This window comes from Hippopotamus amphibius, chromosome 1, assembly GCF_030028045.1.
Source record: "Hippopotamus amphibius kiboko isolate mHipAmp2 chromosome 1, mHipAmp2.hap2, whole genome shotgun sequence".
Taxonomy (NCBI): domain Eukaryota; kingdom Metazoa; phylum Chordata; class Mammalia; order Artiodactyla; family Hippopotamidae; genus Hippopotamus; species Hippopotamus amphibius.
In genome coordinates this window covers 115,110,095-115,237,896 of record NC_080186.1, presented here as the reverse complement: position 1 = coordinate 115,237,896, position 127,802 = coordinate 115,110,095, and the positions used below count along the sequence as shown (strand labels likewise).

General features: G+C 38.9%; 2 protein-coding genes across 2 annotated transcripts in view; both read left to right on the top strand.

The window, feature by feature from the left end:
- Nucleotides 1-27,343: 27,343 nt before the first annotated feature.
- On the top strand, nt 27,344-73,125 carry LOC130836537 (filaggrin-like). The gene is made up of 7 exons (XM_057708785.1): nt 27,344-27,411; nt 36,988-37,146; nt 37,779-39,846; nt 40,174-42,836; nt 65,796-65,954; nt 67,629-69,079; nt 69,284-73,125. Exons 2-7 carry the CDS (start codon nt 37,009-37,011, stop codon nt 72,162-72,164), a joined length of 9,360 nt encoding a protein of 3,119 aa, XP_057564768.1. The 5' UTR covers nt 27,344-27,411; nt 36,988-37,008; the 3' UTR covers nt 72,165-73,125.
- Nucleotides 73,126-121,155: 48,030 nt separating this feature from the next.
- The window catches only part of LOC130845947 (filaggrin-like), a 12,712-nt gene continuing 6,065 nt past the window's right edge, over nt 121,156-127,802 (top strand). Inside the window, exon 1 of the mRNA XM_057723834.1 lies at nt 121,156-121,209. The gene's annotated coding sequence lies outside the window, so the exon portion shown is untranslated. The remainder of the gene's footprint in view (nt 121,210-127,802) is intronic.

The following is a 127,802-nucleotide window of genomic DNA, read 5'->3' as shown; positions in this document are numbered from 1 at the left end:
TCTCTTTTGATTTCTTCTCTGATCCATTTGTTGTTCAATAATGTGTTGTTTTATCTCCACATACCTGTGAATTTTCCAGTCTTCTTCAAGTAATTAATTTATAGTTTCATACCATTGTGGTCAGAAAATATGCTTGACATGATTTCAATCCACTTAAATTTATTAAGACTAGTTTTGTGGCTTAACATATGATCTATCCTGAAGAATGTTCCATGTGCACTTGAGTAATGTGTATTCTGTTGCTTTTGGATGGAATGTTCTGTAAATATCTCTTAGGTTCATCTGATCAAATGTGTTATTTAAAGCCAATGTTTATAGATTTTCTGTCTGGATGGTGTAGCGCTTGGTGTAAATGGGGTTTTACAATCCCCTACTGTTATTGTATTGCTGTCCATTTCTCCCTTTAGGTCTGTTATTATTTGCTTTATATATTTAACTGCTCCAATGTTGGTTGCATAAATGTTTATAAATGTTATATTTTCTTGCTGGATTGACCCTTTTATCATTATGTAATATCCTTTTTGTCTTTTATTACAGTCTTTGTTTTAGTCTATTTTGTCTGACATAAATTTAGCTACTCCAGCTTTCTTTTCATTTCCATTTGCATGTAATACCTTTTTCCTTCCCTACACTTTCAGTCTGTATGTTTCCTTACATCTAAAATGAGTCTCCTGGGACTTTCCTTGTGAATGAGTGGTTAAGACTCTGACCTTCCACTGCAGGGGGCATGGATTTGATCCCCAGTCAGGGAATTAAAATCTCACATGTTGTGTGGCAAAAATAAATAATAAATTTAACAATAAGCAAATACATAAATAAATAAAACTAAAAAAAAGTGAGTCTCTTGTAGGCAGCATAGAGCTGGGTACTGTTTCTATCCATTAAGCCACTCTGTGTCTTTTAATTGGAAAATTTAGTCCTTTTACACTTAGAGTAATTATTGATAAATATGTACATATTTCCATTTTCTTGTTTTCTGGATGTTTTTGTACATCCTCTCTGCTCCTTTCTTCTTCTCTTGCTCTCTTCATTTGTAGTTTGATAATTTTCTTTAGTGATATGCTTGTATTCTTTCTCTTTTTCTTTTGTGTATTTACTATAAGTTTTTGCTTTGTGGTTACCATGAGGCTTACATATAACAGCCCTTTTTAAGTTGATAACAACTTAAGTTTCATCCCATTTTAAAGCTCAACATATTTACACTCCCTGCCCCCCTATTTTGTGTTTCTGACGTCACATTTTACATCTTTAAAGGGGAAGAAGTCTTACTTGAAGAAATAATGGGGACTTCCCTGGTGGCACAGTGGTTAAGAATCTGCCTGCCAATGCAGGGTACACAGGTTCGAGCCCTGATCCAGGAATATCCCACATGCCACAGAGGAACTAAGCTAGTGTGCCACAACTACTGACTATGTGTGCCACAGCTACTGAAGTCTGCGTACCTAGAGCCCATGCTCTGCAACAAGAGAAGCCACCACACTGAGAAGCCTGCACACTGCAAGGAAGAGTAGGCTCTGCTCCCTGCAACTAGAGAAAGCCTGCATGCAGCAACAAAGACCAAACACAGCCAATAAATAAACAATAAATTTTAAAAATAAGTAAATAAAAAAAAAAGAAAGAACATACTGTCTTTAAAAAAAAAAGAAAAAGAAATAATGACCAAAAAATTTCCTAACCTGGGGAAGGAAACAAACATCCAGATCCAGGAATCCCAGAGAGTTCCATTAATAGGAATTCAAAAAGACCCACACCAAAACACATTATAGTTAAAATATCAAAATTTAAAGATGAGGAGAGAACCATAACAGCATCAAGAGAAAAACAACTTGTTATACACAAGGGAATCCCCATAGGACTATTAGCAGATTTTTTTCAGCAGAAACTTTTCAAGCCAGAAGGGGGTGGCATGATATTTTCAAAGTACTGAAAGAAAAAACCTCCAACCAAGAATACTCTACTCAGCAAACTTACATTCACAACTGTATAAGAGACAAAGAGTTTTCCAGACAAGTAAACATTTAAAGAGTTCATTACCACTAAACTGCCTTAAAAAAATGTTAAAGAGATTTCTTTAAGTTGAAAAGAAGGGTGCTAATTAATAATTTAAAAAAGTATAAAAGGATAAATATCACTGGAAAGGTAAATATATAGTAAAGGTGGTTGATTAACCATCTATAAAGCTAGTATGAAGGTTAAAAGAAAAAATAGTAAAAAAATAACTATGATTACAATATTAACTAAGTAATACACAAGATAAAAAGATGTCAAAAGGGTTTTCTTTTCTATTAAATATTTATTTTAATCTTTGATCCTTTTATTATTAGTTTATCTTATCTAGGTTATCTCTTAAGTAGTTTGAATACCAACACATTGCTTGTTAAATATGTTGCTGGTATTTTCTTCCAATTCAAAGTTTTCTTTGAACTTACAGTGTCTTTTGTCAAATACAAATTTGGAATTATGTAACCAAATGTGTCTACCCTTTTCTTTATGAATTCAGCTTATGGGGACATACTCACAAAAATCTTCTCTCCTAGAAACAAAAGATATTTTTCATTCTTTTGCACCTTCAAATAATTTAAGAGTTTTATTTGCTTTGTTTTGTTTTGGTTTTGGTTGTGGTTTAGGTCCTTTATCCATCTGGAATTTATTTTTGTATGGGGCATGATCTGATCTTCTATAGAGGTATCTATTTGGTTTTAACATACGGCAGAAAATTGCACCATGTCATTTTCAATAATGACCTCTCCCAATGTATTGGAAATGCTACCTTTATCATACTATTCCAAAATCCCTCTAGGTAGGTCTGATTCTGGCTTTCTCCTCTACCCCATTTTTTATTTGCCCTTCCACACCATGCTTTGACAATTAAAACTTTAAAATGTCTAGATCACTAGGGGCCAATTTCTCCACACTTTGTTCTTCTGTTCCAAAGATATATTGACTTTTCCTTTATATTTACACTTGCATATGAATTATAGAATCATTTTGTCAGATTCTACTGAAAATCTTCCAAGGATTTTAAAAGGAATTGCATTTAATTTTCTTATTAATTTGGAGACAAATGACTATTTAACAATTTCTCAGTTTATTCAGATTTTCTTTTATGTCCCACTGTAAATTTTTTTTCCTATAAAGATATTGCACTTTTTCATTAGGTTTGCTTGGGGGCACTTTATATTTTTGTTGTTAATGTACGTGGGCTTTTTCTGTTATATTTTTGAATTGGAAATTTTTAGGAAGCTACTAATTTGCTTATGCTAATTGTATAATTGGCTATTGTGCTGCATTTTATTATTTTCTTGACTATTTTTCAATTTTCTTGGGTACATTTGTCTGAAACTGATAAGTGAATTATCTACCTTTTCCATACTTATGCCTCATTTCTTACTTTTACTGTAGTTAAATACACATAACATAAAATTTACCATTTTAACTGAGTTTAGGTGTACAGTCCAGTGGAATTAGTACATTCATATTGTTGTGTAACTATCACCACCATCCATCTCTAGAACATTTCCATCCTCTAGAACTGAAACTCTATACCCATTAAATAATAACTTCCCATTCCCCCTCCATCCAACCCCTGACAACCATCATTCTATTTTCTGTCTCTATGGATGTGACTGCTCTAAGTACCTCATATAAGTGAAATCATACAATGTGTGTCCTTTTGTGTCGGGCTTATTTCACTCAACATATTGTTTTAAGATTCATCCATATTGTGGCATCTGTCAGAATTTCATTCCTTTCTAAGGCTGAATAATATTCCATTGTATGTATAGACTGTGTTTTATTTATCCATTCATCTGTCAATGGACATTTGGGTTGTTTCCACATTTTGGCTATAGTAAAAAGTGCTGCTATGAACTCGAGTATACAAATAGCTCTTTGAGAACCTGCTTTCAATTCTTTCAGGTATCTATCCAGAAGTGGAATTGCTACCTCATTTCTTATTGGTTAGGACTATGAAGTATTAGCAGTGATAGCAGGCATCCTTGTCTTATCAATGGTATGTTTCAGTATAATGTTTGCCATAGGTTTCTATTAAATAATGTCTATCAGATTAAAGAAGTTCCTTTCTGGCTTCCTAGGTGGTGCAGTGGTTAAGAATCCGCCTGCCAATACAGAGGTCACGGGTTCGATCCCAGCTCCAGGAAGATCCCACATGCCGCGGAGCAACTAAGCCCGTGTGCCACAAAAAAAAAAAAAAAAAAAAGATGCTGATGCACAGCACAAAAAAAGAAAAAAAAAAAAAAAGAAGAAGTTCCTTTCTATTCCTAGTTTGCTGAAAGTTTTACCATTAATAAGTTTTGAATTTTATCAAATGCTTTTTCAGTCTATTGGGATGATTATATGGATGTTTTCCTTTCTTTTCAATTTATGGTATGAATTATATGATTGATTTTCAAAGACAACTGATTTTTCAATCTCTTGATAAACTTCACTTTGGTCCTTATTAAATATATTTGATACTCTCCTAGATTTGAAATGCCAATATTTTATCAGGGTATTTCCAGTTCTGTGTTCATAAGTAAAACTGATCTACAGTTTTCTTTTCTTGGGGTTTCATTATCTAATTTTCATGTAAGGTTATACTAACCTGAAAAAGTTGGTTGAGAAATCTTCACTCTTCTCTGTGCCCTGGAATAGTTCTTATACAATGTTTCTTGAAGGTTTAGCAAATCTATCTCAAAAAAAGTACTGGAACTCCTGCCTTTGGATAGCTTGGAATAGTCAGTCTTTCATAGTCGAAATAGAAAGAATCAGAAATAGGTTTCTTGGGCTAATTTTGGTGATTTATATTTTCTTAGAAAAGTATCCATATCATAAAATTTTCAGCTTTATTAGTATTTAGTTGCTCATAATATCTTATTTTAAAATCATTATTTTACCTGTAGTTATTCCTGTTAGCTATTTTAAAAGTCATTTGTATGTCATTTTTCTCATTATTTATGTTATTATTCTTTTAAAAGAATGCTTACAGTTTGGGGGAGAAATGTAATTTTTCTCTATCAATTTCTGCTTTTATCTTTATTATTTTCCTCACCCTAATTCTTTTGGGTTTGTTTTTCCATTCTTTTTCTACTTGAAAGTTTAGTTTATGTTCTTACACTTTTCTTTGCAGTTAATAAATGTCTTTAAGGCAATAAATTTTCCTTTGTGTGCTTTACCTGCATCTCATGGATTTTAAATATACTGCTCTAATGGTCATTCTATTCCAGCTATTTTGTGATCTCCATTTTTATTTTTTGTGTGTCTCATGAAGTACCTAGAAATATGTTGTTTTCTGTATGTGTGATTTTAACATTTTCAGATATATGGACTCTGGTTTTTATTTTCTTTTACCTATCCTTTATTGTTGATTTCCAGTTTTTGTTGTAGTAAATTACTGTGGTGTTTTTTGTATCCAAGTTTTGCACTTTGTTGATGCTTCCTGTGTAACTTCGTATAGGATCAACTTTTATTAACTTTGTATGTGCTATTGAAAAGACTGTATTCTCTGTTGAAAGCAGAGTTTGATATATACCTACTAATCTATTAATGATTGTTAGCTGTATTATTCAAGTCTTCTATGTCTTTTTAACTTGATGATTTTGACTTCTAACATAAGTATGAAGGTCACCTACTATAATTGTAGATTTCTCCATTATTTTCCTTATTTCAATGAGTTCTTAATTTATATACCTCAAAACAAAGTATTAGGGGCTAAAAGGTCTTCACTGATATTTCTTTGCGAATTTTTCCTTTCACCAATATGTTATGCCTTTAATTACCAATATGTTCCACTTTTATTCTATTTTATTTGATACTAATTTTAATGTTTTTGTGGCATATCATTTCCATCCCTCTCTTTTTATCCTTTACAATTTTATGTTATGTATGTCTCTAGTAAATAATATATAGTTAAATATCTGTTATTTATTTCTCCAGAGTTTATACCTGTTAATATAAAAGGTTAACCACTCATTTTGTCATGGGAAAAAAACTACAAAGGGAAAGTATGAAGTGGGACAGCAGAAATAAGTCTTGCTATTACCATAATTTCAAAAATGTAAATGGTCTAAACTAACCAATGAAATGACAGAGGCTTTCATATTTGATATCACACACAAAAAAAGATTCAATATATGGTGTCTACAAAAGACATGCTTAGGACAAAGGCACAGAATGATTAAAAATAAAATGATAAAAATAAATTAAGCAAATATGGACCAAATAAAATTGGAGTAGAATTCTTAATATATGAAAAAAATGTTTTGGAAAATATAAAAAAACAAAGGAGACATAACTATCAAAATATATATGTGCCTAATAATCAGGCTTAAACTGTATCAGACAACTAAAAGAACTACAGGGAAAAGTAGATGAATAAACATGATTTTCAAATTTTATCATGCTCTCTCAGAAACTGATAGCTCAATCAGGCAAATCCTTCTAGTCTTTGGGTTAAAAAAATTACTAAGAGAATGGGGAAACAATTACAAACTAAGTTTTGACGATAATACCACATACTAAAATTTGTGGGACAGAGATCAAATTTTCTTAGAGGGAAATTCATGGCATTAAATATACTTATTAGGGAAAAAAGGGTAAAAATAAATGTGCTAAACATTCAGATAAAGGCATGGGAAAAGAGCAAGAAGGAACAAAAGAATAAAGTCAAAAAATCAATGAATCGGAGAACAAAAGGAAAGGGAATTAACTTTAAAAAGCTATTTCTTTCATATGATTACTATGATAGACAGATCTCTACCAACACTGATATAACACTAAAAAAGATGAGATACAAATACAGCAAATATATAAAAGGAGACATGACCACTGAACATAAGGTAATACATTTGAAAATTTAGATTAAAAGGATATATTCCTATTAAAAAACATAAATTGCCAAAACTAACGCAAGAATAGATAAATTCAGTAGGCCAATAAGAATTGAAAAAATTTAAATAATAATTGAGTCTTTTCTTCCTATCTTGAAAAAAATCACAACCATATTACTAATGACTTTTACCAGAATTTTAAAGACTTACTTCACATTTTATACAAATTCTTTCAGAAACGAGAAAGAATAAAAGCTACCCAGCTAATTTTATAAAATAGTATAATCTTTATTCTGAAACTAGATATGAGTATTACAATAAAAAAATTATAATTGCATTTAATTTATAAAAGTATATTTAAAAAATTCTAAATAAAATATTAGGTAACGATATTTGACAGCACATTTTAAAATAATTACATGATCAACCAAGGTTTATACCAAGAATGCAAAAGTGATTTAAAATCAGATAATCTACCTTTGTAACTTGCCACATTAATACGCTGAAAGAGAAAAATAATCTGTTTATCTTAAAAAAGTAGGAAATGTATTCGATAAATCAATGCATATCAGAGATAAAAACTCAAACTAGAAATAGATGGGAAGTTTATCAACTTGGCAAAGATTACATATCAAAAACTTACAGTATATCTCATAATTATGAAGAAACTGTAGAGGCACTCACTTCAGAAATAAAATCAGGGACAATATCACTGTTAGTATTTAACAAAGCATGAGGTATCCTGCCCAATGCTATAAAGAAAGAAAAAAAAGAAGAAGTATATTTATTGGGGAAAGAAAAAGAGAGAGAGAACCATTATTATTTGCAAATGATATGATCCTCTAGCTAGAAAAAAAACCACAATTGGCAAATTATTACAATTAATAAAATAACAAATTTGTGAATAAAGTCAACTTATAAAAATTAAAAGCATTTTTTTCTCACCAAAAGTAATCAATCAAAAAGTGTATTAAAAACAAGATATCAGGGAGGAGAAAGATGGCGGTGAAGTAGAGAGACGTGGAGTGCATCCCTCTCCACAGATGCATTGGGAATGCACGGAAGGACGCAGTAATTCCCACAGAGAACCAGCTGAACACCAGCAGACGGCCTTGGACACCAGAAAGGACTGCGGGGAGCCCGCCATAGCCGGTAGGGAGGCATCTACGATGGCTCAAAGAGGGTGAAGCGGCGGAGCTGTGGCAGACGGGAGGGAGTGAGAAACATACGGAGGGTCCACAGCGCAGCTCAGCGTTCCCTGACCGAGACGTCGATCTGCGGCTGAACGGAGGGTCCGGGAGCGGGAGCGTGGGAACCGGAGAGCTGGTTCAGGGTGAGAAACATTGTTGCCAGTAGGGTGACGGACCGAGAGGACAGGAGGGAGGAGGTCCGTGGCGAGGAGTGCCTGCCCCTGAGAGCTGCCCAGCCATGATGGCGGCTGGAGGCTGCAGGCTCACGGGCCGGGGGGAGGAGCCGTGCGCCTAGCCTCTCTCTCTCTTTCTGCACCTCTGCAACAGGCAGTGCAGAGAGGCCCCTGGGCCACCTAAGGCGCTCAGGGATAACAAGCACCCTCAGGCACTCGGGCAGGGCTAGATTAAAACCCCTTGCAATGCCAGCAGCAGGGAGGCTGCCGAGAGAAAAAAACAACAACAGCAACAAAAAAAAAACCCGAGAGAGGCCCAACTCTAAGACTTTCTGTTTACGCCTGAGCCACCGGCATCCCTCTGCAACAGGCACCTCCAAGCCCAACTGAAACAACAGTGCACCACTGCTCACTCACTCCCAGGAGAAGGAGCCACTATTGTACCCTCTCCCTCCCCACACACCGGCGCTTGCAGACGAACAATAAAGGAACCTCTGCTGGTCACAGAATAATGCAAAAAAACCCAAGGCAAGGAGAAGGACACTTACAGCTGAGATGCTAAGGAAACAGAAATATTAGTATCAATTCCTATTGAACTGGTCCATTCTGGGATCAGTTCTGGATTTTTTTTTTTTCTTTCTCTCTCTCTTTTTTTTTTTTTTCTTTATTAAATACGATCTTAGCCTTAAGGGATCTACAAGTTTTATAACATAATTTTTAATGATTTCTTTATTCTTTTTTTTTTTTTTTGCCTTTTTATATACTTCTATATCTAGCTAAGTTTTTGGTAGTACGGACAATATATCTCTCATACTTTCCTTTCATCCCTTTCTTTTATACATTTCTATTCCTTTCTTTTTATTTGCATATTTCCAACCACATTACACTCTTCTGTTCCCCTTTCTTCCAGCCATTTTAAGTTTATTTTATCTTAACATACTTATAAGCAACACTATCGATCTGCTCAGACTCCTTGCTCTATTTTCCAGATGACGCACTGCCTTGGTATTCAATATTACGCTTTTGTCTTTATCTTAGTTCTTAGTACAGTTGTCTAATTACATTCTGAGAATCTCCATTCTCTCTGGTGGTGCTCTGGCTCTTTTCTATATTTGATCCTAGCTTACAAAATCTCCCTGGACTAATGTTTGTATGTGTAGGGTGTTATTTGTTTGTTTGCTTTTGCTTTTGTCTCTGATTTGTTCTGTTTCAGTTGTCAATTTCTGTTGGGTTTCTCTTTGAATATCTGATAGCACATTGGGGTTCTGTCAGGTCTTTCTAGAGCCTTATGTCCTAACGGATTCAGTAATTGTGTGTCTTATACATGTATGTGTTTCCTAGACTTAATATTTGTTTAATCCAATCCTTGGACATTAGTCTGAGGCTTGGACAGTCTTCTATAAACACCTCTATCTCCAGGACAAGCAACCCCAAAAGTTTGGACAACCATGAGGAAACAAAGAAACACCATGCAGGCAAAGGAGCAGGAAAAAAACCCACAAGACCAAATAAATGAGGAGGAAATAGGAAAAATGCCTGAAAAAGAATTTAATGATAGTAAAAATGATACAAAATCTCGATAACAAAATAGAGAAAGTACAAGAAACAGTTCACAAGAACTCAGAAAAACAAACAGCAATGCATAACAAAATAACTGAAATTAAAAATACTCTAGATGCTATAACCAGCAGAATGACTGAGGCAGAAGAACAAATAAGTGAGTTGGAAGATAGAATGGGGGAAATAAACGCCACAGAGCAGGAAAAAGAAAAAAGAATAAAAAAAATTGAAGACAGTCTCAGAGACCTCAGTGATAACATTAAGCATACCAACATTCGAATTATAGGCATCCCAGAAGAAGAAGAAAACAAGAAAGGGTCTGAGAAAATATTGGAAGAGGTTCTAGTGGAAAACTTCCCCAACATGGGAAAGGAAATCATTAACCAACTCCAAGAAGCACAGAGAGTCCCATACAGAATAAACCCAAGGAGAAATACACCAAGGCACATATTAATCAAACTAACAACAATCAAACACAAAGAAAAAATATTAAAAGCAGCAAGAGAAAAGCAACAAACAACATATAAGGGAAAACCCATCAGGATAACAGCTGACCTTTCTACAGAAACTCTGCAGGCCAGAAGGGAATGGCAGGATATACTGAAAGTCCTGAAAGAGAGAAACCTACAGCCAAGAATACTCTACCCAGCAAGAATCTCATTCAGATTTGAGGGAGAAATCAAAAGCTTTCCAGACAAGCACAAGTTAAGAGAATTCAGCACCACCAAACCAGCCTTACAACAAGTGCTAAAGGAACTTCTCTAAGTAGGAAACACATGAAAAGGAAAACACCTACAAATACAAACCCAAAACAATTAAGAAAATGGTAATTGGAACACACATGTCAATAATCACTTTAAATGTAAATGGATTAAATGCTCCAACCAAAAGACACAGACTGGCTGAATGCATACAAAAACAAGACCCTTCTATATGTTGCCTACAAGAAACCCACTTCAGACCAAGGGATACATATAGACTGAAAGGAAAGGGATGGAAAAAGATATTCCATGCAAATGGAAGTCAAAAGAAAGCTGGAGTAGCAATACTCATATCACACAAATTAGACTTAAAAGTAAAGACTATTACAAGACACAAGGAAAGACACTACATAATGATCAAGGGATCCATTAACATATCACAATGGTAAATATCTATGCCCCCAATATAGGAGCACCTCAATACATAAGGCAAATGCTAACAGCTATAAAAGGTGACATTGACAATAACACAATAATAGTGGGAGACTTGAACACCCCACTTACATCAATGGACAGATCATCCAAACAGAAAATAAATAAAGACACACAAGCTTTCAATGACACATTAGACCATCTCGACTTCATTGATATTTATAGGACATTCCATCCAAAAACGACAGACTACACTTTCTTCTCAAGTGCACACAGAACATTTTCCAGGATAGATCACATCTTGGGTCACAAATCAAACCTCAGCAAATTCAAGAAAATTGAAATCATATCAAGCATCTTCTCAGACCACAACGCCATGAGACTAGACATCAATTACAGGAAAAAAACTGCAAAAAATACAAACACATGGAGGCTAAACAAGTCACTCTTAAACAACCAAGGAATCACTACAGAAATCAAAGAGGAAATCAAAAAATATCTAGAAACAAATGACAACGAAAACACAACAACCCAAAACCTATGGGATGCAGCAAAAGCAGTTCTAAGAGGGAAGTTTATAGCAATACAGTCCTACCTTAAGAAACAAGAAAATTATCGAATAAACAACCTAAACTTACACCTCAAACAACTAGAGAAAGAAGAAGAAAGAAACCCCAAAGTGAGCAGAAGGAAAGAAATCATAAAGATCAGAGCAGAAATAAATGAAAAAGAAAGGAAGGAAACCATAGCAAAAATAAATAAAACTAAAAGCTGGTTCTTTGAGAAGATTAACAAAATTGAGAAACCATTAGCCAGACTCATCAAGAAAAAAAGGGAGAAGATGCAAATCAACAGAATTAGAAATGAAAAAGGAGAAGTCACAACGGACGCCTCAGAAATACAAAACATCATGAGAGACTACTACAAGCAACTATATACCAATCAATTGGGTAACCTGGAAGAAATGGATACATTCTTAGAAAAATACAATCTTCCAAGACTGAACCAGGAAGAAATAGAAACCATGAACAGACCAATCACAAGTACGGAAATTGAGGCAGTGATTAAAAATCTCCCAACACACAAAAGCCCAGGACCAGATGGGTTCACGGGTGAATTCTATCAAACATTTCAAGAAGAGCTAGCACCTATCCTTCTCAAACTCTTTCAAAATATTGCAGAAGGTGGAACACTCCCAAACTCATTCTACGAGGCCACCATCACCCTGATACCAAAACCAGGCAAAGATGTCACAAAAAAAGAAAACTACAGACCAATATCACTGATGAATATAGATGCAAAAATCCTCAACAAAATACTAGCTAACAGACTCCAACAGCACATTAAAAAAATCATACACCATGATCAAGTGGGGTTTATCCCTGGGATGCAAGGGTTCTTCAATATACGCAAATCAATCAATGTGATACATCATATCAACAAATTGAAGGATAAAAACCATATGATCATCTCAATAGATGCAGAAAAAGCTTTTGACAAAGTTCAGCATCCATTTATGATAAAAGCTCTCCAGAAAATGGGCATAGAAGGAAATTACCTCAACATAATAAAAGCCATATATGAAAAACCAAAAGCCAACATCGTTCTCAGTGGGGAAAAACTGGAAGAATTCCTCCTAAGAACAGGAACAAGACAAGGGTGTCCACTCTCACCATTATTGTTCAACATAGTTTTGGAAGTTTTAGCCACAGCAATCAGAGAAGAAAAAGAAATAAAAGGAATCCAAATTGGAAAAGAAGAAGTAAAATTGTCACTCTTTGCAGATGACATGATATTATACATAGAAAACCCTAAAGACTCTACCAGAAAACTGCTAGCACTAATTGATGAGTTTAGTAAAGTAGCAGGATACAAAATTAATGCACAGAAATCTCTTGCATTCCTATACACTAACAACGGAAGAGCAGAAAGAGAAATTAAGGAAACTCTCCCATTCACCATTGCAACAAAAAGAATAAAAGACCTAAGAATAAACCTGCCTAAGGAGGCAAAAGCTCTGTATGCAGAAAACTTTAAGACACTGATGAAAGAAATCAAAGGAGACACAAACAGATGGAGGGACTTACCATGTTCCTGGATTGGAAGAATCAACATCGTGAAAATGACTGTACTACCCAAAGCAATTTACAGATTCAATGCAATCCCGATCAGATTACCAATGGCATTTTTCACAGAACTAGAGCAAGAAATCTTATGATTTGTATGGAAACGCAAAAGACCCCGAATAGCCAAAGCAATCTTGAGAAGGAAAAATGGAGTTGGTGGAATCAGGCTTCCTGACTTCAAACTATACTACAAGGCCAAAGTGATCAAGACAGTATGGTACTGGCACAAAAATAGAAAGGAAGATCAATGGAATAGAATAGAGAACTCAGAAGTAAGCCCAAACACATATGGGCACCTTCTCTTTGACAAAGGAGGCAAGAATATACAATGGAAAAAAGACAGCCTCTTCAATAAGTGGTGCTGGGAAAATTGGACAGCAACATGTAAAAGAATGAAATTAGAACACTTCCTAACACCATACACAAAAATAAACTCCAAATGGATTAAAGACCTACATGTAAGGCTAGACACTATCAAACTCCTAGATGAAAACATAGGCAGAACACTCTATGACATACATCAAGGCAACATCCTTTTGGACCCACCTCCTAGAATCATGGAAATAAAATCAAGAATAAACAAATGGGACCTCATGAAACTTAGAAGCTTTTGCACAGCGAAAGAAACCATAAACAAGACTAAAAGGCAACCCTCAGAATGGGAAAAAATAATTGCCTATGAATCAACGGACAAAGGATTAACCTCCAAAATATACAAGCAGCTCATGAAGCCTAATACCAAAAAAGCAAATAACCCAATCCACAAATGGGCAGAAGACCTAAATAGACATTTCTCCAAAGAAGACATACAGATGGCCAACAAACACATGAAAAGATGCTCAACATCACTAATCATCAGAGAAATGCAAGTCAAAGCCACAATGAGGTATCACCTCACACCGATCAGAATGGCCGTCATCACAAAGTCTGGAAACCACAAATGTTGGAGAGGGTGTGGAGAAAAGGGAAGTCTCCTGCACTGTTGGTGGGACTGTAAGTTGGTACAGCCACTATGGAAAACAATTTGGAGGTTCCTTAAAAAACTACAAATAGAGCTACCATATGATCCAGTAATCCCACTCCTGGGCATATACACAAAGAAAACCATAATCCCAAAAGAAACTTGTACCATAATGTTTATTGCAGCACTATTTACAATAGCCAGGACATGGAAGCAACTGAAATGCCCATCAACAAATGAATGGATAAAGAAGATGTGGCATATATACACAATGGAATATTACTCAGCTATAAAAAGGGATGAGATTGAGCTATATGTAATGAGGTGGATAGAACTACAATCTGTCATACAGAGTGAAGTAAGTCAGAAAGAGAAGGACAAATATTGTATGCTAACTCACATATACGGAATCTAAAAATGGTACTGATAAACTCAGTGACAGAACAAGGACGCAGATACAGAGAATGGACTGGAGAACTCGAGGTATGGGAAGGGGCGGGGGGTGAAAGGGAAACTGAGACGAAGCGAGAGAGTAGCACAGACATATATATACTACCAACTGTTAAATAGACAGTGGGAAGTTGTTGTATAACAAAGGGAGTCCAGCTCGAGAATGGAAGATGCCTTAGAGGATTGGGGTGGGGAGGGTGGGGGGGACTCGAGGAGGGGGGGAGTCCAGGAAGGGAGGGAAGATGGGGATATGTGTATAAAAACAGATGATTGAACTTGGTGTACCCCCAAAAAATAAAAAAAATAAAAAAATAAAAAAAAACAAGATATCATTCAGACTAGCAACAAAATACTAGGTAACTAGAAATTAATAATAATACGTAACACCTTCAGTGAGAAAATTTTTTTTGAGAAAATTTTTTAATTTAATAAAGAATAAAGAAGTTCATCTGAATAAATGAAGAGACGTTCCATCTCTTGGTTGTGATGACAATATTATAAATATATCCGTTAATCTCATATTAATCTGTAAATTTAACACAATCACAGATACCTCAAATATTTTTGAATTTTTTTGAGAAAGGTAATAACTTTATCTAAAATTTTTATGAAATAATAAAGATCCATGAATAAGTATGTCAACACTTCAAAAAAAGAACGAAAAGGAAGAATATGTCCTACTAGGTATTAAGAGATATCACAATCATAATAATAAAAAAGTGTGTTATTATCGCAACAACAAATAAATAAGTGAAACATAAGGGAGAGCTTAGAAATATAACCTTGCTTATATGGGAATTTATTACACAATAAAATGGGCACCACATGTCAGTTGGAGAAGGACAGATTACTTAATAAATGGAGATGCAAACCTAGCTCATGCTATAGATTAAAATAAAATTGGATCTTTACCTAAAACCATACCAAAAGTAGACTGCAAATGCAATAAACATCTAAACGGCAAACATAAAACAATAAAGTAAATAGAGGAAGATAACTTTGTAATCTCAGGGTAGGAAAGGACACTGTCAACGGAACCTTTATATATACAAATTTTTAAAAATAGTGATTATTTTTATGACAACATAATTAAAGATTTCTGTTCAGTGAAAGGCGCCATGACAAAGTTAACAGACAAGTAAAACATTGGGAGAAATTATTTGCAGGGTCTACATCCAACAATGGACTAACCTAAGAATATATGAGGAACTCTTTCCAAAAAAATTAACAGAAAAATGGGAAGTACATTTGAACAGGCAATTTATGGAATAGATAATCAAAATACTTTAGAAACATACACAGAGATGCTCAAACTCATTAATTAGGGAAACACAAATGGAAATAATAGTGAAATAGACTCGATAAGCTAGATGTTGATTAGGATGGATGTGGGTTTAGGAAACACTTCAGGGTAGAAAAGAAAAGTAGTATAGCTATTCCAAAGAGCGATCTCAGTATTTTTTTCAAATCAAGCATACACATACCTTACCACCAGACAACTCTACTTCTGTGTTTAGAGCCTCAAAAAAACACTTCTCAAACATCCCTAATGGACATGAAAGGGTGTTCACTGTTTTTCATGCTAGAGAATTGCAAGCAATCTGAGTGTCCATTACTGGGGAAGCACATAGGTACACAGAGTAGGTGTACAACAGTGGTACAGTTACAAGCAATGGGTTAGATATACATAGAGCAGGATGGATGCTAAGTGAAAAAGGTAAGAAACAGAATGAGATCTACCACATAGTATCACTTACATAAAAGAAAACCACATGCACACAAAAATAAACTATGCATATTTTAAAGAACCTATATAAAATTAAGAGATACAGAGTAAACCCATTAGAACAGTTGTCTAGTGGGTGAGGGATAGAGGAATGGGAGTGAAGAATGGAGATATAAGTTAATGAATCAATCAACCATTCCAAAAAAAATCTGCATAGGTCAATAAGGATAATATGCCATGAAGTGAGGAACATGATTAACCCAAATCTCTACAACTGGAATTTAAAAAAAAAATAGTCCTTGGTGTCCTGGGTATTGATGGTCTCAAGTCAGCAAAAAGTCTGGGGTTGAAGTCTATGAAAAGTAATATTATAAGATCACAAAACTGTCTATGAGAAGGGGAAAACTCCTTGGGAAGAGTGAAGGCACAGGAAAGAATAGAAGACCTAAGAACAAATGGATTCTGGATCTCTGACTTCGGAAGGTAAAAGGGGGGACTTCCCTGGTGGTGCAGTGGTTAAGAATCCACCTGCCAATGCAGGGGTCACAGGTTTGATCCCCAGTCCAGGAAGATCCCACATGCTGTAGAGCAACAAAGCCTGTGTGCCACAACTACTGAGCCTGCACTCTAGAGCCTATAAGATACAACTACTGAGCCCACGTGCCGCAACTACTGAAGCCTGTGTGCCAAGAGCCTGTGCTCAGCAAGAGTAGCCACTGACTACACTGAGAAGCCCGCACACCACAACAAAGAGTAGCCCCCCCTCGCCACAACTAGAAAAAGCCCACATGCAGCAAGGAAGACCCAACACAGCCAAAAATAAATAAATAAATAATAAGAAGAAGAAGATAAAAGTTAGACAAGGGAAATTAAATCATCTTCTAAATAGGAACCATACTTAGACTGCCAGGTAACGTCCAGTGTTGGACAGGGCAGGGGCCACAGACACACACTCCTCTTTCTGTCAAGGTTCCTAGAAATAGGCTTCCAACATCCTCAGGCAGGCCCCTACTCTTGCTCACAAAAGAATGTATCCTTAAAAAAAAAAAGTATAATGTGATGAATATTGGTTCAGTCTTTGGTTTGGAGGGAAAGGGAAACCATGAAAGAATTTGCAGGGAGGGCTTGTTTTTCCTCTTCCTCCTCTTTCTCTATTATCACTTTTTCCTTAACATGCCCTGGTTATCTCGCTATGTTTTTTTATATTTATTATATGTGCAGAACACAGTAAAAATCAAGTAGCAATTATAGTAGTTAGTTCTACTTTCATCTGAAGTAACAGAAAAACTCAATTCAAACTTTATTAAATGAAAAGGGGAATTTATTGGTTTATGTAATCAAAAAGTCCTGTGTGTGTCTTGTAGACAGTATTCAATCCAAGGCTCAAAGGGTATCATCAGGGTTGAGGGAGTCTCTTAATTTCTAGCTCTGCTTTCCTCTCTGCTGACTCCATTTTCAGGTAGACCGCTGACATATAGTTGCAAGATGGCCACAGTAGCTCAAACTACATGCTTCCAGGTTCAAATGTCAAGGGGTAGCAGGTGGGGAGCATGGAATGATGTCTCTTTACTGGTTCCCAGAAGAGTCCTGAGATTCATTCTGCCTGAATCAGCCCAGGTTACATGCCCATCGGCTGCTGCCAGTTATATCCAAAAGACATCCTTCACCTCAGAGTCAAAGCCAGACATTCCACCCCACCCAACCACATGGAATAAGAATAGGAAATGGGTGAATTCCCACGTGAAAATCAGAGAGTGCTGCAGAAGGTAGAATGTACACAAGGGAGACAAACAATAAATGTACTTAGAGTAATTTTCACCAAGTTTTTCTTGTTGTTGTTTTTGGTTTTTTGGGTTTGTTGGGGTTTTTTTTTAGTATTTTCATTTATCATTCTCTGTTCCCTTAAAGCTATTTTCCTGCAACAAATGAAACCTTCTCCCTGATTTCCCAGAGTTAGTAAAGGAATCCAACTAATCACCCTGTACCTTTCAATAACCTCCACATTCTCATGGAAAGGGGAATCAAACATTGAAGGAAAATAAAATTTCTTGCTCTTCTTTCTTGATGAAAACACCTGTTAAAATCAAATCAAAATAAGAATGTGTCACCTTGAGATACCAATTCTGTTAAGATTTCATAATAACATAATACTAGTAATTGCCATTTATTAAACACCTGCTATAATGTCAGGCAAGGTGCCAGACCACTGACATATAATTCACTTAATACCCTCGACAACCATGCAAATTATGTATTATTATCCCAACTCTAAAGATGAGGAAACAGAAGTCAAGGAGGTTAAGAAATCTGCTCAAAATCACAGAGCTGGTACCTGGAGGAGCCAATAGTCAAAGGCAACCTGTAGGACTTGTGAGACTGGGCTGTCAACACTATACCGTGGACATTGGGATCTGGGCACCAATTAGGCACCAATATCGTGACCATAGTGTTATTTCAATTCAATCCTTTCATGTACCTCATCTGAAAAGTTCTTATAATTAGGAATTTCATGGAGAAAATGAAATGATTAGTTGAGGATTACTAAATTCATACTATAAAAAGAACTGCAAATAGTTTTCTATGAATTGCTTTAAGCACAGATATATATATGAAATGCTGCCAGAGCATACTTTGCAAGTGTAACTCATGGCCTGGTTAGAAAAATGATAGAATGAATTTAAAAGGCAGAATCTGGGAAATACAGATTTAAATGATTAAACACAAATTGAGAACAAAACTACTTCAATTTCTCAAGGACTGATACAGCAGAGCAGAAAAGTCATCCTGAAAAAAAGCCAGACAGAAAATCTAGGTTCCAGACTAACAGACTGGTTTGATAATCAACATTGTAGAATGCCAAGAAAAGATGTCTGATACAACCCTGGAGGAATTTGCCCCGATTTGTTGGGATATCTTAAAATAAGATAAATCCCTTGAAATGAATGCTCTTAGAAATTGAGAAAATCCAGTCATACTTTAGGAAACACTGGTAAAACAAGTAGAAATGTTGGTGGACCAAAAGTCCACCCCTACTTCAGCAAGATCACCAGTGATGAGGAAATCTGTGAGGATAAAAGTGCATTATTCATCTCACAAAATCACATTAAAGGATTCTGGAGACTTTGGTCTCAGTGATTCTTCTGGACATATGGTAGTTTAGAGTCCTGAATGACTGTTTTCCATTTTTGCTATAAGCATAAGTTATAAATAATATGCCAGAGTGGTTCTGATGTTCACCTTCTGAACCCATCAGTCCCCAAACTATTAGACTATGCAAACCTTCTGGCCACATAGCTAAGCCACATGTATTATTCCAGGCCCTCCCTCAACCACACCTAGGTGAGAGGGGTGTGGTGTAGTCAATATCCTGGAGCTGGGCCACACCAATAATCATGGAAATTATCAGCCAAACATCTGCCTCATCTACAGGGTGTAAGTGGTAAATTATGATGGATGAGTAACCAGGAGATTTGTGGGGGCGGCGGGGGGAGTACTAACATGCAAGTTGATAGCAAGTGGGTGCAGAACAGGCACAGGGCTCTTCAGGTGATGGAAGTTCAGTGAGATCCCTCATCACCCAGTATTGTACTGACCTTCAACAGGAGGAATTTAAGAGTGGAAGTTCCCCAAAGTTCAGAAATCAGCATCAGGTCACCTATTTTGCTAGTCTGGCTTTGATCCCTCTCAGTGGTGATAACCAGATCTCTGCCTAGTTCCCGGTCCTTGAGTGTCCCATGTTAGGAGCTCTTCTTTGTTCTTCTGCCTTCCCTACTTCTAAAATTAATCAGGCCCTAAAATCCTGGCCTGAAAGCTGAGCCCTAAAAAGCTGCTACCCACTAACTGATATTGTTGATACCAACTCCCCATCACCTGCCCATCTAAATCTCCTATGCCTGACTTCTCCACCATTGAGTTCTGTCCACCTGTCAGACCCTACTTTACTGAGGCTGTCCCTCCCTAACCTGTCTGCCTACGCCAGCTATTGCCAAAACTCTAACATATTGCCTCTTGGCTTTTTCCCTCCCTCAACCTCTCTGTCCAATGCGTTGTCAATTCTAATTCTGAAATGTCTCTTCCCTTCAATCCCACTTCAACACTTTAGTTTGAAACCTCATTATCTCCCCTCTTTTTTCAACTTGGCTGCATCCTTGCCTGTAACAAACTCAATTCACCATCCATACTCTTAGAGTTACTTTTACTAAATAAAAATCTGATTCTCTCACTTTTCTACTTAAAAATTCTTCAGTTGTTTTCCAGTGTAAATAAGATAACATCACATGACTTCTCATGGCTTTTGAAACCTTTCCACATGGCCTTTCAGGTCAATCTTCCTGTGTTCTGTTCCACAAAATCCAGTAAATGCAATCTTTTAAGCGCAGCTCAAATATCATCTCCTTTTCAACTTTCTAAAAGAGAATGAGCTAAAATAAACAAGAGAGACTACATCAAACTAGAGCTTCAAATAATACATTGAAAAGGCAACCTACAAGTTGGGAGAAAATAGTTACAAATCATATATCTGATAAAGGTTTAACATAAAAACATATAAAGAACTCGTACTACTCAACAGCAAAAAAGCAAATAATCCAATTTAAAAGTGGGCAAAGGATCTGAACAGATATTTTCCTCCAAAGACATAAAAAATACCCAATAGGTACATGAAAAGGTGCTCAGCATCACTAATAAACAGAGAAATGCAAAGCAAAACCATGAAAAGACAAGAGATAAGTTTTGAGGATGTGGAGAAAAGGCAACCCTTATACACTGTTGGTAGGAATATAAACTGATACAGCCACTGTGGAAAACGTTACGGAGGTTCCTCAAAAAACTAAAATAGAACTACCATATAATCTATCAATCCCACTCCTTTGTATTTAACTAAGGTATCAGTATCTCAAAGAGATATTCTCATATTCATTGCAGCATTACGCACAATACCAAGATATAAAAACAACTTAAATATTCTTCAACATATGAATGGATAAAGAAAATTTTATATAAAATATACATATATTTATATATGATATATATAATGGAATATTTTTCAGCCATAAAAAAAGGAAATCCTGCCATTAGCAATAACGTGGATGAACCAAAGGGCATTACATTAAGTGAAATAAGAGACAAATACCGTAAAAAATCACTTAAATGTGGAATCAAAACAAGTTGATTTCATGGAAACAGAGAACAAAATGGTGGCTGCCAGGAGCTGGAAAGCAGGGGAAATAGGGAAAACGGAGAGATGTAGATCAAAGGGTACAGACTCTCAGATGTAAGAAGAATGAGTCCTAAGCATCTAATGTGCAGCATGGTGACTACAGTTAATATAAAAAGCTGCAGAGAGTAGATCTTAAGTGTTCTCATCACAAAAAGAAAAGAGTTAACTGTGTGAGGTGATACGTGTTAATTATCTTGATCTTGGCATTCATTCCACAGTGTATATTTATATCAGATAAACACATTGTACACCAAATATATACAATTATATTTGTCAATTATTCCTCAATAAAGTTTGGGGAAAATTTAAAAATTGGAAGAAAATAAGTTGCTTCCTCACTTGTCTTTCCATTATGATTTGTAAATACCTTTACTATAACATATATCACACTGTACATATGTCTGTTTTCTTCATTAGATTATGAACCTTTGAGGACAGGAAGCATGACTTCATTGACAGCCCCATGACAGGTATGATGACTGGTAGATAGTCAGCTGGTAAAAGATGTTTATTGAATGAATGAATGATCCCTGAATACTGTGATCTGTTCTTCACCTGAATTTCCTTCTGACACCTGCAGAAATTTTCCCTCCAGAATATACTCTAATCCTTCTTCTGTCTATAATATCCCTACATATAAAGGAAGCATAGAAGAAGGGGAGTAGGAGCTTGGTCCAAGTTCTAGCTCCTTTTGATCTTCCCCATGCTCCTGTAATTACTGGCCTATGTTAGACCCCATGTGAACAGGTGACTTTGGGGAAGTCTGGGCATAATGGCTATAATGTCTCTGTCCTAGCTTGCTCCTGGATTCTTTTTTTCCAGTTTCCTAATGCTGCACCACACTGTTACCAAAACTCACTCTTTCTATGGGACATGGAACGGGGACTGCTCAGTCCTAGTGCTGATACTAGTCACTGCCGATGTGGCCACTCTGAGGATCTCATAATCTCTCTATTCATAAGCATTCAAAAATTGTCATGAAGGCTTTTCCCTTAACTACAATAAGGTGATCAGTTGTACTTCTATCATCCTTCCTGTTATTTTTTCTCTTCTTACTTTTGTCCCTAATTGCGAGAGAAAACTTTCATATAACACAGTACTGCATAGATGCTATTCCCTTCTCATCCTAGAAAGCTTCTGACCATCTCTGCATTGTACCTGAGGGGTGTAATAAACCACCATGATCTTTGGAAAAATAAAGTCTTACTGGTATAAGGGCTCCAGGGAAACATTTCCCCACTATTCAAAAGGCATGTTTTTATTTTTTTTACAATATGATTTCATTTATATGTGGAATTAAAAAAATAAACAAAAATAAGCAAGCATAATGAAACAGAAATAGACTCACAGATATGCAGAATAAATGGGAGCTTGCCAGAAGGGAGAGAGTTGAAGGGGATAAATAGGTGAAGGGAATATAGAGGAATAAGCCTCCTGTTGTACCATAAGTAACTCTGGGGGTGGAATATGGAGCATAAAGAATATGGTCAATAGTATTACAAAACTTTGTATGGGGACAGATGCTTGTTTTCTCTGTGACTGTCTCTCTCACACATATTCTCATTTCGTGTGTGTGTGTGCCTGTGTGTGCCTGTGTGTGTGTCTCTTGCAACTGCAGTAGCTGGGATAATATGTGTTATACACACACACACACAAACACACACACACACGGTTAAAAAAGAACCTGAAGTCACTGAAGGCAACTTGAGATTTTTTCTTGGGATCAACACTATTCTTCTTCACTATTGTCCTGGTAAATACAAACTATGAGTAAAGGTGCTCCTGCTAGAGCCTGCTCCACCACTGGATAGCTAAGAAGGAACATCACCTACAATATACCAAGGAAACCAAGAGAATATTCAATCTGAAAAAATTCCACCACCAAAACAGCACCTCCCAGGAGATGACTACAACTCCTGTAGGAAATCATTTAACCGCAAATTCCAATTCCCCTTCCCTCCTACAGCCTCAGTCACACATCTCAAAGGGCTGTTCCCTTGAATCGTGACAACCTGACCCACATCAGCAGCCCAGAGGCCAAATGGCAGCATAATGCCTTTCCAGCCCATTGGATAGGAAAAGGGAGGGACAACCACTAATGAATGATTGCAATTGAAATCCTATAATTTCTGATTTGTCAATAACTCCTGACATTTGGGGAGTTTTCTTCACGTCTTAACAAATCCGGGCAGCCACAAAATGTAACTGTGGACACCTAAAATGCCTCTGAAACCATTTCATTGTCTGGTAACAATGAGGCGAAGAGTAAGCTCTCTCTGAGGATAGAGAAGACGCCCCACATCTCAGAGTTCATTCTTCCATGGCCAGTAATTTTAAAGGCTTAAGGGGGTAAGATTCTTTAAGATTCTGAAGGTACAAAGTTAATATGCAAGAGGGATCAGGTGTGCTGGCAGGAAGTGGCGTATGGAAACATACCCCATATACATAGGGTATAGTGGAAATTCCACTACATTGGAATTGATAGTCCTGTTACCCCTGCAGTTAGCGAACTGCACTGATCAAACACCCATCTGAGCTGAGCTGAACCAAGCCAAAGAAATTTACCTGAATCATAGAATCACAGCTCTCGGGTGGAAAGAGGGATTTATCAGACATCCGCCCCACCCCCCACCCAGTGTTCCTCTACTTAATGACCCTCCAAAATATCCCTGTCTCATATTCATCTCCCAGTAATATACATAAATGCAAAGTACATTTGGAGTGAAAACTCTGAGTTGGAGATCTGACTCCCGAACTGTTGATTTATCAGCCATGCAACATTGGACCTCCTGGTCGTCAACCACAATGAAAAGAGCCTACACCGTTGATTGTCAACAACTCATCCAATTCAACATTCTCTAGGCAGTGGTAGGGAACTATCTACAAAGATAATTCTTTTCATGTTGGGACAATTCTGACTGTTAACATGTTCTTACTTATGCAAAGCCAAAATATGCTTCCCTACAATTTCTACCCACTTATCTGAGTTTTTATACAATCCAAGTATAATAAAAGCTTCTCATGTCATTGAAAACAGATATTCTTCTCCCACCATCTGCTTTTCACTCGGTTCCCTTTACCACCCATCTGGCCAATCGCCCTATTTACTTGACTCAGAACACAGAACAAGTTGACAACATCCCTATTGAGAAGTAGGTGTCAAAATGAATAAGAAGCTAGAAAAACAATCTGACAAGTGCTGAGTGAAGAACACCACCACTTATTTTGTTCCAGGTAATGTGCTTCTTTTAACACAGCCTGAAATAGCATTACCTTTTGGGCTACGACATCACACTGCCACTGCCACAGTACCCCTTCTTTTACTCATGTCTTATACCCTGTCCTTGTGAAGTTTAATTTAGAACCAAAGTCAGAATTTTACTTTCATTTCGGTAAAATTCACTTTTATTAGATTTGAGCTGTTGGTGCCACATGCTGAAATTTCCTTGGATCCTCAGTGTATCCTAAAAATAGTTGCCACTTGCCCACATTTTCATCCAAGCCATTGATAAGGATATAATGATCATCACATGATGAAGAAAACAGTCCTGAAGTAGACTACTAGGACGGCCCTCTCTATGGATAGGAACCTGTGAGATTTGTGTCTTCTGGGCATTAAAACATCGGATCCCAGATTACCCCATCCTGGCCACTCTCTGGACTCCACTTTTCTCAGCTCACTCACACTGCTGCCCCTGCAACGATTTCCACTGTTAAGATCACCCAGGACGTATGGAACTTCGAGAGAAACCACTGTTGAAAATACCAAAAATATAAATAAAGCTAAGAAAGAAGGAGAAGAGTTCACACCCAAAGAAATGTGGTGTACTGGAAACAATGTGGGAGTTGGAGTAAGAATGATCTAGGATTGAATCCTGGTTCTGCAACTTACTCGCTGGGTAATCTTGTGCACCCTATCACTATCAATTTCCTAATCTCAAAATTAAGGATAATAATAATGCCCTCACAGGGTTGTTCTGAGGCTTAGAAGAAGTACGTGCAAAATCTTAGCACACTCTTGGCACATAATAAGCCTGCAATACAGATGACTACTTTGTTACAGCCTGGTAAGAGACAGACAATAACAGTAACTCCCGGCACAAAAAGACAGTTAAACCCAGGAAGAAAAGAGCAGAAAATGAAGACCTGTGTTCTTTGGATGTTAACTAATGTGCCAAAAAGGGGGGAAAAATGATGGCCTCATAAGGTTAGAAATTAGGGCACTAAAGAGAGTTTTTAAAACTCAGGCATATTTCTCCCTTGTTGGCTCTAAACAAGATCACCTCCCCCCAGCACCCCACCCTTGCACTTCTTTGATCATGTCTCAGGAACTGTTAAAAAGGCCCAAGAACACAAAAAATGATTCAGACTCAGTCAATACCAGTGTGATAAGTGGCACAAAATTGGGAAGTTGGGGGCTGCTGCAGACACCGAAATGAATAACTAAAGTATCACCAGTGTTACATCAGAGATAAATACAGAGTATGTGAGGGAACAGCTATCCATCTGGAGATGTAAAGTAAGGCTTTCTGAAGGAGGTGGTGATTCTGGAAGGGCTTAAAGGATGAAGAGAACCTAAGGTTGAGGGACTCCCCAGGTAGTAAGGACAGCATGTAGAGAATATGAGCAGTGGCGGACCATTAAAAGATCATGCAAGGAATGTGGATCAGTCTAGAGGGACTTCGCCACAAAATACAGGTGATAAGAGAAGCAGCTAAAAAGATACAAATTCATTCCTAGTGTGAAGGGCTCATATGTCAAGTAAACAAGTTTGGAATGCTCCAGGCAAGCAAGAGCCACCAGAGGAATGATATGATACGAGTAAAAGACGAATCAGGCAGGCTCACATCCGAGGGGCTGGTAATGACACTTTTTACTACTGTCCAGTGGAAAGATGGTGAGGTCTAGAACCAAAATTGCTGCACTAGGGATAGAGAACAGGCCTGCATATTAAGAATACAAATGTAGGTAGAAGTGACATGTCATGACATGAATATGAGGGCTAAAGAGAGGGAGAAATGGAAAATGACTTTGTGGGGCATTAGACATTCAGTGGATGGAGGTGTCAATAACCAGTACGTAGACCTCTGGAGGATGGGATATTTTGGCATAAGGCCTGATAATGAGCTCTGTTTTGAAGAGCATGGACTGAGGTAACTAGGGGACAGCCACATGGACACGTACTTTATTCAACATACTGTCTGAAAATTAAGAGAAAGGCCAAAGATAGGCATCTCCTGTATATTTATGAGGTCAGTGAGAAAACCCAACGTTCAACCCACAGGAAGAGTACATAGAACATGTGTCTGATACCCCAATGTAATAGCCTTGAAAACAAGACATGATTCTTGCCCAGTAAGTTCATGCCAGCTCAGAGTGATCACTGCTTCTAATTCAAGAGCCCACTTTCTTGTTCTCCTTTGAAAAATCAAAATTAAATTTGCTGATCCTCTCTGTATTCAGTATACTTTCTAGAAGATCAGCATTCATCATGGCAAGTTCTCTCAGAATTCAGAGATGGAACTCATAGATAAAAAGGGATATGCATATAGGTGCTTGTGATGCTTGCTTAAATATAAATTGAATTTAAGTTTTTCAAAACTGTTTGTTCTACTCCTCTAGAGCCAAGGATAAGAAGTACACGCATCCATAGGTATTTATCCACCAGCCACCGTTCAAAGTGGGGTAACAACAACAACAGCAAAAACCTAGAAGGTGTGGACCTTGCACAACAAAGAACCTATGCTAGCCAAAGTGTATCCTCCATAATCTCCAGTATACATGGGAATGATGTAAACCTCAATTGGAACTTGGTCAAACAAGTACAGATGAGTACGTGAGCAAGTTGCGAAGCAAACACGTCGCTAGAGAAATAGAGGTGGAGGTATGGGTGGATCTGGGTTTGGTTAAGGAATGAATCAGGCCATCCCACAGAAGATGGCCCCTCCCTGGATGGACCTGCTATAAAAAGGCCATTATCCCAGACTTCAGCACCCAGCAAGCTCCTTCAGGCTACATTCTACTTGCTCTTCTGGTGAAGGAAGGAAGTAAGTAAGAGGGAATACCTCTAACTTGTCTACTTGCTCTTAAGCAAGGTGGAGATCTGGATGTATGTGTGGTCTGAGGTCAAAAGTTCTGGATGTATGGGGTTCTTTATTTTTGGTGGCAATGTTCCTAAAAGTTTATTTTGACATAGAAGGAAAATGAGGGCATAACGTTGCTTTCCACGAGGCTACTCTCTTCATATTGCTGGATTATCTATTTATCCATGCACTGAACAAATATAAATTAACTGCCTTCTATCTGCCAAGTGCTTCTCTGCTCTTGGTTGATTATGTGGCAATGAACAACATAAACTCCCTACTCTCAAGAGCTTACATTTAGTAGGGGGAGACATTCAGTAAACAATAAATGAATAAGAATTTCAAACAGTGATAAGAACAGTGAAGAAAATAAGTGATATACTAAAGTAATAGGAGGACGGGGGCTTCCTAGGTGGTGCAGTGGTTAAGAATCCGCCTGCCAATGCAGAGGTCACGGGTTCGATCCCAGCTCCAGGAAGATCCCACATGCCACGGAGCAACTAAGCCCGTGTGCCAAAAAAAAAAAATAAATAAATAAATAAATAAATAAATAAAGTAATAGGAGGACAGTTCTTTAGCTTGGAGGGCTAGAAAAGGCCTCTGGGGAGATATCTTTTGAGCAGAGATCTTAATGACAGAAAAAACTAGTCAAGGTAAATGAGAGGATTCTAAAACAGGAGCAAACTTGCTTCAAAGGACAAAAAGAAGCTAGTGTGCCTAGGGCATGTTTAATAAGAGGAACAGTGGTATATGGTGGTTACAGAGCTACACAGGGGTAGACCATGTAAAGAGGGGCATAGTAGAGTTTGGACATTATTTTAAGTATATGAGAAGCCATTGGAGAGTATTAAACGGGAGGAGTAAAAAGATCATTCTGAGCTGCTATGTGGAAAACAGGATAACAGGCAATGGTGGGAGCAGGGAGAGGAACTGCAGTGTAGATGAGAGATGATGGGGTAATAGAAACAGTGAGAAATAATTCTTTGCTAAAGCCAAAATCTAGAAGTTATGCATGCCTCCCATCTCTCCTTTATACCACGGGACGCATTACCGTGACCAGCCAACTCTGACTATAAGTCATGCCAACTCATCTTAGTCTATGTCCACCACTACCATCCTAGTCTAGGCTGTCCTTCACTCCCACCTCTGACTATTATATGAAATTCCAAAATTTGTTTATTCATTTTAACTGATAAATATTTGGGTTGTTTCCATTTGGGAAGGTAGTATAAATAATGGGGCTATGAACATTTTTGTACATGATTTTTGGTTACAAATGTGTATATATTTCTATTGGGAATATTCCTAGGAGGAAATTACTGATGTTAGGTATTACCAAACAATTTTTTAAAGTACTTCTGCCAGTTCATGCTCCTTCTAGCAGTGTATGAAAGAGTCGATTTCTCCATATCCTCACCAATATTTGGAATTAGGATTCTTTTTCCCTTTTGTCTTTTTTATCATTTTGGTGGGGGTACTATGGTCACACACTGTAATTTTAATTTGTATTTCCGTGATGGTTAATAAGGTTAAATTTTGTGTTTATTAGCTATTTGGATATCCTCTTTGGTAAAGCTCCTCTGCTGTCACCTTTTTTTCTATTGGGTTGTCTGTATTTTTCACACTGATTTATAGGAGTTATTTTTATATTCAGAATAGAGCCCTTTATTGGTTAATTGTGTTGCATGTATCCTCCCACTCAATGGCTTTCCTTCTGTCCTTTAACAGAGTCTTTGAATAAACAGATATTCCTATTTTTAATGTGGTCCAATTTATCAATCTTTTTCTTTATCATTAATACTTTTTGAGTTCTATTTGAGAAGTATTTCTCTACCCCAAGTTCTTGATGACATTCTCCTATGTTGTCTTCTTCATCTTTTTATACGTAAAATCCACCTGGGAACAAATTCATTTTTCCATATGGGCGTTCAATTAGCCCAACACCATTTATTCAAAAGACCATCCTTTCCCTGCCAACTCTCAGCACACTCTTTTTCATAAATTAAATGTGTATAATGATATATATCTGATTTTGGACTCTTACCTTTCATTTTTCTATTTGCTTAGCATTGCACCAATGTCATGCTGTCTTCTTTTATAATATACTTTGACATCCAGTATGTCCCAAACTTGGTCTTCTTCAGCGTTGTCCTGGCTAATCCTGGACTCCCACATTGTAATATAAATTTTAGACCCTGCCTCACCAATCTTCACTTTTTTTAATTTCACGGATTCTAAATGAAATTTATCTCATGTAAAAATGAGTTTTGGGAGATCTGACATCTTAACAATATTGACACTTTCAACCCATGAACAAGGCATAATCTACCATTTATCTAAATCTTCTTTAATTAACCTCAATAACATTAATAACTTTTTGAGTACACATTTTCCATATCTTTCATTAGATTTATTCCTAGGAATTGCCTGACTTTTTATAATATAACATAAAATATAATATAATATATAATGATGCTTTTGTAAATAGCATCATTTCTTATTTCAATTTCTAATTTTTCTTGATTTTGTATATAAATACAATTGCATTTTATATATTTATCCTGTACCCAGCAACACTGCTAATTTTATTTATTCTAATAGTTTATACATTTAAAAAAATTCTACATACAGAAATCACATCATTTCTCTGAGTAATAACAGTTTTGTTACTTCCTTTCTAATTATTCTGTTTTTCATTCTTTATCTTAACTGTTGCTCTGGCTGGAACCTTCAATACAATGTTGAATAAGATATTAGCAGCTGTACTGATCTCATCCCCAAATTCAGAGAGATGTCAGTTTCTCTCTGTCATTGACATCTAGCTTCATTCTACTGTAGTAATAAACAAATCCTGCATGATTTCAATTCTTTAAAATTTGTTGCAACTTACTTTGTGACCAGCATATAGTAAATTTTTTAAAGTCTTATATTCATTTCAGTAGTATGTGTGTGCTATATTTGTTAGATGCGGTGTCCGATACATATTAGTTAATGTTTTATGAATAATTTTGTGGAACTCTTCTGTATCATTACAATATTTTTGTTTACTTGTTCTATCAGTTGCTGAGAGAAGTGTGTTACCCACTATTATTATAGATTTGTCAATTTGTCCTTACACTTCTGTGATTTTTTGTTGCATGTGTTATGAGGCTATGTTATTAAGTACATATCAATTTACATTTTTATAGATTCCTCATGAACTAACTGCTTATTGTCATGAAATATTCTTCTAGGTATACTTTTTGTCTTAAAGTCTACTCTACAGATATTAATATAGCAAACAGCTTTTCTTTAGTATTCAAATAATATATCTTTTTCCCATCATATATCATATTTAAGTTTGTCTCATAGGCAGCATGTACTGGTTTTTTTTAATCTAGTTTGACAATCTTTGTTTTTAAATTACATTATTTAGTCCACTCATACTCAGTATCATTACTGTTTAAATCTATTTGCTTTAAATCTACCATATTACTACTTGGTTTCTATTACCCCACCTGTTCTACATTTCTTTTTCTCTTCTTGATTTTTTTGAATGAATTACATATTTGTCAGTTAAATTTTTGTCATATTAGCTTATTAATTATACATTCTTCTACTATTCTTTTCATGCTTACCCTAGAGATTACAACACCTATCCTTGACTTATTAGAATATTTTATAAAAAATACTTTAACACTACTCAAACAATTCAAGTATCCTGTAGTACTTGAACTCCATTTTCCCCCTCCAACCTTTTTTAATATTGTTATGCAAGATCATAAATCCTGAAAGATATTATTATTGTTGTTGTTTTCAATCAATATCCATTTAGATTTCCACACACTCTTACTCTGTTCTGTTGACTTTTCTTCATTCTTTCCTGCCTCTCTGGGCTTCCAACTAGGATCATTCCTTACTATTTCCTTTACAGATCTGCTGTTGATTGGTTTTATTTTTGTTTGATTGAAAATATCCTTACTTAAGCTTTCTTCTTCATGTATACTTTCACTGGGTATAGAATTCTAGTATAGAACTTTGCTACAGAGTGAGAGGAAAACATCTCATTGTCTCCTGGCTTCCATTATTCCTTTTGAAAAGTCAGCTGTCAGTCTTATAGTTGATCCTTTGAAGATAATATGTGTTTTTTTCTCTGGCTGCTTTTAAGATTTCCTTATTGTCTTAAGTGTTTGGAAGTTTTTTATTATGTATCTAGGCATGGTTTTCTCTTATATACCCTGCTTGGAGTTGATAATACTTTTTGTAGCTTGATATCTTTCCTCAGTTTTTAAAAACTGCAGTTATTTAACTCCCAAATTACTATACTTCCCTTCCAATCTGAATGTAGGCTTCAATAAATTGTCACAATTTTGATAGCATTATGATGCCTTCGCACACAAACACACACAGACACTAGCTTTCTAGTTGTTCTTAAAGGAATCTTACTCTGAAACAAGCCACTATGCCATCCCACAAAGTGATCCTTTAAAACCTGAATTATATTAGATTACTCTGTTACAAAAAAAAATTAATTTAGTGACTTTCCATCACACTTAGAATAAAATGCACAAACGTTACCCTATTTAGATCATCATTTTCTGATCCCTGTCTGTAAATCTGGCTTTAAGTTGTATCACTCCTGATTTGTTCTGGAGTTGGTATTTTTCTATATCACTAACATTCCAAGTTGATTCCCATGTTGGGATCATTGCACTCTTCCTTTTACCTAAAATCCTTCAACTAATCAACAAGGTTAATTCCTTCCTATTTTCCCATTTTAAGCTCAAATATCCTCTTTACCACAAAATCTTCTCTAATCAATCTAAAGTACATTCCCCCACAACAACTCTATATAGCACCATTGTTATTCTAGTGGTATGTATATCACGTCTCAGCTTCATTCATTTGTTTATTGTCTTCATAAGAATTGGCACATAATTTATCTTGTTTATTAGTATATCCCCAAAGCATAAAATAGTACCTAGTCCTGTGATAGGTGTTCAATATTTGTTAAATAAATTAAGGTGTGAATGAATGAGTGTAAAATTCAAAGTAAGATCAGGCCTGGAGGTATCAATCTGGAAGTCATCAGATAGATAGTACCTGAAGTCAAGGGATCCAATGAGATTTTGAAGCAAATAGATATATTTAAAAAGGTCAAGGGCATGGGCCATGAGGATTTCCAACATTTGGAGATTATGCAGTAGATGAGAGGTTAACAAAGAATACTGAGAATGACAGCCAATAGATAAGAGGCATATCAGGAAAAAGTAGACTTGACATCCAAGAAACAAACAAAAAAAATTCCATGAATGGTTAGGGAAAGGTTAACTTTAAGCCACCAAGATGTTGAGTAAGATGAGGAGGAGGAAGAACTGACCACTGTATATAGCAATGTGGAGATCATAGGTTATTTGACACAAATCAGTTTCAAGTGTTTCAGAGACAGAAAATTGAGAGAACTCAGTTAAAATGAATGGTAAACATAAAATGAGGGAAAGCACAGAAAACCCTTTGAATACTCTTTACTGAGAAAATAAATCATTCATTAGGAGAGCTGGACAAAGTGGAACATCCTGGTGGAGGGGGAAATATTGTTCAAGGAAAGGTCTTCAAGATGGGACAAACTCCAGCATGTTTTTGTTACGGATCAAAATTAATTACTAGATAAGGCAATAGTATGGAGGTAGGAACAGTGACCAATTTCAGGGATATTTTTAAGTACACTCAATAAAACATGTTGACGAATTAGATATAGGATGTGAGAAGAAGAACCGAGACTAATCCCCAGGCTTGTGGCTTGAGCAATCAGTGAGATAGGGATGACTGGGGAGGAGAGGGTGTTGGGTAAAGTAGTTGGAAGTTAAGACTTCTATCTTGAACATGGTAGGTTTAAGATCTCTCTTAGGCCCAAGTAGAAATGTTTGATAGGTATTTAGACAAACATATGTCAAGCTTAGATGAGACATTTTGACTGGACATAAAAACTTGGGAGCTGTCAACCTATACATAGGATTTAAAGTTATAGGGCTAGATGAGACCCCTCTACCCCTCCCAAGGGAGCATAAATAGAGAAAAGAAACTAAGGAGTCAATCTCAGGCACATCAACATTAGGGGCTGGAAGAGGAGACTAAGAACAAATAGGCAGTGAGGTTAGAAGAGAAACAAGAGAGCATGGGGTCTCTAAAGGACAATGTAGCCACCTGCTTCAAATGCTGCTGATATGTCAAGCATATGTGAAATGAAAATGGATAGTTGGATGTAGTAAGATAAAGGACATTTTTTTATCTTCATGAGAGCTTTAGTGGACTTTTGAGAGAGATAATTTGATTAAAAGAAAATAGGAAGTGAAGAAAAATATAGGCATATCTTTTGAAGGGTTTTGCTACAAAAGAGAAAAGATAAATCAGGTGGTGTCTAAAGGAAGATGTAGGATGGGAGGAGAGGATTTAATAAAAGACACTTCAGCATAAATACATACTGAAGGGGATGATCCAGCAGAGAAAAAGAAGTTGATGTTGTAGGAGGAAAAGTAGACAACTGCAAAAGCAAATTGTTTGAATGGGCAAGAGAGAGTGAGGCCCAGTGCTGAAACAGAGGAGAGAAGCATAGTTTATCCACCAAAACAGTAATGACAGTTAAGGATACAAATGCAATATATTGGGTGAATAGATATTAGGAAAATGAAATTCTTTTCTAATGGCTCCCAAGTTTTCAGTGAAATAAAAATCAAGGCTTGGACTTCCTAGGTGGTGCAGTGGTTAAGAATCTGCCTGCCTATGCAGGTGACACAGGTTTGATCTCTGCTCCAGGAAGATCCTACATGCTGCAGAGCAACTAAGCCTGTGTACCACAGCTACTGAGCCTGGGCTCTAGAGCCCATAAGCCACAACTATTGAGCCTGTGTGCTACAACTACTGAAGCCCACATGCCTAGAGCCCGTTCTCCACAACAAGAGAAGCCACCAAAATGAGGAGCGTATGCACCACAATGAAGGAGCCCTGCTTGCCGCAACTAGAGAAAGCCCACGTGCGGCAACAAAGACCCAATACAGCTAAAATAAATAAATAAATCTATAAAAAAAATCGAGGCCATCTTTTGAGATAAAGGAAAGGAAGAAGCTGTTGGAGCTTTTGCCAATGAGTACAAGAAAGAGTGGGACAAGAAATAGGGGTGTACACAAGGAGCAATGATGGAGAGTAACTATAATGTTTAACCAAAGTAAAAAGAGAAGTGAGTACATAAAGCAATAAAACGTGAGGTAAAAGAATTATTAAAGTCTGGGTACAAGAGGAAGTCAAAGAGTAAATCCTTGAGACTGAGATTTTGGAGACAATGCCATCACAATTAAGCCCACGTCTGAAATATCACCACAAATAATAGTAGCTGAAAAAAATAGTAAAATCTTAGGTGTGTTTTTGTAAAAAGCCTATAACTGTATTTTTTTGATTCATTCTTTATAATCCGCCCTTTAACCAGCAAGTGTGGACTATTTTACATCTACTGTAGTTAGTGATAAAATTATACTTAATTCTACTCTTTTTTATTTTCTGTTTACCCTGCCTTTTCTATGCTTCTTATTTTCTTCTTCCCTGGATTCTATTCAATTGATCAAAGTTTTTTTTATTCCCTTTTTTCTTCTCTTAATGGTTTAGAAGTTATAAATGCTATCCTTTTAGTGTTTATCCATAAACTTATCAAAGTACATATTTAACCATGTCAAAAATTAATCAGTACTTATTTCCTCTTACCCAACTACCTAAGGTCCATAAATGCTATAGGTCTGACTACTACAGTAATGCCTTTCATGCTGTTATTTTCTATGGCTTCCAAGTCATCAGTGAAATAAAAATCAAGGACATCTTCTGCCTGGTTTTATAAGTACTGAAGTAGTTATTATAATTCTTTTATACAATAAGTGCTTGTTTAGATATGTTGACATGCTTAGTAATTCCCTTGTTCACCAATGAGATAAACTGAACATTCCTTAAATTCTATTCCTTAAATGGCAAAATGAAAACTAGTCAACAAAATATTTTTTATCTTTTATTTTTAAATTTTTACTGGAGTATAGTTGATTTAGTACAATGTTGTGTTAGTTTCAGGTGTATAGCAAAGTGAATCAGTTATACATATACATATATCCACTCTTTCCTTTTTTAGATTCTTTTCCCATATAGGTCATTACAGAGTCTTGAGTGGAGTTGCCTGTGCTATACAGCAGTTCTTACTAGTTATCTATAGTATATATATAGTAGTGTGTATATGTCAGTCCCAGTCTCCCAATTTAACCCTCCCCCTCCCCTTATCCCCTGGTAACCATAAGTTTGTTTTCTACCTCTGTTTCTCTACTTCTGTTTTGTAAATAAGTTCATTTTTTTTAGATTCCACATAGAAGTGATATCATGTGATATTTATCTTTCTGTGTCTGACTTACTTGACTCAGTATGACAGTCTCTAGGTCCATCCATGTTGCTGCAAATGCCATTATTTTGTTTTTTTTATGGCTGGGTAATATTCCATTGTGTATATGGACCACATATTCTTTATCCATTCCTCTGTAGATGGACATTTAGGTTACTTCCATGTCCTGGCTATTGTAAATAATGTTGCAATGAAAATATTTTTTTATAATATTAAAAATTTATTAAAGCCATTCAATCCAATAAAATCTTTTTTATAATATTGAAAAGCTATTAAGCCATTCTATCCATACAAAACCAAAAAAGAAAAAAGTAACCTGAAAGATATTCATTGACTGTCTCACACATTTGACAAACTGGCTTTCAGAAAATACTCTCTCTTGGAATTCCTAGGTGGCACAGTGGGTAAGAATCCACCTGCCAATGCAGGGGACATGGGTTCCATCCCTGCCCCAGGAAGATCCCACATGTCGCGGAGCAACTAAGCCCGTGTGCCACAACTATTGAGCCCATATGCTGCAACTACTGAAGCCCACGTGCCTAGAGCCCATGCTCTACAACAAGAGAGGCCACCACAATGAGAAGCCCATGCACCACAATGAAGAGTAGCCCCCACTCACCGCAACTAGAGAAAGCCTGTGTGCAGCAACGAAGACCCAACACAGCCAATAAAGTTAATTAATTAATTAATTTAAAAAAAAGAAAAAGAAAATAGTCTCTCAACATACATTTAGCAAATTAGCTTTTGGAGAATTGATATTTTGCAAATTGATATGAGTAAATTTTCCTGCTTCTGACCAGTAGCCTTGCTAAAATCCTTTTATGGACAATGGCCAAATCAGAGAAAGGGTGTCTTATGTATAGCACACTAAGGTCTATGAGAGTATCTAAACCCTGCTGTGAATGAGTTCAAGGCCAAAATGTTGGCAGTTTTAGTAAGTAGTTCAGTCAAACTCTGTGTTAATATTTTCACTATGTAGACAATAGATAGAAGTTTTTTGTGGCCATCTTCCATATTTAAAGCTGGACTACATAGGAAAAGATGTAGGTTTATAAATGTGTAAATTCATCATAATAATTGATATGACCTACAAAAGAAAAGAAATACAAGAAAGGTACATTTTAATTTTTTTCTAGGTTCACCTAAACTTCCAAAAGATGTCTACTCTCCTGGAAAACATCATTGCCATCATCAAACTATTTCACGAATATTCAAAAACAGATAAGGAGACTGATACATTGAGTAAAAAAGAGCTGAAGGAACTTCTGGAAGCAGAGTTTCAGCCAATCCTGAAGGTAAAATATATTTGCCAGGAATAAAGGTTATATCATTTTTGTTCTGCATCAAAAATCTGTCAAAATATTACTGTGAAATCTTTGTGAGTCGTTTGTTTTGGAAGAAAAACAAACATAATCTTATTTCAAATCAGATATCAGGATAAGATAAACATTATTGAGGAAAAAATTTGGTTCTACTTTTATGTAACAAGAATTCATACTCCCTAAGGTAATTTTATATTTTTTAAAGCTCTTTATTGGAATATAATTGCTTTACACTGTTGTGCCAATTTTTGAGGTACACCAAAGTGAATCAGCTGTATTTATACATATATCCCCATATCCCCTCCCTCTCGCAACTCCCTCCCACCCTCCCTGTCCTGGCCCTCTAAATCATCACCCATCATCAAGCTTATCTCCTTATGTTATGCAGGAAATTCCCACGAGCTATCTATTTTACATTTGGTGGTATACATATGTCAATGCTACTCTCTCACTATGTCCCAGTTTTCCCTTTGCCCTCCCCCACCCTGTGTCCTCAAATCCATTCTCTACATCTGCATCTTTTTTCTTGCCCTAAGTTAACTTTAATTATGTAACCATTTGAGTCAGTCTCATGTACTTTCCTTCTCTGTATTGCCTGTATACAGAACCCAGATGACCCAGATACTGCTGAAGTCTTCATGCATATCCTCGATGTAGATCGCAACAAGAAAATAGACTTTACAGAGTTCTTTCTGATGGTGTTCAAGCTGGCTCAAGCATATTATGATTATACCTGGAGAAAGAATTTTAAGACATTAGGGAAAAAGCAGAAAAAGTATAGACACCATTATGAAGATGAAGAAAATGATACAGAAGAAGAGGATAAAGAAGAAAGAAAAAGAAAGTGCAGTTCTTCAAGAAGTGATGGAAAAAAGAAAGATAGATCAAAGAGCCCAACAGGAAAAGGAAAAACCAGACATGAGTCTAGTTCTGGAAGAAAAGGAAGAAGAGGTGACAAAGCTACTTCTGGACACGGGCATGGATATGGGAAGAAACATCATGAGTCAAGGAGGGAAAAGAAAAAAAGAGCAAGTTCTAATGAACTAAAAGAAAGAAGTCACATTTCAAGTGTTAGCCCCACCAGGAGATATGAAGAAAAAGAAGAAGAATGTGGTTATGAAAATAAAGGCAGAGGATGTGCAAAATGGAGAGGATCCGAGTGTGAGGACTCATACAAAGTTTGTCAGGAAAATGTGACTGTGGATTTTCAATCTGATTACAGTACACACCAGGAATCCAGTATCAGCCAGGGCAGCAACAACAAAGGACATAAACAAGATTCAGGTAGACAATCCGTGATCGCTCATGGAAGGTCTCCACCCAGGTCAAAGAACCAAGATAACTCTAACCATGGCCAGTCAGGAGACAGCTCTAGGCACTCACAGTCACATCAAGGGAGAACAGACAAAAACAGGAACAGGGAATCTGTCCACGGAAAGTCAGGATCGAACACTACACAAAGAGAGGGGAGCCACCATGAGCAGAAAACAGACAGCTCCAGACGCTCTGGAACTGGACATGGATGCACATCTACTGGGTTCGGAAGTGGTAGACACAGGGAAACCAGTGTTGGTCAGGCCAGTGACAGCGAAGGACAATCAGAAGATTCATGTAGACATTCTGGAACCACTCATGGAAGGTATGCGTCCAGCTCAAGGAACCAACATGGGTCGTCCCAGGGCCAGGCACAAGGCAATTCTCGTCACTCCACGTCACATGAGGGGCGCACAGACACAAAAAGGCAGAGAGAATCTGTGCACACAGACTCAGAAGCCAGCACTAGCCACAGACAGGAGCGCCACCATGAGCAAGCAAGAGACGGCTCCAGACACTCCGGAACTGGACACGGACAAACCTCAACTGCATCCGGAAGTGGCAGACACAGGGAATCCAGTGTTGGCCAGTCTACTGATAGCGAGGGACATTCAGCAGATTCAGGGAGACAGTCTGGGAGCTCTCATGGAAGGTCTGCGTCCAGCTCAAGGAACCAACATGGGTCGTCCCAGGCCCAGGCACAAGGCAGTTCTAGTCACTCAGGGTCGCAACAAGGGAGGACAGACACACATAGGCAGAGAGAATCTGTGCACGCAGACTCAGGATCCAGCACTAGCCACAGACAGGGACACCACCATGAGCAAGCAAGAGATGGCTCCAGACACTCCGGAACTGGACATGGACAAACCTCAACTGCATCCGGAAGTGGCAGACACAGGGAATCCAGTGTTGGCCAGTCTACTGATAGCGAGGGACATTCAGCAGATTCAGGGAGACATTCTGGGACCACCCACAGAAGGTCTGGGTCCACTTCAAGTTACCAACATGGGTCTTCCCAGAGCCAGGCAGGAGGCAGCTCTACTCACTCCGGGTCGCAACAAGGGAGGAGAGACACACATAGGCAGAGAGAATCTGTGCACGCAGACTCAGGAGCCAGCACTAGCCACAGACAGGGGCGCCACCATGAGCAAGCAACAGAGGGCTCCAGACACTCTGGAACTGGACATGGACAAACCTCAGCTGCATCCGGAAGCAGAGTACAGAGGGAATCCAGTGTTGATCAGGCCAGGGACAGCGAGGGACAGTCAGGAGATTCACGGAGACAGTCTGTGACGTCACATGGAAGGTCTGGGTCCAGCTCAAGGAACCAACATGAGTCTTCCCAGGGCCAGGCAGGAGGCAGTTCAAGTCACTCCGCGTCACCTCAGGGGCAGACAGACACACGTAGGCAGAGAGAATCTGTGCACACAGACTCAGGATCCAGCACTAGCCACAGACAGGGGCGCCACCATGAGCAAGCAAGAGACGGCTCCAGACACTCTGAAACTGGACACGGACAAACCTCAACTGCATCCGGAAGTGGTAGACACAGGGAATCCAGTGTTGGTCAGACCAGTGACAGCAAAGGACATTCCGAAGCTTCCAGGAGACAATCTGTGACCACTCATGGAAGGTCTGCATCCACCTCAAAGAACCAATGTGGGTCTTCCCAGGGCCAGGCACAAGGCAGTTCTGGTCACTCGGGGTTGCATCAAGGGCGCACAGACACACGGAGGCAGAGAGAAGTAGTCCACACAGACTCAGGTTCCAGCACTAGCCACAGACAGGGGCGCCACCATGAGCAAGCAAGAGACGGCTCCAGACACTCGGGAACTGGACATGGACAAACCTCAACTGCACCCGGAAGTGGCAGACACAGGGAATCCAGTGTTGGCCAGGCCAGTGATAGCGAGGGACAGTCAGGAGATTCAGGGAGACAGTCTGGGACCTCTCATGGAAGGTCTGCGTCCAGCTCAAGGAACCAACATGGGTCGTCCCAGGGCCAGGCACAAGGCAGTTCTAGTCACTCAGGGTCGCAACAAGGGAGGACAGACACACATAGGCAGAGAGAATCTGTGCACGCAGACTCAGGAGCCAGCACTAGCCACAGACAGGGGCGCCACCATGAGCAAGCAAGAGACGGCTCCAGACACTCCGGAACTGGACACGGACAAACCTCAATTGCATCTGGAAGTGGCAGACACAGGGAATCCAGTGTTGGCCAGGCCAGTGATAGCGAGGGACAGTCAGGAGATTCAGGGAGACAGTCTGGGACCACCCGCAGAAGGTCTGGGTCCACTTCAAGTTACCAACATGGGTCTTCCCAGAGCCAGGCAGGAGGCAGCTCTACTCACTCCAGGTCGCAACACCGGCAGACAGACACACGTAGGCAGAGAGAATCTGTGCACGCAGACTCAGGAGCCAGCACTAGCCACAGACAGGGGCGCCACCATGAGCAAGCAAGAGACGGCTCCAGACAGTCCGGAACTGGACACGGACAAACCTCAACTGCACCCGGAAGTGGCAGACACAGGGAATCCAGTGTTGGCCAGTCCAGTGATAGCGAGGCACAGTCAGGAGATTCAGGGAGACATTCTGGGACCACCCGCAGAAGGTCTGGGTCCACTTCAAGTTACCAACATGGGTCTTCCCAGAGCCAGGCAGGAGGCAGCTCTACTCACTCCGGGTCGCAACAAGGGAGGAGAGACACACATAGGCAGAGAGAATCTGTGCATGCAGACTCAGGATCCAGCACTAGCCACAGACAGGGACGCCACCATGAGCAAGCAAGAGACGGCTCCAGACAGTCCAGAACTGGACACGGACAAACCTCAACTGCACCCGGAAGTGGCAGACACAGGGGATCCAGTGTTGGCCAGGCCAGTGACAGCGAAGGACAGTCAGGAGATTCAGGGAGACAGTCTGGGACCTCTCATGGAAGGTCTGCGTCCAGCTCAAGGAACCAACATGGGTCGTCCCAGGCCCAGGCACAAGGCAGTTCTAGTCACTCAGGGTCGCAACAAGGGAGGACAGACACACATAGGCAGAGAGAATCTGTGCACGCAGACTCAGGAGCCAGCACTAGCCACAGACAGGAGCGCCACCATGAGCAAGCAAGAGACGGCTCCAGACACTCCGGAACTGGACATGGACAAACCTCAATTGCATCTGGAAGTGGCAGACACAGGGAATCCAGTGTTGGCCAGGCCAGTGACAGCGAGGGACAGTCAGGAGATTCAGGGAGACAGTCTGGGACCACCCGCAGAAGGTCTGGGTCCACTTCAAGTTACCAACATGGGTCTTCCCAGAGCCAGGCAGGAGGCAGCTCTACTCACTCCAGGTCGCAACACCGGCAGACAGACACACGTAGGCAGAGAGAATCTGTGCACGCAGACTCAGGAGCCAGCACTAGCCACAGACAGGGGCGCCACCATGAGCAAGCAAGAGACGGCTCCAGACAGTCCGGAACTGGACACGGACAAACCTCAACTGCACCCGGAAGTGGCAGACACAGGGAATCCATTTTTGGCCAGTCCAGTGATAGCGAGGCACAGTCAGGAGATTCAGGGAGACAGTCTGGGACCACCCGCAGAAGGTCTGGGTCCACTTCAAGTTACCAACATGGGTCTTCCCAGAGCCAGGCAGGAGGCAGCTCTACTCACTCCGAGTCGCAACACCGGCAGACAGACACACATAGGCAGAGAGAATCTGTGCACGCAGACTCAGGATCCAGCACTAGCCACAGACAGGGACGCCACCATGAGCAAGCAAGAGACGGCTCCAGACAGTCCAGAACTGGACACAGACAAACCTCAACTGCACCCGGAAGTGGCAGACACAGGGGATCCAGTGTTGGCCAGTCCAGTGATAGCGAGGGACAGTCAGGAGATTCAGGGAGACATTCTGGGACCACCCGCAGAAGGTCTGGGTCCACTTCAAGCTACCAACATGCGTCTTCCCAGGGCCAGCCAGGAGGCAGTTCTAGTCACTCCGCATCGCATCAGGGGCGGACAGACACACATGGGCAGAGAGAATCTGTGCGTGCAGACTCAGGTTCCAGCACTAGCTACAGACAGGGGCGCCACCATGAGCAAGCAAGAGACGGCTCCAGACACTCCGGAAGTGGACACGGACAAACCTCAACTGCATCCGGAAGTGGCAGACACAGGGAATCAAGTATTATTCAGGCTAGTGACACAGAAGGAGATTCAGGTCGACAGCCTGTGACCACTCAAGGATGGTCTGGTTTCTCTTCAAGGAACCAAAATCCTGGTTCAGTGCACGGCTGGAGACATGGCAGCTATGGCAATGCTGATTATGACTATGGACAGTCAGGCTTTGGCCATTCTTGATGGAAGTGTGAGTCATGACTCCCGCCATATGGGAGTTGAGACAGAGCTGAATAGAAGAGCGTTTATGAGATCCAATATAACAGGCAGTAATATACACCCTGGAACACACCACCATTCAAATTATATTTCCGAACAGTTGGGATTTGACAGTCACATAGACATTATTATTATGAGTGAGAAACTATAAAATAAATTATTAACCCAAAGAGTAGGAGAATTGACCAAGACACAACTTTAAGAAAAATTTTATTATACTTTCATGGACCTTCCCTCTTCTTGCCATTTTCTTTCAAATTAGTTACACTATTTCTTTACATTGGTGATAGTTTCTTTTTATTCTATAGGAAGCTTTTGAACTTTATAGTTAGGAACTGGTAAATGGAAGAAATCAACATCATGGAGTGCTAAATTCGGAAAACCATGAGTATTAGGGGAGATTGGGGTTAAGTAAGTATTTTTCTTTTGAGAGGTTAAATTTCAGGACTTCTCCAGATTGGTACCTTAATATTTGTCAAAAATATCAAAGGAACCAATAGTATAAAACCACCGTTCTGTCAGCCAAAGCTGCTACATTAATATTAGGGCTCAGCACATCTGTCTGTATTATTCTTCTATTGGGACTCTGTATTATTCTTCATTCATTAATCTCCTTGAGCACATAGTATCCAAAAAAATGAACTGCATGAAAATTGAAAATAAACAATTGATCATATATCATACTGTGTCTCCTCCATGTTTCTCACAGATCCTAAAAGATGTATCTCTCCATGGTAAGAATGACATCTTTTCCTCTGTCACTGAAAACTATATGTCCAAATGGCAGATGTGCAACATGCAAAAGAAATAAGGAGTCCAAAGAAGAAAGAATTTAATCAAATCCTGTATTTTTCTCCAACATGGTCATTGTTCCACATAGTCACCATCACGGTGAAAAAAGGCTTAGTTCAGTCATAGATAGCATCATTATTATCAAAACATCAACCCAAGTGGCTATTAGCCAAGTCAAACCAAGATCAGGAAAACAGAACACTGACCATAGGTCCTTCTTACAAAGATACAAAGAGATATTTTCCAATGGAGACTAATGAGAGCAGGAAAACTGCTAAATTTCTTGATAAAGAAAATGCCTTCCTGTCTGGGAAAGAAAACATATATTCAATATATTTTATAATTAGGCAGGAGATCTAATAATTTTAGTAAAAATGTGAACAAGTTTCTACCATTAGAAGGAAAATCCCTGTGTGATAATCATACCCCAAGTTTTCCTTCTCCATGATATCAGATCAGTAGGAATATTAGACAATATCTAGTCCAACATTCTCATTTTGCAGATGAATCAATCACAGAAAAAATCCATACCAAATACTGCCGAGACCAGCTCGGCGACTCGAGGTGAGTGAAGGGTGCCGCAAGCTTGAAGAAAACACAGACACAGACTGAAGAGAAAAGTGGGACAGGGGGCTCAAGACCTCTGGATCAAGAGCCCTGCTGACTCATCCCAGGTTGCTTTTATTGAGTTCTTCGGCCAACATTCTCAGGTTACACCCATAAATAATCAAAGGCCTCACATGACTGAGGCAATTATCTTTGTTTGCTTCCTGGGTCCGAGTTGAGCAGGTGTGGATCTGAGCAGGTGTGGATTTGAGCTGGGCGTGGAGAGCAAAACAGCCCTGGGGGCAGGAGACCTCTCTCAGATATTAGGGGTCTGTGCCCCACCCCTGTTGGCCCCTCTGTGACTGTGCCTGTCTTAGGTTGTTCCTCCCTTGAGGAATCTTACCCATCTCTGGCTAACCAGCCATCCTTCAGGGCCAAACAGGGTGATATTAGTCTCCACGCCCCGCACCCTCAGCTCCTCCACTGCTCAAGCAGGACATTCTGAATCCCATCGCTCGGCCCACATACTTTAACATTTTCAAGGTTTCAGAAAGGCTCCTGAATGTCTTCCCACAAAATGCCAATTAGATCTCAAGTCCCCAATTCTGAGTTTAGCAGTTTTACAAAACCACTTATAAAAGCTGCCTTTCTTTGACTTTTAAGTTAAATAAATTAAGCTAAACTGAAATTGTCAAAGTTTAAATGGTCTGCAATGTACACAGGGATTGAATGAAAAGCAACAAGAAAGCTCATTTTCTAATTAATTTCAAACAATATTATGTCTATCTTTGTACTCCATTAGCCAAATGAAGGGAGCACCACCCCCAATGGGTATCCTGCCTCCCTGCTTGAAGTGCTGTCCCCAAATACCCCTACAAAGCTGCAAAGTCATATTAAAAAAAAAAAAAAGCTGCAAAGTCCAGACAGTACCAAGCACACAATCAGCACCCAGTAAAGGTTTGTTGTTAAGGATGGAGTTATAGGCATGATTGAATGGAGAGATAGAGAGTGAGAACCAAGGATAGAACATCAAGAAAACCAACCATTAAAAGTTCTGCCCAGTCACATAACAAGTAGGAAGTGGAAACAAAATTTGAAGCCTGATTCTATCTTCCAAGTATATGCTCTTTTCACTGAAAAGGAGAGTATCACCAAAGTTTCGATAGTTTAAATTTCAGGTAAAATGAAAAATGAAAGATGTTCATTGATTTTGGTAACTGGACATTTGGAACTTGGAAACAGTTATTTCTGTGGAGAGGTGATGATGTAAACTTTGTTGGAAAGCTTAGGAGTGAGTGGTTTTTAAGGATCTGGAAACAATAAATGAAGTTCAGAGTAAATATCTAACCTCACTTCTTCTGTGAGAAAGCCAGAAAGTAATTTCCAAACAAATACCTTAGGTTTTCCCTTTACTAAGTGTCCTGGGGTAGAGAGATTCTGGGGGTGAAGGTTGGGAAAACAGTCTGCAGGAGGTAACTTTTGAGAATTAAGTAGGGATCATATCATGTAATATCTTGGAAGCCACAGGAAAGAGATTAGATTTCTTTTTTAATTTGTAGTAAAAACATATATATATAACATAAAATGTTATCATTTTATCCATTTTTAAGTACACATTTCAGTAGTATTAAGTATATCCACATCGCTGTGCAACCAACCTCCAGAACTTTTTCATCTTGCAAAGCCGAAACTCTGTACCCATTAAAAAACAACTCCCTATTCCCCCCTCCCCCCAGCCCCTGGTAACCACCATTCTACCTTCTGTTTATCTTAATTTGACTACTATAGATACTCATATAAGTGGAATCATGGAGTACTTGTCTTTTTGTGACTGGTTTATTTCACTTAGCATATCCTCAAGGCTCACCCATGTTGTAGTATGTCAGATTTTTCCCTTTTTAAGACTGAATAATATTCCATTGTATGTATACACCACATTTTGTTTATCCATTTGTCTATTGGATGGACATTTAGGTTTCTTCCACTTTTTGGCTATTTTGAATGATGCTTCTATAAACATGGTTAGGCAAATATATCTTCCAGACCCTGCTTTCAATTCTTTTGGATTGAAATGGGATTACTGGATCATATGGTAATTTCATATTTAATTTTTTGAGGCACTATCATACTTTTTTCCATAGGAACTGTAGAATTTTACATTCCCACCAACAGTGTACAAAGGTTCCAATTTCTCCAGAGCTGCACCAATACCTGTTATTTTTTGTTCTTTGACAGTGGCTATCCTAATGAGTTTGAGGTGGCATCTCATTACAGTTTTGATTTGCATTTCTCTAATAATTGTGGTATTGTGCCTCTGAGCTTTTATATATCATCTTTGGGTAAATATCTATCCAAGTCCTTTGCCCATTTTTAAGCAGGTTTTTTTTTTTTTTTTTTTACTGTTGCTATGTAATAGGACTTCATTTATTTTGGATACTAGCCCCTTATGAAGTATGTAATTTGCAAATATTTTCTCCTATAACACAGGGTGCCTTCTTATTTTATTCTATCTTTTGATGCACAAAACTTTTTAAGTTTGATGTAGTCCCATTTGTCTATTTTTGATTTTGGTGCCTGTGCAGAAGGCTGGATTTTATTCTGATTTGCTAGGAAGCCTTTGAAGAATTTCTAGCAGTGGAGTGATAATAATCTGATTTCCAATTTTAAAAACATCATTTTAACTATATGATGGAGGATATATTTCAATTGGGATTAAAGACGAGACTGGAAAAAGAATAACAGGAGTCAATACAAAATATTATAGTAGCTGGGACGAGGGCAGAGGTGATAGAGGGAGTAAGAAGTGGTTATAATTGGTATATACTTTAAAAACAGAATCAATAGAACTCGCTGATGGATTGAGTTTTGGAGTATAAGAGAAAGTGTAGATTCAAGAGTGACTCCCAGATCTTTGGGATTAGAAGGGCTTAGCTGAACAGATCTCACTTGGGGCCTCTCATGTAGTTATAAGTAATGGTTTGATGTCATCTGGGGTTTCAACAATCTGTCGGATCAACTAGATCAAACATACTAGATGGTTCATCTACATGACTGGCAGCTGATACTGGCTGTCAGCTGGGAGCTGAGCTGGGCCACTGACTAGAACACCTCTATGTGGCCTCTCCAGCCTGGCAAACCCAAAGTAGTCTGATGTCCTATAAGACACCCAGCCTTCCCCAGAGAAAGCATGCCAAGAAAACCAAGTGGAAGCTGCAGGGTCTTTTCTGAACTAGTCTCAGAAATGACATAGAATAACTTCCTCTGTATTCTATTGGTTACAAGCAAGTCACAAAGGTTGGCTCAAACTCAGACAGAAGGACCCCCATCTTTCAAAGAGAGAAATGCCAAGCAATTTGAGGATATGTTTCTACGTGTCCTCACTACACCTACATTATTCACATTTTCTAGGATAAAAATTTTAAAGGTAAGAGTGTAAGTGAATCCTTCAATTAGAACATAAATATGAGAGATAAAAGAGAGGCCAGCTTCCTGGAAGTAAAGGAATATGTGGAAACTTGGAATACAATTGGATAATCTGTGTGAGCTCAAACATGAAATCTAAGGAACTCAAGGATAGAAGTCAAGCTCGAATACCATCAGCTTAAAGTCAAGATTCATCCAAGGCAACATACTGAATGGGAGAAAACATCTGCAAGTCATATAACCCCTTGGATAAGGGGTTAATATCCAAAATATATGAAGAACTCATACAATTCAATAGCAAAAAAAAAAAGAAGAAGAAACAAACAAAACCAAAAACCAATTCATAAAAAAACAGGCAGAATAGCAATTTTTCAAAAGAAGACATACACATGGCCAACAGATACATGAAAAGACCCTCAACACAACTAGTTATGAGGAAAATGCAAGTCAAAATCATAGTGAGATATCACCTCAGACCTGTTGGAATGGCTATTACCAAAAAGACAAGAGATAACAAGTGTTGGTGATAATGTGGAGAAAAGAGAACCCTTGTGCACTGCTGGTGGGAAAGTAAATAGGTGTAGCACTAAGTAAAACAGTATGGAGCTTCCTCAAAACATTAAAATTAGAACTACCATATAATCCATCAATTCCACTTCTGGGTATTTATCCAAAGAAAATGAAAACATTAACTCAGAAAGATATATGAACCCCCATGTTCATTGCAACATTACTTACAATAACCATGATCTGGAAACAACCTAAGTGTCCATCAGTAGATAAATGGATGAAGAAAACATGGTACACACACACACACACACACACACACACACACACACACAGAGGAATATTATGCAGCCATGAAAAGGAATGAAATCTTGCCATTTGCAACAACATGGATGAAACTTAAGGGCATTATGCTAAGGGAAATAAGTCAGAGGAAGACAAATACCATATCATCTCACTTACAGGTGGGACTTAAACAAACAAACAACAAAAAGAGAAAATAAGCTCATAGATACAGAGAACAGATTGGTGGTTGGTGGAGGTTGCAGGGTGGTTGCAAAAGGTACAGAGTGCCAAAACTTATAAACTTTCAGTTGTAAAATAAGTCATGGGGATGTAATGTACAGTATGGTGACTACAGTTATTAATACTGTGTTGCATACTTGAAAGTGCTAGGAGAGTAAATCTTAAAAGTTCTCATCACAAGAAAAAAATTGTGTAACTATATGTGGTGATGGATGTTAAGGAGACTTATCACGGTGATCATTTTGCAGTGCATACAAATATTGAATCATTATGTTGTACACCTGAAACTAACATAATGTATATGTCAATTGTACCTAAATTGAAAAAAATTCACCCACAGCTAGCAGTGTTCTACTTTACCGGTAGTAAATCGCTATAAGTTGACTTTGTTCAAAATACTTAATAATGATGAAAAAAAAAAAAAAACTTAATAATGATGTTATTTTTTCTACCTGAAAAAAAGAGAATGGAAATTTATTGATTTCTCACCATACATCACCTTCCTCACAATAGAGCAAAGTAAAAAAATTATAATTTACCCTTTACAAATTATAAAATTGATAAGCAAAGACATCAACAATAACTTATCTAAAGGCATGGACTGAGCGATAAAGCCTCAAAGCCCAGGTCCCTTCTACCACAACATACTGACTGGCACAGTTTCTGACACACAATGGATCCAGATTAAGCAACAGTTTCCTTTCCTGTCTTCCTCTAAAAAGCAGCTCATGGTTCCACTTTTAGAGCCTAAAAAGAGAAGGTAAATCTTCATATTCACTCAGCAAAGTTTCTTTCCTTCCTTGGCAGGAAGGCTTTAATAGACTATCAGTTGAACCAAAAATTCTCAAAATGAAAGTTTATCATAATTCAAGCAGAGACGCTTCTTGGCTCTATAAAAATATACCATCAAAATGTACAAAAAACATTAATCATTGCCTAATGGTGCCATTTCAGGTTCTAAACAAGGGGTGTTGTTCAGAAATCACACCACATCTTACTGCTAAGATGTTAACATTTAGGATACTAGGGGACCTGAGAAGAAAATGCGTAAATTACAACCATGTCCTATGCTATTACCACAGTGACTCAGCTTTTGGCAATAAGATTGTGGTTTTAATTTAACAAATGATTTATCTATACAGTTCCATATGAAAATGAACAAAATAGTCCCTAGCTCTTTGTGGGACCATATAGCCGTCAGTTTTCACTGCTCTTCCCTTCCAAGGACTTGTTCCACTCTTCTCAGCACCTCTCCCAATCTGTCACATAAGGAAAGGCTGGGCAATACATATCAATGGATCTCTGGGCTCTAGACAAACACATTTCCACACATCTTCAAATAGAAGGCTGAGAATAAGGACTAGACTGACCAGAATCCAGATAATACAGTTATTGGCTGGCTCTTGATGAACACTACTTCATTCTTCAATCAGCAGGAATCAAGGAAATTAAATAATCATTTAACTGTCAGTCTCTATACTAGATGTTGGAGTTACAAAGATGAGACAGATCTGTTCCTTCAAGAGATCACTAACAATGCAGGAAAGACATAATAGCATCATAAGTAGATTTAAAAAGATATTATTAATGCACAGCGGTGGTTGAAAGTACAAGGTGCTAGCGAACTGTATTTAGTGGTAAGGAAGACTTGGTTCAGATAAAACTTTTGAACTTAGGAGAAACATGCACTGAATCTCTACAAAGAGCTGGAAATGTGCCAGCTTGACTTGGGAAGGAGAGTATTCCGGGGGGGGGGGTAACCATCCTGTGCAAAATCCCAAAGATGAAATAAATAAATAAATAAAGGTGCACTAAAGGAAGTGATAGTAGTTCAGCAGAGCTAAGATATAAGATGAATGTTGGGACATGGCATAAGGTGATTCTGGAAACCTAGGAACCAGATCAAAAGGCTCCTAGGAAGCCATCCTAAAGGATTTGGTCTCCAAGGTCTGATAGGAAGAGCCAACAAAGGGTTTTAAAAACAGAGAACATGACTAAATTTGCACTTTAAAAGATAATTTGGTGGCAAGATATGAAAGGGATGACATTAGTGGCAAGAAGACTAGCTAGGAGACCATTGCAATATCTTGGCAAAATTATGTTAGGAGTCAGTAAGAGCAAAGCAGAACTGAATGTCAAAGATATAACTGAGATAAAAACGAATATGATTTGGGGATAGATTGAATGTGGTCATTGTGCAAGAGGAAAGTCTTAGATAATCTACCAGGTTTCTGGCTTGGATTTCTAAGTAAATAGAGCACATCAGAGGTGAAAAACAATACCTTAATAGATGAAGGTACTTTACTGGGAACTTTCTAACAGTTTTAAAGTTGAATCACATTCCAACCAGAGGTTATAAACTAGTCACCCAAAGGCCAAATCTAGCCTACAGATGTGTTTTATTTGGCCTGCACCATTTTAGCTCAAGTACTCTGAATCTGATTTAGTCGGATGATTCCACATAAAAACATGGATAGCTGCCATCTTTCAAAATTGTAAGATAAGGCATGGGTTCATTATCATCTTTTTCTGAGGACAATTAGCAATACTTAAGAAGTAAGACTGCCACCTATTGGCTGGACATATATCAGCCTGTTCATTCTGATCCATTATGCCCACTGTCTCCCCTCCACTGAAAGCTGCCTCATTTATCTAGATCATCTACCTGCCTAACCCCCTTAGGGATATAGATATGTGACCCCTCCTCCAAGCCTAAAGCACACTGAAGCTCCCCTCACCACTAGCAACCCCCATTTCACCCCACAGTCATAAGGGGAACTTGAAATCAGTCAAGGGTGAACTGGCACAACAATTACATAGCTGGGGGTGGGGAGGGTCATTGGAAGGGGGAGACATGGGCCTTTCAATGATGGTGTAAAGAGACTTAAAATTCTCTTCCTCTTACCAGGTCTCTTATGCTTTCCTTTGTTCTGAGATACTTGGTGGTATTAAATGCCAAGAGCGAATCAGAGTGGGATTAAGAGGAGATCTAAAACAAGCTGCTAGGACTAGCCACTCTTCCAGGTCTTAAACTAAAGGGCTATGAGAAATTCATGAAGTTCTCCTTGGTCACAAAGTTCATCCGGGTGAGAGGGCAGACAGAGGTGTGGGGCTAAACCCTGGGAAGTGTGCATCTCTCTGTACCCTGGGGTAGCTATCTTCCTGGAACAGAGTTCATAAGCTGTCTGCTGTGCAAGGTAAATGAATTTTCACATTACATTCATTATGAAGAATTCTCAAAAGAAAGGCAATTAGAGTAAGAAAAGAACTATCTTTGCAGAGGGAAACTGCATGCTCTCTGTGGCAGATTTTAAATGGATACAAATTCATTGACACTCCTGGCATCAAGAGGTGGGGTTTATGTCCACTCCCCTTGAATCTGGCTGTCCCGTGAATGCTCGGGCCAACAAAGTAGAGTTAAACCTGTGCCATTTCCAGAGCTGATCTTTAAGATAACTGGCAGATGGAGCCTAAGAGACTGAATATACAAACAAATAATGGCCAGACCATATATAAAAACAGAACTCTGATTCACAACCTGCAGAAACCTGCCATGGAAACCAACCCCTTATCTACAATAAACCACCCAGGAAGCCAGCCTGCTATAAATCAGATATGTAGTTAAACTGTTATCTCTAATAATAATCCAGGAAGCTAAACAATTACTTTTGTAACAATTAATCCAAATGGCCAGGACTCGATTAATAACTGAGAGCTTCCCTAAGTTTTATCCCTGACTCCCACTTAAGACCAAACAGATAAAGCCAAATATGCACCCCCATCCAATCATATAAGATGTTCTACTTCTAACTAGCCCACCTACAGCTTCCCCATGCCAAGGGGGAATGTGACTTTAGACAGCGGATCACCTTTCATTCGGAGGAGACAGAGCACATAACACAGAACACCTAAAGTCAGTCAAGGACAAAAAGAGGAAAAGGATAAATGCAATGTTTTGGTTTTTAACCATTTTGAAACATGGTCATTCCCAAACTCCATCCCATTCCCCTAACACTATTTTCCTCTATGTTTTTCCAGTAAGGTCTTCATTCATAGCATTTGAAAATACAGAGGAAAGCAAAAAGCACTATTTGGAGGAACTCTACTCACAAGTCACAATTTCCCTGAGGTTGTACTCCAAGTGACATGAAAACCTAGCATGATTTTCTGAAGTTTAGAAAGGGGACTGGGCAGCACCCAGATCACACTGCACCCACTGCATTATGTTTCATGAGGTCTCCAGGGAAGTATCCCCTAAAAGGAAAAGTCCTGAAAAAGACATTTACATTCTTAGATCTTCTCTTGCTGGAAACACATACGAGTATATAAGTTCATCCAATTAAGACAGGCAATATTAGGCTGATAACTAAACTCTGATAATTATATAATAAATTATCAGCTATGAGTTTTAATACAACTAAACTTGGAGGCAATGTGCCAAATAACTGACAGAATTAACTTATTTAATACTCTCAACAGCCCTTTAAAACAGGCATTTTATCCTCACCTTAAAGTTGAGGACACAGACTCAAAAAGGCTAGGTAACTTGCCTGAGGTCATAGAGCCATAAATGGAAGAGCCAGGAGATGAACTCAGGTGGGTCAGACTCCAAAACGTCAGCAGCTGACAGTGTTCCAGGCTGGCTCGTGGCCTGGTCTACTCAAGAAGAGCAACAACATAGTGGCAGGTGTGTTTTTTAGGTCAACCCCATTATGTAAACTCACCTCACAAGATTTTTAAAAATAGGAATTGTTACCAAGTCCAAGCTTGCTCTGCTCACCACACAACAGGCCAATAAATTGGAGACGAGGTGTTGAGGCAGGGAATAATGACTTTATTTGGAAAGCCAGGCGTCAGAGAAGATGGCAGACTAGTGTCCTAGAGTACCATTTTATCGGGGCCAGGATGCTGGCCTCTTTTATAGAACAGAGAGGGGATGGAGGTGAGGAAGTAAAGTAAAAAGACATAAGCCTTGCAAAATATCTCCTGGTTTTGGCCACCCTCAGGGAGGGGATGTGTTAATTTCTTCTTTTCTTAAGCCATTCAGAGGTAGGTAGGGTCAGGGTGTTTCTCAGGGCTGAACAAAGGCACTATAGTTTTTTAACATTCAGGCAGAGGGGCAGGGTTCCCTGAGGCAGACCATTATGTATGCCTATAGCTACAGACAAAACAAAAGCGATGGAAAGCAAAGGTCAAAGTAAGAGAAACAGATCCAACATGGTGTCAGATTTTGTTTTTCCCTGTTACAGAATTGCATTAAAAAAACGAGTTGAAAGATAACCACACTACACAGGAAATGCATATAATTCAGTGATAGTTGTCTTGAGTGATAGGTGTGCACTGTGCATGAGCACTAATGGATCCTGAGAAAAAAAAAGTTGGAGAAGAGTTGGATCCCAGGGCATGAAGGTGAAAACTTTCAAATGAAAGGAGACAGCAAAGACCACCCAAACCTCTTAAGGAGTACCCCCTGGAGGGAAAGGAATTTACCCTGAAGTAGCGAAAGGGCCTGGTTTCCACACACTTCCCTTGGGATGCCACTAAAAATGTCTGATCCAGCCTGAAGGGATTTTGCCCTAAGTTGGTCAGGAAATCCTAAAGTAGAGCTGGGAAACCTCAGGAAACAGTGAACACAGTTCAATACTGAGATGCTGATGAAGGAATTAAAATGCTGATGGAGAGACTAAGCCAGGCTTCACAGTGAGATCAGCATTGCTTGAGGAATCAGCTTTTTCAACATAAAAGCACATCATTGGTGACAGGAAGTCAAACTTGAAGGACTTTTGGAACTATATCCCAATAACTATTCTGGTTTTATAAAGGTTCACAACTCAGGATAATGTTTATACTATTGTTATTATCTGCTACCTTTTGAATATCCTCCCATAACTTATATGCGGGCAGGAAATTACAATGCAATGTGGTATAGACAGAGCCTTGTGCAAAGCTAGATCAATAATCTTGAAGATTAGGGATGCTATTTTATTCCCAAGATCAGATTTTAACATTTATCACCCTTAAAATGACCTTTGTTAAATTTTCACACCATTTCATTCCAGCCTATACTATCTTCAGTGGTGTTGAATCTTACATACAACATATTGGCCGTCTATTCACACTGTTGTTCGAGTCACTGATTAAAATGGTAACCTACACACAGTCAAGGAAATAGCCCTTCAGCACACCAGCTAACTACCTTGAAGACTGTTAGCAACCCATGAATCAACACGATTCAGAAGCCCTTCCACCATTCCGCTGAGGGCCTCAGCCATCTCATAAATTTCCATCAAGGTGACCAAAGTCATTAATCACAAAAGCCTCTGAATATGAGAAGAGATAAACAAAGAGAAGAGAAATGTAAGAGAAGTTAATGCTGACAAGAAAGAAAAATATGGATTTTTTTGTCCTTTTATTATGCTTCAGAGAGTATTTGATACAGGGCAGCACTTCCCTCACTGTGTTCCCTGACTAATAATATATTTCTTCAAAAGAAGAATCCCAAGAGGAAAAACATTTGGTTAACCCTGGTTAGACAAGGGTCTTAGGTACGGCACAACTTTTCAGAGTCAGAGCCTTTAACAATCTAAAGCATACTGTGCCTCCAAGAGAACTGTGTGTGCCTTCCCTACCAGTCCTGAACACTATAAATTATTTCTCACAGAGCACCTATTAATACCCTATATCCCTGATGATATGAAGATGAGAAAAAGCAGACTTTATCATGGACATGGGGACAGGGCAATGAGGGTAATGGAATGACAAATTCATGAACAATTATAATACAATATGACAAGAGCCATGGGAAAACCCTATGTAGATGCAATTTCAATAGAACAAATGACCTCAGGGGAAGTCACAGAAAGTATATAAGCGATGACATTTCAGACAGTTCTTATAGTATATATAGGAGAGCTTGTCGGGTAGAGAAGAAATACAGCAGAGGAAACAGCACGTGCAATGACATGAGATCAAGAGTGAGGGTGGTATGATCAAGGATAGTTGTTAACATTCAAAGGGACAATCCCATAAGAGACAGTTGGTAGAAGAGGAAGCTAAAAAAGTGGATTCTGATTTCAAGGTGACTTGTCGGCCCACATTTAAAATAATCTGGATTTACTCTATAGGCAAAAGAGAGATGCCAGGAGCTTTAAGGCAAGGAAATGCCATGATAAGGTTTGTTTATAAGAAGATGAACGTGGCAGCAGCATAGAAGGGATAGTAGGAAGATATCCTGGTGGTAGAGAAAGACTGATTACAAAGCTGCTGGAAATGGTCAAGGTTCGAGGTGACCAGGGACAGAACGAGATCAGCAGTGCTAAGACAGGGGAGGGTTGCGTCCAGGAGACAAGTCTCAGGTAGGAGTGACAGGATAGGATGTGGTGGTCATCTAAGGATGAGGGTGAAAAAAAGGGAGAGAAATGAAGAATGACTATAGACGTTCGTAGCCTGAGACACTCAAGGATGATAATGTTACTGACATGACAGTAGACAATATGATAAAAGATACGTCTCATTTTATATTACAATGGAATCAGTTTGATCGTCTTAGGTTTGAGATGATGGGGATATCTAAGTGCCAAATGGAGAGATCATATAGGCAGTGGGATATAAAGATCAAAAAAAACTAAGGGCAAGGTTGAGCTTGTCCTGCAAAGAGATAATGGTGTTTTTATAGGCGTGAGCACACTGCATACGCATGTGTCTGATATTCCAGGTTAACAACAATGATAAAAAGAGAAAAGGAGACACTCCTTCCAACTGGGACAATATAACTAAATTTTTGCACCTCCAATATCCTCTCTGTTCCCATTTACAGCAGTACTTCAAAGACTACTGTTAGTGATTTAATTATCTCACAGGCAGGTTTCTTCAACACTCAGAGATGGAATTCACAGTAACCAACCAGGTTACAGTAAATCCTAGCTGAGCACACTCTTTCACACTCTTCACCTCTCTTGGATTTCAGAGCCCTCTTACATATGCATATTCTACCATTCTCAGTTCAAGGATCACTTCTCTTCAGCAAATATATATATCAAGTATTGTTAAGTTACCATGGCAGACACAAGAACGTATAAGGGATGACAGATGTATACAAGGAATGTGTGATTTCCAAAGAGACCCTCTGTAAAATTTCTTGTAGAAAGGACTAATATTAATCTAAAACAGGAAGTTGCTAATATAAGCAGAAACGAGTACTTGAAAAAGTTGTGAAATAAACAGTAGAGAAAGAAAGGTGGAGATAAGGGTGGATCCGAATATGATTATGAAAGAATCAGACCACCTCAAAAAGGATGGCTCCTCCTGAACCTGAAGCTTTCGCTGCTATAAAATGGCCACTCTCCCGACCTTCAGCACCCTGCCAACTTCGTCAGTCCATGTCCTGCTTGTACTTTTGGCAAACTAAGTAAGGGAAAAATCTATCCAACTATTCCTACTTACTATTACCCAAGGTGGAAATCTAGGAAGGTGCTCTAAGGCATAATACCACTGGAGGCTTGGCAGTTTTTCCTTTATTTTAGGTTCCCTTTTATCATAAGATTCCACATAGAGAAGAAACTGAGGACAGAAATGTGCCTTTTCTGAGATTACTCAGTACTCTCTTTGCAGTCCTGCATCGTACAGCCCTAAGATATGGGAGGCCAAAAGAGGTTCAGCATTATTGATGGTCTCTACTATCTTCAGAGAGCTTTATCTAAATATCATACATCTCCTACTGCCTCCTGCACTGTTGAATCTAAAGATGCAGAAAATTCTCGTGTCCTCCTACAACCTTTGGGATATATGATAATTTAGACAAGGCTTCAGTGAGATAGTAGCTGATCTTAGGAGACCAATCTCATGACTCTCTATTATCTAGATTAATGATGGCTAAATTCTAATTCAATGATTCCATTTATTCAGGTAATATTTATTGAGTTCTATCACTGAATAGGTGCTTTCGTACATGTTGGAGATACAAAGATGAATAAGCCATGGAGATACAAAAATCCATAAACTACCCTCACAAAGATCACTTACCATGTGAGACAATCCCATAAAATGCCAACTATAATTTAGTATATCACATGTTATATGTAGAACGATGTACTAAGCATGCAAAGGACACAGTATGAACAGTGTGCTAAGGAAACATGAAAGAAGGAGACTCTACATAGATGAATACATTCATTTGTTCATAAGTGCCTACTCTGAGTCAGGCTCTATTCTTGGTTCTGGGTTTACTGCAGATGGCAAGACAGATAAAATCACTCTCTCAAAAAGCTTATAAATTCTGTAGGGGGAGATTGACACTACAAAAATTTCAAATTTATTTCAAAGAAAATAAATATGTCAGAGTGTCGAGGCAGGAAGGTGAGCTACTCTGAGGAGACATCATTTGAGCACAGACCAGAATTACAAACAGAAGTCAGCTATGTGGAGAACAAAGAATCAATAACCAAGTCAGAGAACAAGGTCTTTGGGAAGGTACAGGCTGAAAAGACACTATTCTTCTGAGCTGAAAACTCAGTGTGTCTTCAGCATGGTGAAAAAAGGGAGAATAGAGGTGCAAAATGAGATCGGAGAGGCAGATGGGGGTCTAATTACAAAGAAAGTAGTAGTAAGAAGTTGTCAACTAAGTATGATGGAAAGTTCTTGGAGTGTTTTTTTTTTTTTTTTTTTTTTTTTGGGGGGGTACACCAGGTTCAATCATCTGTTTTTATACACATATCCCCGTATTCCTCTTGGAGTGTTTTAAACAAGGACGTAATATTTTGATTTACATTTTTTAAACTTTAGGCTACTACTGTATTGTTAGTAGATCATGGGATAAAGCAAGAAGAAAGAAGGCGACTAATTGCACAGCATAGTTGAAACAGTGGCTGGGACTAGGTTGGTGGCAGTAAAGATGGAAAAAAGGAAATGAATGGAGGATATTTTGAAGGGAAGTCAGATAAGTCAAATCCAAGGTCAATTTGGGTCTAAGACAGTCATTAGTAGAGACAAAGGCAAGGATTTAGATAATAATTGCAAACATGGCAGTTGTGGAAGTGCTGAATATGACTATGGATGGTCTGAAAACAACAGAACAGAACATTTAGCCTTGATTCCAGTCCACTGAAATCTGGGAATAAAAGTACAAACAAGCCTAGGCTTGATCAGTCAGGATCTGTTTCTGATCATTCAGAGTCCAGATCAACAGATAAGACAGAAAGGCAAGGATTTAATTTTGGATACTCAAGACTAAGTTATAAACTCAATTTGATAATAATGGTCAGTCTGAATCTATCAGAGGTGTAAGACCATCAACTGCTTATAGCAGGATCCCTCAATGACCCAGACAGTGTCTAGTCATTTTCTACCTATTTTCCCTTCTGTCCAACATTCACTTCGACTAGAAAGCAGGCACCTAGCAATAGACATTCTAGTAACTCTGCAGTTCAGTCAGGATAATCAAACAGAAAATCATCATCTATTAGTGGACACGTCTCACGATTCAACTCAACAATACTGGGAGAGAGGAGTGCAATAATACCCACCCAAGCAAGTTACATCTACAATCATCTTGAGTCTAGTACGAATGGAAAGCAGGATAATACTGCCCAGTCTAGTGATACATCCAGGCAATCATGGTATGAACAAGGACAATCAAGTTCCCAAAAGTGAAAAGCATGTCTCCAGTTCTTACAAATCAGGTGACACCAAACCCCCACTTTCCCCCAAAAAATAGGAGAATGCAGCTAGTGATATTCATTCAGTACTAAAACTAAAGGGTTCAATGGAAGGTATAAAAAGGAATCTAGCCATAGTCAGCTATGGGTACAGTGGAAGGTACAGCCAGGATGAGGATATTTATCAAGACGGCAGTTCTGAGACAGCAAGTAACAATGGAAGCAAAGCAAAAACCAAATTTTCACTACTTCTTGTAGCAACATTCCACTCTATAAACACATCCACGAGCAAAGGGACAATTAGCATAGGTGAAACACCAACAGAAGAGGAACGAACTCAAAAACTAAGCAAAGACACGAGAAAAAATATATAAAGCGTAGAAATTTGTAGTGAAAAACTGCTTTTTAAAGACAGTTATCTCTCTCTATCATTTTCTTTAAAAACGTAATTCTACTTTAATCCTTATACTTCCTGTTAATCTTCCTTTAAAGAATAGTGCATTTCTCCCCATCAGCTACAATATGTTAGTGATTAAATGTTTACATGTAATACAAAAAAATATTTTTGTTGTGTAGGGTTCAATAAGATTTCAATATGAGTACTCAAGTTTTGAAGTTTCTGCCAAGTTTGATATTACATGTGATTCAAAGGTGATGTATTAGGTCTTACAGCATCATCAGATCACTGTGACTTGCAATACCTTGAGTTTACAGACAGAGCTTTCAAGTCTTTGGTTTCAGACTATCTAACTCCATAAAAATTGTCAATACAAAAGTATAAACACTACGTCTTGCCTCTTTCCTTCTCCATTATCTAACTTTATAAGTGGTAAAAACTGACCCAAACAGGCAGAGAACTAAGGATGCAACCCTGCAGAACAAAAGCATTTAAGCACAACCATGGAAGATGAGCCCTCAAAAAAGCCTGAAAGAGGGCATGAAGCCCAGGTTGCAAAGGGTTGGCAAGTAAATGGAAGATAAGGGAGTCAGAGACAGGGAGTACTCACTGCTCTTTTAAAAAGCTGAGTTATGAAGGGGCGGAAAGAATTAGATGATGGAGATAAATTAGATGACAAGTCATCATCGTTCCCCCATCTCAAGCCCTCCCTTTCTCATGTATTGCTTTTCTCAGTGTGTATGATAACAACAGTCATCCAAGCCAGAAGCCTTAGTTACTTCCATTCCCTCATCTCTCACCAGACTGATCTTTCTTATTCTAACTCATCTCCCTGTAGTCTAGTATCAACATAGCAGTGAGTCAGATCATGTCTCTCCTCTGCCCAAAACCCTACATAATCAATAAGCCAACCATACTATAGTATGTTAGATGTATGTATCACATAGAACAGGCAGCAGAGGCCTTGTGAGATGGTGATATTTCAGCAAAGACTTGAAGGAGATAAAGGATTAAGTTGAATGGATATCTGAGGGAAGATCATTCTTGAAATAAAGTTCCTAAGTAAAGAGTGCGCCTGAAGGTTTTGGAGAACAGCAAGGAAGCAGTAGGCCTTCAGCAGAGTCCATGAGGAGAGGGCAAGTAGGAGAGAAGGTCAGAGAGGAAACTGAGGCCCAATCACCTTCACACTCATTACTTTCACACTAAAGTCTCTTTCCTCCCTATCCTCCCTCCTCCCTCCTCCTTCCTCCTTCCTCTCTCTCTCTCTCTCTCTCTTTCTCACACACACGCACACTAAAAGACAAAGGTTCTGGATCTGACTCCCAACAGCCAAGGTCTCTATGTCTCACCTTTGCCCTTCCCAGACCTGAAGCTCGGACATCCCCTTTGCTGTCTCCCATGCTAGCAGGTCTTTTGTGCCACCTCTGTAACACCTGGAGGACCCCTAAGGAGCACTCCCAATCACTCCCTCCATCTGCCCACTTTGACGGATCAGGCCTGCATGCAGAAAGCCTCAAGTAGGTAGGAACTGAGGGACACAGGCTATAAATGGCCCTGACAATAAGAGAATCAAACAGCAAGTTAAGGAGATGGAAACACACTAGTGAAAGATATTGACAGAATAAACAAGAGGATACAAGTAAGAATGAGCTCTGGATTCCAAACGTCTGGGGCATTTGTGAGGACTTGAAGGAGAAAAGAGAAAATATTGAGACAGAGAGACAAGTGAATAGGAAGGCCAGTCCTCAAGCAGAGTTATTCCAGAGTCTCAGTCTGGAGCTAAAAGATATATCAATGTGCCTGGCCCACCTCCCAGATCAAACGTGCTAATCTATAAAATTCCATCAGATCCGTTTTTGATTCTTTTGAGATAAGAGAAAAAAATGGCCCTTGTACGTGAAGAGAAGGATATGGGGGGAAACGTTTCTTGGCCAGTTTTATATTATAGCTGACTTCTTTAGATTCCACTTACCCCCAAATCATGACCATCGACACTCTCTGCTTGTTATGTCCCTGTTTTCTACAGTCTCCTCAGTCATTGACACTAAGCTATAAAGAACTCTCAGAAATTGCATGGGGAGTTGAAGGTAAAAGAGAGAAAGTACAAGGAGGGAGAATTTCCCTAACATTCCCTTAAGACCCAGTAGATGGTGCTATAGGAACAGTGGCTTCCAGACAAGAGTGAAACTGTGACTGGACAGGGATGGGAAGAAAGATTCACTGTTTATCCTCACCAGACTTCTTTGTTTGTTGGTTGGTATTTTTAAGTCAAAATTTGATTCTGCAAGAACTGTCCCCTACCCGCTTCCTTTTCCAAGGCAGGAATAGTGCCCCATTCCCTGGCTATGCTTAGGAAGAAACAGATTTGAGTTTGAGTTTGAATCTTGCTTCTCCACCTACTAAGTGACTTGAAACAGTTTTCTCATATGCAAAATGGAGGTAATAATACCTACATCATGTGGCTGTGAGGATTAATAAAATGGTGTACAGAAGGGCACAGAGCACTGTGCTTGGCATAAAGGGGTATGGAATGTCCTCTCTTCTGCCAACCCATAAGGCACTGAAAAACCTAGAATATGTCACATACCTTAAGAAATCTCTTCTCCTGAACCTTGTCACCCCCAATGGGATAAACCACTAACCAAATAAATGGCAGAAGGTGGGGGGTGTGGACTTCATGCCCACCCTGTTAATGTGGAGCAACTACTCTGGTAAAATCGTGAATCTCAATTGTGGAAAGGACTTCTGTGAAAATCTAGTCGGGCCCTTACATTAGTAATTCTCAAAAGGGAGACAATAGGTCAAAAGGAACATTCAACATGCTTGTTGTTTTCATGACACAAGCCAAGAAATAAAGCTAATCAAACTCCAGTTGTTGATTTTGGAGGATAATCAGAAAATAAAGCACTAGAAGGATTAAAACTGCTAACATGATACATGAAAGTTCCTTTCCTACCCCTGAATAAATACAATTACTTTGCAAAGACCTCATTGCATTTTCAGCCAGCACAGTTATTAAAAGTTTCTTCATTACATCAACTCAAAATTTACCTGCCTTTCATGGTCGCTTGTTCCCTTTCTTACCACTTCACATACGCCAAGGTTCACAGACATGCATGCTTTTCTCTCTCACAAGAATTGTTACATGGGAAATTATGAAATTTAAGGGTCAGGTCAATCAATAGTTTTCACTGAAACACAGCTATGCTCATTTGTTTTCACATCATCTATAGATGCTTTCATGCTGCAAGAGCAGAGTTGAGTAGTTGCAACGAAGCCCATCTCGCCTACCAGCCTATAATATTTACTATCTGATCCTTTACAGAAAAGTTTGCCAGCCTCTCTTGAAGGAGATCAATGGCCCCCATAACATGTTGCACCCACAATTCTTTCTTCCCTCTGCTGTGACAGCCAGCTCCTGCACAAAATTAGCCCACACTCAGCAAATTCCACTTCCCCTACGACCCCACAGTCTCAGTCACACCTCTGATGAAGCGTGACAACCAGGCCCAAATCAGGCATCCAGAGGAAACATGACCACAGAACGGATACTGACTCTGCAGCCCGCTGGGCAACACTTAGAAGAAAACACATAGACTAACAATGGTGAAATTAGGAATCATATAATTTACCATTTCCCAGTAGTTGCTACCACTCCTTTCCAAACCCTGATCATATTGCACAAGTTTTAAGTTTAGGTTATCTCACCCAGCTTCAGTGAGATTTGTGCTATACATTCACAACACATGGCGTGTACAGCAAGGTCCTCAGGGAGGCTTCCCAATGTAAGATTCAGTTTACATTCAGGTGAAATCATGCGCTCTGAGGTGAACACAAGAAGAGAAAGGGCAGACCCTGGTCCTGTGAGAAAAACATAAGTGGTCACTGCAGAGCACTGCAGTCATGACCCTTACTCCTCTCTCATTTCAATTCAACTTGGCAAACATTTATTGGGGACTTTTATGTGCCAAGAAATGTGCTGTGTCTCCAGGTGACATAGGGATTATGTAAGGCCTGTTCTCTATTCTAAAGATCTCATAGTCTAGAAGTGACACAGGCACTAAGACAAAAACATACATGTTTGTGTGTGTGTGTGTGTGTGTGTGTGTGTGTGTGTGTGTGTGTAAAGGATATACACCAAATAATTAACAGTAGCTATTTCTGGGCAGTAGGATACATGTATTGTCATTAACTTTTGATATTTATCTATATTCTCTACTTTCTTATATTTAATACTAATTACATAGTAAGACAATTCTAAAAGAGTATAATAGTGTGTGACTGATATTAAAATAAAGTTATGGATAAGGGACACAATTATAACCCTTTTCTCAAGTAATTCAGGAAAGATTTCCTACAGAATATGAAAGGTGAGTTTGAAAAATGAATAGGAGTTGGCCAGGCAGATAATGATGAAAGATATTTCAAAAATATATATAAAATAGTATGGTATATTCAGGAAGGTTTTTGAAGTTAATTACCAGTGAAATACAAGGAGGAATAGGGAGTGAGGAGATGTGGCTGTAGAGAGGCCACAGCCCAGATCATGAGGAACCCTGGATACCATGCTAAAGAGCATGGATTTCTTCCCAAGGTTAGATACTGGTTGAGTGAAACCTGCATTGATGAATGGCATCTAAGGTCTCATAAACAGACCTAGGTAAAGAAACAAGAGGGCCTCTGCAGCCATTATCCATTCCAAGAGGTAATAATATCATAGGTGACACCGTGGCTGGAATCCTCTATAACAAAACTAAGTTTAAAAAAGAGAGTTTGACTAGATGATTTTCGGGGCTCCTTCTAAACATCAGATTCCAGGATTCATTGACATTCAGTCCCTGATGCCCCTGCACACACTCCACTCAACTTCAATTAAAGTCCACAAAAATCAGTTATCAATGCATTATGCTAGACACCTTGCTGAACAGCAAAGAGGTCTTGCACTGCAGTGTCCAGAGACTCTGGCAGGTGGGGTTGATACTAGCCCAGATTTGGAAACTGCTACACAGTCTCGGGTAAACAGGTAAGGAGGTAAGAAGGTAAACACCTGGGAGGTGGAGATGGAGGTGGAGTTGAGCTTGTTTGGGAGTGAATTAGGACATCTCAAATAGAGCAGCTCCTCCCTAAGATGGGCCATTATTCCCTCTATAAGAAGGCCACTGTCCCCAACTAGCAGCACCCTGTAAGCTGCTTCAATCTCCATCCTACTTGTTCCTCTGGTGAACCAGGTAAGTGAGCAGGAGTACTCAGGGCTATAAATTATGAGAACCCAAGGTGTGCTCTAAGGCAAATAGGCTTTGGGTACCAGGATCCTTTTTAATATACATGCTTTGGGGAACTTTGGTATAAGTTTAGCTTTATTGAGAAGGAAAATGAAGAGATAACTGGAACTGGTAGTACCTCCCTTTTGGGGTCATTTCCTTAAAGATCATAATGCTTGAATTATCCACCAGGCAGGTTGCCTCCTTTACTCTGAGCTTTTTCTCTCTGATGTGTAATCAGTAAAGCCTGAGGGTCAGTCCCTGATTAAAGAATGAAAACAAAAGCTGGGCCTCATAGCAGCTGCCCCTAGCTCCATATGGCCTAGGCCTGTGGTGGGCTTTACCCACTTTGTCTACTTTCTCTGGCCTAGAGGCTTGAGCATCCAGGTGCACCCCAGCTACAGTCAGGCATACATGTGGATGGACCTGTCCCTCGCTAGTTTGAGGGTTGGGACCTAGAGAGAAACTGAGGAGATAGATGGATTGTCCCACCCAGGATTCCTACAGCTATCAAACAACGCTCTTAAAATTATCCCTGGTAGAGGCAGGGAGTCCAAAACAGAAGGTCATTGCTCCTACATTCATTCGGGAATGGAAAGAAGAGATATAGATTCTGTTTCTAATTACATCACTTTCTTGCTGCATGGCTTGAACAAGTCATTCAACTCTGGATTGGTTCTTGATTACTACAGAATGAAATTAATTATGACTAACTAATGCTGAACAATTATTACTAATGACTCAAACTATCTGTCTACTTAAGCAAGAAAACAGAATAATAATAATAGGTGGGTCTCTGTCCTTTTTTTCCCTCTAGGTTAACTGGATTTATAAAAAGATGCCTAAACTCCTACAAAGCATTGTCACTGTCATCGATATTTTCTACCAATATGCCACCCAGGATGGGGAGTGTGACAAGCTGAACAAGGCAGAACTGAAAGCACTTTTGAAAAATGAGTTTGGTCAAATTCTGAAGGTAAGAACTCCACATCAGGACTGAAGACAGCTGCAATTGTTTTTGTCACCCCTTCCTACCTTTTTGTCACATATGTCAAACTCCTAGAGGAATTTCCCTACTTGGTTGTAGAGAACAGGGTTTAAAAAAGGCTTGAAATAAAGTCAAAAGCTGACCCATAATGTTTTCATAACATGATCAAGGGAAGTGATCCTACTGAACAACAGGGAAAAATCCATAGGTTAAATAATGTCCTATGTGAGTTGTTCTTCTGGAAAGAAACTGAGCTGGTTCTCAGAAAAACTGCAAAGTAACTGAAATGCACCTTCTTTCCTTTCTTTGCCTTTCATCAGCCCAGAACATCCTGACTACTGTTCTTTTCTGAGATCTGGTACTATAAGTCCTCTGAGTTCAGGAAATGAGCACCTTACTAGTAAATCATAAAATAGGGTGACTACCATCCTAAAATGTTACCTCAGGAAATAAATATTTGTAAGCTTATATCTAGCTCTTGACCTTCAATTCATTAAATCTAGCTGCCTACTGAGTAGTTTTATTTGGATTTCTATAGATGCCTTAAATTCAGTGTCAGATGTGAAACTCATCATCTTCCCCTCTAAACTCCCTCCTCCTCTTCGACCAAGGTATAATCTGGTGCCACTCTTGAGTTCCTCTCTCAGCAAGATCTTCCAACCTCCAACCTCCCTCCAATTCACCAACAATATCTCAAAACAGCCCATTTCTCTCCATCACTATTGCTAGTCTTTTGAGTCAGGCCACCTTCTACCTCCAATCTCAGCATTAGATGCAAATCTAATCATTTCACAACTCAACTCAAAAGCCTTCAACATTCTCAGCTCTTAAACTCCACAGTTTCTTGACACAATTGAAAAGGCATGATGTGGTCCCTATTTATCTCTCTGGCCATATCTCTTGACTGTTGAGACTCTACAGTTAGCAATCCTGAATCTCTCGGTTGCTTGTATGAGCCATGCTTCCTCTCAACTCTTGCTCTCTGGTCATATTGTCCCCTCTGCCTGCAACAATCCTTGCCCATCCTGCTCTTTCCCTACCCCTTTATTTGGCTAATTCCAACCCATCATTCAAAAGATATCCCTTCCTCTCATTGACTATCCTTGATCCCTCTGTGGTTGTCCTCTAGTGTAATGTTTCTCATAGAAACATTATCACAGTACGTGGAACTTTTATGTTTCCCTGTCTTGCCCAGTAAACTTTAAGGTCCATTTTGTTAGGAACCGAACTTGTTCATTGCTTTGTCCCTGAACCTAACTCAATGCCAGGCAGTTAGGTCGTATACAATAAATCTCTGTTGAGTGAATTAAGTAGTTAATTAATTAAAAGCTGGATGAATAAAGAAAAGCTATATAGAATTGATGCATAGATCCAAAATTATTATTTATAAATTAGCTGATCATATATATTTGACCCGTTCCTTAGAAAATAATCAATTCCCTGTTCCCTGTCATCTTCCAGTTGCACGCTTTTCTAGCTAGTCATGGCATATTCCTTTCTCTCTTTCTGCGCGGGATAGGGCAGTCCAGCCTAAAGGACTATGAGATTGAGCTGCACCTAAGTAAGCTAAGCATGCATATTTCTACAGCCTTCCTTCAATTGGTTAGCTCGGTGTGTGCTGCATACTCACAGAGCTTCCTTTTGTACTTTGTCCCTATACAGCATCCAGATGATCCAGACACTGTAGAAACCATCATGCAAAATCTGGATCGGGACCATAACAAGAAGATTGAATTTACTGAGTACCTTCTGATGATATTCAAGCTGACTCAGGCTTGTAAGAAAATCATCAGCAAAGATTACTGCCAAGCTTCAGGGTCAAAGCAAAAAGATCACAGTCACCAGCACCAAGAGGAACAGAGTGAAACAGAAGAAGAGGATGAAGGGCAAGAATTGTCTTCTAGTCATTCAAGTTGGAGTGAAGGAGAGAATGATTCCTATTCCAGAGGCTCCAGAGGCAGCATTAAACACAGGTCTGGGTCCAGCTCCAGAAGAATAGGGCATCAAGGAGGCTTGTCTAGTTCTGGGCACCGGCAAAGCTCTGGGGAAAGAAAGAGAGAGTCAAGTTCAGGCCACTTCAAGGATAGTAAGAAAAGCAAGCATGGCTCTCATCAGTACAAAAGGTCTAGGAGTCAAGAAGCTGGTTATACCCATTCAAGTAACTGTAGAGAAAGATCAAACTCAGCAAATCAGTCAGGTACTTATAGAGAACAAGGGCCTGTGTGCCACTCAGAGGATCAGTCTTTCAGTTCTGACCAACACTGGTCTGATTCAAATGAATCTTTAGGGAATAGACAACATAAGAAAAAATCACGCCAGTCACTTAGTAAGCAGCATCATGGGTTCATCTCAGAGAGTTGTGGAGGACAAGACCACTGGTCATATTCAAATGAGCCCACTGGTTGTGATCAAGGCTGTGGCTCAGGCCAGCCCTCCCAACAGAGACAGCATGAATCAAATAAAGGATATCAATCAGGAAATTATGAAGAACAAGGATACTGTTCTAGTTCGAGTGAGGTATCCAGTTACGGCCAGCACAGATCAGGCTCAGGATGGTCTTCTAGCTCTATCCAACACGGATCTGGATCAGGTCAATCCTCTGGCTATGGACAACATAGATCTGGTTCAGGTCAGTCTTCTGGCTTTAGGCAGCATGGATCTGGCATAGGTCAGTCCTCTAGCTATGAACAACATGGTTCTACTTCAGGACAGTCGCCAAGCTGTGGCCAACACGGATCTAACTTAGGCCAGTCTTCCAGCTGTGGTCAACATGGCTCAAGTCAGTCTTCTTGCCACAGCCGACCCAGGTCTGGCTCAAGTCAGTCTTCTCGCTGCAGCCAACATAGATCTGGCTCAAGTCAGTCTTCTCGCCGCAGCCAACACAGATCTGGCTCAAGTCAGTCTTCTTGCCACAGCCAACATGGATCTGGCTCAGCTCAGTCTTCCAGCTTTGGTCAGCATGAATCTGGCTTAGGTCAGTCCTCTAGCTATGAACAACATGGTTCTACTTCAGGACAGTCACCAAGCTGTGGCCAACACGGATCTAACTTAGGCCAGTCTTCCAGCTGTGGTCAACATGGCTCAAGTCAGTCTTCTCGCCACAGCCAACACAGGTGTGGCTCGAGTCAGTCTTCTGGCTGCAGTCAACATGGATCTGCTGCAGGTCAGTCTTCCAGCTGTGGTCAACGTGGCTCAAATCAATGTGGCTCAAGTCAGTGTTCTAGCCACAGCCGACAGAGGTCTCACTCAAGTCAGTCTTCTCGCTGCAGCCAACACAGGTCTGGCTCAACTCAGTCCTCTTGCCACAGCCAATACAGATCTGGCTCAAGTCAGTCTTCTCGCCGCAGCCAACACAGATCTGGCTCAAGTCAGTCTTCTCGCCGCAGCCAACATGGATCTGGCTCAGCTCAATCTTCCAGCTTTGGTCAGCATGAATCTGGCTTAGGTCAGTCCTCTAGCTATGAACAACATGGTTCTACTTCAGGACAGTCGCCAAGCTGTGGCCAGCACGGATCTAACTTAGGCCAGTCTACCAGCTGTGGTCAACATGGCTCAAGTCAGTCTTCTCACCACAGCCGACCCAGGTCTGGCTCAAGTCAGTCTTCTCGCCACAGCCAACACAGGTCTGGCTCAAGGCAGTCCTCTTGCCACAGCCAACACAGATCTGGCTCAAGTCAGTCTTCTCGCCGCAGCCAACACAGATCTGGCTCAAGTCAGTCTTCTTGCCACAGCCAACATGGATCTGGCTCAGCTCAGTCTTCCAGCTTTGGTCAGCATGAATCTGGCTTAGGTCAGTCCTCTAGCTATGAACAACATGGTTCTACTTCAGGACAGTCGCCAAGCTGTGGCCAACACGGATCTAACTTAGGCCAGTCTTCCAGCTGTGGTCAGCATGGCTCAAGTCAGTCTTCAAGCCACAGCCGACACAGGTCTGGCTTGAGTCAGTCTTTTGGCTGCAGTCGACATGGATCTGCTGCAGGTCAGTCTTCCAGCTGTGGTCAACGTGGCTCAAATCAACGTGGCTCAAGTCAGTGTTCTAGCCACAGCCAACAGAGGTCTGGCTCAAGTCAGTCTTCTCGCCGCAGCCAACACAGATCTGGCTCAAGTCAGTCTTCTTGCCACAGCCAACATGGATCTGGCTCAGCTCAGTCTTCCAGCTTTGGTCAGCATGAATCTGGCTTAGGTCAGTCCTCTAGCTATGAACAACATGGTTCTACTTCAGGACAGTCACCAAGCTGTGGCCAACACGGATCTAACTTAGGCCAGTCTTCCAGCTGTGGTCAACATGGCTCAAGTCAGTCTTCTCGCCACAGCCGACCCAGGTCTGGCTCGAGTCAGTCTTCTGGCTGCAGTCGACATGGATCTGCTGCAGGTCAGTCTTCCAGCTGTGGTCAACATGGCTCAAATCAACGTGGCTCAAGTCAGTGTTCTAGCCACAGCCAACAGAGGTCTGGCTCAAGTCAGTCTTCTCGCCGCAGCCAACACAGATCTGGCTCAAGTCAGTCTTCTTGCCACAGCCAACATGGATCTGGCTCAGCTCAGTCTTCCAGCTTTGGTCAGCATGAATCTGGCTTAGGTCAGTCCTCTAGCTATGAACAACATGGTTCTACTCCAGGACAGTCGCCAAGCTGTGGCCAACATGGATCTAACTTAGGTCAGTCTTCCAGCTGTGGTCAACATGGCTCAAGTCAGTCTTCTAGCCACAGCCGACACAGATCTGGCTCAAGTCAGTCCTCTCACCGCAGCCAACACAGATCTGGCTCAAGTCAGTCCTCTCGCCGCAGCCGACATGGATCTGGCTTGGCTCAGTCTTCCAGCTTTGGTCAGCATGGATCTGGCTTAGGTCAGTCATCAAGCTATGGACAACACCAATCTTCCAGGCATGAAAAATATGGTTCTGCTTCAGGTCAGTCCTCCAACTTTGGACAAGAAAGGTCTGGCTCAGGTCAGTCTTCTAGTTGTGGTCAGCATGGATCTAGTTCAGGACAGTCTTCAAGCTTTGGTCAATATGGGTCTAGCTCAGGTATATCTTCTAGCTATGGCCAACCTAGGTCTGGAGCAAGCCAATCTTCCAGCTACAGCCAACACAGATTTGGCTCTGGTCAGTCCTCTAGGTATGACTGTTATGGGTCCAGATCTGGTCAGTCTTCTAGCTTTGGGCAACATGGGTCTAACCCAGGAGAATCTTCTGCCTTTGAGCACAGATCTAGCTTAGGTCAATCATTAAGCTCCAAACAGCATGATTCTAGATATGGTCGATACTCTGGCTATAGACAACATGGTTCTGCTTCAGGACAATCATCAAGCTGTGGTCAACATACATCTGGATCATGCCAGTCCTCTAGCTATGGCCAACGTGGGTCTGGATTAGGTCAATCTTCTAGCTACCCTCAACAGAGGTCTGGATCAGGACAGTCTTCTGAGCATGTCCAGTGTGACTCTGGCTCAAGTCAGTCCTCTAGCCATGGCCAGTTTGGGTCTGAATGGAGTCAGTCTTCTAGCTATGGCCAACACAGATCTTCCTTGGGTCAGTGTTCTACCCAGAGTCAACAGGGATCTGGCTTGGGTCAGGGTTCTACTTCTGGACAATATGGGACTGGCTTGTGTCACTCATCTTACTCTGAACAAGGTGGTTCTGGATTTGGTCAGTGTTCCAGCTATGAGCAACATGAATTACAAGGGAGATGTAGGTCTAGTTCAAGTGGAACTCATGATAGGTACAGTAGACCCCAAATAGGCTCAACCCCCAATCAATCAAGAAGAAACAGCCAGGAATGGTCAGGGTACAGCCAAAAAGAAAGAAGTAGGAGTTGCAGCCCATCAAGTAGCAAGTCAGATGGATATGAGAGTATTCACGGACAATCAAGAACATGTAGGCAACAAAGCCAAGGATGCAGCCAGGGTCAAAGGGAATCTGGCTGCAGCCATTCAAATTGTAATGAAGGACAACCAAGAAGCAGTTATAGACAAGTAGAAAGCTCCTCAAGTTGTGGCTTTAGACAGTTTACTCCCTCCTATGGACAGTCTAGATCCAACACTACCAACACACTGTTAATTTGCAAGGAGGATAATAGACAAGGTGGCTATTACTACCAGAGAGAAGCGGGTAACTATAAAGGGGGAGATACAAATTCAAGTTCCCACAGTTTCCGCAGCAGCACTCCACTCTATGAATATATGCAAGAGCAGAGGTGCTAATTCAAGTGATGGATAATATATAACTTGAAATAACTCAAGTAGTAGTTTAAGAATTATGAAACTTACATACAAGCAATTCATTATGAAACTTCTTTCTAACAGTGGATGTATCTATTTCTGTATTTTCCTTGTAAACATGAAACTGTACTCAATTCCTTGTTATTGTGTTCCTTCCAAAGAATGTATGGTACAGGGGTTACTTTGTTAGGAAATACTGAGTTGAATACATAATGTGTGGGAATAAATTTGGAATAATAATGCAAACCATTTAAGGAGCTTGGGGTTTAGTTGAGGTGTCTTTTTGAGAACTCCTTTTTCATACGATGCCAAAACTAATCTTTCATATCTAGAGAGCAAAAAATTATAAATGTGTTGCCAGTTCTGGAGCCAAAGCTTTTCTTACAGTAACATGGACCATAATTTTTTCTGTGCTCCACAATGGATGGTGGCAGAAAGGAGAAGACCCTAAAAGCAAAGATGCAGCATTAATAGCATCTTTGCTTATCAAAACCACCAAGCCTCTATTCTTAGCTGCATCTTTAAGGAGTAAACTCATTACAACAATAGGCATTAAAAAGTGGCACCAGGTACTTCTCCATAACCTGTGAGTGAGAGCATTTTTTCTTAAAGAGAAGGGATGAATCAGTACAGGATTAAAGGATCCAAATATGGGCTCTGATGCGGTTTCAGCAAGAAAAATCTTGACCCCTAAGACTAAGAATTTTCTCCAGGTTAAAAAAAAACTTAGAAGAGCAATAGCATGAAAATACAATATCTCTAAACTACTTCTATAGTTCACTGGCCTTCCTCATAGGAAAATATAATTTATATAGCGATGGAACAAAACACTGTCAGCCACTGCTTTATAGTTTCTTAGTTTGACTATAGCATATTTGTTTCAAGTTTTGGGATTCAAATAACTGGACTGCATTAAAACGGACAATAAATAATTGTAATCAAATACTGACGTTTCTCTCATCTCTGCTTCAATTCACTCTCACACACAGGTGATCAGACTAGAAACTAACTTAAATAGTTATTTTCCAAGGCCTTGTCCTTTACAAATAACCCAGAATATGTAAATAATTTTTAAAATTCAAAAACACGACAACTCAGTTTTAAAATAAGCAAAAGATCTGATTGGACACTTACCAAGCAAGGTGTACAAATGGCCAATAAGCATCTGAAAAGATGCTCAATGTCCTTAGTCATCAGAGAAATGCAAACTAAAACATGAGATACCACTACACACATATTAGAATGGCCAAAATTAAAACTACAGGCAATACCAAGTGTTGGTATTACTGGTGGAAAGTAAAATGATATATTCGCTTTGAAAAATAGTGTAGCAATTTCTTATAAAGTTAAATATACATGAATATGACCCAGCAATTCTACTCCTAGCTGAAATGAAAACATGTCCACATGAAGATTTTTACATGAATGTTCACAGCAGCTTTAATAATAATACCCAAAACTTAAAACAACCAAAATCTCCAGAACTGCTGAATAGGTAAACAAATTATATAGCCATACAATGAAACACTATTTAGCAAAGAGAAAAGAATGAACTGCTCATATACATGACATGGATGAACCTCAAAAACATTACACTGATCAAAAGAATCAAAAGACACAAGAAAAGTACATACTATATGATTCCATTTATAGGAAACTATTAAAGAAAATTTTTAAATGTAAAAAATAGAAAGTAGACCAGTGGTTGTCTAGGGCAGGGAATAGAACTTATGAACTTATGAATTGGCTGGAAAGAGGAACCCAACAAAACAGTCCACTTATTCTGCATTAATATATATTTACATCAAAAGTCATAGAATAGTATACTTAAAATGGTATATTTCAATATGTAAACTATACCACAATGAAGTTGATTTTGTTTAAAATCTCCACACGGCTTTTTGTGAGACTTACACTAATTCTAAAATTTATATAGAAGATCAAAGAATCAAAAATAGCCCAGACAATTTATAAGGTAAATAAGGAGGAAGAATGTCATCTTAACAGATATCAAACTATATTACAAAGTTATATTACCTAAGACAATGTGGAATTGTTGAAAACATAGACATAAAAAGCAATGCAGGGACTTCCCTGGTGGTCCAGTGGGTAAGACTCCGTGCTCCCAATGCAGGGGGCCCAGGTTCGATCCCTGGTGGGAGAACTAGATCCTGCATGCATGCCGCAACTAAAGCTCATATGCTACAACTAAGAAGTCCGAATGCCAGCAACTAAGAAGTCCACACGCCGCAACTAAAGATCCTGCATGCCGCAACAAAGATCCTGTATGCCACAACCAAGACCTAGCACAGCCAAAATAAATAATTTTTTTTAAAAAGCAATGGAACATCCAGAACGGACCCAATTAAGTTTTAAATGTCCATAAATCAAAAGACATTCTAAAAAAGTAAAAAAGACAAGCCACAGACTAGGATAAAACTTCTGCAAGGCCTATAAACAACAACTAATTAATAGCCAAACTGTACAAAGAACTTATAAATATTAAATTTGGAAAAAACAGCAAAACTTACAAAAAGAAAGTTTAGAAATTCATACAGCCAAGTGGCATTTTTAAAACAATGCTCAGGGAAACATAAAATTAAAATACAATAAAATACCATTGCATATAGATCGGGTTAGAAAAAACTAAATTCTGGCAATATCGAGCATTGGAGAGGATTGGAGGAATGAAGGTCTGCATTGGTAACCATTTAGGAAGCAATCTGGCAATGACACAAGAGTCAGAAAATGTTGCAGATAACTTAAAAGTTCAACAGAAGAATGGATAAATAAATTGTGACATAACCATACACTGCAATGCTATACAACAGTTAAAATTAATGAGATATACCTGGGGTGTGGGGGGAGGGAGTACAGAATATAACACTAAAAAACATGTCACACTGGCATGTGGATTATTTTGAGCTGAAGGCAATTAAGGCCTAGCAGACTCAGGAAGAGTTTCATTTTAGGGGTTTGTATGTTTGTTTGATTTTGCCTCTCCCTTAACTGTCTAAAGAGTTTCGGCAGGGGGCCTATACCAGGATCAGAGCTTTTAGCAGAGATAATTTTTTATATCAAAAAGACTTACCTACCTGGCCTGGAAAACATTTGTTTAGCAAGCATTTGCTCTTCTCATCTTCCTGTGAATTGTCTTCCTCCCTTTGAAGACCCCTACCCCGCTTCTCCTTTGCTCAGAATGGTATATAAGCCTCAGTTGCCTGACTGCCTTTGAGTCTCATATTTTTATGGTACTCCCATATGTATCAAGTTAAATTTGTTTTTCTCAAGTTAATCTGTCTTATATCAATTTAATTATTAGGCTAGCCAAAGAACCTAGAAGGGAAGAAGGAAAAAGTTTTCTGCCCCTAAGTACACTCAGATCTTCCTCAACTTATGAGGGGGTTACAACCCAATAAAACCATCATAAGGTTAAAATATCTTAAATTGAAAATGTATTTAATACACCTAACCTACCAAACATCATAGCTTAGTCTAGCCTACTTTAAATATGCCCAGAACACTTATATTAGCCCTTAGTTGGCCAAAATCATTTAAAACAAAGCCTATTTTATAACAAACTGTAGTACATTTCATGTAATTTACTGAATACTGTACTAAAAGTGAAAAACAGAATGGTTGTTAAGTGCGTCAGCTGTTTACCCTCGTGATCTCGTAGGCGACTGGGAGCTGTGGCTCGCTGTCACCAGCCAGCACCAAGAGATAGAACTGTACCACATGTCGCTAGCCTAGGAAAAGATCTAAATTCAAAATTCAAAGTTCAGTTTCCACTGAATGCTTATCATTTTCGAGCCATCACAAAGTTGAAAAAGTGTAAGCCAAACCACTGTGAGTCAGGGACTGTCAGTGTATCTCAATAGGGAGAAGTCCCCAAAATATAAAGTGAAAAAATTGTAAAACATGTATATATTGTGTGTTACCCTTTATAAAGTGTTACAATACACATCATAATACCATGTATTATTTGTAGGTAACACATACCTGGTAAATACAAAAATCTTTATGGGAATGTTAGACACCATGTTCAGGATAGTGGTTACCTCTGGAGAGAGCGGAGAAGATGGGACTGAAAGAATAAATGAGCCAAAAGTTTTCTTAAGCAAGTTGATGTTTATTATATTATTCCCTACACTTATTTGTAAACCATAATTATTTCACAAAAAGGAGGACACAAAGATCAATGTGAGCATGACCTCAAGGACCGCGCAAAGGAGAGAGTGCTCTGACAACCCACTCCAAGGACATATATGGTCCAGCGTGTCGCCGTAGTTGAAATAAATGTATCAGCAGGTCAGTGCCTGATGAGATTCATCATCCGCATCACACAGCCCGCTGTCTGGTTCAGACTTGAAACTCACCAGGGAGCCTTCTGAAATGCTGACTTCCTATAGGGGCAAAGCATTCACTAGCCAGATTAATAAAGACACCTAGTGTTTCTGATAGCACATTTCTGACTGGAAATTAATAAGCTGGCATTCTAGTTTTCATGCTTCGTGCCCTGGTTAGTTTAGCTACAAGGAAACAGCTTTCCTGAGTATAATCACCTCTGAGACACTGAAGTCAGTGTACATCTGAGTCTACAAGGATGAGGACCAAACTCTAATCCTTTTACCAGGCAATGTCTCACCCTTCCTCTTTGCCTCTTTCAAATTTCAGGGCTCAGGAGAAAGAAAATTAAGATAAAGCAGAAAAATTTCAAGTAAGTGTCTCGTTGTATAGCTAAGCCAAATTTTCCATAGTATTCCTCTTCTTGTTATGACTCCAAAATCTAAGAACCACAGTGTTTCACCTAAAAAAAGAGAATAGAAGGGGGTAGACTAACGGGGGCAGGATCGTAGGATCGTATAGGATCTTAATAACTTACCCAGGGTCTGGATCCTAATTCAGAAAATAAAGTCAATTTTTTTCTGTGCAGTCAGTACATAATCAGTCTCTGGGAGACAGCTTCATACTAAGTAGAGTCTTAACAGTCCAATTTTTAACAAAAGATAGATATGCATTGAGAACAGGAACCAGTTGTCTATCACGGGAATTTCCTTCCCACTGGATAGATTCATTTAAGAAATAGAAGAGGTTCTTTAATGAGCTTTAGAGCAAAGGAGTTTGATTCTCAAAGAGTTGCCCTATCACAATTTTAACAATCTGTCTTAAAAGGGAAAGAGGATGAAACTAACATTTTTATTGTTTCCTATGAACTGGGAATACTAAATTATTTGCTTTACATATATTATTTAATATGTTATTTATTGCTTAATTTCACTCTCATAGCAACCCTGCAACTAGAGGAGCTACACTCATTTTACTGAAGGAGAAACTGAGACTATGAAAGGTCAAGTGACTTGCTTATATTAGTAGAGCCAGGATTTAGACCCAAACCAGTCTGACTCAAAAACACGTGTTATTACCATATGTCTTCCACTCTAGTAATATTTCTCTTTAAACAACTATAGTTGAACATATGGGGCCAGAGAATCCCCCTCGTCTGTACATTGTTGGAGACACACGAACTGGTACTCATCCTCTGACTCTCCTTTTCCTACCCTCCATGCAAAGATACTTAAAGTCCTGAGGGACACTTGAGAAACACCCTTGCTCATTAGCAACACACTTAAGAACAATTTTAAGGGAGGATCCCTGCTGCAGATAACTCATCTCCTCACATTTTATTTATTTCAACACATTTAATGATTCTCATTAGGTTAAATTCCAGAGGGTGGCATTTCTGACCTAGTCCTCCCTAGTGCATGCCTTATTTGGGGTTCACTAGGGACTAATTATAAACAACCTCCCACAGTCTAGCACTATTCAAAAACAAAGATCCTACATCAATTCCCCCAACAGCCAGAATCCTCTGTCTCCGCCCTGCCTCCATCACCCACTCCTGTTCCGTCTGACTCCCCCACTCTGTACCCTCTACCCCATATATGAAAGATCCCTGAGCAGCCCTCCAGGCTCCTGCTTGGTCCTTATCTACAAGTCCTAGTCAGAGCATTCCAGATGTTGAAGATGTTAAATCATCAGGTAATCTGAGACACAGCTATGACAAATCTGCCATGCAATACTCCCAGACTGCACAGGCAGAGAACAAAACTCCATATGCAAAAATCTCAAAGAAGTAATGTGTTCAGGGACCAAAGAGTAGATGGCTTTGGCTGAAGCATGTAGGCAGAGTATCAGGAACTGTGCCTAGAGAAGCTAGCTGGGAAAGGATTAAGTGGACTGTGAGGTACACAGAGAAGAAAAGTCAGTGAAGAACATTGATAAAGATGAATCAAAGTAGGAGGAGAAGCAGGGGAAACTACTGTTCCAGAAGCCAAAAAAGAGAACTCCAATAAGTAATGGGCATGAATATAAAATGTACTTTATAAAGTTAGAATAAATAAAACCGAAAGAACTGGCAAAAGAGTAAACAAATAGATCAATAGATCTGAATATACAGTCCAGAAAAAATATATACATATATATAAAAACATATACAAATATATACATATACATTTTTTAAAGGATACATGGGGTGTCTGCTACATAGCCAACATATGTAAAGCACTTAGAAAAGGGCCTGGTCCACAGTCACCCTCCAGTAAATGCCAGTGGCTACCCTTATTACTATTTGTTGTTGTTGCTGCTGCTGTTGCTGTTATGATTATTACAAATCAGTATGGAAAGGCAAGATTCTTTCAAGAAGTTTGGTAGGAAAGAGAAGCAGGAGAGTAAGCAAGGAAGAGAGAAGAAGCCTTCACAAAGAAGGAAATTAAAGTATGTGCTGAAAACCTAGGAGGCACCCAATAAAATTTACTAAATGAGTGAATAATATTTGTAAGCCAAGAAGAAGGAGACTGAAAAGAAAGAGATGGTCAATACCAGAAAGGGGGTTCACTGCTGGCTCAGGGACCTGGAAGAAATGACAGACATGGAAGCAAGAGCACATATAGTAAAATCAGCCCTGAAAGGAATGGGATTCCTCATTTGCTTGAGGCTAAAAGGAGGTAAAAATAAGTGAAGATATTATTACCTCAGTGTTACTAAAAGAGGTTCCTAGGATGAGAACACACACCTGAGGTACTTATTCAAAAAGCTAACTCTTGGATTCCATCTCAGACCCACTGAGTCAGAATTTCTAAGAGATGGAATCCAGCAACCTGTATTTAAGTGATCTGCGATCCAGTGGATTCCTTTGAGAAGAATGGAAATTAGGAGAATTCACATCTGTTGCGCATCACTATTATGACTGAGCACATCAGATCCCACTGTTGCGGAGGGAAAAAAATCTTTACATCCTGAGATAACCTGAAAATAAGGAAGAAGATTCTACCTAAAATTAGTTTCCCCAAGTCAATGAAGCCTTGAGCCCTTTCCTGTAAACTGCTGACTCCCTAATGTAAAAACATTTCTCCCTGACTTTTGCGATACTGACATCTACAAGTATGATAATCAATCACGTGGGGAAATCGCTGTTTTATGCACAAGAAATGACCAACTGTAACCTTGGTAATCTCATGATTTATTTTCCTTTAAATGTCTTCTGTGTCATTTATTCAAAGAAACATTCTTCTCAAGACTGAACTCCTAACGCTTTTAATTTTTATTAAATTTTATTGGAGTATATAGTTGCTTTACAATGTTGCATTAATTTCTACTGTACAGCCTAATGAATCAGCTTTACTTATACATATATCCCCTCCCTTTTGGACTTCCTTCCCGTTCAGGTCACCACAGTACATTAAGTAGAGTTCCCTGTTCTCATACAGTATGTTCTCCTTGGTTATCTACTTTATACATAGTATCAATAGTGTATGTGTGTCAATCCCAATCTCCCAATTCACCCCATCTCCCCTTTCCCCTTTGGTATCTATACATTTGTTCTCGACATCTATGTCTCTATTTCTGCTTTGCAAATAAGATCATCTACACCATTTTTCTAGATTCCACATATATGCGTTAATATATATTTGTTTTTCTCTTTCTGACTCACTTCACTCTTTATGACAGTCTCTAGGTCCATCCATATCTCTACAAGTGACCCAGTTTCGTTCCTTTTTATGGTTGAGTAATATTCCATTGTATACATGCACAACATCTTCTTTATCCATTCCCATCAATGGACATTTAAGTTGCTTCCATGTCCTGGCTATTGCAAATAGCGCTGCTATGAACACTGGGGTGCATATATCTTCTTGAATTACGGTTTTCTCTGGGTATATGCCCAGTATTGGGATTGCTGGGTCATATGGTAACTCTGTTTTTAGTTTTGCAAGGAACCTCCATACTGTTCTCCATAGTGGCTGTACCAGTTTACATTCCCACCAACAGTGCATGAGGGTTTCTTCTTCTCCACACCCTCTCCAGCATTTATTGTTTATAGATTTTTTAATGATAGTCATTCTGACTGGTGTGAGGTGATATTGTAGTTTTGATTTGCATTTCTCTAATAATTAGTGATGTTGAGTATCTTTCATGTACTTGTTGGCCATCTGTATGTCTTCTTTGGAGAAATATATATTTAGGTCTTCTGCTCATTTTTTGATTGGGTTGTTTGTTTTTGATATTGAGCTGCATGAGCTGCTAGTATATTTTGGAGATTAATCTTTCATCAGTTACTTCATTTGCAAATATTTTCTCCCATTCTGAGGGTTGTCTTTTCATCTTGTTTATGGTTCCTTTGCTGTGCAAAAGCTTTTAAGTTTAACTAGGTCCCATTTGTTTATTTTTGTTTTTATTCTCATTACCCTAGGAGGTGGGTCAAAAAAGATCTTGCTGCGATTTATGTCAAAGAGTGTTCTGCCTGTGTTCTCCTCTCAGAGTTTTATAGTATCTGGCCTTACATTCAGGTCTTTAATCTATTTTGAGTTTATTTTTGTGTATGGTGCTAGGGAGTGTTCTAATTTCATTCTTTTACATGTAGCTGTCCAGTTTTCCCAGCACCACTTATTTCAATATTATATTCTTGCCTCCTTTGTCATAGATTAGATGACCATAGGTGCGTGGGTTTATCTCTGAGCTTTCTATCCCGTTCCATTGATTTATATTTCTGTTTTTGGGCCAGTACCATACTTGGACTCCTAATGCTTTTTTAGACGCTCCACCATCTTAACAAAGAAGGCAGTGAAGTGATCTGCTAAAAGGAATATAGAGAGCAAGGGAGGCTTGAAAGGAGTGGGAAAGGTGTGGAGCATCTGTTGAGGGCTCTGGGAAGGGTTCAGGTAGGATTCAGAGCCTAGATAAGGTGGAAAAATCACAAATAAAGAGAAGCAAATGTACCACAGTACATGATATTCAATAGCACCCAACAGCCTAGTAGAAGCAGCAAAGAAAATGAAGTGAAGTTAATGGCAGGTATGGAATCAGCAGGGCAAGTGTGAGAACAAGTGAAGGGCCCAAGGCACTCAACGATCCCTAATGAGGGTTACAGGGATGGGAGAAAGAGACAGACACCCATACCAGACCTCTCCTGGGCCCAAACTGTGTGAGTGTGAAGGCAGAGATAATCTTACAGTCACATTTCCCCCTAATTCCATTACTGTGGTAAAGATGGGCCTTCCTAGCAGCAGCAGCTTTTCAGGTAAAGGTAAATAACAATATGGAATATACTAGGACCTATGTATCAATGCCAGGTCATTTATCTGTTTTTAACCTCACAACTCTTTGGAGCAGAGATCCTTAAGCTTTTCAGTAATGGACACACAGATAGGCCATGATGTAGGTCAGATGTAACCAACCGCAAAACCCATCCTCAATCCACTAGCCCACACTGACTTCACCAGCAGCAGTGGGCTTCACTCCACACAGTAAAGGGAAACAGTATCACAAAAAACCAGATGTCTGGTAGAACATGGGGCTATAGGGAGTTTTCCAAGGAAGAATTAAGGATATAGGGGCCTTTCTTGGCAACAGAACTAAAGAAAATGTAGGAAGCAAAATGTAGGAGAATTAGCAGTGAGAGGAAAGCAAGTAAGAGGCAATAAGTAGTTATAGATATTATATCAGATTGCTGGTTGAAGGAGTGTGTGCCTGGGGGATGTGAGTGGGAGGACAGGGAGGAGAAGGAAGTGAGAAGAAGAAAATGAGCTCAGCCCATCATGGTCATTATCTGTAACATCTCTCAGTGGAGGTGGAGGTCTTCTAGATAAGGAGTCATCAAGCCTAGCAGGAGGAGCTAATCTCATTGCACCCTTAATCCAATCCTTTTCTTCTGCCCACTTTGGGAGCAATCTGGGTGACCAGATTTGTGCCACTTTGAGATGGTTACCCACTGCTGACAAACTCACAATGCATTATAACATGACTGAGACCCACATTGTCAAAAGCGTAATTACAAAATCCAGGATAGATATGAAAGAAGACAAGAGGGAGACTGGCAGGCTGAACAAATAGAGACAGGATAAACAACAGGCTTATTTAAAATGCACACCCTACCATCCAGCAGTTCCACTCCTAGTGTTGTATCTTAAAAGAAGGTGTACATATATGACAATAATAATATCTAACATTTATATGAAACTTAGTATATGTCAAACTTATTATATGTTACTATACTATATACAACCCTCTCAATTATCCCATGAGAGAAAGAATTCCATAGTCCCATCTTACCAATGAGGACAGTGAGGTACAGCAATTACATAATTGGCTATGGTCACCATAGCTAGAATTTGAACCTAAGTGGTGTGACTCTAAGGTTTTTCTTCTTAACACAAGTCACCACCTATGGCTGTGAAATCTGTCCACTGTCCAGAGATGCCCACAGGGAGCAAGTCCGAGAAAGCCAATCACTGTCCAAGTAACAATCCACGTACCTTAGCACAAAGCACATCCACCTGAGTACTTTTTCCTTCCCCCCAGAGACCCTCCATTTGCCAGCTATGTGTCCACAGGACCATGGCCATGCAAACAGGAAGCCTTTCTAACTCACACAAAAGTGCCAGAGTCTAGCTGTGGTCCTACCTACCTGCCACAGCACTACACTGACTATTTTGTGTGGGAAGATATTTATGAGAGTGTTTGATGCAGCACTGCTTGTCATGATGGATGTGGAAATATAAATAAACTGCACAATATCCTTATATTGGAATGCTATGGAACACTTAAAAGCAATGAACTACTTACTATATACATACTGATTATTTCAATATAACATTGAGAGAATCAAGCTATAAATTATATACAGTAAATTATGTAAGTTTTTAAACCCAAAAAGATTACATTATATAACCACACACACACACACACACACATTCACCAAGTTTGTGTTGCTGATTTGCTTCTGAGAAGGAGAGGAGATCATAATTTGCAGTAAGAGCATTTAAGAGTTATATGTACCTGTAAGGTTTTCTTTCTTTTAAGAGGACTTGAAGCAAATATGACAAAACATTTATCACTATCAATTCTGGGTGACAGGCATGCAATTACTCAAAATAAAAACAAAGATTATTTTTTAAGAATGGGCTTAGTAGGAACCTGGGAATAGAAGAGTTAGAAGGCTATGCTGTGTGATCAATAGGTGGAAGTTCAGGAGTCCTGGCTTCAGAGGTGGAGTAGTTATGGGTGAATGCAAGGTTCAGGGTGTGGCCATTTGAATGGGTCGCTGAGGTGGAGTGGAGGTGGGAATCAAAGGAGTATAAGAATTGAAGGAGCCAGATGTGTCAACAATACGCTTATGGTTAAATATGCTTGTAGGTCAAGGAGATTAGTTGAGGGGAAAAAAAGAGATTCGAAAGAGGGTGGAGTATGCATGCATCGATGGAGGAGCAGCTGCTGAAAGAAGCCAGGGTGGTGAGCAAAGGCAAGCTCAGCCCATCTCCAGCCACAACACAATGAGGGAGAACGAGTGCCCTGCACTGGAACTGCTGAAAAGTCTCGGCACTCAGAAAAGGTCTGGTTTCAGTTCAGGTGAGAAGGTAGTTACCTCAAAAATTCTACCAACCCTACCCTTCTAATTCAATGATCCAAAACTATGGGTTCAATCAGAGAGGAGCGGTTGATGTTACTAACAAAAAAGAAGAATTAGGGACATCTTATACTGGAAATCACGCTGCCAACTACATCAAAGAGCACAGAATACTGAAGGAGATTATCACAAAGCAAAGGCCAAACAGGCAGGAAAATACTCAGTCCTGGGAAATCAAGTTGACACTGAATGAGTGAAACGACCTGAAGGAGCAAATAGAGATATTTCATAATATTGTCAATGAAGAGATGACTCCATTTCAGGAAGTGGTTTTGGCTCTGGAAACAGCTCTGGGAAAGTGTCAAGGGATGAGTGGAGAGAGAGACACACATATGAAGAGATCTGAGGTTGAGGGTCCAAATGGACCCATATGAACAAGGTAAAACCATATTCTAAGACAAATCTTTTCAAGATAGAATAGAAAAGTGACTAGGTCAGAACAGTGAAGAGAAAGACAGGCAAGTATCCAGGAAGGGAATGGGAATAATTGGAGGGAACTTGCAGATGTCCTCTGATGCCACTTTTGGGCTAGGAGAAACTCAGCCCCCTCACTCATGCCAAGACATGCCAAACCATGTTTGTCCTCCACAGCTTCTCTACAAGGCTTGCCGTCACCTTGGTGAAAATAACGGAGGCAACGTGTGCCCTCAGCTCTAGGATGCCCACACTTACAGAGAGGGGACTGTTCATTGATACTGGAAGTGTTCATTTAAAGAGACTCCTTTATTTCTGGGCAGAGTACAATGTGCTACAAAAGAACTGTTAACCCTGATCAAGGCCTTATTCAGAAAACACACTGGTGCCTTTTGGCAAACCAACCAACCAACCAACTAAAAAACCTCACCACCTGTTATACTAACTCTGGGGCAAGAGAAGAGCACAGACCTACATGCTATATCCTATTTTTCTCCAAGTCCACTTCATCTCTGTTTGGCAGTCTTTCCCTATTCTGCATAAAATTAGATTAGGAAAAAAAAGTTCTATGCAGTAGCATCTTTCAAACTTGACTGTCTCATACCTGCACCTTGCCTTTTGCATTTAGAAGAGAGAAATGCTGATGTCTTTCTCCTCAGATCCTTCAGTTTGGGCTGAGGGGCCTTCTGAGCACCCTTGTTTGAAGTCCACAGGCGGCTGGGAAAGACCTCATCATTAATGCACATAGATAGCCACAGATGTTTCCGTACCTATAAAATGTTTCATTTCCAAGTATTTCAAAAGTCTGCACAATAAAATCACTCTATAGTGTAAAGTAACTGGTTATCAAATCCATCTTTTCTCTCTTTGTAGAGGGAAGCAGTAAGAGAATTAAATGCCAGATATGGTGAGGAACTAGGACCCAGTAGTGACAAGTAATTTCTCATGGTTCATCAGTTTGGTAAAAGCACCAGACCCTCCTGGTCCACCTCAACAACAACACCACTCTTGGAATGAAGTGTCCAGCTATGTTCACTGAGCTGGGAGAGTCATTTGAGGAAGGAGAGGATGGGGAAGTAGAGCAGGACTGCAATGAGGCCTAACACTCAGTCTTCAGACTGGGCTGACTTCTCCTCCTACAAAGCAAAACCAGGGCAGGAGCAGAGATCTTTCCGTCTCTGTGCAGCCCTGCATATACACACCCAGGCAGTAACACTTCCTGCACTGTGTCAGGGAATTATGTGCACATTCCACCTGAAATAATCCCATCTAGACCTGAGGCCTCCCTCTGTGGTCACTGCCACCTCCTGCAGGTGCTCACTGCTCATTCAACAAGTTCCAACATCCCTTCCTACCACACCCTTGACCACATCTTGATGAGGCCAGGCCGCCTGTCTCAGAGCAGCATCCCCAAATGGCAAGAGAACAGAGGTTGTCTCAAAGGCCCCTTAAATGCCCAGAACTAATATTTATAGTTAAGCCTGGCTGGGCATTAATATGTGCTAGCACTGCTCTAAGAACTCACTCACTATAACTCTGTGAGGGAAGTATTATTCTCACCCATATGTGACAGATGAGAAAACTGCGCCATACAGAGGTTAAGCAGCTTTCCCAAAGACACAGCTACTAAGTGGCACAATGAGAATTTGAGCCCAGGCGATCTGATTCCGGAGCCCATACTTTAACCATTGTGTGATTCTGCCTCTTGGAAGAAATCAGAACAGCTAATATGATGGCTATGTGTAGAAATATGTAGTTTACAATCTGTGGCCCTGTCTCCCCCATGAGTTTTCACTCCTTTCAGTCTTTATGTTTGAGGCTTTCAGCCTTCACATCTAAAATGCAACAGGGTATGCAGTGTTACCTTGTCATAATGGAGTAAAAACCAAGGTCTCAGTGGGAGTACTGTCCCCATGTCAAGTTCAGGAGCAGCCAGGTCCTGTGCTCATGTCTTCACCAAAATTGACTCCAAGTTTCCAACTTTGCAGACCAGATAGACAGTGTCAGCACTAACAGATTCAAGCATTCAGAGGGCAGAGCAGGTTTGGAGAGAGAGATATTTAGTTTAGTTTATTTATTTAGTCAACAAATATTTTCACAGTACTTTCACAGTTCTGAGTATCTGATACTGTGGGGGACTCTGGGGACAAAACAGGGAACCAGAGTCTGGCAGAATTCATTCCAGGATATGCTAGAGGAGACTGAGAAAAAGCAAGCAAATAATAAGTAAGAAACATGATGCCATGACAAAATAACCCAGGGAAATTCTTTTATATGGGGCATTCAGAAATGTAGTAAATCTGAGATCCTCAAAGAGAGGCAGGTGGATATATAGGTCCTAATGACATGGCCCCCTTATGACTTTATGCCAACTTCCAGGAACCTCCCTATCTAAGAAGAGTTTAGTTTCAGGTTTGCTGTATCTCTTGTAAACAGCTTATACTATATTTTGGATATTTATCTGGGCTAACAATCTTTTTTTTAAACTGGAACTTTTAGTTTATTTACATTTATTGTAGCTATCAACATATTTAAATTTATTTTCAAAAATCTAATTATGGGCCATTTAATTATTCTACATTAAAAAAATTTTTTGCTCTCCTCTAAACAAAAAGGGGGGGTGGGGGTGGGGTGCAGGGAGGAATAGTTTACTCCAAAGAATAGTTTAGGACACTGTAATGTAAACTTTTTGACCTGGTGCTCAAGGCCCTGCTCTAGCCCGGCCCTACCTACCTCCCTCTTCCCACCACCACTTCTAAACACACCCTCTCCATTCCATTTAGGCTCATGTCTTATTGTCCCACAAGACCTCATGTTCACCCACCCTGTTCTCTCCCTACACCTATTAATTCTACCCACCCTTCAAGACCAAGCTTCCTCATTTTCATCCACTACAGGCTTACCAAACTCTCCTCTCCTCTACACTACTAGTTCTCAGACACTTAATTACCTCTAAATAAAGCCTGTCATCTTTCACTGCTGTTTCACAAGCACCATAACCAAGGACTTTAACACAGACAACCACGATCTCCTCACAGCAAGTGTGGGTAGGAAGGGAAGGGGATTCAGTATATGATACCACACAGGGCCCTGTGGGGCTCCTGGGCACAAAGCCTTTCTGTGTCCCACATTTCTCTAATTATAGGAAACAGCCTTCATTCAGCCTCCATGACCCTCCCTGAGTTCCAATGGGCAGATTCAAGCAGTTGTTAATTAGGGAAGGGAGGGGATATGAGACCAGGCAGAAACAGTCAAGAGCAGCCGTGGGGCAAGGTCCTGTGTCCCCATCAACGGTTACACACAATATCTTTGAGCTATCTGGCAGATACTGAAACCTCTTCCAGATAGAAGTTAACAATTAATGAGGGTATGCTGCCCACAAGCATGTAAACCCCAGACCAGTTGGACCTGAAAGTTGATGATGCTGATTCCTACTTACCTCGCCACCAACCAATCAGAAGAATGCAAGACTGTTACTGCCTTGATCCTTATCACCTACCCCTGACTATGAGCCCCAACTGTAAGACTTCTCCCTGTTCCCCAGGTAGGGGGGTACAGTTCTTGAGGTGCTAGCCTACTGTGTTCCCCCTTTGCTGGGCAAAGTAATAAAAGTATCCTTTTCTACTTCACCCCAAACTCTGTCTCCGAGATGTGATTCAGCACCAGTGTACGGGGAAGCCGAGCTTTCGGCATCATATATGTCCAGAGTTCTCAAGGCCAGAGGCTGAGAGAACTGACTCAGGCTCAGAGAAGCAGCTCAGGGGGACCAAGAACAGTGCCCAAGTCCACAAGTCAATGTCCAAGATGCACAATTTCAAAATAGCAAGACACAGAGGCTCCAATCAAGTGGAGAGATCTCTACAACTGTGAATAGAGGTGGCAAGGAGACATTTCTAGGGGGGACTAAAAGTCCAGGTGGGATACATGTAATCAAAGCCTAGGAGTACAGGAGAAAGCATAAGCCTGGTCTCACAGACCTCATCCAACACAGGCTAGAGGAAGTGCAGACTTGTGATCGAGGGATTTCCAGGGGAATCATATATCAATTGGCAACAAAAGGAATCTGGGGGAGAGTTCAGGAACCTAGACACCAAGACTGGGGTGACTAAGTTTGATAAGCTGACTCTATTCTAAGGTTAAACTGTAGATAGAGATCATCAGTGGACTTGTTTGAGAAAGTGCAGAAAGTAGATGAAAGAGAAGAAACGAAGATCAAAAATGTCCATGGATAGGTTATTAATCCCTCAGGTGCAGGGACCATGTCTCAATTCTATCCTCCACAGCACTGAGCAAATATATATTTATTGATTACATAAAAAAGAAAGATCATAAAGAGAGTTTGGTATTACCCAATTGGGGAAATATGCCAAGCCAACCTGAGTCATCACTTAAGCAAGCCATGTATTGTTGCAAGTTTACAAGAAACCTCCATCACGCTGGCAAACACAGAGTGGTAATGGGATGTGGTGAAGGAAGATGGGGCTAGAAATGAGGGGAAACTACACCAACTTTGCCAGCAGCCTCCTGTAAGGCCTTAGACCAGTCACTTCACTTCTCTGAGCCTCAATTACCCCATCTATAAGAGGATAAATGCAATTGCTTCAATTTTTCATAGTATCTACAACACTCTTCACCCAGTTCTCTACTTGGCTAACTTCATTTTTTTTTTTTTGAATCTTTGATCAAACCTGCATCCCTAATGAGCCCTATCCTAGCCACCCTATTCAATATTGCAACCAGCCCACCCCAACAACCTCACCCCCACACACTCTGGTTTACAATTTTCTTTTCCATGACACTTCTAACACACTATATAATTTATCTATTATCTTTATTGCCACCTGCTACAATGTCAGCTCCATGATAGCAAGGATCTTTGTTCTAGTTCATTGACATATGTCAAGTCTCTGAAGAGCATCAGGTACAGAGCAGGCATCCAATAACTATTTCAAGAATGAATATATGAAGGAATCAAATAAAGGCCAAAATCTTGTGAAAGAAAGAAACTACAATAACAAATCTCCTGCCCAAACCCTCAAGCATACTTACAATTCCTTAATACCCTCTTGAGGGAACCCAGAAAGGCAAACATGTCCACAGTGCTCTGGGGCCATCTGCTGGCAACTCGACTTAGGAGCTACCTCAGCAATTCAGCTGACAGGAATTTCCAGAGGGGAAGGGAGTTGCAGGGAACCTCCCCCTTCAGCCAGTGAGGACACTCAGCCTACACGAAAAAAAGGGAGAAGAAAGCTAGACTGCAAATCACGAGCTTCCAAAAGTTTCTGGAAGAGAGCGTTAAAACCTTCTCTGAAGGACCGTATGCCCCAGTGTTTCCCAGAACTTCCTTCCACTTAAACCATAATAACAGTAAGTACCACGTACTGAGTTTTTGTGTGTCAGGCACTGTTTAAAGAACTTTCACGTATTACTTTGTTTTACCTGTACATCCATCCACTGACGCACATACCATTATCACCATTTTATAAATGAAGAAAGTTCGTTTCTAAAATAAGTGTTTTCGTTTAAGTAAAGCAGTGAACCCATCTAAATTAAAATATCCATAAGAAAAATCAAGACGTGGTGAGCACACGACCCTTGGCGAGGCCTAGCGCACCTGTGTTGGCGGGTGTGACAGACCAACCATCCCTCAGAGCAAGCCAGCCACGACCTCAGTCCTGGGCTCTGGACCCCACGGCCGCCCGGTTCATGCCAGTCACCTCAGAAGCAGGGGGCCGCGCCCCAGAAGGCCACGTGGCTATGCTTCCAGGCCTCCGCGGCTCCCAACAGCCTTTCTCGCCGGAGTCGGCCGGGCCCCGCCCCCTTCCCGGAAGTGCAAGCCCTCTTCCCGGAAGTGGTTTTCTCTGCTCGCCTGCAGGCCCCGCGACGCCGCAGGCACCAGCGCCTCTGAGGATGGGTTCTGTTTCCATACACACCCCCGAGTGGGCGAGGAGCCAGGCGGGAGGCCGCCAGGCTGCCTGCGCACCCTGCACGCTCCCACCTCCCCCGCCGGGAGGCCTCTGCTCCGAGGATCCTCCGTGTCTGGGAGGACACCGCGCGTCCCCCGGCTATTACCTCCCCGCCGGGCCCCAGTATCCCCTCCCTCAAGGAGAGTGGCCTTGGCGCCGCAGGGCTCAGCTCTGGGCCTCTCGCGGCGCCCGGGTCCGGGAGCTCCGGGGGAGAGGGCACAGCGCTCTGCGGGGCGGGCACCCCCGGGGAGGCTAAAGGTCAGGGGCTCCCGGGGCGGCGGGCATCTGCGCCCCCTGGTGCTCAAGCCGGGCCTTGGGCTCCTTCCTCAACTGCAGCCCTGGCTGCAGTGTTTCCCAAAAGAAGCATGCAACATGGTTTTAGGTTCTAAGTTCACTTTTTTGAAATGCTGGAGTTATTTACTCTTGGGTGTTTTAGAAAAAAATTACAAGTACGACAGCCCTTTTTCTCGAACATTATTTTGCTATGAGGCTAACTTTTTAAAGGTGAGTGGTTAACATTGGTTTAAAGGAAATATTGAATAAATAATACACAGATGTTGCATTAAAAAAATCATGGTAGTGTTACTCGACTAAAATCTGGCTAAACTATCAGCCTTACAAGGACAATGAAGGGAATATGTGGCTGTGACAGTTAACTTTCTGTGTCAACTTGCAGGGTGTTTTTGCATGACATTAACATTTAAATCAGTGCACTTTGAGTAAAGCAGGTTACCATCCATTATGTGAGTGGGTCTCATCCAATCAGCTGAAGGTCTGAATTGAACAAAAAGACCCACCAACCTGAGCAAGAGAGAATTCTCCAGTGCAATGCCTTCAGCCTTCATCTGTACATGGGATCTCCTGGGTCTCCAAGCTACAGATTTGGGACTTGGCTGCCTCCATAATTGCATGAGCCAATTCCTTATAATAAACCTTTTCCTACGTGTATACACAGCCTACTGGTTCTATTTCTCTGGAGAACCCTGACTAATAGAGTGGGTCACCTCAAACAGTCCTTCCAGCTTCCACACTGGATGGAGCTATGAGGAGGACAGCAGGCGAGAGAAAGTTTGACTCAAATACCTAATGCTTTGAAGTGCTGAGAGGGTCACTCTATGCCCTGTTCACTAGGCACGCTCACCCTGGTTTCACTGCTTCTGTCCTCCTTCCCATTCCCACCAGGGCCCTTGCACCCCAGGTCTTGGAGCATTCCCACTGCTCACTCTTCCTGGAGGAGAACTAAGTAGTGCAAAGTAGATGGAGTCTGGACCCAGGTCAGGATATCTAGTTTCCTGGCTCCTTTGCCTGAGGACCTTGCAACACTTGCTTATCAGAGTCCTTTTCCCTCCCTGGAATTCTGTTCTATCTGAAGGATAAGCGGGCAGGACTAGAGGATGTCTAAGGTCTCTGCAGGATGTGAGTGCCTTTCCCCACACCTGGCCTCTTTCCACCCCTTTCTTGTCGTTGCCCCTGAACTGGTAGAAAGACTTAATTGATTGGTAACTTTTGTAAGGGTAATTGGCTCAGGTCTGCCCTCCTTCTACTGGGAGCTGCAGAGATCCTCCATGCCATAACAGGGACCACATCTGTGCAGGGAGGCCTGCCCCAGCCCACTGGATGTGTAACTAACTCTGCCCAACCATGGGGTCTACCATGAGCAAGCCCTAGCAACAGACCTAGAGCCATGGCCTAGAACTGAATGACTATCAGTAAGAAAGCGGCATTTGGGCTACCACATTTTCTTTCTGTTTAATTTTCCAACCCTATTCAGAAAAAGAGCAGGAAAAAATGCTATTTATTGAGATTTCTTTGCAAAAAGCAACAATTCTAGCCCCTTCAAGCACTTCCATTCAGTAAGACAATTTAAACATCTAATGAATAAATTCACTCTAATGGGTTTATGTAACCCTTCATAGGATATCTACATCTTAAAAAGCACTATAGGACACTCTAAGAAAGGGCAATCCTTGATGGCAAACATTATACAACTATACTTTCATGCTGGAAAGCATACTTTGGAACACAACCTTTTTCAGGGTCCCTGAAGAAACATACATGGCTGTCAATCAATCAACAGTTGTTTATTCAAAGTTAGAGATTATGGAATAGACTAACTAGGTTCAAATATTGTCTATCTCCCTGACTAGCTTGTAACGTTGGGTAGGTTATTTAATTTTATGTACCTCAGTTTTTTCATCTATACAATAGAGATGATAGTAGGAACTCAACAGACACTTGCTAAGCACCATAAAACTTCTGGCATGTTTCAGACCCTGTGTCTCAGATACACAAGCATTTTACCTCTAGATTTTTATTTACCATAGAATAAAATCTGTGGGACCAAGAAAGGAAATTGTAGAAATGTGGGAATAGTAAAATTAAACCAAATATGAACATTTGCGTCAGGAACAAGGATACATTTCTAGACAAACCTGACTTAGAAAACAGGACCATCTTTCCAGGATGAACCCCTCAGAATGATATCAGATTGACTAACTTAGCTTCGAAACCCAGGCAGTGCTTTGGGCACATGAAACACACCTGAGCAATGTACACAAGGCTCTGTTCCCTGATGACACTGGCTTTAATTCCTCTAAACTGTCACCAGGTGTCTACAGACACTCATACTTCCCCTCTTTGGCTTCTGAGTCAAGGAAAGTGGAAGCTGGAAGAGAGGGGAGTAACTAGCCCAAGGACGCACAGTTTGGCAGTGGACTGTGCACTAGAACCCAGGTGTGAGTGGCTGGTTAGTGCTCAGCCCCAGCTCCGAAGTGCTCCAGAGCTAGGAGGACAAACAGATTTCAAAGCAAGAATCCAAGGCGCAGGAGGAACCTAAGACTCCATCATATCACCATCCCGCTGTCTCCCCACAGGATAACATAAAATAAGTCATCCCAATGAAAGAGAATTCTCTGGTCCACTAGAAAAGATCTTAAGTTGCCCCCTTCATCTCCCTGAGTCTCCCCTCCAGGGTCTGACACTTTTCACAGCTGACAATTTATTCTCTTGTCAGGTACATTTCCCTCCCTGTACCCTTAATGTCTGTCTCCCTGTGAGCACAGGACCACACAGCACTGCTCAGTACAGGGCAGACATCCCCGACTATCAACTTCCACCTCTCTTCCCCCTCTTAGTTCTAGCTGTTGACAACCCTAGACATAAACATATATATCTTTTTTTCCATAAGCACTTGGTACATGTAGCTCAGCAGCCATCAGGAGCCACCAAGCATGTTCAGGCTTCCACTCCAGCTATTTATGACTCCTAAGTTCCTTGAGGGCAGGAACTCTGGCTTTCTATTGCTCACAGAACCACACGATGTGACTTATGTGTAGGAAATGCCAACGAATGATTGATGAGATGGCCCCAATGGTGACAAATGTGAGAGGTTTGTGTGAATTCTAGATGTGGGGTTTTATGTCCATGCTGATTGTTGCCTCCCTACCCTAAGGAGCGACTGCACTGGAAAATGGCATATGTCTCCCCAGTGGCAACACTGGCTCTGTTTGAAGACCCATATGGTTGGTATGAGCATGACACAGGACCCTAGGGTGTTGGGTCTAGGCTCAGGCTGAACAAATCTGAGGAAGTCAAAGGTCACAGCACACAGATCTCCATGCCCTGGACCTCCCTGAGTGTCTCCATATACCCTCCTCATTCTTCTCCCCTTCTCTTCCCCTCCCACCTTTCTATCTCTCCTCATCTCTCTGTTCTTTCCTACTTCACCCCCTTATGCTCTCTCCTCTTACTTCCCCTTCCCCCTCTTCTCTCCCTTTCCCCTGTTTTCTCTTCTTCTTTTCCATTTCCCAGCCCTTCATGAACAAAACCAGGGCTCCATTCCTAAATCTCAGGGCCCTGGCTAAAGAAATTACAAAGCCCAGCTCAAAGGCATCTCAGATACAATGGCATTTGGAGTCATCTTTCTGAAAAGACTCTGCAACAGTGAGGACTCCTGTGGAACTTCCAGAGCTACTTCCTATACCTCTGTCTAGCCTTTTCCCCATATGTTGTTCAATCACTCACCCCCAGATGCTGGCTTCCATTCTCTTTTCACTAAGCTGACAGAATAGGGCCAACCCCACCCTTTTCCATGGGAGCTCATCTTGATCCTTGTAGGCCAGTTCACTTCCTGGGGCCTCCCAATTCCTAAAGAGGATGGTCAGAATACCATCAGGCCCCAGACCCACTTTAGGAGCCAACAATAAGTGCTTACTCCATATACAGTAGATCAGTGGCAATACAGCAGCTTTACCACCAGTCAAAGAGAAGCAAGCATCCAATCCTGAAGTAGGCTCATGTCTGGGGAACACACGATCTTGCCAGTTCTGTTGTTACTGATCTCAACTCAACACATCTTCACTGAGCATCTGCTCTAATCAAGGTACTGAACTGCTTTCTATCCTTATCAGAATTAAAAATCAACTAAACACGCATCCTGTCCAGTCTCAGTCTCCATTAATCTGGCAGTGACTTTGCCACTAACTAGGAGCTCCTCCCAGCCCACTTCCTTCATACCTCAGGTCCTAATCTGAGAAATGCACTTATCTCATGCATGCTTGTAAAGGAATCTCTTCAGGACTTTAACAGACACTGGGCCTCTTCTTCAGACCAGGACACTGGGACGCACCTGTCATGTGCAAAGCTCATAAGGAGTCCGCACCACATATCACAAGCTTACAGGAGAGAGAGGGTCAGGACAGAATACCCTGAGAGATATTTCAATTAAAGAACCAGAATGTCCTTTCCCAGAAACTCTGCAGGCCAGAAGGCAGTGGCATGATATATTTAAAGTGGTGAAAGGGGAAAACCTACAACCAAGAATACTCTACCCAGCAAGGCTCTTGTTCAGATTTGATGGAGAAATCAAAAGTTTTACAGATAAGCAAAATGTTAGAGAATTCAGCCCACCAAACCAGCCTTGCAACAAATGCTAAAGGAAATTCTCTAGATGGAAAAGAAAAGCCCACAAATAGAAACAAGAAAATTACAAATGGGAAACCTCAACAGTAAAGGCAAACATACAGCAAAAGCAGGAAATCATCCACACACAAATATGATATCAAAATCATCAATCATGAGGAGAGTACAAATGTAGGATATTGGAAATGCATTTGAAATATAAAAAATATAAAAATAATAATTGAATACAACTTTTCATAATATAGGTCTACAAATGAGAAAAATTGCTATTTCTTTTAAAGGAGTAACATTTCATTTAACTGAGGCTCAAAGTTATTCTTCCCTATCACCATTTCATTTAACTGAGGCTCAAAGTTATTTTTCCCTATCTATAACAGCACACAAAAACTAAAACCCTACACTTCACTGTGCCTTAAAAGTGTGACATTTGAAGTCTACTTTTCTTTTTTTGCTTTGACATGACGGGTATGCACTGGTTATAAAAAGTAAAATAAAATGTTACAGTATAATGATAAGTATGGCACTGGAAATACTGTCAAGTTATAACTGCACCACCACAATTTGTAGCACATCCAGCAAGGGTGTGAACCTGATGCAGCACAACTGCAACCATAGAGAATAAGTAGCAAATGAGCATCGCTGTGTTCCAATAAGCTATTTATGGACACTAAAACTTAATTTCACACAATTTTTATTACAAAATAGTGTTCTACTTTTGATGTTTTTCAATCATTTAAAAATATAAAAACCAGTCTTGGCTGCTGGACTTTGCAAAAACAGGCGGCAGGCATGATGTGGGCCGCCACCACAGTTTGCCAACCCCTAAATTAGATGACTGTATTTCCTAGAATGGTGTCATTGTAGTCAGGGCTGCTTGGAGTCAGGGGAAATGGACCAGACAACGTCTAACCTCCCCACTGATCTGAGGATCCTCTGCATGTGTCCCAGACTGTGGATGCTGTAAGGCAAACAAGTTCATGAGTCAGATGAGAATCTGAACCCAGCACCCTGCCAGGCATATGAAAGGGGTGAGGAAGGAAGGCAGGGATAGAAGAGAGGCAGGAAGCAGGAGCTGCTCTCGAGGGGTTGCAGTCAAATTGTGAGGATTACACTGACACATACGGACACTAACAGGATGAGTCAGTTTTAGCCTATGCTCTTAACAGTGATTAAAGTCTCTTGCATATAGTCGGTGCCTAATAATATTTTGGTGAAGGAATTAGTGAGTAAATGATATATAATACAACCAGCTCTAATCATAACTGGAGCTCACTATGGTTGCAACATTAAGCCCATAGGTTCTGGGGTCTGACTGCCTGGGTTCAAATCTTGCTCTGGCTATTCACTACCTCTACAACCTCAGTCAGATTATTTCATGACTCTTAGCCTTACTTTCCAAAATGAGGGTAAATATATTATGTATCTCATAAGCTTGTTGTAAGCATCAAATGAGACAATGGATGTAAAGGACTTAGTGTAAAGCCTTAAAACCTCAATAAATAATAACTACCATTGTTGAAAACTGTATCATATAATCGAAATTTGCAAAGAAAGTAGAACTTCAATGTTCTCACCCCGCCCCCTCCAAAATAGAGACAAATATGTGAGCTGATGGATGTGTTCGTTAAGTAGATGGGAGGAAACCTTTCACAATATACACGTATGTCAAATCATCACAATATACAATTTAAATACCTTACCATTTTGTTGAGTATACCTCAAAAAAGCTGAAAGCAAACAAAAACACAACCAAATAATAATAGCTAAAAAAGGATCAACTGTTTAATCAGAACAAAGTTGCACACCGTATCCCAGCTCAGTGCTTTTTCTATCATATTCTATTGTCTTTTGGAAACAAAGGGGAATGTATCTGTGTCGGTGTAGACTGAGATTAAAGGAGAACTCAACATGAGATCCCAGCTTTTCAAGTAGTCTCAATGTTTTTTCTTATATTTTTAATCATTGGTATGTTACATAAACATGCAAGCCTGCTAGTACAATGAGTCAATTTACTACTATAAATAAATAAAACATCGAAATTATCCTGGCCTCTATTAACCATAGGCATACACATGACTGTGCACATCATTATTAGTTCATACAATGTGTTCTTTCAACAAAAACATACCACAGAGTAATAGAAAGTGTTTTAAAAATTAATTTTAATTATGAAATAACAATGAATATAATTTTCCTTTTAAAATTAAAATATTTATAAATAAAGCTACAGTCCTTTCTGAACTTCTTCTCAAATTTAATCCCTTTTCTCCTTCCCTAGGGATAATCACTGGGGAGTTGAGTTTCATCCTTCCAGACACCTTAAAGATATTCTTACACACATAAGCAGGTACACAGAGAAAATATTTTACATCTAGTGTGAATTTTTATGTAAGAGATGTCATATCATACTTATTTTTCTGCATTATATATTTTCACTGAATAATGTTTGGAGATGTTGATTTATATAAATCTAATTCATTCTTTTCAATTGCTATAGAATTCTGTGACAAAGATAAACCCAATTTTATTTAACTATTTATCTATTAGTGGTCATGTAGATTGTTTTCAGTTTTTCAGTACTGCAAACAATGCTACATTTGATATCAATATCTTGACCTTGTCTCCTTGATCATGCATGTAAGTGTTTCTCCAGAGTGGAGACCTAGAAATGAAATTATTGGCACACAGGGTATGTGCAATTTTAAATTTAATAGAGTCAAATTGTCCTCTAAAGTAACTGTATCAGTTCACACTCCTATCAGAGGTACTGCATATGAAAGTTCCCTTACCCCAACACTGGGCCCAGAGTTCATATTATCAACTTTAGATGTTTTGCTAATCTTATGGGTAAATAATTGCATCTATCATCAATGGGCATTTTCATGAACACCAGCGAGGTTAAGTGTCTTTTCTTAATTTTATTGCCCTGTTGGGTTTACTTTTCTATGAAGTGTTTATTTTCATCCTTGATCATTTTACTATTTGGTTATCTTATATGTTACTTCTTTATCTAGTTTGAATACCAATCTTCTGCTTGTTAAATATATTGCTAATATTTTCCTCCCCTTCAGCCATTTTCTTTTAACTTGGTGCTTTTTCTCAAACAGAAATTTGGGATTTCTGTAATGAAATATATCTACTTTTTGCTTTATGAATTCAGCTTTTTGGGACATATTCAAGAAAGCCTTCTCTATTGGAAATTAAAAAGGCATTTTTCATTGTCCTATATCTTCTTCAAATAATCTAAGAGGTAGTTTGCTTTGATCTGGTTTGGTTGTGGTTGTGGTTTAGGTCTTTCAGCATTTGGAATTTACTTTTGTATGAGGCATGATCTGATTTTCTATTTATGTATCTATTTATTTGCCACACCTCTCGGCTTGTGGGATCTTAGTTCCCCAACCAGGGATTGAACCCTCACCCTTAGCAGTGAAAGTGCAGAGTCCAAACCATTGGACCGCCAGGGAATTCCCCATGCTCTGGTTTTCTATAGAGGTATCAATTTGGTTTTAATATACCAATAGAAATTGTTCCCTGCTACTTTCAATAATGACCTCTCCCCATGTATTTGAAATGCTACCTCTATCATACTATTCCAAAATCCCCTGTATACATAGGTCTGTTTCTGGCTTTCTCCATAGTCCGTTATTTATTTGCCTTTCCACACCATGTTTTAACAATTGAAACTTTATAAATATCTAGATCGCTGGGCACCAATTTATTCCCACTTTGTTCTATTCCAAAGGTATATTGACTTTTCTTGTATATTTATGCTTCCATATGAGTACAGAATAATTTGCTCAGATCTTATAGAAAATCCTTCAAGGATTTTAAATGGAATTGCATTTAATTTTTGGATTAATTTGGAGACAGTTACCATTTAACCATTTCTCAATTTCTTTATGTCCCTCTGTACGTTTTTTTCCCTATAAAGATGTCATACTTTTTCTTTAGGTTTACTTGAGGACACTTTACATTTTTTTTAATGTACATGAGATTTTTCTATTATATTTTTGAATTGGCAATTTTTATTATATAGGAAGTTACTAATTTGTTTATGCTATTTGCATTTTGGCTATTGTGCAGCACATTCTTATTTTCTTTCAATATTTGTCAATTAATTTTCTTGGGTACATTTTGTCTGAAACTGATAAGTGAATTATTTACCTCTCCCATATTTATGCCTCACTTCTTACTTTTATTGTAGTGAAATACACATAACATAGAATTTACCAACCTAACCAAGTTTAGATGTACAGTCCAGTAGAATTAGTGCATTCACATTGTCATGTAACTATCACCATCATCCAACTCCAGAACATTTCCATCTTCCAGAACTGAAACTCTATACCCATTAAATAATAAATTCCCATTCCCCCTCCCCCAACCCCTGACAACCGTCATTCTATTTTCTGTTTCTATGGATGCGACTGCTCTAGGTACCTCGTATAAGTGAAATCATACTTTTGTCCTTTTGTGCCTGGCTTATTTCACTCAGCATATTGTTTTATGGTTCATTCATGTTGTATCATGTGTCAGAATTTCATTCCTTTCTAAGGCTGAATAATATTCCACTTTATGTATATACCATGTTTTATTTATCCATTCATCTGTCAATGGACATTTGGGTTGTTTCCACATTTTGGCTATTGTGAAAAATGCTGCTGTGAACTTAAGTATGTGCAAATGGATTTTTGAGAACCTGCTTTCAATTCTTGTGGGTAAATATGTGGAAGTGGAATTGTTACCTCATTTCTTATTGGTTAGGACTATGACGTATTAGAAGTGATAGCAGGCATCCTTGACTTATCAATGGTATGTTTCTATAATGTTTGGTATAGGATTCTATTAAATGACCTCTATCAAATTAAAGTTCCCTTCTATTCTTAGTTTGCTGAGAATTTTCAGCATAAATGAGTTTTGAATTTTATCAAATGCTTTCTTCAATTTATTGTGATTATTTTAGGGATATTCTCCTTTCTTTTTGATTTACTTAATTATATTAATTGATTTTCAAAAGTTGAACAGATCTTGCAGTCTTATGGTAAAATTCACTTGGTCCTCATTAAATACATTTGACATTCTCCTAGATTTGATATGCTAATATTTTACTAGACTATTTGCACCACTGTGTTCATAAGTGAAATTGATTTATAGTTTTCTTTCCTTGGGCTTTCATTATCTAATTTTCATGTCAAGGTTATACTAACCTGATGAATTTGGTTGGGAAATTTTCATTCCTCTCTGTGCCCTGGAATAGTTCATATAAATTGTGGCTTTCTTGAAGGTTTAGCAAGTCTAGCTCAAAAAGTACTGGCCCCCTGCATTTGAAGAGCTTGGAATAGTCAATCTTTCATGGTTGAAATAATCAGAAAGAATCAGAAATAGATTTCTTGGGCTAATTTTGGTGGTTTGCATTGTCTTCACAAAGTATTCATTTTATGTCTTTTTCAACTTTAATAGTATTTAGTTGCTCATAATACTCTATTTTAAAATCATTATTTTACCTGTAGCTATTCCTGTTAGCTTTTTTACTGTTCTTTAAAGTCATTGTATGTTTATTTTTCTCTTTTTTCATGTTATTACTCTTTTTAAAGAAAGCTCATGGTTTGGGGGAGAAGTATAATTCTTTCTATCAGTTTCTGATTTATCTTTATTATTTTTCTCATTCTAATGCTTTTGGGTTTGTTTTGCCATTCCTTTTCTCCTTGAAAGCTTAGTTTATGTTCTTACATTTTTCTTTGTAGTTAATAAATATACTTAAGGCTATAAATTATCCTTTGAGTTCTTGATCTGCATCTCATGGATTTTAAATTTTAACTGCTTTAGTTGTCATTCTATTCCAAATATTTTGTAATATCCATTTTTATTTCCTGTGTGTCATGAATTACCTGGAAGTATATTGTATAGCACGTTTTTCTATATGTGTGATTTTTAACATTTCCGTATATACGGGTTATTTAGATTTTATTTTGTATTATCTATCCTTTATTGTTGATTTTCTTTTTTTTTTTCACTCTAGTCAGTTACTGTGGCATGTCTGATAACCAATTTTTGTACTTTGTTGACACTTCCTTTGGAACATAGAATATAGTCAATTTTTATTAATTTTGCATGTGCTATTGAAAAGAATGTATATTCTCTGTTGAAAGAAGAGTATAATATATATCTACTAGTCTATAAATGTTTGTTAGCTGTATTATTCAAGTCTTCTATATCTTTTTCACTTGATGATTTTGACTTCTAACAAAAGCATGAAAGTCATCTAGTATAATTGTATATTTGTCCATTTTTTTCTTTATTTCAATTAGTTCTTACTTTATATACCTCAAAATAAAGTATTAGTGCTAGAAGTTCTTCACAGATATATCTTTGTGACTTCTTCCTTTTGCCAATGTTATGCTTTTAATTACCAATATGTCTCACCTTTCATTCTATTTTATCTGATATTAATTTTTATTAATGGTTTGTCTGGCATATCTTCTCCATCCCTCTCTTTTCATCCTTTCTCTGTAATTTTGTTTTAGCTATGTCTCTAATAAATAACATGTAGCTAAATATGGATTATATATTTATCCAATCTGAGTTTATATCTGTTAACAGAAAAGGTTAACCATTCATTTTACCACAGGGAAAAAACTATAGCAAGGGGAAAGTATGAAATAAGATGGCAAAGTAAGTCTTATTATTTTAATCTGAAAAATGTAAGTGGCCTAAACTAACCAATAAAATGTCAGAGATTTTCAGGTTCAATAACAACAAAAAAAGATCAACAACATACTGTCTACAAAATACATGCATGTTTAAAACAAAAAGCATAGATAGTTGGAAATAAAAGGATGAAAAAATAAATCAGGAAAATATGAGCCAAAGTAAAGCAGAACAGAGCTCTTAATATCTGAAAAAAATATGTTGGAAAATATAATAAGTTAACAAAGGAGATATAACTGTCAAAATATATGTGTACCTAATAATTCAGGCTCAAAATATATCAGGTAACTAACAAAACTACAGGGAAAAGTAGATAAATCAATAAATGAGATTTAAAAATTTCAACTTCCTGTCTCAGAAACTGATACCTCAATCAGGCAAAATCTAAGCAGAGATATCAAATATCTTGAATCCGGAGGACATTATGCTAAGTGAAATAATCCAGTCACAGAAGTACAAATACCACATGATTCCATTTATGTAAGATATCTAAAATAGCCAAACTCTTAGAAGCAGAGAATATAATAGTGGTTGCCAGGGCTGAAGAAGGGGGAAATGGGGAGCTGTTGTTCAATGGGTATAAAGTTTCAGTTATGCTAGATGAATAGGTTTCTAGAAATCTGCTATACCCGTAGTGTCTATACATAACAATAGGGTATTGTGTACTTCAAAATTTAAGAGGGTACATCTCATGTTGTGTTCTTACCATTAAAAAAGAAGGGAAAAAAAGGGGGATACAAGGAATCTTTGGGAGGTGTTGGATATGCCTGTTGCCTTGATTGCAGTGATGGTATCACAGGTGTTTGCAATTGTCCAAACTCATCAAATTGTATGCATTTAATATGTGCAGTTCTTTGAATATCAATTATATTACAATAAAGCTGTCTTTTAAAACTAAAAATAGATTTATCAAGTTCAAGCCATTACAAACACATATATAGAACTCTTTATTCACCAAATTGAGAATAAGCAATCTTCTAGGCAGTTGAAAAAATAGACCACTCAGGCCATAAAGGAATAAATTCTGTGAGATCAACATCAAGCAGCCTATAGTCTCTGGCCATATTACAGTAAGTAATTAATAGCCAGTGGATAACGTTAAAAAAGTTCATTGTTTTGGAAACTAAATAGTCTTTGGGTTAAAAAGAAATAGTGAAGAGAATGGAGAAACACTTAGAACTAAACTCTGATGATAATACTGTGTGTCAAAATTTGTGGGACAGAGATCAAACAGCTCTTAGAGGGAAATTTATGGCATCAAATGCATTTATTAGGAAACGAAAAGGTAAAAATATGCTAAACATTCAAATTAAGCCATGACAAGGAACAAGAAGCAAAAAAGAGTAAATATAAAGCCAGAAATCAATGAAATAAAGAACGAAAAGAAAGAGGATAAATTTTTTACAGCTATTTCTTTGAAATGATTAATAAGATGGACAGAGCTCTGTCAAGACTGATCCAAGACTATAAAAAGTGATATACAAATATAGCAAATATGTAAAAGGAAAGATAATCACTGACCATAAGCTAACACTGAAGATAAGCTAAAATTTTGATTAAAAGTACATATTCTTAGAGCTTACAGGCTCTTTGGTGGGGCTAATGGGGGACTCTGGGAGGGCCCACGCCAATAAGCACTTCCCAGAACCCCCAGCCAACAACCAATGAGGCAATGACCTCCTCAGTCCGCCAACTTGTGAGGAACTGGCTCCTGCCAACAATAGGATAGTGGTTGGCAGTAGAAAGAGCGCAAGACCAAGAATGTGGACTTGGGTTCCAGAGTCAGCTCTGTTACTCCCTTTTTAGGCACCTTGAGAACGTTCCAAATTCTCTGGGCCTCAATTGACAATTCTTAAATTGGAAATCAATCAGATCTCATGTACATGACTAGCGATGAAGATTAAGATGAAGTTTTACCTGATTCTACAAGCAATTTCTGAGAATGGTAGGAGTTGGAAAGCATCATCTCCAAAGGAGGGGGAGAGAAGGAGTCTGGCACATTAAGCAGCTAATTCACAAAGCAGCCGGTATAAAACAGGAAGAGCGTTTCATGTGGTCAACATGTGCAAACTGTGTGGAGAACAAGGAAGTTGGGATTAAAGGAAGCCTGCCGATGATTTCAGGTAATTCACCCTTACCTGCTACTTCTCAGTCAGAGAGGAGCAAGCGTGCCTATAAACCGTCAGCCATGAAGCAAACACTGAATGAGAAGGTAGAAGATAAAGGAATTATTTGTAGTTGTAGGGGGAAAAAAAGCACAGGAAAAGAATAGGGAGGAAGAAATAAGAAAAATAAAAAGCTTTGTCTGTGAGTTCTAGGAGGAAAGAAAGCTAGCAGAGCCAGGAAGAGAGAGAAAAATTTCCCCATAAGATATCATCACAGGGAGGGAGAGGAAGGACTATTATGAGGAAAACCTACATAAAACTGCGTGGGAGCAATTTTACCAACAAGTTACTGCATAGTTGGGTCTTTGATAAATGATTTAACTGAAATGAACCCAAAGGCTGCATTTACAGTGATTCTAACTCTTGGATGAGTACTTGATTTGCATTTCATAGTAAAACTTTTACTCAGAAAAATGTTTCAAGAGGATAAATATTGCTACTGAAATTCCACTATGAAAGGTAAAGGCAGTTCTCTCAGTGGTTTTCTGTAGGTGTGATGTAAAACTTTTAACACACCTGTATTGTGACTTTTGTTAACAAGATATTGTGATGTGTTTAGGTGGCCTTGAATCCAGAGGTAGTAGATCAAAACTCCACACATGTCAGTGACTCATATGTTTAAGACACTTTAGGTGTCTGGCATGTTATTCCTTTTCAGAAAAATTATTATTTGTACTATTTTGGAGGGGGACTCTCAGGCACTGATTTTTATCTTCTTGTGTTGTATAATACTTTGTTTTTAACTACCATAATGAACTTTTTGCTAGTAGCAGCCCCGAAATATGGCAATGGTGCCTCTTAAAACTCAAGAACTAAAACGTTTCCTAATATATTTATTTAAAAAATATTCTCTGTGCTATGGGAACCAAATAAAATGTAGCATATTAAATAAAGCTCTTCCTGTTCAAAATAAAAAAGTACATATTCCTAGAAAAAAATACAAATTGCCAAAATTGATTTAAGAAAAAATAGATGGGTTCAATAGGCAAATAAGTATTGAAAAAATAATAATGAAAACTCTTCTCACCTTGAAGAAAAAATGACACCAAGGTCACTAGTGAGTTCTACCAAACTTTTAAAGAATAGTTCTTATCTCATATAAATTCTTCCAGAGTACAATAGCTACCCAGCCAATTTTATGACATAGCAGTATAATTCTGATTCTAAAACTAAACATGACCAATACAATAAAATTATGGTTCCTTTTATTTATGGAAGTATATTCAAAAAATCCTAAATAAAATATTAGCTAACAGCATCCAACAGTAGACTTTAAAATAATAATATATCATGACCAAATCAGGTTTATACCAGGAATGCAAAAGTGATTCAAAAATCGATGACCTACCTTTGTAATTTTCCATGTTAATATGCTAGGAGAGAAAAATAATATATTTATCTCAAACAATGCACAGAAGGTATTTGATAAGTCTCAATGCATATCAGAGATAAAAACTCAAACTAGAATTAGATGGGTACGGAAAGTTTATGAAATTGGTAATGGTTATATATCAAAAACCTACACTGTACCTCATAATTTATGAAGAAACTTTAAGAGGCATTCCCTCCAGAAATAAAATTAGGGACAATATTACTGTTAGTATTTAACAAAGCATGAGGTATCCTGCCCAATGCTATAAAGAAAGAAAAAGGAAGAAGTATATTGACTGGGGGAAATAAAAAGAGAGAGAAAACCATCATTATTTGTAGATGATATAATCTTCTAGCTAGGAAAAAAACAAAATCAAAAATTATTATAATTAGTAAGATAATTCACAAGTTTGTCAGTAAGGTCAACTTACAAAAATAAAAGCATTTTTTTCTCACCAGTAGTAACCAATTACAAAGTGTATTTAAAAAAGATATCATTCAGATTAGCAACAAAAATATAAAGTAATTAGAAATTAATGGCAATACATAACACCTTCATGGAGAAAATTTTTACATCTAACAAAGAACACAGAAGATCATCTGAATAAATGGAGAGACATTCCAGCTCTTGTTCGGGGTGTACTTAATATCAGTTCAACCCAAATTAATCTAGCAAACGAATCTATAAATTTAATACAATAACAAATACATCATAACATTTTGAGAAAATTGATAACCTTAATCTAAAATTTTTATGGAAGAATAAAGATCCACAATTACGTAAGTCAACATTTCAAAAGAAGAGCAAAGAGGAGGAGTGTGCCCCACTAGGTATTCAATACTACACAGTCATAATAATAAAAAAAAGTGTGATATTATTGAAACAACAAATAGATCAGTGAAACATAATGGAAAGCTTAGAAATATAGCCATGTTTACGTGGGAATTTATTACACAATAAAGTGGGCACCACATATTAGTGGGAAAAGGACAGATTGTTTAATAGACAAAGTTGCAAACCGAGCTCATGCTATAGTTTAAAATAAAATTGCATCTTTACCTAAAACTATATCAAAGGTAAAATGCACATGCAGTAAAGCTCTAAATGTGAAACATAAAATAATAAAGTAAAAAGAAGAAAATATAGGAAGTTACCTTCATAATCTCAAGGCAGGAAAAGACATTGTAGACAGAACTTTACATGCACACAACATAAAACAAAAACAGTGATTACTTTTATTACATCATAATTAAAGATTTCTGTTCAGTGAAAGGCAGCATGAACAAAGTTAACAGACAGGTAACAGATTGGGAGAAATTATTTGCAGTGTCTAAATCCAACAATGGACTAATATCTAGAACATACAAGGAACTCCTTCAAGTCAAAAAAAAATTAACAGAAAAATGAGAAATGTATTTGAACAGGCAGTTTATGGAATAGATAATCAAAATGGTTTAAAAATATACATAGAGATACTCAAGCTTATTATTAATTAAGGAAACATTGAAATAACAGTGAAATAGGCTAGATAATGCTAGGTCTAGTGCTTCGGAAACCTCAAGCACTTCTGGTAGGAAAGTAAAGTGGCACCGCTGTTCCAAAGAGTAATGTCAGTATTTTGTCAGATCAAGCACATACATACCCTACCACCAGGCAACTCTATTTCTGTGTTGAGAGCCTGCAAAAAACACTTCTCAGATATCCATAATAGATATAAGAAGATGTTCATCATGACATTGTTTCTAGCGCTGAATTGGAAGTAAACTGAGTGTCCATTACTGGGGAAGCACATAGGTACACAGAGTAGGTGCAAAACAGTGGCACAGTTAGAAGCAATGGGTTAGATATACATAGAGCAGGATGGATGCTAAGTGAAAAAGGTAAGAAATAGAATGAGATCTACCACATAATAGCATTACATAAAAGAAAGGTACACACACCCACACCCACACACATACAGAAATAACAATGCATATTTTAAAGAACCTAAACAAATTAAGAGGTACAAAGTAAACTCATTGCAACAATTGTCTAGTGGGTGAGGAACAGATGAATGGGAATAAAAGTTAATCAATCAATCAATGATCCCCCCCAAAATCTGCGTAGATCAACATAGACAATATGCCAAGAAGAGAGGAGCATGATTAACTCAATTCTCTAAAATTGGAGTTTTACTTTATTTTTATTCTACTCTACTCTGCTCTATTCCATTCTTTTCTATTCTATTCTATTCTATTCTATCCTATTCTATTCTATTCTATTCTATTCTATTCTATTCTATTCTATTCTATTTTTGGCTGCACTACATGGCTTGCAGGATGTTAGTTCCTCAACCAGGGATTGAACCTGGGCCATGGCAGTGAACGCACCAAGCCCTAACCACTGGATAGCCAGGGAACTCCCTAAAACTGGAGTTTTTAAAAAATAGTCCTTGGTGTCCTGGGGATTGATGGTCTCAAGTCAGCAAAAAGTATAGGGTGGAAGTCTATGAAAAGTAATTTAGAAGATCACAAAACCGTCTGTGAGAAAGACAGAATATCTTGAGAGGGGTGAAGGCATCGAAAAGAATAGAAGACCTAAGAACAAATGGAGTCTGGATCTCTGACTTCAGAAGGTAAAAGGAAAATTAGATAAGGAAAAATTAAATCATCTTCTAAATAGGAACCATGCTTAGACTGCCAGGTAACTTCCAGTGTTGAACAGGGCAGGGGCCACAGACACATACTCCTCTTTCTACAAAGATTCCTAGAAACAGGCTTCCAACATCCTCAGCCAGGCCCCTGCTCTTGCTCACAAAAGAATGTATCCTTTAAAAAAAAATTAAAATATGGCAAATACTGGTTCAGTCTTTGGTTTAGAGGGAAAGGGAAACCAGGAAAGAATTTGCAGAGAGGGCTTGGTTTTCCTCCTCCTCCCCTTTCTTTATTAACACCCTTTCCTTCACATGCCCTAGTTATCTTACTATGCTTTTTTATATTTATTGAAAAGTCCTGCACGGGTCTTGCAGAGAGTACTCAATCCAAGGCTCAAAGGGTATCATCAGGGTTGAGGGAGTCTCTTAATTTCTAGCTCTGCTTTCCTCTCTGCTGACTCCATTTTCAGCATCATTCCATTGCAAGATTGCTGTAGCAGAATGGCTATCATCAAAACATCTACAAATAAAAAATGTTGGTGAGGATGTGGAGAAAAGGGAACCCTTGTACAGTGTTGGTGGGAATGTAAACTGTTGCAGCCACTATGCAAAACAGTATGGAGGCTCCTCAAAAATTGAAAATGTTAATAGAACAATTCCACTCCTGGATATATATCCAAAAATAATAAAAACACTAATTCAGAAAGATTGATGCACTGCAACATTCATAGCAGCACAACTTACAGTAGCTAAGATATGGAAGCAACCCAAATGTACATCAATAAATGAATGAATAAATAAGATGTGGTACATATATACAATGGAATATTACTCAGCCATTAAAAAGAATGAAATAATGTCATTTGCAGCAACAAGAATGGACCTGGAGATTATCATACTAAGTGAAGTAAGTCAGACAGAAAGACAAAAATCACATGGTATCGCTCTTATGCAGAATCTAAAAAAATGATACAAATGAATTTATTTACAAAACAGAAACAGACTCACAGACTTAGAGAACAAACTTACAGTTACAGGGAGGGGGAGGATTGGGGAGGGGGATAGGGATAGATTGAAAGTTTGGGATTGACATGTACACACTGCTATATTTAAAAAAGATAAATAAGGAACTCTACTCAATACTCTGTAATAACCTAAATGGGAAAAGAACTCTGCACACCTGAAACGAACACAACATTGTTAATCAACTATACTCCAATATAAAATAAAAATTTTTTAAAGATGTGATACACACACACACAAAATGAAATAGTACTCAGCCATGAAAAAGAAGGAAATTCTTCCATCTGCAGCAACATGGATGAACCTAGAGGATATTATGCTTAGTGAAACAGTCAGACAGAGAGAGACAAGCACTGTGTGATATCACTTATATGTGGAATCCAAAAAATAAAACAAATGAATGTTTACAATAAAACAGAAACAGACTCAGATACAGAAAACATCTACTGGTTACCAGTGGGGAGAGTGAAGAGGCAAGACAGGGGTATAGGATTAAGAGGTACAAACTACTATGTATAAAATAGACAAGCAAGGATATATTGTTATAGCTCAGGGAATTACAGTCATAATCTTGTAATAACTTTTTATGGAGTATAATCTGTAAAAATACTGAGTCACCATGCTGTACACCTGAACTAATCATATAAATCAAAACGAAAACAAAAAGAAAGGAAAAGATATATACTTCCTGCTCTTCTCTCTTGATGGAAACACACACACATTTAAAAATCAAATCAGAGTGCCTCACATTGAGTTACCAATTCTGTAAGATTTCACAATAACACACTACTAAGCATTGCCATTTATTGAACCTGCTATAATATCAGGCAAAGCGCCAGATATCACGTCTATCTCCTTTAATTCCCTGGACAACCAGGTGAAGTATGTACTATTATCCTTACTTGAAACACTCAGGGAGCTAAGCAATTTGCTCAAAGTCACAGAGCTGGTAACTGGAGGAGCCAGTAGTCAAAGGCAAACTGTAGGACTTGTGAGACTGGGCTCTCAAGACTATACCATGGATTTTGGGATCTGGGTGCCAATTAGGCACCAATATTGTGACCATAGGATTATTTCAGTTCAATCATTTCATGTACTTCATCTGAAAAGATAATTAGTAATTTCACAGGGGAAACAAAATAATTAGATGAGGATTATTATATCCATACTGTAACAAGAACCGCAAATAGTTTTCTATGAATTCCTTTAAGCATAAATATACACAAAATGCTGCCGGAGTATACTTTGCAAGAGTAACCAATGACCTAGTTAGAAAAATGATGAGTTAAAGAGGTAGAATCTGGGAATACGGATTAAAATTTTTTTTTAATTGAAGACAAAAACTACTTCGGTTTCTCAAGGACTGCCACAGATGAGCAGAGAAGTCATCCTGAAAAAAGCCAAAGACAAAAGATCTGGGCTCCAGACTAACATGCTGGTTTGATAATCGACACTGTGGGATGCCAAGAAAAGATGACTGATCCAGCCCTGGGGGATTTTGCCCCAAGTTGCTGACATATCCTAAAATAAGAAAAGCCCTTGAAATCAGTGCTCTTAGAAACTGAGAAGTTCTGGGATGTAACTAAACAACCAACAATACTCAAGACAGCCCCTCACAACAAAGAATTATCCAGCCCACAATATCAGCGGTGATGGGGTTGAGAAACACTGTCCTAAATCATTACAGCCTAAGAGTGTAGAATTCTTGGACTTACTCAGAAAAGTACCATTTTTGGTGCTTTTGTGTTGCTTATTTGTTTTTTAGATTTTTGTTTTAGCCAACTCCATTAGTTCATATCATCCTAACTTTGAAGGAAACCACCATGGCATTTTTAGCAAAATTAGCTCAAAACATTCTCTATAAAAAGAGCAAGATTGGGACTTCCCTGGCGGTCCAGTGGTTAAGACTTTGCCTTTCAGTGGAGGGGTGTGGGTTCAATCCCTGGTGGAGGAGCTGAGATCCCACATACCTTGCGGCCAAAAAACCAAAAGACACAGAAACAGCAGAAGCGATATAGTAACAAATTCAGTAAAGACTTTTAAAATGCTCTACATCCAAAAAAAAAAAAAGAGCAAGCTCTAGATTCTCTAAAATCATAGGCTCTGGACTGCTGAGAAGTACCACAGGCTGTGACTTTGGACACTGGAAATACTTGATTCACCCCCAAGGCTGGGCAGAATGTCCACTGAATCATGGTGACTCTTTCTCGGGGGCATTTTTTTCCTTGCTACTTCATTGACTGGTCAGCTGGAGCCAACCATGCATAAGTTAGGAATCAATGAGGTTTATCCCCATCTAGTTGTGACCATGCTCCATCACCATCCATTTTCAGTCCCACTAAACAGATACTGTGTAATCAGCAATTATTTTTGTATTTGTCCTGGGTTGATTAGGAATTGTTACACTTCTCATGAAGGAGAGGGAGTTACAGGGAAAATGGAAACACATGAGATGTCACTGACTCCCTTGTTAGAAAGGTCTGATTTATAATATACTTACCTGCCTAGAAATGAGAGCCTCTGTCTGAGTTAATTACTAGAAAACAGTACCATTTGTCAATGTTCTTTTTCCTTTTTTTTTTTCCTATGCTCCTATCTGTTATGGAAATGGACCAATCTTGTATTTTTGGTCCTTGAGGTGTTCTGCTTCTGAGTGAGCATAAAGAGCTACATATTCATAAACAAATTTTGGTAACATCTATACTCATCCTCAAATGTTTTTATGCATTTGAGCTGGTGTTGTCTTTGGAGTTTCTCAAACATGTTAGGCCAACTCATATCATTGGAACCTTAACTCTTGATGCTCCCTTTAGCTGAAATGCTTCTCTTGTCTTCTTATAGGGGAGCAGCTACATTTATTTTAATCAACTTAAGTAGCCATCCTCTCTAAGAAACCTTTCCTTAACTTTCTCCCATGTAGGACTGCCTTACTCTTTTTTTTTTTTTTTTTTTTTTTTTTGGTTTTTTGGTTTTTTTTTTTTGGTTGCATTGGACCTTCATTGCTGCGCACGGGCTTTCTCTACTTGCAGCAAGTGGGGGCTACTCTTCGTTGTGGTGCATAGGCTTCTCATTGCAGTGGCTTCCCTTGTTGCAGAGCACAGGTTCTAGGCACACGGGCTTCAGTAGTTGTGGTACTCAGGATTAGTTGGTCCACAGCATGTGGGATCATCCTGGCCCAGGGCTTGAACCTGCGTCCCCTCCATTGGCAGGTGGATTCTTAACCACTGCCTTACTACTTTTGTGGACTTTAAACAATTTTGCCTTTGTGAGTTCCTTTCTCTATTAAAAGTAAAATTTATATTTCAGAGTTAAATTGGTATAAAACTGAACTTAATAATATATTAAAATACTTTTCTTCCTAACCTAAAGTTTATTATTTTAAAAGAAATTAAAACATTTTCATACACCACTAAAAGTATTGTGAGTCCTAAGCACTGAATCTACTATGCCAATCGGAAATGAGATCCCTGACCTCAAGAGTTAGAATTGGTCATTTGTGCTGCTGTTATCCCTCTTATAACTCATTGAAAAACAAATATACAAACAAGTATAACAATCTTTTCTTGACAGCAAGAGCCTCTTAAATACAGGGTATTTGACTTAAAAAAAAGAAATTGATAAAATTTGGTCATACTTTAGGCAATGCTAAAAAAACAAGTAGAAATGTTGGTGGGTCAGGAGTCCACCATTATTTCAACAAGATCACCATTGATGAGGAAATCTATGAAGTTAACAACAAGAGCATCATTCATCTCAGGAAGTCACATTTAAGGACTTTGGAGACTTCAGTCTCATTGATTCTTCTGGACATATAGTTTAGAGTCCCAAATGACTGTTTTCAATTTTTACTATAAGCAGAAATCATAAATACTATGCCAGAGTGGTTCTGATGTTCACCTTCTGAACCCATCAGTCCCCAAACTATTAGACTATGCAAACCTTCTGGCCACATAGCTAAGCCACATATATTATTCCAGGCCCTCCCCCAACTACACCTGGGTGAGAGGGGTGTGGTGTAGTCAATATCCTGGAGCTGGGCCACACCAATAATCATGGAGATTATCAGCCAAACATCTGCCTCATCTACAGGGTGTAAGTGGTGAATTATGATGGATGAGTAGCCAGGAGATTTGTGGGGGGTTGGGTGTGTACTAACATCCAAGCTGATAACAAGTGGGTGCAGAGCAGGTACAGGGCTCTTCAGGTGCTGGAAGTTCAGGGAGATCCCTCGTCACCCAGTACAAGTACTGACCTTCAACAGGAGGAATTTAAGAGTGGAAGTTCCCCAAAGTTCAGGAATCAGCATCAAGGCACCTATTCTGCTAGTCTGGCTTCGATCCCTCTTAGTGGTGATAACCAGGTCTCTGCCTGGTTCCTGGTTCTTGAGTGCCCTGTGTTAGGAGCTCTTCTTTTTCTGCCTTCCTTATTTCCAAAATTAGAATCCTAGCCTGAAAGATTAGCTCTAAAATCCTGCTACCCACTAACTGATATTGTTGATATCGACTCCCCATCACCTGCCCATCTAAATCTCCTATGCCTGACTTCTCCACCATTGAGTTCTGTCCACCTGTCAGACCCTATTTTGCCGAGGCTGCCCCTCCCTAACCTGTCGGCCTACATCAGCTATTGCCAAAACTCTAACCTATTGTCTCTTGTTGTTTTCCTTCCCTCAACCTGCTTGTCCAATGCATTGTCAACTCTAATGTTGAAATGTCTCTTCCCTTCAATCCTACTGCCAACACCTTAGTTTGAAACCTCATCTCACCTCTTTTTTCAAATTGGCTGCATCCTTGCCTGTAACAAACTCAATTCGCCATCCATATTCTTAGTAGAGTTATCTTTACTACATAAAAATCAGATCCTGACACTTTTTCAGTTAATAAACTTTCCAGTTGCAATCCAGTGTCAATAAGAAAACATCACATGACTTAGTATGGCTTTTCAGGCCTTTCCATATAGCCTTTCAAGTCCGTCTCCCCCTGTTTTTTCCCACATAATCCAATAAGTGCATTCTTTAAAACCCAGCTCAAATATCAACTCCTCTTCATCTCTCTACAAAAGAATGACCTAAAATAAATAAGTGTACTACATAAAACTAAATAGCTTCTGCACAGCAAGGAAACAATCAATAAATTGGAAAGGCAACCTATAGAATGAAAGAAAATATTTGCAAACCATTTATCTGATAAGGGGTTAATATCAAAAATAAAGAACTTGGGAATTCCCTAGCAGTCCAGTAGTTAAGACTCTGTGATTTCACTAAGATCCCACAAGCCATGTGGCAAGGCCAAAATAGTATTAATAATAATAAAGAACTTGTACAACTCAATAGCAAAAATAGCAAATAATCCAATTTAAAAATGGGCAAAGGGGCTTCTCTGGTAGCACAGTGGTTGGGAATTGCCTGCCAATGCAGGGGACACGGGTTCAAGCCCTTGTCTGGGAAGATCCCACATGCCGTGGAGCAGCTGAGCCCGTGAGCCACAACTACTGAGCCTGCACTCAAGAGCCCTTGAGCCACAACTACTGAGCCCATGTGCCACAACTACTGAGCCCACATGCCACAACTACTGAAGCCCGCATGCCTAGAGCCCGTGCTCTAGAAGAGAAGCCGCTGCAATGAGAAGCCCATGCACCATGACAAAGAGTAGCCCCCGCTCACCACTAGAGAAAGCCTTCACACAGCAACAAAGACCCAACGCAGCCAAAAATAAAATAAAATAAAATCTTTTTTTCAAAATGGGCAAAGGAACTAAATAGATATTTTTCAAAAAAAAGACAGGCAAATAGCTGTTAGGTTCATAAAATGGTGCTCAACTTGACTAAACATCAGAGAAATGTAAATCAAAACCACAATGAGCTATATTGCCTCACTCTTGTTAGGATGGCTTCTTTCAAAAAGACAAGAGATAACAAATCTTGGCGAGGTCATAGAGAAAAGGGAACCCTTATACACTGTTGGTAGGATTGGTACAGCCACTATGGAAAACAGTATGGTAGTTCCTCAAAAAATGAAAAATAGAACTACCATATGATCCAGCAATCCCACTTTGGGGTATATATCTGACAAAAATAAAATCAGTATCTCAAAGAGATATCTGCAGCATTATTCACAATACCAAAATATGGAAACAACCTAAATGTTCTTCAAGAGATGAATGGATAAAAAAAAAAAAAAAAAAGAGATGAATGGATAAAGAAATTTATATGTGTATACATACATATATATGAATACATATCACATTGTTTACATATCTGTTTTTAGATTATGAACCCTTTAAGGACAGGGAGCATGACTTCTTCATTGACGGCCACATGACAGGCATGATCACTAGTGAGTAATCAACTGGTAATAGATGTTTGTTGAATGAATGATTGAATGATCCCTGAACACTGTGACCTGTTCTTCACCTGAACTTCCCTCTGACACCTGCAAAAAAATTTGCTTCCAGAATACACTCCAATCTATCATCTTCCTATAATATCCCTACATATAAAGGAAGCAGGTAAGAAGGGGAGTAGGAGCTTGGTCCAAGTTCTAGCTCCTTTTGATTTTCCCCATTCTCCTGTAATTACTAGCCTATGCTGGACCCCATCTGAACAGGTGACTTTGGGGGAGTCTGGGCATAATGGCTATAATGTCTCTGTCCTAGCTTGCTCCTGGATTCTTTTTTTCCAGTTTCCTAATGCTGCACCACACTGTTACCAAAACTCACTGTTTCTATGGAGCATGGAACGGGGACTGCTCAATCCTAGTGCTGATACTAGTCACTGACGATGTGGCCACTCTGAGGATCTCATAACCTCTCTATTCATAAGCATTCAAAAATTGTCATGAAGGCTTTTCCCTTAACTACAATAAGGTGATCAGTTGTATTTCTATCATCCTTTCTATTATTTTTTCTCTTCTTACTTTTGTCCCTAATTGCGAGAGAAAACTTTCATATAACACAGTACTGCATAGATGCTATTCCCTTCTCACCCTAGAAATCTTCTGACCATCTTTGCATTGTACTTGAGGGGTGTAATAAACCACCATGTTTTTAGAAAAATTAAGTTTTATTGATATAAGTGCTCCTGGGAAATATTTCCCCACTATTTAAAGATTTGTCTTTAATCACTTCTTCTGTGACTGTCTCACACATACGCTCATTGTGTGTGTGCCTGTGTGTGTGTGTGTATGTGTGTGTGACTTGTGTCTTTAGTAACTGGAATCAGTTGTATGTATTACACACACACACACACACACACACACACACCCTGTACAACACCTCTACCATAGGAGTCCTTCAATTCTAATTCTCAATTTCCAACTTGTCAGTTGGGCATGTAAAAAAACTGAGACGCAATCCAGATTGGCATGAAATGGCTTCTATACATCTACAAAAACTCTTTCTCACTCTCATCCCCCAATACCTCTTCTCTCCTCTCTCTCTCCCTCTCTCTCTCACAAACACACACACAGATACATACACACACACACATACGTTTAGAAGAACCTGAAGTCACTGAAGGCAACTTGAGATTTTTTCTTGGGATCAACACTATTCTTCTTCACTATTGTCATGGTAAATACAAACTATGAGTAAAGGTGCTCCTGCTAGAGCCTGCTCCACCACTGGATCGCTAAGAAGGAACATCACCTACAATATACCAAGGAAACCAAGAGAATATTCAACCTGGAAAACTTCCACCCCCAAAACAGCACCTCCCAGGAGATGACTACAACTCCTGTAGGAAATCATTTAACCGCAAATTCCAATTCCCCTTCCCTCCTACAGCCTCAGTCACACATCTCAAAGGGCTGTTCCCTTGAATCGTGACAACCTGACCCACATCAGCAGCCCAGAGGCCAAATGGCAGCATAATGCCTTTCCAGCCCATTGGATAGGAAAAGGGAGGGACAACCACTAATGAATGATTGCAATTGAAATCCTATAATTTCTGATTTGTCAATAACTCCTGACATTTGGGGAGTTTTCTTCACGTCTTAACAAATCCGGGCAGCCACAAGATGTAACTGTGGACACCTAAAATGCCTCTGAAACCATTTCATTGTCTGGTAACAATGAGGCGAAGAGTAAGTTCTCTCTGAGGATAGAGAAGACGCCCCACATCTCAGAGTTCATTCTTCCATGGCCAGTAATTTTAAAGGCTTAAGGGGGTAAGATTCTTTAAGATTATGAAGGTACAACGTTAATATGCAAGAGGGATCAGGTGTGCTGGCAGGAAGTGGAGTATGGAAACATACCCCATATACATAGGATACAGTGGAAATTCCACTACATTGGAATTGATAGTCCTGTTACCCCTGCAGTTAGCGAACTGCACTGATCAAATACCCATCTGAGCTGAGCTGAACCAAGTCAAAGAAATTTACCTGAATCATAGAATCACAGCTCTCGGGTGGAAAGAGGGATTTACCAGACATCCGCCCCACCCCCCACCCAGTGTTCCTCTACTTAACGACCCTCCAAAATATCCCTGTCTCATACTCATCTCCCAGTAATACATATAAATGCAAAGTACATTTGGAGTGAAAACTCTGAGTTGAAGATCTGACTCCCGAACTGTTGATTTATCAGCCATGCAACATTGGACCTCCTGGTTGTCAACCACAATGAAAAGAGCCTACACCGTTGATTGTCAACAACTCATCTAATTCAACATTCTCTAGGCAGTGGTAGGGAACTATCTACAAAGATAATTCTTTTCATGTTGGGACAATTCTGACTGTTAACACGTTCTTACTTATGCAAAGCCAAAATATGCTTCCCTACAATTTCTACCCACTTATCTGAGTTTTTATACAATCCAAGTATAATAAAAGCTTCTCATGTCATTGAAAACAGATATTCTTCTCCCACCATCTGCTTCTCACTCGGTTCCCTCTACCACTCATCTGGCCAATCGCCCTATTTACTTGACTCAGAACACAGAACAAGTTGACAACATCCCTATTGAGAAGTAGGTGTCAAACTGAATTAAAAGCTAGAGAAACAATCTGACAAGTGCTGAGTGAAGAACACCACCACTTATTTTGTTCCAGGTAATGTGCTTCTTTTAACACAGCCTGAAATAGCATTACCTTTTGGGCTATGACATCACACTGCCACTGCCACAGTACCCCTTCTTTTACTCATGTCTTATACCCTGTCCTTGTGAAGTTTAATTTAGAACCAAAGTCAGAATTTTACTTTCATTTCGGTAAAATTCACTTTTATTAGATTTGAGCTATTGGTGCCACATGCTGAAATTTCCTTGGATCCTCAGTGTATCCTAAAAATAGTTGCCACTTGCCCACATTTTCATCCAAGCCATTGATAAGGATATAATGATCATCACATGATGAAGAAAACAGTCCTGGAGTAGACTACTAGGACGGCCCTCTCTATGGATAGGAACCTGTGAGATTTGTGTCTTCTGGGTATTAAAACATCGGATCCCAGATTACCCCATCCTGGCCACTCTCTGGACTCCACTTTTCTCAGCTCACTCACACTGCTGCCCCTGCAACGATTTCCACTGTTAAGATCACCCAGGACGTATGGAACTTCGAGAGAAACCACTGTTGAAAATACCAAAAATATAAATAAAGCTAAGAAAGAAGGAGAAGAGTTCACACCCAAAGAAATGTGGTGTACTGGAAACAATGTGGGAATTGGAGTAAGAATGATCTAGGATTGAATCCTGGTTCTGCAACTTACTCGCTGGGTAATCTTGTGCACCCTATCACTATCAATTTCCTAATCTCAAAATTAAGGATAATAATAATGCCCTCACAGGGTTGTTCTGAGGCTTAGAAGAAGTACGTGCAAAATCTTAGCACACTCTTGGCACATAATAAGCCTGCAATACAGATGACTACTTTGTTACAGCCTGGTAAGAGACAGACAATAACAGTAACTCCCGGCACAAAAAGACAGTTAAACCCAGGAAGAAAAGAGCAGAAAATGAAGACCTGTGTTCTTTGGATGTTAACTAATGTGCCAAAAAGGGGGGGGAAATGATGGCCTCATAAGGTTAGAAATTAGGGCACTAAAGAGAGTTTTTAAAACTCAGGCATATTTCTCCCTTGTTGGCTCTAAACAAGATCACCTCCCCCCAGCACCCCACCCTTGCACTTCTTTGATCATGTCTCAGGAACTGTTAAAAAGGCCCAAGAACACAAAAAATGATTCAGACTCAGTCAATACCAGTGTGATAAGTGGCACAAAATTGGGAAGTTGGGGGCTGCTGCAGACACCAAAATGAATAACTAAAGTATCACCAGTGTTACATCAGAGATAAATACAGAGTATGTGAGGGAACAGCTATCCATCTGGAGATGTAAAGTAAGGCTTTCTGAAGGAGGTGGTGATTCTGGAAGGGCTTAAAGGATGAAGAGAACCTAAGGTTGAGGGACTCCCCAGGTAGTAAGGACAGCATGTAGAGAATATGAGCAGTGGCGGACCATTAAAAGATCATGCAAGGAATGTGGATCAGTCTAGAGGGACTTCGCCACAAAATACAGGTGATAAGAGAAGCAGCTAAAAAGATACAAATTCATTCCTAGTGTGAAGGGCTCATATGTCAAGTAAACAAGTTTGGAATGCTCCAGGCAAGCAAGAGCCACCAGAGGAATGATATGATACGAGTAAAAGACGAATCAGGCAGGCTCACATCCGAGGGGCTGGTAATGACACTTTTTACTACTGTCCAGTGGAAAGATGGTGAGGTCTAGAGCCAAAATTGCTGCACTAGGGATAGAGAACAGGCCTGCATATTAAGAATACAAATGTAGGTAGAAGTGACATGTCATGACATGAATATGAGGGCTAAAGAGAGGGAGAAATGGAAAATGACTTTGTGGGGCATTAGACATTCAGTGGATGGAGGTGTCAATAACCAGTACGTAGACCTCTGGAGGATGGGATATTTTGGCATAAGGCCTGATAATGAGCTCTGTTTTGAAGAGTATGGACTGAGGTAACTAGGGGGCAGCCACATGGACACGTACTTTATTCAACATACTGTCTGAAAATTAAGAGAAAGGCCAAAGATAGGCATCTCCTGTATATTTATGAGGTCAGTGAGAAAACCCAACGTTCAACCCACAGGAAGAGTACATAGAACATGTGTCTGATACCCCAATGTAATAGCCTTGAAAACAAGACATGATTCTTGCCCAGTAAGTTCATGCCAGCTCAGAGTGATCACTGCTTCTAATTCAAGAGCCCACTTTCTTGTTCTCCTTTGAAAAATCAAAATTAAATTTGCTGATCCTCTCTGTATTCAGTATACTTTCTAGAAGATCAGCATTCATCATGGCAAGTTCTCTCAGAATTCAGAGATGGAACTCATAGATAAAAAGGGATATGCATATAGGTGCTTGTGATGCTTGCTTAAATATAAATTGAATTTAAGTTTTTCAAAACTGTTTGTTCTACTCCTCTAGAGCCAAGGATAAGAAGTACACGCATCCATAGGTATTTATCCACCAGCCACCGTTCAAAGTGGGGTAACAACAACAACAGCAAAAACCTAGAAGGTGTGGACCTTGCACAACAAAGAACCTATGCTAGCCAAAGTGTATCCTCCATAATCTCCAGTATACATGGGAATGATGTAAACCTCAATTGGAACTTGGTCAAACAAGTACAGATGAGTACGTGAGCAAGTTGCGAAGCAAACACGTCGCTAGAGAAATAGAGGTGGAGGTATGGGTGGATCTGGGTTTGGTTAAGGAATGAATCAGGCCATCCCACAGAAGATGGCCCCTCCCTGGATGGACCTGCTATAAAAAGGCCATTATCCCAGACTTCAGCACCCAGCAAGCTCCTTCAGGCTACATTCTACTTGCTCTTCTGGTGAAGGAAGGAAGTAAGTAAGAGGGAATACCTCTAACTTGTCTACTTGCTCTTAAGCAAGGTGGAGATCTGGATGTATGTGTGGTCTGAGGTCAAAAGTTCTGGATGTATGGGGTTCTTTATTTTTGGTGGCAATGTTCCTAAAAGTTTATTTTGACATAGAAGGAAAATGAGGGCATAACGTTGCTTTCCACGAGGCTACTCTCTTCATATTGCTGGATTATCTATTTATCCATGCACTGAACAAATATAAATTAACTGCCTTCTATCTGCCAAGTGCTTCTCTGCTCTTGGTTGATTATGTGGCAATGAACAACATAAACTCCCTACTCTCAAGAGCTTACATTTAGTAGGGGGAGACATTCAGTAAACAATAAATGAATAAGAATTTCAAACAGTGATAAGAACAGTGAAGAAAATAAGTGATATACTAAAGTAATAGGAGGACAGTTCTTTAGATTGGAGGGCTAGAAAAGGCCTCTGGGGAGATATCTTTTGAGCAGAGATCTTAATGACAGAAAAAACTAGTCAAGGTAAATGAGAGGATTCTAAAACAGGAGCAAACTTGCTTCAAAGGACAAAAAGAAGCTAGTGTGCCTAGGGCATGTTTAATAAGAGGAACAGTGGTATATGGTGGTTACAGAGCTACACAGGGGTAGACCATGTAAAGAGGGGCATAGTAGAGTTTGGACATTATTTTAAGTATATGAGAAGCCATTGGAGAGTATTAAACAGGAGGAGTAAAAAGATCATTCTGAGCTGCTATGTGGAAAACAGGATAACAGGCAATGGTGGGAGCAGGGAGAGGAACTGCAGTGTAGATGAGAGATGATGGGGTAATAGAAACAGTGAGAAATAATTCTTTGCTAAAGCCAAAATCTAGAAGTTATGCATGCCTCCCATCTCTCCTTTATACCACGGTTACTCATTACCGTGACCAGCCAACTCTGACTATAAGACATGCCAACTCATCTTAGTCCCTGTCCACCACTACCATCCTAGTCTAGGCTATCTTTCACTCCCATCTCTGACTATTATATGAAATGCCACAGTTTATTCATTTTTTATCAATAGATATTTGGGTTCTTTCCATTTGGGAAGGTAGTATAAATAATGGGGCTATGAACATTTTTGTACATGATTTTTGGTTACAAATGTGTATATATTTCTATTGGGAATATTCCTAGGAGGAAATTACTGATGTTAGGTATTACCAAACAATTTTTGAAAGTACTTCTGCCAGTTTATGCTCCTTCTAGCAGTGTATGAAAGTGTCAGTTTCTCCATATCCTCACCAATATTTGGAATTAGGATTCTTTTTCCCTTTTGTCTTTTTTATCATTTTGGTGGGGGTACTATGGTCGCACACTGTAATTTTAAATTGTATTTCCCTGATGATTAACAAGGTTGAGAACTTTTTTGTGTTTATTAGCCATATGGATATCCTGTTTTGTAAAGCTCCTCTGCTGTCACCTTTTTTTCTATTGGGTTGTCTGTATTTTTCACATTGATTTATACGAGTTATTTTTATATTCAGCATAGAGCCCTTTATTGCTTAAATGTGTCGCATATATCCTCCCACTCAATGGCTTTCCTTCCCTCCTTTAACAGAGTCTTTGAATAAACAGATATTCCTATTTTAATGCAGTCCATTTTATCAATCTTTTTCTTTATCATTAATACTTTTTGAGTTCTATTCACAAAGTATTTCTCTACCCCAAGTTCTTGATGACATTCTCCTATATTGTCTTCTTTTATCTTTCACATGTAAAAACCACCTGGGAACAAATTTATTTTTCCATAAGGGAATTCAATAAACTCAGCACCATTTATTCAAAAGACTATCCTTTCCCTACAGACCTGCACCACCACCTTTATCATAAATCAAATATCCATAGTGATATAGGTTTGATTTTGGACTCTTATCTTTTATTGATCTATTTGTGTAGCCAATGCCAGGCTGTCTTCCTTTACATACTTTATCATGTGTGGTATGTTCTCAAACCTTCTCTTCTTCAAGGTTATCTTGGCTTATCTTGTCCCTCCACATTTTAATATAAATTTTAGACATCACCTTATCAATCCTTACTTTAAAAAATTCACAAATTCTGAATGGAATTTTATTGCATGTAAATATGAATTTGGGGAGACGACATTTTAATATTGACACTTTCAACCCATGAACAAGACATATTCTTACATTTATCTAAATCTTCTTTAATCTCAATAACATTTGTAACTTTCTGAGTACATATCTTTCATATTTCTCATTAGATTTATTCCTAGGAATTTCCTGAGTTTTTCATACTTTTGTAAATAGTATCATTTTTAATTTCATTTTCTAATATTTTATTGATTTTGTATAAAAGCACAATTGCTTTTGTATATTTATCTTATATCCAGGAACTTTGTTAATTTTATTTATTCTAATAGATTAGCTGTACATTTTTTTTAATTTTCCACATATAAAAATCACATCATTCTCTGAGTAATGACAGTTTTGTTACTTCCTTTCCAATTATCTGTTTTTAATCCTTTATCTTAACTATTGCTCTGGCTTCAATGCAGTGTCAAATAGGATATTAACAGGTGTACTGATCTCACCCTCAAACTCAGAGAGAAAAGCTTTCAGCATTTAACCATTAAATATGACGTTTGCTATAGCATCTTCTTAGATATAATTGATGTTTTATTTATAAATAAGAATTATGTTGGATTTTATCAAATGGTTTTTTGCATCTATTGAGAGGTTCATAAAAATTTCCCCCATTATTCTATCACAATATGAATAATTGATCAGCTCTCAAATGTTAAACCAAACTTTAATTTTTAGATTAAAACTTAGGTATGGTGTATATTCTTTTTATATAACACTGGATTCAGTTTACTATTATTTTCTTTCAGATTTTTTCATCTATGTTTATGAAAGAAATTGTCCTGAAAAATTTGTTTCTTGTAATATCCTTAGGTTATGGGTACTAACGTTATACCAGACTCATAAAATGTGTTTCCCCTTTCTCATTTCTCTGAAATAATCTGTGTGATGTTAGTGTCATTTATTACATACTTAAGTAAAATTCACTAGTAAAGTCATCTAACCTGCAGTCCTGCCCTTCCCTCACCAGAACTGTATTCACTTAAGATTCAATTTCTTTAATAAATGTAGAACTATTTAAGTTTTCTATTTCTTGTTGATTCCATTTTGGTAAGAAGTGATTTTCTGGAAATATATCCATTTCATTTAAATTTGCAAATTTTTTCATGTAAAGTTCTTTTATAATTTGCACTTACCTTTCTAATGTCTGTAAAATCTATAGCAATGTCCCCTTTTACTTTCCTTATGTTGATTACTTGATTACTCTTTTCTTGAATAACCTTTCAGGGTTTCTCAATTTTATTAGATTTTTGCAAAAATCTTGGCTTTGTTGATTCTCTACATTTGTTTTCTATTCCACTAATGTCAGTTCTTACCTTTATTATTTCCTTCATTATACTTTCTTTGAGCTGAATTGGAGGGTTTTTTTTCAAACTTCTTAAGATATATGCTTAAGTTATTGATTCTTCAGTCTTTTGTTTTCTTTTTTAATATATGAATTTAAGCTATACATTCCTCATTAGTCATGGAATTAATGTATTCCATAAGTTTTGCTATTTCATATTTTTCTCATTTTCATTTAGCTCAGCCTATTTTCTAATTTCCACTGTAATTTATTCTATAACACATTTCTTATTTATAAGCTATTTATTACTTTCCAAATATTTGGGGATTTTTCTAGGTGTGTTTCTATTATTGAATTCTAGCTTCATTTCACCATGGTAGAAAACAAATTCTGTATGATTTCAATCCTTTAAAATTTGTTGAAACTTGCTTTATAACCCAGCATATAGTAAAACTTAAATGTTTCATGTTCATTTCAAAAGGATGTGTATTCTGGAGTTCTTAGGTGTAGTGTTCAACATATGTTAGTTGATGTTTTTATTCAGGATTTTGTGGAATTTTTTATTTCCTTACAATCTGTTTGCCTACTTGTTCTATCAGTTGCTGAGAGAGGTGTGTAATCCATTATGATTATAGATTTGTCTATTTTGCCTCATAATTCTGTCAATTCTTATTTTATGTATTTTCAGGCTATGTTATTAGGTATATATCAATTTTGATTTTTTATATCTTCCTGGTAAATTTATCTTTTATTATTATGAGATATTCTTCAAATAATTCTTTTTGTTTTAAAGTGTACTGAATAGAAATTAATATAGCAAAATAGCTTTCTCTTAGTTTTTGAATAATATATCATTTTTCCTCCTTTTACTTTCAACCATTTTTATCATATTTAATGTGTGTTTCTTATAAACAGCACATAGTTGTTTTCTGCAATATAAGCTGACAATCATTTTTAAATTACAGTAGTTAGCTCACTTATATTCAGTGCATTATTGTTTTAAATCTACCATGCTACTAGTTTTCTATTTTCCCATTTTTTTATTTCTTTTTCTCTTCTTGACTTTTTTGAATGAATTAAATATATGTCAGTTAATTTTCCTCATGCTAGTTTATTAATTTTACATTCTTTTACTATTCTTTTCATGCTTACCCTAGAGAGATTACAGTATGTAGCCTTGACTTATTAGAGTATATTGTAAAACATATTTTAACCAGCGCCCAAAAAGTTCAAGTATTTTATAATACTTGAGCTCCATTTGCTCCTTCCAGCATTATCTAGTGTGTCATACATTTTAATTCTATCTTATATTCTGAAAGATATCATTATTGTTATTATTTTTATGCAATCAATGTCCATTTAGATTTTCCCCACACATTTACTCTTTTGATTATTCTTCATTCTTTCCCACTTCCCTGTGCTTGTAACTAGCATCATCTTTTAATATTTACTTTACAACAGATCTGTATGCTTGAAAAAGAAAAGCTTTCTTTTTCATAAATACTCTCACTGGGTATAGAATTCTAGGATAGAACTTATTTTCCTACAGGAAGATGAAGAAAACATTTCATTGTTTTCTGGCTTCTATTGTTTCTTTTGAAAATTCATCTGTCAGACTTACTGCTAGATGATCCTCTGAGGGACTATAAATAGAGAAAAGAAGCTAAGGAGTAAATTGCAAGGAACATCAGCATCGGGGCTGGAAGAGGAGACTAAGAGAAAGTGGGTAGAGAGGTTAAAGGAGAAATGAGAAAGTGTCTACTCTTTGAAGAAGGATGTAGCAATAGCATTAAATGATGCTGATATGTCAAACAATATGTGATATGAAAATGGACAGTTGGGTTCAGTAAGGTGAAGGGTATTTTTTATCTTCATGAGAGTTTCAGTGAATTTTTGATAGAAAAAAGATAATTTGAGCAAAAAAAAAAAAACTAGGAAGTGAAGAAAGAAAACGTAGCATCTTTTCTGAATGGTTTTGCTATAAAAGAGAAAAGATAAATCAGGTGGTGCCTAAAGGAATATGTGGGACAGGGTAAGAGGATGTTCGATAAGAGACCTTTCAGCATGAATATATGCTGAAGGGAATGATCCAATAGAAAAAGATAAACTGACAATGCATGAAAGTGCACAACTGAAAAAGCTGTGTTTGAATAGGCAAGAGAGAGTGAGGTCCCATGTCAAAATAAAGGAGAACCACAGACAGTTTATCCACCATAACAGCAGTGAAGGTTAAGGTATATGGATTCAAATGCAGTAGGTTGGGTAATCAGATACTGGGGAAAATGAGGAAATTATTTTCCTATGGATACCAAGTTCTCAGCGAAATAAAAACCAAGGACATACCCAGATATAAAGGAAGAAGCTCTTGGAGCTTTTCCAGTGTGTACAAGTGGGTCAAGGGATAGAGGGAGTATGCAAGGAGCAATGAGAAAGATTAACCACAATGTCAATCAAGGAAAACAGGAAAGTGAGTACATAAAGCAGTAAACAGACAGTGAGGTCAAAGAATTATTGAAGTCACAGTACAAGAAATCAGAGTGTGAAAAATTCTCAAGACTGAGATTTTAGAGATATTGTAATTACAATTAAGTTCAAGGTCTGATACCACCATAAATAACAATGAATGAAAAAATCTAAAATCTTAGGTATGGTTTTTGCAAGACACATAACTTTATTATTATAATTCAATGTTTATAGTCTGTCTTTTAACCAGCAACCCTATTTCCTTTATATGTACTGTATTAATGATAAAATTATATGTAATTCTACTCTTTTATTTTTTTCTACTCTTTTATTTTATACTTTCTGTTTACCCTGCCTTTTCTATGCTTTATTCGTCTTTCACAGCCTATTCAATTGATTGTGTTTTTCATTCCACTTTTGCCTCTAATGGTTAAAAAGTTATAAAATCTACTCTGTTAATGGTTCCCATAAACTCATAAAAATACATGCTTAATCATGTCAACAATTAATCAACACCTACTTCCTCTTACCAAACAATGCAAAAATTCATAAATGCCTTAGCTCTGACTACTACAGACATGAATTTCACAATACTATTTCCTATAGTATTTTAGTTTCTGTCTGGTTTTACATAATGCTTTTATAAAATAATTACTATTTTATAATAAAATTTACATAATGTTTTTGTAGAGTAAATGCTTGT

Coding starts and splice junctions, on each gene's coding strand:
- LOC130836537 (XM_057708785.1), top strand. CDS start 37,009: ATGTCTACTCTCCTGGAAAACATCATTGCCATCATCAAACTATTTCAC. Junction 37,147..37,778: donor AGTTTCAGCCAATCCTGAAG/GTAAAATATATT, acceptor GCCTGTATACAG/AACCCAGATGACCCAGATAC. Junction 39,847..40,173: donor TTCCCAGGGCCAGGCAGGAG/GCAGTTCAAGTC, acceptor GCCAGGCACAAG/GCAGTTCTGGTCACTCGGGG.